Source organism: Engystomops pustulosus, chromosome 6 (assembly GCF_040894005.1).
Source record: "Engystomops pustulosus chromosome 6, aEngPut4.maternal, whole genome shotgun sequence".
Classification (NCBI taxonomy): domain Eukaryota; kingdom Metazoa; phylum Chordata; class Amphibia; order Anura; family Leptodactylidae; genus Engystomops; species Engystomops pustulosus.
Genome location: NC_092416.1, coordinates 71,617,836 through 71,762,014, shown reverse-complemented (window position 1 = coordinate 71,762,014; position 144,179 = coordinate 71,617,836). Strand labels below are relative to the sequence as shown.

Below are 144,179 nucleotides of genomic sequence, written 5' to 3'. Positions count from 1 at the left end.
TGTAATGTCCTTCACAGCCCCCTTTCATGACCTTCACAGCCCCCTTTCATGTCCTCCCTGTACTTATAACCCCCTGTAGTAGTCCCCACAGTCTCCTCAATGTTTCCAAAAGCCTTCAAAAAGTTCCCCCAACCACCAGTGATGTCCCCTAAGCCCCCACCCATGTCCTTATAGCACCCAGATGCAAGTAATTAATTCACACACACACATACACTCACCGGCCACTTTATTAGGTACACCTGTCCAACTGCTCGTTAACACTTAATTTCTAATCAGCCAATCACATGGCGGCAACTCAGTGCATTTAGGCATGTAGACATGCCTGCAGTTCAAACCGAGCATCAGTGATTTGAGTGCCTTTGAACGTGGCATGGTTGTTGGTGCCAGAAGGGCTGGTCTGAGTATTTCAGAAACTGCTGATCTACTGGGATTTTCACGCACAACCATCTCTAGGGTTTACAGAGAATGGTCCGAAAAAGAACATCCAGTGAGCGGCAGTTCTGTGGGCGGAAATGCCTTGTTAGTAAAGAAAAATCCGTAGGTTTTTCCTCTGCCTCTACATCATTCGGACATATAACTATCTAGGTAAATGTCAAGGTATAGCCAGTGAAAACAGTACCTTTGGTAAGGTGGGAATGAGGTTAATAAAAGCCCTCACGTTCTCAAGCAGATCCTTCCTTGTGATGCGATTGTTAGTCCGCTCGCGGGACGCAGCGAGCAGCTGTGTTGGTCTCTTTTCCTTCCGGCTCAGAAACAGAGCGACCGCTCTTTTTCGTTCCACCTCGATCCAGAAACGTGTATACAGAACGAAATACAAAGCAATAGTGTAGCACAGCTTTGATTGAAGACAGATTGAAGACAATTCCTATCACAATGATAGGAATTAAAAAGGCCTTAAGTAAAAAATGATGGCGCCAACTACCGCCGAATGTGCATGAGAATTCTTTTATTTAAAGATTTTTTACTTAAGGCCTTTTTAATTCCTATCATTGTGAGTATAAAAATTAAAGATTACTGTCTTCAAAAGATCATGACTAAGGCTGAATAGCCGAAACGCGTTGATCGTTTTTCTTCACTGTACCATACACTGATACACTAATACAGAACATTTTAGACCCTTGCGCTGGAAATCTTTCTTAATTGGATTGCACCTTGCCCTTGCCTAGGGCGTTCCGTGTCTCAAACTCACCGGTCTGTGGAATTGGAGTAAGAAGAGCTGACTTGGACTTTTACTCTGTTGCTTCTAGTAAAGCCACTACACTAAATAATAATATCTCCCTACGGAATAATTCACTTCTTCACTTCTCTGTCTCCAGGACGGATCATGGTGACGTCATTATACCACGGTCTGTGTTCCTGCCAGCTGTATTAATATGCTTGGAGCAGGAGGCACGGTGTAATGACGTAACCGAGTCTTCTTCTCTATGTAGTGGAGCATGGAGCTAATAGCATTGTCCTCAACTACCGTGCCCACCTCTATCTGTGTCTGAGAATGCAGATTTAGATGAGGGTGAGGTGAGTTGCCCGAACAGCAGGACATCTGTGGCTTCAGTAAATATGGAGGTTAGACACATTTCTAGTGTGGTGGCCTGGATGTATTGGGTGTATCTTTCTTTTAGTCACATTGCTGTGCCTCCTCTTAGAGCAGTGATAGTGAACCTTGCCACAGCTTTAAATTGTATCGGCGTTTTAAGGACACCAATACCTTTGAAAAAAGGAGGGGAGATTTGGATTATCATCGGAGCTTTCCTCCAGGGTGACCTTGAACATGCAGAATCGTGAGGTAGTAGATGCTATTATAATCCAGCCCTCTCCATACCTGCTTGCTATTAATGCTGACCCAGGAAGTCCAGGAAGTGTTGCTTTAAAATAGCACTGAACTCAGCACATCTAGGACTGCAGGAGGATACCTTGAGCCACTCAAACTGTCTGGGTTGCTCTGAGTGCCACCACCGATTTAGAGTGTAAAGAACAGTGGCTGGCCATGCAAACAAACCAAATACCATTCAATAGCTCTTTGGGATGTCACATTGCAGATGTTGCTGGAAAGCAACTGCACTGGAAACATGCAAGTTTGTTCAGGCCAGCAATTCTAAAAATTTAGCAAAGTGCAACTGGTGTGAGCCATCAGTCAAAATGATTTGTACTGTATAAAACTGTTCTTCCAGCAAGTAAACTGTGTGCTGGGCTGTACCTGCTTTTCATCTTCTGCAAGCATCTGACTAGAGGGGCAGCCAGAATGTCACTGACCTGCTATGATGGCCATTCATAAGGACATATCGTGAGAAAAAAATGCCATGTTGCTTCTGTTCCATATGACTGTTTGTATTCTGTAATGTATTATTTTATTTGTATATGTCTCCTATGAGTTGTAAAGTGCTACAGAATATGATGGAGCTACAGACATAAAGATTATAATTATTGCAGCTCAGCTACAATGTAGGTCTAAATGAAAATAATGCACACAATCTATGGACAGAATGGTTCTGTTTTTTAAAGTGGGCAACAATGGGGCACATTTACTTACCCGGTCCAGTCGCGATCCCATTGTCCAACGAGGGTTGGGGTCTGCCGGCATTCACTAAGATCGTGCGCCCGATATCCAGCAGGCATCGATGCTGCGCCGAGGTCCGCCGGAGTTCACCTTCTTCTTCATGGTGCATGTAAGTGCTGATCTTGCGACATAAATTCTTTTTTAAATTTCGTGGTTTTTCTGAATCCGTTGAGTTGTCCGACGGCCACGCCCCCCAAATTCTGTCATGTGAAAGTCGGCGCCGATGCGCCACAATCCGTTTGTGTGCGCCAAAATCCCAGGGGAATTCGGCGCAAATTGGAAATAAGCCCCTAAGTAAATGAGCCCCAATGTGTTTAAAATTCCAAAAAAGTACAACACTTTCGGGCATTCACACATTGATTTTGCTTTGCTTTGCAATGGAAACACAATGTTGCCTCAGTGGGGCACATTTACTAAGGGTCCGCACGGCGCATTTTTGTCAGGTTTCCCGACTATTTACGATTTGCACCGCATTTAAGTGGGGTTTTTGGGGCATGCGAACGGATTTTGGCGTAGTTGCACCGACTTGCACACAACACAAATCGGGGGGCATGGCCGACGGACAACTGATTTGGACTAAGCGCGGTATTTACAATTCAAATTGTGTCGCAAGACAATGCACTCACATACACTGGGAAGAAGAAGGTGAACTCCGGAGGACTTCAGTGGTGAAGTGACAGATGCAGGAAAATGGACGCACGATCTTGAAGAAACGCGTCGGACTTCATCCTCGTCGGAGAACGCACCTCGGGGATCGCGACAGGACCGGGTAAGTAAATCTGCCCCAATATGTGATCATAGGTGAAGCCTTTGGATTGCGTCTCATAATGCAAACAAAATGTCACGTGTTAATGTAGCCTTAGGTGCTTGTCCTCCCAGAATTACTCAGCCAGTCCATCCATTGCTTTTCTGAGAAAGCCTAATGCAAATCCCTCCCGGATATATTCACAGCATGTTGCAGGCCGCTAACATATTCACATAAATTAAAATAATGTCTGCATTGTAATGAGATTTTTCAGGACAACTTGAACTTGTCACTTCAAGAGCAGAAACATCTTAGTCTTTGTAATGAAAAAAAAAAATTTTCAGACCAACCTGATTCTCCGAAATCAAAAGGCTGAATATTAATACAAGTGTGATAGGAGTAAACGAAAATCCGTTTTCCAGGCTGTGCTTGACTCATGGCACAGACCAAATTAAGTAAATAGATTGCCCAAAAGGTCGAATGACCACCGAGATATTTTCCAACATTTCTAAGTTATTTTTATTAAGTAACCATATACACTGGAGATAAAATAAGAAAATGATGTATGATGACAATGTATAATGTAATCCCTATTGACATTTGATGGATTTTTTGTAAGGGGTACACCATGCCACTAGAGAAGTTCTTTACATAATTACCTACGTATATAAGCATAAAACGCTTATGTTTCAAAAAATGCGATGATGATAATTAGAGAACAGCAATGACTGTAGCCTAGGGGAAAATTATAATTCTGAAGGTAACACCAGTCACCAATCAGTAGAAGTGCACAGGCCTTTGCTTTAAATTATTTCAGCACATCTGTGGCCACTGGACATCACTAGTCTCTCAGACTGCTCTTTCACAGTTCTGTGACTGTTGTGGGTTTCTTGACCATGCCTTTGTCACCAAGGATTTTATAGATATGAGAAGATCCAAGTAGAGAAGCAGCACTCCATAAGTTTAAATTTTTTATTCACATGTGGACAAAGGGCTCTTTGTCCACATGTGAATAAAACTTATGGAGTGCTGCTTCTCTACTTGGATCTTCTCATATATGTGGAGGCCTTGAGTCGGACCTTGTGAGCCTGCACCCACTACGGATTGTAATCCCATTTAAACGCACTGTGCCACCCTTCTTCTCTTGAATTCTACAAGGATTTTCCAGAGGTTTCCTATTGGGTATAGATCAGGACTCTGGGCTGGCCATTTCATTGCTTCAATGTTTTTTGTTTCAAGGAAGTTTTACCCGTTTTGCTGTGGGACAGGGGGCATTGTCCTGCATGGAAATGGCTGGCTGGCTGATTGAGTGAAGAACACAAGGAAGTAACCACATGTTGTTGAAGAAGGTTCTGATACACACTTGGATTCACTCTGCCATGTATCTGTATTAAAGGTCCAACCCCAGCTGTATAAAACCTTCCCAAAACCATGACACTTCTTCCACCACCTTTCGATGACTTCCTTACATACTTTGGGTTCAGTTTTCCCCAGTTTGTCGACAAACATAATGTTTCCCATCAGATACAAATAAATTAAACTTGCTTTTATCACTAAAATGAACTGTTGGCCACTTCTCCTCTGTCCTCACAACATGCTCCCCAGCAAAGGTGGGCTTAGGAGGTTTGGTCATAGCAAGAGTTGGCTTTCAGTCCAAATGTTATATGTCGAGACACTGTATGACAAGACAGGTCCTTACCCTGTTCAGTGCTGAACTTAAGTGTTAAATATTAATTAAAGGATAGAATATACTATTTATACGATGCATTTTATTTGTATTTTAAAATGGAATGTAAACACATGGGGCAAAGCACATTAGCAAACACATAGGTGTGTTATAAGTGGTAGCCTATGTTTTACCTGGTTAATCTAACAGTTGTTACTTAGATAAATATTTTTGGTGAAGTGCTTTCCCTGATGCGCTTTTACTAGGGTTCAAAATAAAATACAAATGCTCTTTATTATGGGGACTTCATATTAATTAGTGGGGGCTGTATTTAATCACTACACAGATTTCTGTATATAATGAATGGGTGTACTGTACATACTATAATGAATTCAAGAGGGCTATACATATAGGACAATCAAATGGATGTTTTTACATGGCTGGCAGTGAGGTCGATTGTGTTGTGAGGGTTATATATATTTAGTATCACAGTGTTCTTATCCAGGTGACATTGTACTGTAAGTGACTGTGGTATTTTTATGGGCACAGTGTGAAAATGAGCTGCACGAAGCTGAAGACATCTGGGGATGGTATCAGTAATGGCTGGGAGAAGTCATGATAAAGTTCTCTTCCTTATGGAGAAGATTGTCATCAATATGGTACTGTTTGCCACTAATGTCTGTGTCACTGACTGACCTACAGTGTGTGAGACAGCGTCAGTCTATGTAGTGTCACTCACAGAGTTCATGTAAGGCTCTGGGGTTGCTATCAAATGTTAGTAAAGTTTTCAGTATTTTCTGATGAAGGTAAGGGCACCTATTTAATATTTGTCTATATATTTGATTGGGCGCATATAGCAGGGGAAAAGGGGATCAGAGTTAGGTTTCTAGGAGTGGGGGGTATTTAAATTTTTTGCCTCAGGCAGCAGAAAGGCTAGAATAGGCCCTGGTTATCCAAGCCGTTTTCTGTACATGTTTTACACTGCAGTTCTATGTATCCAGAAGAACCCTTAAATGAGATTTATTTGATTGTGCCATGGTCATTTGAAGGTGAATGACATGATCAGTGAATCTGGTAGAATATTTTCAGCTATATACAATTGTACTTTTATTTTATAATGTGTGTAACCTACCAGTTAGCGTTACCTGTGGGAGTGTAACATATTCTGGGTGTTCAATCTTTATTTGTGTATGGGCAACTTTAGTTTATTGCAGATGGACACATGTTGAGCAAATCAAATAACCCCATCAATACACCCTGCTGCCCAGCTCGTGAATGCATCAACAGTTGATTCACATACGGTATAGTTATGTAGTGCTCACACTGGGTATTCATGTTTTATTCATCAGGCTCGAGGGTGTATTAAGGTGTAAATGAACTCCAATAAGTCTATTTCCGGTTGCTTATATTGTCAATGCAGTACACAGATGAAGAACTGTACCAACATTGCAAAGCAGGTTATTAATTTATTCAGAATTGCTGTCATGATAAAAATAATAATAAAGGTTTATTTTTTAAGCGCCATCACATTATGTAGTGTTTTACAGAACATAGGGTGAATATACAAAAAATAAAACATTACAATGTAACAACTTGGCGTCAGATTAAACAATAGGAATGAGAGCCCTACGCACAAGAGCTCACAATCTATGAAGGGGTGTCAAAGAACGGTATAATAATGGAAAAGACTTTATAAAAAAAAATAAAGAAGTTTTATCATACTCTTATATTATTGCATGCTTCTTCATGGATCTGCCCCTCCCTTGAAGATGATGTGCCCTACATAGAATCCCTGACGCTGCATGCCTGTGGGGAAGGATTTTTATTTTTCAGTCATCTGTAATTCTGTTAAAACTTGCCACACTACTCAAGTTTCACAGTTTTTATACTGGAAAAAATAAGATGCTGGAGTTTTCTCACTCTTAAGAAAACAAGTAGTATGTGAAAATCAAGTTAAGTAGTAGTATATCCTGGAACATTGGGTGCTGGACTATGGAGATTTAAAGAGAACCCGTCATGCAAAATAACCTCCCTAAACTAAATATATTTTCATAAACTGCCAATAGAGAGCATTGCCTCTATCCCTTCATTGTCCCTCTACATTCCTGTAAACCTAAGCAATGAGGTCCTAAAGCTGTATGCAAATGACCTGTGAAATGTCCAATGAAGCATTAGCATATTCAAGCTGTCCACCTTATTCATGAGTGGGAGGTACAGCCTCACCCCCAGTGCTTGACTGACAGCCTGTATAATGATGTGAGGCTGTATAACGATGTGCTTCCTGGTGCTGGTGGCCACACCCCCTGCAGCCTGTGTGTGCATGTGTGTGTGTACAGGAGAGATACAGCAGCTCCAGGCAGCCATGTTACAGCAGAACATGTCAGATTCATGTGTAGCTGATGTCTGTGTCTCTTACCTGTATATTAGGAGGATGCAGCATGTCAGCAGATACAGCACACACACTAGCAATGCTTCACTATACATTACACACAGACATGAGCAGGGGGAGGAGAGGGGAGGGGTAACAGGGGTGACATCACTGCCTCTGACCATGTGACCAGCCTCATTTACATGATAAAGAATAGATGATTTTACAATGAATAATGTATGAAATAACTAGATAAAGGCTGGGATGGGATCCTTGTGAGCTGCTCCAACAGGTAGAGGTGACAGGACAAGTGACACAGACCTGATGACAGGTGTCCTTTAATTTTCTATTTAGCAATGGACATCATGACAGAAACCTGATGGAGCCCAATATAGTTAATGCTGTCCTTCATGTCATAGATCCAGCTATACCATATTAATAGAATCATATTATGTAATAGAAAAACAATAAAAAAAAATAAAAGTAATCAATTTGAAGTATTACACTAGTGAAAAACTTCAGCCTGTGATCACGGCTATAAAGTAAAACATACCGGCAAAGTATACAGTATATAACATAGCCACTACATCCAAACCAAAGTATTAAGATGTATTTACCTCTAAGAACTCCAATTGTAAGATCTCTTCTGCTTATGCTTAATGAGGAATTGAATTATCATCTGGCAGGCCAAAAAGATCTGTATCCCGTCACATGCAAATTACGATTATGTTCAATTTGTCTGCTACTATTTTAGGCTGCACTTTGTTTGCATGACTCCCATCTAGAAACTTGTGATGTGTTACACCCATTCTCCTGTAAGTATCTAGACATCTCATAAGTGAGTTGCAATTATATGCAACTATCATTTAACTCAAAACTAAAAAGTTGTTGGAGTTCTGTAACTGAAGATCCAACAGTTTTCATGTCCTATCAAGGTTGCATTGAATTGCTTTTAGTAAAATGAACATATTTACATTCATAAAATACAATGTTACAATCCAATCAATTAATTCTGTGCTTTGTATTCTAAGGCCTCATTCACACGACCGTGAGGGGGACAGTGATCTGGTCGCATGATTTGCGACCAGATCACAGCCCCCCATAGACTTACATTACTTCTGGTAGTGATGCGGTGAGCAAACGATGTCTCACCGCATCGTGACCAGACCAGATGGCCGCATCGCAAAATATAGAACATGTCCTATTTATGGACAGATTTGCGATGCGGCCATTCCAATAGAAGTGTATGGGAGTGAAAAATATCCGGTGTGCTTACGGTGCCAGAAAGGATCCACCGCATGCGGCCGTTCACGATGCTGTGGGTTGCCATGGAGACGCGATCACGTGACCGCTGCAGAACGTGACCTCAGCACTGCTGTCAGCTGAGTGTCTGAAGAGTGTGCAGAGCAAGGAGCCTGTGAAAAGTAAGTTCAAAGGGTGTGCAAGTGTATGAAAGGGTGTGAAAGAGTGTGCAGTGTGCAAGTGTGTGATAGAGTGTGCATGGGGTGTGAAAGGGGTGTGATAGAGTGGGCATGGGGTGTGAAAGGGGTGTGAAAGAGTGGGCATGGGGTGTGAAAGAGTGTGCAAGTGTGTGCATGGGGTGTGAAAAGGGTGTGAAAGAGTGTACAAGTGTATGCAAAGATGCATAAAGGGTATGAAAGGGTGTGCAAAGATGTGTAAAGAGTGTGCAATCCATTTAGTATTCCATGCAATGTACTGAGTAATTGAGGAAAAAATGCATGCCCCACATTCTCTATTGGACTCTTTTTTCAGATTTCACTCTGTTCTCTGCCCTTTTTCATTTTTATGTTTCCATTTTTCACTCCCCTCCTTCAAAAATCCATAATTTTTTTATTTTTCCATGTACGGAACTGTGTGACGGCTTGTTTTCTGCGTAACAAATTGCACTTCATAGCGATGGTATTTAATATTCCATGCCCTGAACTGGGAAGCGGGAAACAAATTCCAAATGCAGTGAAATTGGTGAAAAAAACCCATTTGCCCCATTTTCTTGTGGGCTTGGATTTTACGGCTTTTACTGTGCACCCCAAATTACACGTCACCTTTATTCTTTGGGTTGCTACAATCACAGGGATACTAAAGGTTTTATTTAGTTTTAATACATGTGGAAAAATGTACAAAAAATACAATTCTTTATTTTGCCATATTCAGGCGCTAATAACTTTTTGGCCATCCAGCGCAATTAGGTGCCGCAGTTGTTTTTGTCCCCTGCACTGTTAAATGCCGCGATCTGTGCCAGCACCAATACTGACTGTATTGGTCCCCCCTGGCCACGAGCATGTCCCCCTTGGCAACGGACATGTTCCCTACCCCCGAGCATGTCCATATCACCCTAGATAACAAGCATGCCCCCCTGGGCCACGAGCATGTCCCACTTGGCAACTAGCATGTTCCCTACCCCCGAGCATGCTTGTCTCCCCCTAGACAACGAGCATGTCCCCTCCCCCTTGGCAACGAGCATGCCCCCTTGGCAACGAGCCCTTTTTTTGTGTGTATGTTTGTTTTTTTTTTTGTCTTCCAGGACCGTGTATGCTGTGGACTACTTCGGATTCGTAGGATTGCGTCGATGACTGCCATTATTTTTACAAATAAAATGGTCAACAAGGGTGTGTCCACATTTTTTTTTCAATAAAACTTTCTTTTTGTTATTAAAAGTGTGGGGTTTTTTTCTTAGCAAGACTGTATAATTTGCCATAGTAGTGGTGCTGTCTAGTTGACGGTGCTCATTACTAAGGGCTGGCCTTAGTGTTTGCCATCTTTTTTTTAGCAAATTTTCATTAATGCCGATACCATTACCCCGGTACCCACTGCCACCAGGGGTGCCGGGAAGAGCCGGGTACAAACCAGTACCTGACCGTCTATAGATGGTCAGGTAGTGGGGCGGCTGCAGGCTGTTATTGTTGAGCTGGAATAGCCCCCTAACATTGGGCTATCCCAGCTCAGTAATGGCAGGCTGCTGCTGCTTTTTTGTATCTGGCTGATTTGGACAATAGGGGGGGGGACTCACGTCAATTTTTTTTTTTTTTTTTTTTTGGCCAATAAATGATAGGGTGGACCCCACAGAATTAAAAAAATAACAATTCTGACCAATTCTGACTATTAATAGAGTGGACCCCACGTCTTCTTTTTTACCCAATTTTCGGCCAAAAAATGAAAAAAAAAAATGACGTGGGGTGCCCCCTATTGTCCAAATCAGCCAGATACAAAAAAGCAGCAGCAGCCTGCCATTACTGAGCTGGGATAGCCCACTGTTAGGGGGCTATTCCAGCTCAATAATAACAGCCTGCAGCCGCCCCACTACCTGACCATCTATAGACGGTCAGGTACTGGTTTGTACCCGGCTCTTCCCGGCACCCCTGGTGGCGGTGGGTACCGGGGTAATGGTATCGGCATTAGTGAAAATTTGCTAAAAAAAGATGGCAAACACTAAGGCCAGCCCTTAGTAATGAGCGCTGTCATCTAGACAGCACCACTACTATGGCAAATTATACAGTCTTGCGAAGAAAAAAAACCCACACTTTAATAACAAAAAGAAAGTTTTATTGAAAAAAAAATGCGTACACACCCTCGTTGACCATTTTATTTGTAAAAATAATGGCAGTCATCGACGCAATCCTACGAATCCGAAGTAGTCCACAGCATGCACGGTCCTGGAAGACAAAAAATACAAACACACACACAAAAAAGGGCTTGCTGCCAAGGGGGGAGGCGGACATGCTCGTTGTCTAGGGGGGACATGCTCGTTGCCAAGGGGAGTGGGGACCATGCTCGTTGCCAAGGGGAGTGGGGACCATGCTCGTTGCCAAGGGGAGAGGGGACCATGCTCGTTGCCAAGGGGAGTGAGGACCATGCTCGTTGCCAAGGGGAGTGGGGACCATGCTCATTGCCAAGGGGAGTGGGGACCATGCTCATTGCCAAGGTGAGCGGGGACCATGCTCGTTGTCTAGGGGAGACATGCTCGTTGTCTAGGGGAGACATGCTCGTTGTCGAGGGGGGGATGGGGACATGCCTGTTGCCAAGGGGGGACATGCTCGTTGCCAAGGGGAGTGGGGACCATGCTCATTGCCAAGGGGAGTGGGGACCATGCTCATTGCCAAGGGGAGTGGGGACCATGCTCGTTGCCAAGGGGAGTGGGGACCATGCTCGTTGTCTAGGGGAGACATGCTCGTTGTCTAGGAGGGGATGGGGACATGCCTGTTGCCAAGGGGGGACATGCTCGTTGCCAAGGGGAGTGGGGACCATGCTCATTGCCAAGGTGGGACATGCTCGTTGCCAAGGGGGGACATGCTCATTGTTTAGGGAGGACATGCTCATTGTCTAGGGGAGACGTGCTCGTTGCCAAGGGGAGTGGGGACCATGCTCGTTGCCAAGGGGGGACATGCTCGTTGTCTAGGGGAGACATGCTCGTTGTCTAGGGGAGACATGCTCGTTGTCTAGGGGGGGATGGGGACATGCCCGTTGCCAAGGGGGGACATGCTCGTTGTCTAGGGGGGAATGGGGACATGCCCGTTGCCAAGTGGGAGGGGGACACAGTACTACTACTCCTATCCTGTATATATGGGGACACAGTACTACTACTCCTATGCTGTATACTTGCAAATATGCATGTATAGATGATACAAGCATGTACATCTATATATCTAGTTATATATTCCACAATGGAATCTAACCTCACTCTCAGTAAAATGAAAATGTAGTCTGGGCTTATCAGGTGATCAAATTTGGGCTTGGCCAAGTAAGTGACATCATTTGGAAGCCCACTGTATTTTTTACAGAATACTGTGAAAATATGGGTTACATACAGGCTACATACAGATGTCATACAGCCTGTATTTGCGACCAGAATACAGCTGTAAATACAGGACAGAAAAGGCATACGGTCGTGTGAATGTACCCTTAAACAAGATAAATCCTGGTTTTGATAGTAGTAGGAATAAATCTAGCAGCATTATATAATATGTTGGCATTTAGCAGTGCTCTTTTCTTTGTTAGGAGGACACCTGTAAACATGAAGTCAGACTCTACAAATGAGGCTCAAGCAAGAGAAGAAGAGTGCATTCAAACGGCTCAAATGGTGTAACAAAACCATCAAATCTTTATTGATACAAAGCAGACAAATAACGACATTTCTAAAATCATTTAAAACACATAATATACATCCCAGAACAATGTACAGTGACCTGGTATAGGTGCACCGTGACTGCCTACTGTCAGTCACTCAGTGGTGACAATGCGCCTCCCAAAAAGCTCTCAACCTGATCATAGCGTAAAAATAAAGTGCCATAAGTGCTATGTGTAAAAGTATATAAGCAATAATCTATGCTGGTGCCAATATACTGGTAAACGTGACAATGATCAAGGGTAGACAAAAGGTAAAAAATGAGAGATTACCACATACAGGTCCGCAAACAGTAGAGGGAGGTAGGCAAAGACAGAGGCAATAGGCTCCCCACGCGTTTCGTCGCCACAAAGGGCAACTTCCTCAGGGGTATAGAGCCCTAAACAACAGTGTCTCACCTTTTATACAGTCCAAGTTGTGAATCACTAAGTATTGGCGTCTTGTTCGGTCAACGGCGCATGACCGGAAGTGGATCGGCGTGAACCGGAAGTGACTCAGATACTCAGCGCATGCGCATCCCCGGCCGGGGTGTAGAAGTTGTAAGTGTTGCCTAGGCAACGAGCAAGTATTGCAATGGTGGTACTCGGCGATACTAGCCCATGTAGAGGAGAAAGTCCAATTATACAGCATATGCATCGCAATATAGAAAGCACAGTCAAACAATGTCGACCAATGTTGCCAAGAAACTATCGAGCAATACAATGTAAACGGCGCTATGCAAAAGGTATAGCCAGATGCGGCGAGTACGGGTCAACTGGCGAGTATACAGGACTGTCGAAAAGGAAAAGGTTTTTTGACACTTATGGTACTCAAATGTGTATTAAATCGTTACTGGTGATTCTGTCGCAATTATTGTCTGATATTGAGCACTTATCATGAAAAAATATAGGTGTTGCTCATGCAGAGTATATCAGAGACAGTGCCCAATCAATACACAATATGGTTAGTCTGTAATATCCATCACAAATGGTGCAACCTCTGGAACTAAGGCTGACCAACACTATGCTCGTTTTGGCCCACCCTTGAAACTATACTACCTGTATCTACCCCTGTCATATGACCGAGTAAATGTCTCCCTAACGCTATGTCTTGATGTAACATGTTTTTGACCTCTACAGCCTGTGATAATGTTTAAGCCGATATATTGTATTTCTAATAACTCTATTAGATAGATCGTGACTCCCAGCCTTAGTTCCAGAGGTTGCACCATTTGTGATGGATATTACAGACTAACCATATTGTGTATTGATTGGGCACTGTCTCTGATATACTCTGCATGAGCAACACCTATATTTTTTCATGATAAGTGCTCAATATCAGACAATAATTGCGACAGAATCACCAGTAACGATTTAATACACATTTGAGTACCATAAGTGTCAAAAAACCTTTTCCTTTTCGACAGTCCTGTATACTCGCCAGTTGACCCGTACTCGCCGCATCTGGCTATACCTTTTGCATAGCGCCGTTTACATTGTATTGCTCGATAGTTTCTTGGCAACATTGGTCGACATTGTTTGACTGTGCTTTCTATATTGCGATGCATATGCTGTATAATTGGACTTTCTCCTCTACATGGGCTAGTATCGCCGAGTACCACCATTGCAATACTTGCTCGTTGCCTAGGCAACACTTACAACTTCTACACCCCGGCCGGGGATGCGCATGCGCTGAGTATCTGAGTCACTTCCGGTTCACGCCGATCCACTTCCGGTCATGCGCCGTTGACCGAACAAGACGCCAATACTTAGTGATTCACAACTTGGACTGTATAAAAGGTGAGACACTGTTGTTTAGGGCTCTATACCCCTGAGGAAGTTGCCCTTTGTGGCGACGAAACGCGTGGGGAGCCTATTGCCTCTGTCTTTGCCTACCTCCCTCTACTGTTTGCGGACCTGTATGTGGTAATCTCTCATTTTTTACCTTTTGTCTACCCTTGATCATTGTCACGTTTACCAGTATATTGGCACCAGCATAGATTATTGCTTATATACTTTTACACATAGCACTTATGGCACTTTATTTTTACGCTATGATCAGGTTGAGAGCTTTTTGGGAGGCGCATTGTCACCACTGAGTGACTGACAGTAGGCAGTCACGGTGCACCTATACCAGGTCACTGTACATTGTTCTGGGATGTATATTATGTGTTTTAAATGATTTTAGAAATGTCGTTATTTGTCTGCTTTGTATCAATAAAGATTTGATGGTTTTGTTACACCATTTGAGCCGTTTGAATGCACTCTTCTTCTCTTGCTTGAGCTGTATCTGTTTTTTGTGCATTGGGCTCGTATATACTTGGGCTGTGCTACACCCTACGTTTTGTTGTAGACTCTACAAATGACTGATAATAAGAGGGAGAATACAATTATCTGTTTGCGCTAATTGTTAATGCCATATAAACAGCTTGGCTTAATGTTGGCTTGCACAGCAGGAGGGGAGGTTTGCTTTTAGGCCCTCGTCTCTTTGTTCTTCTGTCATATTGATCACACTGCTGAGACTTTGGCAATTATTACAATTATAGTAATGAAGGCGGTTGTTTCATCCTGATTAAGTCTTAGCAATTTTGTGGACCCCCTGGGATAACAATTTCTGAAAAATAGAAAGTATATTCTGTGAGAGAGCAGAACCTTATCGAATTTATTGTTATCAGCATCATTATTATATGTTCAACTTATATGGGTAATAAAAATTCCTTCAATCTAACACCCAATAATGCAGAAACTCTGAGTGGGTCTAAAACACAGAATATTATAGTTTTTTTCTCCTTTCTGTTTGTTCCACTCCATCTTGTGGTTTACAGATTGTTTTTGTGTTTCTGATTTTACTCTGCTCTTACTTTTTTTTCTTAACTTTTTTTTCTTAATTTACAGAATGCTTGTTTTTTACATGGTACATTTTACTTCCTGTTGGTGCCATTCAATATATCAGATTCATGCAAGTTGGAGAAATTCACACTGGCAGCGCTTTTTCATTTTTCTCACGTTTTTAGTTAGGGTTAAAATGCAACAACGCCTTTCGGCACCGAAGTGCCTTCATCAGGTTGGAAAGAGCAGTAAAAACTGTTATTCTCTACATCTAAATTGAAACACTACAGTTTTTGCGTCCCGTGTTCTTTCTTTTCTTTGATTCAGCAAATCAGTCCATCCAAACCCTCCGTTTAATATATCATACAACATTCAATGTACTGGGAATTGGAAAAAAAAAAAAACAATTTTACAGCTTTCTTTTTGAAGTTTTAAGGAAAAGTCCCTCCTATTCTTTTGTTCAATACAATCACAGAGATGTAAAATTTGTATAATTTTTTATAATCCTTAATTTAAAAAAAAATCTATCGACTTGTTCTATTACCCATGACTTCACTATAAGGAGCTGGGTACTGATCCAAAATAACGGCATAACTGTTTAGGAGGATTCCTATGCCATACACTTATCACACTTGACATTTTCTTTTAAAGGACTGTTTGTTCAGATACTATTGTGAATAACATTTTGAGTGGTTGTCATAAAAGAAATGTGATGTTTGGGGGTGTGATCTCTATTTCAGATATGAATTAAATCAGCACCATTCCATTTATATTTTAACATTCCTTTATTTTCTCCTCTACTTTGCATATATTTTATGATGCCCCACTTGACCAGCCAAAGACAGAGGGAGTGCTCTTTGATTGTCCCATCTATATGTATTTTCCCAAATGACCTGAGAAAGCATAAGTCTGCTGTAAGGGAGGCTGAGCTCTAAGCTTCTTTTTGTTATAACTGTGTGACAAGAACCCAAGTTGTTATTAGTAAATGTTATTATGTCCTCCTGTGCATAGTATGTGTGGTAAAGTCCACCATACAGTAAGATCTGCTACCTGTGACAAGTGACAAATAGATCTCCATTAAATCAGAAAGAGGGTGACTGGGGACAGATTGACTGTTGCTAGGCAACCATTCCAATTTCTGAAATAAGAAAGAAAAAAAATTAAGAAGACCTTAGTGGAGCACATAGGAATACTTATTTTGGCTAAAGTACCCCTTTAATAAGAAATGGCCTTATATTCAATAGTTCATTTGGCGCATTGGTAGAAATTTAGTAGTTAGAATTCCTACTAAATGCGTACATCTACTACATCACACTTGTCTGTCACATTCTGGATTATTAGGATATTTATGTATATAGCAGTCTTTGGCTCTTCTTACTCGCAGAGATGCTTCAGAGACTCGGTCGATCCTGTGAAGAATCTCTTTAAATAAAAGAATAGTAGTTGGGTGAAATATTAATGGTTTGATTTCTTTGTTTCTTCATATTTGAAGGAGACTTACAATATTTTATCTTTTCTTCAATGAAGGTCAAAGTGATTTAAATGCATTCTGCTGAATTATTCATGTCAGGTTCTCCCTGTAAAAGATAAGAATTGATTTGAAATACTTCAGCTTGAGTTCCAGAAATATTTTTCTTCTGCTTAACACTGAGCCTTGAGGCCTCAGGATATGTCAGGCTGTTTAAAGGTGCAATCAATAGGTTCTATCAGCAAGACTACCCTGTCATTCTGCGTGTATCCTATTCTGATCATAATATTCAATGCTGAAATTGTCAAACATCCAGTGTAGGGCTAAACAGTTTCAATTCTGGATTATTTGGATACAAATCAATAGTCAGAGCTGGTCTTTGTAAGGGTAAACATTGTTGGCAGTCAAAATACGGACTGCATACAGCCGATGCTTTACAGGAAGGACATCAACCCTCAAGGACACTAAAACAAAGTACATGGGTCTTCACTTTGATCTACAATACACCTGCAGAACTACATAGGTCGGCTTCCTTTGGGTTGGCACTTCAATCATTCAGGAACCTTGCAGGGTTTTTTATTCTGGATTGAGGTCTGAGTACTAGACAACATTAGTAAATGTGTTCCTCTGGCCTTAGATGAGAGGTCAGCATGAATGCACAGGACATGGTTATGAACTGTAAATGAGCTAAAGTATGGCCCAGTGTCCTAACAATGATTCATATCCTGCTCATGTTTTATGACTCACATATACACAAATAAGGATACAGCCAGGGCGTCATTTGTGAAATCAGCAGCAGAACAGTAATAGCACCTTACTTTCCACCCGCAGAGGGTGTGGGCTGGAGATGGGTCAGACATGAGCTCACAGAGGGGATTTTGTGCTGAAGTATTTATTTAATCACCAACAAAGTGATTATAGCATGGTTTAAAGGGAAAGTACTACTGCTACTACATTTAAACATAATACCATATTTCATCTTCTCTTATCTGGGGAAAAAATGGCTGACAACTTATATGACCACTATTAGAGATCCTCATGAAGTAACTACCCAACCTTCTCAGACTACCCAATGATTAATTTGATTGAATACTTTCTCTCACACCAATATATAATGTTACAAATGTGCCTTTTAAAAGTCAGCGGAACCATAAGAGTAGAAACTATTATTGTGACAATATTGGATGGTACATGGCTGTATAACACATACAACTATGATACAGAAGTCACATATACTATATAGCTGTTTCTAGATTTTCACTGGGCAGATATATAACCACATACTCATAGTTGTAAGCTCTTGTGAGCAGAGCCCTTACTCCTATTGCTCCATATTACTGTGTGTACTCTGTAATGTAGTATTGTATTTGTATATGTCCCCTATGATTTGTACAGCGCTCTGGAATATGATGGCGCTTAATAAATTATTATTATTATATAATGTACATATAAGACAAGTTTCTAATGTATGAACAAATCATGTCAGTTATCCCATTGAGGAACACTAAAGTCAGTCTCTCCCCACCCTAAGACCATATACAATAACTTAGAGCCAAAATTTGCCTTGCACGTCTAAACAAAGATAGACTTTGGTTGTGGTGTAAAATATTGGGGCACATTTACTTACCCGTCTGGAGTTGTTCAACAAAAGTGCATTGTCTGTGTATAATGCACTGTGCTGCGATTCACTAAGATAGTGCACCCGATATCCTGCATGTGTCGCTTCCCCGCTCAGGTCCGACACAGTTCACCTTCTTCGTGGTGTATGTAAGTGCAATTTGAATGTTAAATCCCGCGCTCAGTCCGAATCAGTTAGATCGTCCGATGGCCCACCCCCCGATTTCTGTTGCATGAAAGCAGGCCCAGCTGCGCCAAAATCCGATCGTGTGCGACACAATCCCCTGCTAAATAACTGTCACAGCCGTGCAATCTCCGAAAATGTCGGAGAATCCGACTAAAGTGCTGCTGTGGACCCTTAGTAAATAAGCCCCATTATGTGTATATACATACATTCATTAAATTACAATACCAGTTGCTTTTAGGAAAACATTCTAACTTTTAACCATAACTTTATAGAAAACTACTTTATGTCTAAAGCCCAAAACTGAAAATATAGCACTTACCATATTATGATGGAGTTCTTTATCTTTGTCAATATACAGTGTACATGAGGCACCGAAGCTCAGGTAGTAAAGTGCTGTACTGAAAAGAGGCCACTAGACAGCCAATCACTGCATACATATCATTGTTTTACCAGTAACAAGTTCATGCTGATTGGTTGGATCTTCTTATCAATCACATGTGCAGCACATCACCAGTGCACGTAGTAATGTATATTAAATATATCAAATGTGTTGAAAATCCTTTATTTATTTATATAGCGCCATCATATTCTGTAGCGCTTTACAAATTCTGGGGAACATATACAGATAAAATAAGATATTACAGAGTAATATCAGTCATATAGAACAATAGGAGTGAGGGCCTTGCTCGCAAGAGCTTACAGTCTATGAGGATGAGGGGGGACACAAGATGTGTAAGAGCTTGTATAATGGTTCAGTCATTCTTTATAATGGAACGGAATAAAAATAATTTAATACATAAAATGCTTCTGCTTGAACCAGCCATCAGCCACATCTTATATACAAGGTCAATGTGACTGCAGAGAAGCCTGGAGCTTGGTACCTGGCATTTTTTGGATAACTGACTGGGGGAGTTATGGAATATTGTAACCATAATGCAGTCAGGTTGTATCATTCTTACAGGTTTAACTCCTGCAGACTGCATGTGTTTTAGGGTTGCTGGTTTTGTTTTCATGTGGCAGTGAGACAAAGGGACATTCCTTGAGTGTAATGAGGCTGAAGGAGCTGGCCCAAGCTTTTGACTGTTGTGGGAAAGAGCAGGTGGGGGTCATGTCTGATTCTTGTAAATCAAGCTTCTGAGAGGAGAGGGCTTCACTTAGGAATCCCTGGGAAATCATCATTTACTTGGCCTAGATATTATTTGTATCCGTAGCCCGGCTTATAGGAATGACAGTAATTCCAGAATTGAACTAGGGTTTGTGTAAATGTGACTGTGCCGCCCTCACGTCACATATTGGTCAAGCAGCTGCCCACCACTTGTGGAATTATGACAAAAGTTCACTGGGACAACCCACACATGCATTCCCTGCTGGAGGTCACTGCCTGCAGATCAGAAATTAATCATAAATAATACATTAGCCTTACTGATTCTCAGCCATTTAGCATTGCAATTGCGAGGCTATCATGATGATCAGTAACACATTACAATGGTGTCTTCTCAATTCCCCCATTCACCAAATACACATGCCATAAACGCAGTTTGTCATCTGCAATTAGTTGAATTCAAACATTTGATGGCCATCCTAGGACCTAACCCATTATACAAAAATGGATTTTCAACTATAGGAAGCAACTAATGAAGACCAAGCAGTTTGAGGGCCAAACATAAACACACAAATGCATCATATGATAATATAGTGATGCTATCTCAAGTCCATTTATTTTATCCTTCAGTGAGAAAATGTCTACTGGATCAGTCAGCTATCATAAACTTTCATTTTATGCATGAAGAAGTTCACCATTTCTGTATAGCAAAATATCTCTACTGCTGAATATGGGGAAATAAGTTATGCGGAGTTCAGCAAATATTCTCTTACAGGTGCTGCATACATAAATACAGTACCAAGATGACCAAGAGTATTAGATCTTTTATCTTTTTAACTGCAATGGTCCCATAGGTTATAGGGCCATCAATAGATTATTACTATTATTATTATAAAGTGAAACAAAAAACACAAATGCTAACAACATCCAATTCAGCAAAACATCAGGATGAATGGCCTCGATCAAGGTGTTGATGGATGTATACATCTTTAGTCGGGCTAGCAGGAAGATGTAAGCTTTACCAATAGGAATGCATGGAAGGCTGTATAATTTGACCTAAGATGAAAGACCTTGTAACCAATGAAGGAGAACGACAGACATTCAGGCATGTCTGCTGTGCAAAACCCAACTGATTCCAGTTTTTAGGACAGGACACATTGTACATACAGTGTGTGTGTGTGTGTGTGTGTGGGGGGAGGGGAGGAGGGATATTTAGTCAGCCACCAAATAAGCAGTTCTCCCACTTAAGTTCTCCCCGTAACTGACATCATAGTGGACCTTAACTATGAGAGACAAAGTGAGAAAACAAATCCATAAATCACATAGGCTGATTTTTAGAGATGTTATTTGCAAATTATGGTGGGAAATAAGTATTTTGTCAGTTATAAAAGTTAATCTCAATACTTTATTATATATACTCCGTTGGCAATGACAGAGGTCAAACGTTTTCACAGGGTTGGCACACATTGCTGCTGGTATGTTGGCCCATTCCTCTATGCAGATATCCTCAGGAGCAGTGATGTTTTTGGGCTGTCGCTGGGCAACACAGACTTTCCCTCCAAAAGGATTTCTATGGGGTTGAGATCTGGCTAGGCCACTTTAGGACCTTGAAATGCTTCTTACAAAGCTACTCCATTGCCTTGGCAGAGTATTAGTTATGCTGGAAGACCCAGCCACTTTAAATCTTCAATGCCCTTGATGATGGAAGGAGGTTCGCACTCATGTCATCCTCGGTCCTTTGTAGAGAAGCATGATGTTGCCTACCCCATTGTTCACAGTAGGTCTGGTGTTCTTTGGATGCAACTCAGCATTCACACTCCTCCAAACACAACGGGGGTCATTTACTGAGGGCCCGATTCGCGGTTTCCCGACGTGGTACCCGAATATTTCCGATTTGCGCCGATTTTCCCTGAATTGCCCCGGGATTTTGGCGCACAAGATCGGTTTCTGGCGCATCGGCACTGGCATGCACGCGACGGAAATCGGGGAGCGTGGCCGAACAGTAACCCGACGGATTAGGAAAAACCGCCGCATTTAAAAAAAAAAATTGGTCGCACGGGCCATACTCACATGCACCACAATGAAGACGATGAACTCCGGGGCACCTCGGCAGACTTCGGCGCAGCAGCAACACCTGATGGACATCGGGCACAGGACCTTCATGAATAGCCGGAAGACCCGAACGCTCGTCAGAGAAGCTGCCGCTGGAACGCGAATGGACCGGGTAAGTAAATGTGCCCCAACGAGTTGTGTTTCTACCAAACAGTTCTACTTTGGTTTAATCTTACCATATGACATTCTCCCAATACTCTTATGGAACATCCAAATGCTCTTTAGCAAACATCAGACGGGTCTGGATATGTATTGGATTAAGCAGGGAAACACGTCCGGCACTGCAGAATCTGAGTCCCTGGCAGCGTAGTCTGTTACTGGTGGTAACCTTTGTTACTTGGTCCCAGCTTTCTGCAGGTCATTCACTAGGACTCCCCGTGTGGTTCTGGGATTTTTGCTCACTGTTCTTGTGATCATTTGGTCTTCCATGTTCTAATTATTGCTCCAACTGATTTCTTCACACCAAGCTACTTGCCTATTGCAGATTCAGTTTTCCCAGCCTGTTGCAGGTCCACAATTTTGTTTCTGGCGTCCTTTGACAGCTCTTTCATCTTCACCATAGTGGAGTTTGGAGTGTGACTGAGGTCGTGAACAGGTGTCTTTCATACTAATAACAAGTTCAAACAGGAGCCATTACTAAAGGTGGGGGACAGAAGAGCTTCTTAAAGAAGAAGCTACAGGTCTGTGAGTGCCAGAAATATTGCTGGTTTGTGGGTGACCAAATACTTATTTTCCACCATAATTTGCAAATAAATAAAAAATCACACAAACTGATTTCCTGGATTTGTTTTCTCATTTGTCTCTTAAAATTGAGGTCTACCTATGATGTCAATTACAGGCCTCTCTCATATTTTTTAATTGGGAGAACTGACCAAATACTTTTTCCTCCACTGTGCTAGTAAACTCTGTGGGGCACATTTACTAAAAAACAATGCAAACTGCACTTTGGGCAGATTGCCTGTATAAGTGTGCAGAGGGTGCCTGTTCTTCATGAATCTAGCGCCCTCTGCACTGCTCCGACAGAGTGCACCTTTAACATATGGCATTTCTGTCAGAAATGGATTGACTGTGCACCAGAACACCCAGTTTCAGTTAAAAAATTTGTACTGCGTGAATAATACAATACAAAAGGGTCATGTGCAACACACTTGTGGCAAAGGCACTTCTTAAACACATGTACAAAGTTTGACAGAAAACTGGCGCTAGGACCTTTGTAAATGTGCCCCTGTGAATTCAGCAGGGTAGTCTTATACAATCCAACAGTGCAAAAACTGTGGGGTTTGCAAACCACATCTGCAGGAATCTTTGCTTGTTGCCTCCATTGGTAAATGGATAAACAATTGTTTATTTCAGCTCACACTATACATTTTCCATGCATTATAGTGCCAGGATGTGTCTTTTTTTAAGGGAACCTATAACCTTCTTTTACCCCACTAAACAAGCAGCCCCCTCAGGTAAGGTATGAAATATCCTTTCTAGAATTCACTATTTTATAAGAACTAATTTTCCTATAAAAAAAAAATTCTCCAAAATCATGTTAAAATAAGAATACAAGGGCTGGAGGAAAAATATTACTCTAGATGCCTATATCTTGGGCATTGCTAGAGGAACCGTTAGGCTCATGGTAATGTGTGCTACAGAACCAGAGATATGAACAGGTTAAGTTTTAGTTGGAATATGTAAGCTGCAGAACTGGAAAACACAGTTACAAAAATTGTTTTAGTTAAAAAAAGTTGCACAAAAGTTCCTAGTTTTATTTTTCACCACTGAGAGACTGCAGTGAATTTGTACCTTGTTGAAAAGTCAGTTCATTAATCTATCTACCATATCTGCATTCACATTATAAATCTTCTGTAAGTTGTGTGAAGTAAAAAGTGGAGTGGGTTGGCAAATTGCCAAATTGAAGAAGTTCCATTTGTCAAGGTTAAAGAGAACCCGTCATGCAATATTACCCCTCTAATCCAAATATATTTTCATAAACTACCATTAGAAAGCATTGTCTCTATCCCTTCATTGTTCCTCTACATGCCTGTAAACCTAAGCAATGAGGTCCTAAAGCTGTATGCAAATGTCCTGTGAAATGTCCAATGAGTCATTAGCATATTCAAGCTGTCCAGCTTATTCATGAGTGGGAGGCACAGACACACCCCCAGTGCTTGACTGACAGCCTGTGTAAAGAGAACCCATCATGCAAAATAACCCCCCTAAACTAAATATATTTTCATAAACTGCCATTAGAGAGCATTGCCTATATCCCTTCATTGTCCCTCTACATGCCTGTAAACCTAAGCAATGAGGTCCTAAAGCTGTATGCAAATTACCTGTGAAATGTCCAATGAAGCATTAGCATATTCAAGCTGTCCACTCTATTCATGAGTGGGAGGCACAGCCACACCCCCAGTGCATGACTGACAGCCTGTATAATGATGTGAGGCTGTATAATGATGTGCTTCCTGGTGCTGCTGGCCACACCCCCTGCAGCCTGTGTGTGCATGTGTGTGTGTATAGGAGAGATACAGCAGCTCCAGGCAGCCATGTTACAGCAGAACATGTCAGATTCATGTGTAGCTGATGTCTGTGTCTCTCACCTGTATATTAGGAGGATGCAGCATGTCAGCAGATGCAGCACAGACACTAGCCATGCTTTACTATACATTACACACAGACATGAGCAGGGGGGGGGGGAGGGGTAACAGGGGGTGACATCACTGCCTCTGACCATGTGACCAGCCTCATTTACATAATAAAGAATAGATGATTTTACAATGAATAATGTATGAAATAACTAGATAAAGGCTGGGATGGGATCCTTGTGAGCTGCTCCAACAGGTAGTGGTGACAGGACAAGTGACACAGACCTGATGACAGGTGTCCTTTCAGATATTTTTATATTGTAACTAGCGGAAGATAGTAAATAATTGCTCTTAACTATAACAAAAAGAACGGGTTACCAAAAAGAATTTTATTTGTATCTCTCTCTGACTGTTTCTGTCTCTGAGTGTCTCCGACTGACTCTGTCTCCAACTGTCTGTCTCTGATTGTCTCTGTCTCTAACCATGTCTGTCTCAGAGTCTCTGTTTCGTAGCCTTTAACTGACAGTCTCTGTCTCTGATTCTGACATTTGCAGACTGTCTCTCTCTGGTTTTCTCTGCGACACAGTTTGTCTCTGTCTCCGACTGTCTGACTTTCTCCAACTGCTTCTGTCTTGATGATGCCAAGCACCAGCCTCCATTTAAAGTGTCCAGTGGTGTGATTCTTACTTAATCATGACAGATTAAGTCCAGCCCTGTCCTCGTCAGCACCCACACCTGTGTTACTGGAGCAATCACTGAAACAATGTTAGCTGCTCCTTTAAGACAGGCCTGCAATGAAGTTGAAATGTGTTTTGGGGGAAAAAATTCATTTTCTAGGCAAATATTGACTTTGCAATTAATTGCTGTTAAGCTAATCACTCTTTATAACATTCTGGAGTATATGCAAATTGTCATTAGAAAACCTGATGCAGTAGACTTTGTAAAAATCAACATTTGTATCATTCTCAAAACTTTTGGCCATGACTGTACATAGCTCTCCTTTTCGTTTTTTGTTTCCTATTTGCAGTGAGATACTCCAGAATAGCATCTCTAATATTTCCCCTGCAACCAAAGTTAGATTCACAGGTCTGTAGTTTGCAGGCTAACTTTTTTAAAATTTTTTTTGAATACTGGCAACACATTTAGGCCCCTTCCACACTAGCGTTTTTCATGCGCGAGTTTTGCGCGTGCTTTTGATGCGCAGAACTTGCATTGCACTCTGTCCCATGGTTTCCAATGGGTCTTTCCTCATTTGCGTTGTTTTTCACGCGCGTGCTTGCGTTTGTTTTGACGCGCGTCAAAATCGCAGCATGCTCTACTTTTGCGTTTCACGCGCGTTTTTCCCACCCCATTCAAGTCTATGGAGACGCATCAAAAATGCACAGTGAAGAATAGATTACAGATGTTCGGCACATCTGCTTACTTGTCGGGAGATACGCGCGGAACGGTGAGAACAAAATAGCATGTGAAGAACAATATATATGTGTGAAGAAGACATTGCAGATGTATGGAAACATCTGCAATGTGTTCTTTACACACATATATATTGTTCTTCACATGCTATTTTGTTCGCACCGTTCCGCGCGTATCTCCCGACAAGTAAGCAGATGTGCCGAACATCTGTAATCTATTCTTCACTGTGTTCTTTACTGTGTTTTTCACTTAAATGATCCTGTGTTCACGGTTTTTATTCTATTCTTCACATCTTCTAACTTGTTGGGATTATAATATACGCGCGCGGAACAGTGAAGAATAGATTGTAGATGTTTGCATACATTTGCTAACTTATCTGAAGACATTCTTTTTCAATTAAATAAAACATTTTATTCCCGAACCATGGTCCCTTTGAAAAAGTCCCATTGACTTAAAAACACGCGTGAAAAACGCACCGAAAACGCAAAAATCCGCGAACACGCACGTGAAAAACGCAAAAACGCTAATGACTCCAAGGAAAAATGGAACAAAAACGCAGCCAAAAACGTCAGTTTTTCACGCATTGCACCCTCATGTGAAATGCAACGCTAGTGTGGAAGGGGCCTTACTGTATGTAAGTCCAGTGGAACAGAACCTGTTCTTAAGAATTCTTCCAATATTAAAAAAATGTCTATCACAGTACATGCATCCTATGCAGTAACCAGAGGTGTATCTAGGCCTCGTGATCCATTTTAGTGGTTTTGAGGTGGCACCGCACTTGGTTAAACAGCTGAAATTTAAAACTATATTTACATTATTCCTGATCATGTTATCCGCCATGGGATAAAGACTGGGTAAAGGCAGTTGAGAAGGTGACATTCAACAGATTGACCCTTTCTTCATCTCACTCCAGGTTATTACTCAGAGGGCCCAAACTTTTAATATTCACTACTTACTATTATTATTTACTATTCATATGTTTATTTGTAAAACAATTTGGGATTGATTTTACTTTCCTTGGCAACATTTCTTTCAGTCTCTTTTTGATTGAATTAGCCCCTTTACGCATCAGACAGTACTATTACGTCCTGGTGCTGCGGAAGGTGAATAGTCACCCGCCTATTACTGCACAGATTGTGGCAGTTAACCCGTTAAGTGCCATGGTCGGACCTGACCACCTCACACCACCTTCCACCCAATATTGCTGCCGACGGGCGCCGTCATCTTGGATGGCCAATCGCCGCAGTTTGTATTAAGATAAATGGACAAACCTGTCAAAAATGCGTGCGTTTTTCAAAAATGCATGCGTTTTTTACGATCTGAAAACGCACTAACTAAAAACGGCCCAAAAACGCCACGTGTGTCTTCACCCTAAGTCTCGTAATAACTCAGTCTTGCCATGTATAATCAGGAAAATTGCTTTATACTGCAATACCATAGTTGGGTATTGCCATTCTATAAAAATATAAAAAAGATTACCTGCCAAGGACACCGTAATGGAAAATGGCCAAATTGACACTTTTTCACCATATTTCCATCCATGAATATTTAAATAAAATATCCAGAGGTCAAACAGTCATTTCGGTCCCAAATACATATAAATTAAAAAGCCAGCATGTCCCACAAAAAAATGACAGCTTACATAAGTTTGTACACCAAAGTCTGAAAAAGATATTGGCCCCAGAATTTGGCAACAAAATGGCAATTTTTTTTTTTTGTACAAAGATTAACATTTTTTAAAATCTACCAAAACCTATATAAATTTGGCATCCTTGTAATTGTATCATCCCAAATAATAAAAAGGAAGTTTTTTTGAAATGTTTTTCCAGCTCATTGCATAGGATATTCAATGGTGCCACTAAAAAGTACAATTTGTCACACAGATAAATGTTTACAGAGATGTGTGAGAACTTGTTAAAATAAAAAAAAGTTATCGCTTTTGGAATGAGGGGAGTAAAAAACAGAATCGCAAAAACAAACCTATGCTCCTATGCTCCCTGTCTGCCCATCTCTGACTAGCAGAATATACTGGTCAACCTGGAAAACCGGATTCATATAGTATCACTACACATTGGAAACATTCCCCAGCTGTATAGAATGTAGGATTCTATCCCCAGAAAGTGACACCATATTTCTAGCTGTATAGACAGGCCGAGACATGTCATTACACAGTGAGCTCAGCTTGGCCCCCTGAGGTGTAACCATGAAGAAGCCTGCACGTCATCAGAAGAGAAATGACTATGTACATTTATGTTACTGGTGCAGAATTTCCCATCTCAGATAACCTCTAAGGGTGATGCCGCACATGGAGTTTTGAACCCGTTTTTGGTCCGTTTTTAAGCAGTCCGTTAAAAAACGCATTGGTTTTTTTAAAAAATGCATACGTTTTTGACTGGTTTTTACCAATTATCTTAATTAAAAATGGTAAAAAAAAGGATGCATTTTTTAACGCATGCGTTTAACGGACTGCTTAATAACAGACCAAAAACGTTTTTAAAACGCCACGTGTGGCATCACCCTTAGTTGACACGTTTTTAAGCAGCCCGTTAAAAAACGCATGCGTTTTTGACAGGTTTGAATAATAATGTATGCTTTTTGTTTTAACGGACTGCTTAAAAACGGGCTAAAAACCCTTAGGGCCGATGCCACACATGGCATTTCTGGTCCGTTTTTAAGCATGCATTTTCTGTCAGTTTTAAAACACATCCGTTTTTGACCGTTTTTCCCAATTATCTGAATAGATAAACAAGTTGCAAGCAGCCAAACGCATGATAAATGGTCAAAAAACGGATGTGTTTTTAAAAATGGACTGAAGACGCATGCTTAAAAATGGACCAAACGCCAGGTGTGGCATCACCCTAAGGACCTGTTCACACAGGGTGTTTGCATTGCTTTTCAAAACGCATTGCACAAACTCCTCCTGAATTCACCTATTGAAGATTGTGTTTACTAAACGAGGAGTGCGCATACGTCATATTTAGTAAACATGATATAAACACAATCTTATTTCTATAGGTGAACTCAGGAGGAGTATATGTTATGCACATTGAAACGTAAGGCAAATGTCACATGTGAACGTGTCCTAAAAGTTATTAGTAGTGTAGATTTGTACCGTGTTAGGCATGGAGAACAGAAGAAGAGTGAAGAAATCAGGCGATACCTTTTTGAGGCTAACCGAGTATATTTGATGGTGAGCTTTCGAGAATACTAGTTCTCTTCATCAGGCATGATGTTATGCATGAAACAAAAAATTCACAGCTATCACAGAGCCCCAAGTTTTCATAGAATTATATAATTTTTAGGGACTAAGTAAAACAACATCCCTAGATGTGCATATGTCAGTAGCTTTGGCTACTGTACAGCACAGATATTTCTGCGAGTTTAATTTTTTGGATCCTGTAAATAGTATTACAGAGTAAACCCAAAGACTATGGGAAAAGCTGTTGAGAAGACTTTTCAAGAAAAAAAAAAAAAAAGGATGAAAGGAAACTGAATTTTGCTTTCAGCAACAGGGAAATAACTTGCCTGCATCACCAGACATTAATAAGAAGCTGCCGCAGGGGAAGCAGGTGAGCATCGGATTAGTCACTGGCAGCATTGATATAATACTTGTACCTGCAATCCAAATCCGCCCATGCAGCGGACACCCCCACTGTGTGCAAATGTGGAGGACAGGAAAACAGGTATCTCGTGTGAATGGAATCAAGGGGAATGATCAGAACAGATACAATACAGGTCTCCCTCTATACAAAGTGACAGTAAATATAGTTTATATGGGTGAGAAGTCATGGAACCACACCCAATATTTACAAAGCCTGCTGCTCTGTCCACAGACTATACTCACTCACAGCAGAACTAAATACTTTGGAGACAATAAAGCGACCAGCAATTTGGCACCTACATTTGAATTTAACTTCTGACTTGAAGATGTTCCCCTTAAAAGACTGAAAGTGAACCTGTCACCCGGAATGTGATTTTCAGCTAGTGACATGTTCCTATCATCAGTTATGCTGATTTAAAAAAAGCCTTTGTCAGCATCCTGAATAATTTCAGTAGTTTATGCAAGTTTAATTCCCATTACCCCTGCCCATTACACCCTGCCAGCAGCATGTAGCGAGTCCTGGTGGAGGGGCAGCTATAGCCTGTGCCAGTCTCCTTCCCCCTCTATCAGGTGCATTTTGCAGAGGAAGGTGTGGGGGATGCATGAGGAGACACAAGCACCCAGGCTGCCCCAACCCTCAGGGTGATGTCAGACGTGCCATCTTAGCTGTACAGGCGGTCCCCTACTTAAGGACACCCGACTTACAGACAACTCATAGTTACAGACGGACCCCTCAGCCTCCTGTGACCTCTGGTGAAGCTCTCTGAATGCTTTACTATAGTCCCAGACTGCAATGATCAGCTGTAAGGTGTCTGTAATGAAGCTTTATTGATAATTCTTGGTCCAATTACACCAAAAATTTTGAAACTCCAATTGTCACTGGGGCAAAAGAAAAAAAATTGTCTAGAACTTCCATTATAAAATATACAGTTTCGACTTACATACAAATTCAACTTAAGAACAAACCTCCAGACCCCATCTTGTATGTAACCCGGGGACTGCCTGTATTTGCAAATGCAGACCAAGCCGCACCCACCGGGGCCTGATCGCATCAGCGTTTCTATGGAAACGCCTGCGATCGGGAAGGAGAGACCGGTGTTTTGCATTAATTTAATGCAAACCACCGGCAGCTCGTTCCCGATCGCAGGCGTTTCCATAGAAATGCCAATGCGATCGGGCTGCGGCCCGCCGCGGTGGGTGCGGCTTTGTCTGCGTTTGCAAACACAGACAAAACGGCATGTGTGTCACCACCCTTAGGCCAGCGGCACACATGGAGTTTTGAACCAGTTTTTAAGTAGTCCATTAAAAAAAAAAAACACCACATACGTTTTTGACCCGTTTTAATTAAGGTAATTGGTAAAACCGGTAAAAAAAACTGCATTTAACGGACTGCTTAAAAATGGCCCAAAAACGGGTTACAAACGCCAAAGGGTGCGCCCACACGGTCAGTTTCAGATGCAGTTTTTGATTCCTAAACCAGGAGTGGAGTAAAACGAGGAGGAGGAGCAGCAGCTTTCAATTATTTGTCTCAGCCCGTAATCATCCACACCTGCCTTTGGCTCCAAAAACTGCATCTGAAAAACTGTATATGTGGACACAACCAAAGGGCGCGTTCACACGTTGCACCTTGTTTGCATTTTCCTTGCATTTAAAATGCATTACAACAGCTGAGAAGAGGTGATTTGCCTAATTACATTACCGTTTACATTTGTTAACGCAATATTAATGCTTGTGTTAACACTTTGTCAACACGTTTACATCGTGTTTACAATGCATTTTGTAAATGTAAACAGTAGTGTAATTGGGCAAATCACCTCTCCTCAGCTTTTGTAATGCATTTCATATGCAATGAAAACACAGGCCAAAACGCAACGTGTGAACGCACCCAAAGGCGTTTTTAAGATCTAAGGCTATAAGAACCTGCCACTAGCTAAAAATTACAATCCTGGTGACAAATTAGCTTTAAGGACATGGCTAACTCTTTTTAATCAAATTCTACAGACAATGTTGTGATAATATCTTGTGAGATATGATCAGGAACAGTTACAAAGGAGTTGTTCACTTTCTGCATTGCTATTGTTTGTGTATTGAAAAGTTTATTTTCTGTGTAAAATCCTCACGGTTTTGCTTTTAATTTTTACTTCCAATAGATAAAAACTGGTCCATAGTCACGCCATGTTACAAAAGTATACGGCTCGCTATAACCATACAGCTCTGATACTTTTTGTGATTCCAACAAGTCCTGCACCTGTGTGACATCACATGACCAGGGACCGGTTTCTATCCATAGGACGTTAACAATGAAACTTCCTGTTGAATAACATTGAAAACTGAGGAAATGATACAGAAAATGTATTGCAAAATTGTATAACTTTAAAATGCACAGATAATATATGCTAAAAGTGGACAACCCCATTAAATCTTCAGATGTGAATAGGAATGAGGCAATTAATGTGTTTTGTCATCCTGCCTGTGATGTCATTACATATAGAGCTACTCACGGGATAGTTGCGGCCAGTATGGCTGCACAGGCTGGGCTAACCCCACAAGTAAACACTTAGTGTAAAATAAGACCAGCGGACACAAGAAGCTTAAAAGCAAGATTCATGTTGTCTTGTTGAGATTTACATTGAGCGGTAAGACAGAATACACTCGCTTCTATTTCTTATTGTGCAAACATCAGGTTGGAGAAGAGACAGAGGTTCCGAGCTAATAAAACAAAATGTCAGAGCCGATAAGAGACACAAAATACTTCACCAGTGCAGGAACTTGCATCAGTCAATACTTGACTTGGAGGAACATAATGAAGATTATCCTGTCATGGTCGCCAGCAGTCAGTCAGGGCCTGGCATAGACTTGTATGACTGTGCAGCTGTCCCGCTGAACCAGGAACCTTGGGCTTCATTGTTAAATGGTAAATCTAAGTCAAATATTCTCGATTTTAAAAGTTAATTTCCTATGACTGCTATTAAGGTCACTGATACAACCTCCATTATACCCCCACTTAAATACCGTAAGCCACAGAGACCCTGCACTGGTGCTACTATGTAACCCGTAATATAGGCTTTCTAGTTTCATTCCTTTTTTTTTTTCTTTAATATACATGGATATGGCTGAGTGCATGCCGCTATGTGTATCATCTTTATGAGGCTCAGGTAAGGTTCTTGACATAAAGACAGTAGACAAACATCAGATCCAGACCCTTCAACATATTACAGTAAACACTAAAGTAGTTTCTTAATTTTTCTTTTTTAAATGAGACATTAATGAAAGTAACCTGTGGGGGAAGGGTGCAAGAGCGATGATTAAACCAAGTATAAAAGAGCAATGCCGTGCTCTCTCGAAATTACTGAATGTGAATCAAAGCCTTTGTGAGTTCCATTAGTGCTGTAAACTATGATAGGCTGTCCTAAAGCAGGGCCGCTCACCGATCTTGTGTACGAGGGGCCTTCAACTGTATAACAGATGTGTCGACAAACTGCGGAAATTTTATTCATCATCTTGAAAAAGTTATGACACTCCTACATAGAGTAAACATCCTTACAGGTCTCATCTTCAGCCCATTGCACACAAGCAAGTTTGGTCTGACAAACTGGCATCTGGCTATGAGATTTCTTGGACTGAAGCTAGAATCACTAAATGACATTCTGAATTCAGGTCAGTGATTCTATGTTCTAGGTACATCCTGCAAGTGCACATGGAAAACTGACTGCGCTCAGAGATGTATTGATCAATACAAGATTGTTGCAGGTCTATCACCAGACACCAAAGTGTTACACTAGGGCTGTGACTGCTTCACAGTTCACCAAGTATAATTACAGCTTAGCTTCCATGGCAATCCATAAACAGGCCATGTGATGAAAGTTATAATGTCACCTCAGATAGCTGATTGATAGGGGACCCCCTAAAAAAAAGGTGATCCTTAAATGAATCCCAGAATATCTTTTAATATCCTCAGTACATGGTGCGAGAATGAATAAATGCAGCCTAAGTAATAATTGACCTAGCAGCATTTAAGATGTAGGAGGCACATGTACCACATAACCTTGGCAGGACTCTTCATTATAAGAGAATTGAATGCTTGTTCAGCTGAGAGAGCTGCAGGTTCCCGCTGTCCAAGTAGACAGATTGGTTTAAGCACTAAAAGTGTGGCACAAAATACAACAAAAAAAAAAATAAAATGAAGCAGTCAGACATCCCTCCACTCAAACTATGCATCCCAAGCTTCTGATCCAATAAAAGGTTTAAAAACCGTTAATTTCTTTTGTGCTTCTAAAGTAAAATAAATGCATACAGAAGCACAGACATCAGCCCTCCCCTCTTGGGTAATAAATACTGCAGAAGCTTACTTCTTTCAAGTCAAAAACACAGTGTAACAGCCAAAGCGCTGACATCCTCAATTAATAAAATTAAAATAAAAAAAAAACACACAATATAAAGTCTGTGCAAGAATATCCAATAGAGAGCACAGACTCCACCAGCCAATGTCCCAACTGTGCTCCCTGTGTATAGCAGTCGGGAGTGTCAACAAATGTGTTCTCAGAAAAAGGAGTGACAAAAATTAAAAAAAAACAAAACAAAACATCTCAACATAAAAGTTACTGCCAAAAGAAAACACTCTTGCTGGTGAAAAGGAGTCCACTCTCCATGTGGCTGGCCACCATGTTGTATTGGTCGGTTTGTGGAAATAGTCAGCAGCCAATGGCGAGAGTCTTAGAAGAAGGTGGAAATTAATTCATATTAGAATTTTTGAGACTGTAAAAACGTGGGGAGAGTAGGAGGGGAGGAATCCAGGGCACTTCCAACTTCTCCCATCCGTGCTCTGGGATTTGGCAATAGCTGCATCGTGGTTACTGCCTTCGATCTTCTGCCTCTGACCTGGAGAATGCCATCACTACGTCCTCAGCACCTACAATTAAAAAAAAAAAAAAAAAAAAAAAAGAAGAGAAGATCAGTGAAGAGAACAGATACTTGACCATGAAAGTGGTTATGATCAGGATCTGTCACCAACCCTTACTGTTTACATCCTCTAAGAGACACTTTTCCAGTTCTGACACAGATGGGCAGTACAAGACTATCTACTAACAGTGACGGCTAAAAAATTTAGCAGAGTAACATCTATAAAAGGGAAGTTTCCAGTCCAAGGGAGTTACAGATTTATGTACCAACGTAGGAGTCAAAATTTAAGAATGCAGCAATATGTTTATTCACAGCAAGTCTCTTCTGTAAAGAAGAATATGTCCCCAAAATATTCATCTTGTCATTAGGCTTCCTGTCATGCTTGATGTGAGAGAGGGCTGCCTCGCAAGACAGCTAAGAGGCAAAGTTTTCCTTATCCCACCCAGAAAAATCTATTTGCAGATTTAATTCCCAGAATCTACCAGTGGAGTATCGATAGGTGGAAGAGGAGACCCCTATTAGCAGAGCATACTTTCTTCCTTAAATACCAAAAAATAGTGCTACTTGCTTTCTAGCACAGATAGTTCTGCTCCATGTGAATGGAGAAATCGGGATCGGCATGCTGTTTTATCGACTTAAGCTAGATAGATCCCACTCATGTGCTAGTGGAATAGGGCTTTGGCACATGATGATGTTTGGCCGGTTTTGTCGTTTATGACCACAGATATTTTCTTGCGATCAATCCAATAAAAACACAAGCTGACCTTGGAGGCAATGAGAGTTTATTATCGACGTACTGCTCACACATACGTAAAAGCACACCACAGTTATGGCTTCACTATGTGAATTGCTTTTAGTTTTGGAATCCACATAAGTTCCTCTCCACCATAAACAGATTGCTGGGGCACAGTGCATGCGGTGTATGCTGGTTGGTGGGTAGAGTACCAGGGTTACTCTTCAGTTCCACTAAATCAAATATCCTGCATTATTAAACTCTTTAGGGTCAAAATTCGGATTTGGAGAATTTAAGAGCAAATGGTCTAATGTCACAAATGGTTAAATCCTGATCAATATGACATCCATATTACTCTGCCACATATTAAGGTAGGATAAATAAAATGTAATTTTCATATTAAGACACATAATAAATGTCCAAACATATTTTCTTGACTGAATAGGAGAAGTAAGATACACATTATATTAAAGAATTGCACAGCTACTTTGCGGCTCAGAATTGAGTCGTGCATGCAATGACAGCTGAAGGGATGTGCCAAGAACCAGTGCTTTAATAATCCCCCACCCCCCAGCACAATCCTACTGGGAGCTGCCTCCCTTACCAGCAGAGCGAGTCCACCGCTCTCTCCAGTTACCATGGTGATAGGACAGATAAGCTGCGAGGGCACGGAAAAGCTGCAGGTTGACGTTCAGATACCTAATGAGCACAGAACATTACAGAATTCTGTGGATTTAGACACCTTCTACAGAGGTGCTACAGTGACACAAGGATGGAATATCTCCAGAAACGGTACACTTACATCTGGCATAGACATACACTTTAGAAGGGTTTCCATTAGGCGCACAATATAATATATATATATATATATATATATATATATATATATATATATATATATATATATATATATATATATATATATATATATATATATACACACACCAAAAAATGGTGGCACTCCAAGTTCAGTGAAAAAGGAATTCGTTTATTCTTGAAGGTTGAGCGCCCGATTTTTCCTTAACTGGTGTACAAACATACACACACCTAGCCATATTTGTAACTTAATTTACTCCTCCTGAAATAACATGCAGTGGAGCAGCTGCCTTGTGGTGACCTAGGGATCTTCTTTTGTTGATACACGAATATAAAGGCTAAAACTATTCTAACACGGCAACAATGAGGAAAAAGGTGAAAGGAAACAAACATGTGGACACTGATACATCTGGTGCAATTTAACTTTTTGGCACTTGATGCAATCTGCCTCAATATTTAAAGGGAACCTGTCATCAGCAATTGGTCAAATAAACCACTACCAGTATATTGTCAAGCAGTGTAATACATTCTAGTTTTTTGTTTCTTTCATGACCCAGTATGTTGGCATCATCCAGAAAATCAACTTTGAAGGGTGTTGTAAATTGGTTGTATGAAGTCAAGGAGGAGAATAGTTCAACAATTAAGTTAAGGTGGGGAGCTCTGAACGCCTCCTCCTCTGTGATTGACATCATGCATCAGACTTCAGGAGATCTGGCTAGTGAAGTCTCTGGATGCAGTACCATCAGTTACCATGAAGGGGGCTTCCTGAGGCAGAGAGAGCTTGACTTCATTGTTAAAATCTCTGCCTCCTTGACTTTATACAACCAATTTACATCTCACTTCAAAGTAGGTTTTCTGGATGATGCCACCACAATGGATCATAAAAGGGAAAAAATAGAAGGTGTTGCACTGTTTGACAATGTACCGGTAGTGGTTTATTAGCTCAATTTCTGCTGACGGGTTCCCTTTAAATACATCCTACAGTATCTTCCCTAGGAAAGATCTCCTACTGCCCATATTGACCAGTGGTAAGCAACGCTATTTCTACATACTCAGCTGCAAACGTCAACCTACTGAAAATATATTGCACTGGGGCTGCAAGTAAAAGCTGGCCAAAAACCATCATAAAGCCCTGCAACATTGAAGGGCACCTACCACCACGATAGCCCAAAAAGGGCTATCCTTACGTCCCATTCATCCACCTACCACCCCTTCTACCTTTATAGGTAGAATTGTGGTGGTAGGTCCCCTTTAAAGGGAACCTACCACCACAATTCTACCTATAAAGGTAGATTGAGTGGTAGGTGGATGAATGGGACGTGATGAGAGCCCTTTTTTGGGCTAATCCTCACGTCCCGGCTAGCTTTTAGAAAACTTTAATCCTGGGACATGTCAATTTTTTTAAACAGCTACTGGGGCGTGGAGTAGCCGGACATGAGGCTACAAGTCGCGGCTACTCCACGCCCCAGTAGCCCCTTCTCCTACCATTTAATCTTCGGCGCGCAGCTCTTCGGAACATGCTAAGAACGCCGCTGATGCCGGGGGACTCAGACATGGTTAAATGGTAGGAGTAGTAAACAGGCTACTGGGCTACATGTCCGGCTACTCCACGCCCCAGTAGCCGTTTAAAAAAAAATGTACATATACCAGGATTAAAGTTTTCTAAAAGATAGCCGGAACATGAGGAATAGCCCAAAATAGGGCTCTCTTCGCGTCCCATTCATCCACCTACCACCCAATCTACCTTTATAGGTAGAATCGTGGTGGTAGGTTCCCTTTAATGGATATCAATTTTAACTGCTCACACAAAATTGTATAGAACTCAATGCAATTATCAATAAGACTCAGTAGCACTACTATAGTGCAATCTTATAGGCAGAACAGAGGCAGTGCAGATTTTAGAGGACTTAGCAAGTGACAAGTTCTCCTACACACCAGCCACCTACACCAGAACCATCATCTGCTCATTTACTGAAATACAGTATATAGTATTAGCAATCAGATCCTGCAGGGTTAAAGTACTCTGGAGGGTCTGAAATAAAGGTAAAGTAAAAAAAAAAAAAATGTAAAAAAAAAAAAAAAAAAAAAAATTATATATATATATATATATATATATATATATATATATATATATATATATATATATTATTCCCGACCATGAACACTAATGGAAAATAGCGCTCAAATGTCCGAGTCACCCCTTTCCGCCCCATTTTTCCCATCCCTGACTATTTGAATAAAAAAATGATCAAACAGTAATATAGGTCCCAAACTGATATACATTGATAAGCCAGCACGTACCACAAAAAATAACACCAAAGTGTGAAAAAGTTATTGGCCACAGAATTTGTCAAAAAGGCAAATATTTTCTATGTACAAAATACTTACATTTCTAAAAATTTATTAAAACCTATATCAATTTGGTATCCCTGTGATCGTAGCGACCCAAAGTATAAAGAGATAGTGTCATTTGGAGCGTGGGATAAAACCCTTAAATAAAGAGCCCAAAGGAAAACGCTACATATGTTTTTTTGGTCAATATTACTGCACTTGGAATTTTTTCGCAGCTTTCCAGTATATTGCATGGAATATAAAATTGTGCCACTGAAAAGTATAATTTGTCCCGCAAATAACAAACACTGACACATCTCTGTTTACGTAAAAATAAAAAAGTTATTGCTTTTGGAATGAGAAGAGCAAAAACCGAACACAAAAACAAAAAAGCGCCGAGTCCTGGAAAGGTTAATACCGGTAATTATAAAATTATATATTTTTTATTATGTGAATAAGCCTGTTACCCCTCCCCTCTCCTCCTCCTGTTCATGTCTGTGTAACGTATAGTAAAGCATTGCTAGTGCTGCCTGTGAGAGAGACAGACACCAGCTACACAAATAGTGTATAGGAGTAACAGCATGTCAGGCTGCAGGGGGCGCCAGCACCAGGAGTGTCACATCCCTATACAGGCTGTGAGTTATGTGTATAGGAGCATCTCATACACACACAGGCTGCAGAGGGCACCAGCACCAGGAGTGTCACATCATTATACAGGCTGTCAGCCATGTATATAGGAGTATCTCATACACACAGGCTGCAGGGGGCGCCAGCACCAGGAAGCACCTAGAGGAGCCATTACACCTCACATCATCATACAGGTGTAATGGTGGGGGGTGTGGCTGTGCCTCCCATTCATGAATAAGCTGAACAGCTGAATATGATAATGGCTCATTGGACCCATCTTAGGTTATTTATATACACAGCTTAAAGGAGGGTGAATGCTCTCAAATGGCTGTTTATGAAAATATATTTACTTTTGGGTGGTTAAGCTCTACGGCACAGAGGTACAGGGAATGTATGAAGATGGCTCATGGGCTGAGTCCTCTTCATACAAAGGTGGGGTTGTTGCATATTGCAGCAAACCCCCACCGCTAATAACTGCGGTCGGTGCTTGCACCGATTGCGGCTATTAACCCTTTCATTGCCACTGGCAAAGTCGCCGGCGCATTTTAAAGACGGGCGCCGGCATCTTTATTACGATCGCCGCGTCCCCGAACGTCTTCGGGGGGGTGGGGGAGGGAGGCGGCGATCAGTTATTTATCACTTATTTATCACAAAGTGCCAACATAGAAATTTAATTAGTGATTTATAGTCCCTTCTCTGTCTCAGTTTTCGTTGATACCACCACCTGAGGACACCAAAAAAGCAGAAAATAGTCCCAGGTCGAGCTGTCACTTTAAAATAGCTCTGCGCACAGCAAGTCCTGGGCTGTCTGGGACTGCAGGAAGATACCTGGAGTCATCTCTGGTGATGGCCTGAGTGCCCACGGAAAGGGCTCTGAGTGCCACCTCTGGCACCAGTGCCATAGGTTAGCCATCACTGCCCTAGATGGTCTAAGAATTAGTAAAAAGAAAAAAAAAAAAAAGTTTAAAAAATAAAAAAAAATGTACAAAATATTAATTCAAATCACACTCCTTTCACTAGAACTGATATAAAACATAATAAACAGTAAAAAAAAAATCACAGACACATTAGGTATCGCCGTGTCCCTAAATGCCCGGTCAAAATATAAAAACGGTTACGGCCGGGGTGACCTCCGAGACAGGAAAAGGCGCCTAAATGTCCGAAATGCGACTTTTACACCTTTTTACATCACATAAAAAAGGGAATAAAAAATGATCAAAATGTCGCACCTCAAAATGGTAGCAATGCAAACGTAGGCTCATTTCGCAAAAAATGACACCTCACACAGCTCCGTGCGCCAAAGTATGAAAAAGTTATTAGCTTCAGAAGATGGCAAAAAATTTTTTTCTTTTTTGTACACATTCGTTTAATTTTTGAAAATGTATGAAAACACAATAAAACCTATATAAATTTGGTATCACCGCGATCGCACCAAGCCAAAGAATAAAGCTGAGGTGTTATTTTGAGTGCACAGTCAAAGTCGTAAAATCTGAGCCCACAAGAACGTGACGGGTTTTTTTTAAAAAAAAATTTCCACATTTGGAATTTTTTTTTCAGCTTCGCAGTACACGGCATGTTAAAATAAATAACATTACGGGAAAGTAAAATTTGTTACGCACAAAATAAGTTCTCACACAGGTCTGTACACAGCGAGAAATGAGCGAAAAAACCCTGCGTCCATAAGGGGGGACACATACAGCATAACCACAGTAACGTTATAACCAGTTCTCAGCTACAGATGTCTCCATAAGCCTATTTATGCAAAGTGGACCTCCACTTCAATTAAAAATTAAATAAATTAAAATTGAAAAAATACAAAAGTTTAGCATTCTAAAATAAATTTTTTTAAAATAGCCGCGGAGAAAGCCTCGGCGAAACAAGTGGCAGGGTGTATCTCCCCCTTTTCCGGTCTGAATTTCCTTTATAATGATTTGACACATGTACTATTATTATTAGCAGGCACTAAACTGTTTGTATTGCATTTCTTCGATTCACCTAGGAATAGCTTCCATTGGAGGTGGGTTTCACCCAATTGTGGGCTACACTTTTTTCATATTTTATTCATCTTTTCAATTATTTTGAATTGGCTCTCCATCTCTATTTTGTGCAGTAAATTATAAATATGTATGTATGAGTTCCAAAAATGTTACAGATACAGGCAGTCCTCGGGTTACATACAAGATAGGGTCTGTAGGTTTGTTCTTAAGTTGAGTTTGTATGTAAGTCGGAACTGCATATGTTATTATTGTAATCCCAGCCAGAACTTTTTTGGCCTCTGTGAAAATTGGATTTTAAAAATGTTGGGTTGTCATAAGAATCAATATTAACACTTAGGCTTCATTGCAGACACATTTGATAACTGTTACAGCTGTTTATTGTAGCCTCGAACTAAAGTACACTAAATTACAAATATCCAGAGGTCCGTTTGTAACTATGGGTCGTATGTAAGTCGAGTGTTCTTAAGTAGGGGACCGCCTGTATCAGATTTGTGTACACATCCATCCTTAAAAGACACACTGCAGAAACATTTAAAAAACAGGGGACCCCAAGTCCACCAGAGCTGCCCTAGTGAATATGAAATCCCTTAGATGTCAATGCAGGATTCCCAGCAATTATCTTCAACCACTCTAATCCGTTGTGTCCTGTCAACGATGTACAGGAGATGCTAATTCTGTAGGGATTTTTTTTTATTGGTAGTCGCAAGTATCAAAGCCTGAGGGTCTCAAAAAATTATTTTCTGACTACATATTCTGTTGATGTTGGAATCTTTCCAACTCCTATGATGTAAGGAGATAGGCTAGACACTTTGGCGGTAAAAGCATTCAAGAGCTGAAGAGGGCCTTTCCTTTGTAACCACCTAGTAGTATACATTTGTCAGCTAGGTGATGACTGGTGCCTCCTTGTGTTTGGAGGCAGTAAACCAGACAAAATCTTGCAAGTAAAAATTAACCCAAGGTCCGATCAAGGAGGATTATTAATAAGGGGTAAAGCTCGGCATGGAAATCCCTTAGAGCTATCTAATCCTATCATATACTTATAGGTCGTCTTCGGGCATCTTGTGAACAAGTGATAAATTACAAGCCTGCAGGAGCATGCTGGGAGTTGTGGTTCTAGAGCAGCCGCAGGACTAAAATTCAGCTAATCATCATGCAAAAATCACTGAATGATAATGAACCTTTAAAATGAAAATAATAAAAGTTCCTATAGACTTCCACCATCTGTAGAGCTCTATATAAATCATTTTCTAGGCTGAAGGGTCCCTTTAAAGGAAATCTACCATCAAAATCAAGCATGGATAAACCAGGGGCACTTACTCGAAGCAGATCCTGGACTAGACTGTGAAAATCCTCTCAGATTGCTTATCCATGCCCACCTTCCTTCTAAAAATCTACTGTTTTGATGCTAATTAGCTGGCTTTACAAACAGTGTACACACTGTCTTACCCTTCCCCTGATCCTACAGTGCAGTGAGACGGATGGGAGAAGAAGCAGAGGAAGATCCGAAGTGTGGAAGGTGAGTAAAGAGTTGCTTTTTAATGGCTTCTACTGGTATGCATAACAATAACTGGGGGCTTCTGGAGGGCAATACTGTAATAAATGTGGCTGCTTGAGAGTATATTATTTATAAGGAGGGGAGCTACTGAACTTTGTGTTAACTGATAAAAGAGGCTTCTAACCTTTAATATGTAGAATAGAAGCACCCATTATTCATATAATGTGGGCACTGTTGACTACATATTCATTGGCGAGTCCCAGCTTTCTGACACTGGGGAGCACATTTCTCTCTTGAATCCGTTGATAGTCTTGAGATTTTATTGTACCCTGCACAGAGTCAAGACACCCTGTGCCAGATGCGAGTGACCCTGTAACCACTGAGGTTTTCTTTCATTTAACTAGGGGTACCAGCAATTTTGTCAACAAATGTAGATAGTGTATGTGTGCACATATCTGAGGTTATATATGCATATGTATATTCTGAAGTATAATGGGCGGGATGAGTTGCAGCAGCGAGGGTTTTGGTTTATGGGGTACCGTTCCTAAGTTCACATCAGGGCCCATTGGAGTCTTGTTATGTTACTGCTATTCATGGATATGTTGATGTTGCCATGGAGACTTTAGATAGACTTGAGCAGCGCAGTCAGCTAGGATTTTTTTTAATCATACCTGACTTCCGCCATTGAACTCGGCGCCAGGATACCACATGTAAGGCAGCGCTTGCAGTTAATTACAATGTGTCTAGAGGAATCAGCCCTGGCGTTCTAATTGTACCATCTTAATTAAACTCACCGCAGCAGAATTCACAGGCATACAAGTCCCAGACATCCGCGATCTAATGGTGTACAGACTGTCTCCTATCAGATTTGTTTTAAATTGCAGGCTACAACGATTGCCAAATCATTAACACATGATTCTCCCCGGATAGCTTGGGAAATTATAAAATATCAAGAGTGAATGTACAGTAGCATCAGCCTGTGATTTACAGCAGGGGGAAGGATGAGAGCTATGATTTGGTTGCAGCTGTAATTAAGTATATATTGGAGATATATAGTTTCACTCTATAAAACATTAAAATTCAAGTACAAGCATAATCCCTTCAGTCTTGTGTGTCAGCAGAAAAAAATCCCTAAGGCAAGATGACAGAAGCGATGAGTGAGTTATACGATTGCTGGAGGTAGAGGGTGCTACAGTGGCACCTAGTGGAGAGACGGCAAAACACAGCATGAAAATATGACTGCACCATTGCCAACCTCCTGTCAGCCAAACCAGAGCACATTCAGACATTAATTGTTTGTCCGCCATTGTGGGAGTTGTATATATCAGAGGGGCCACAGGTTTCTACCATTATTTAAAAAAAAAACAAAAAAAAACAGCAGAATTAGTGCATGTTCACAAGTGTTGTTTTTAAAAGTTTGTTCCCAGAAACTTCCTGCAATAATTAAAACACTTTTAAATCAGCCAAATGCATGATAACAACAAAAAAATGCATCCAAAAAACATCACATGAGAACACACCCCTCGAAAACTTATAAGGTGCTACAGCCCAGAAAATTTTCACAATTTTAGCAGCACACTTCTCCGGCCCTGTAAAGAGTTTACAATTACTTTAGTGCTACAACTGCAATATGTCACAAGCCAACTACCTTCCACTTTAAAATACCGAACAGCACCACTATTTCATAAAAGTGATGAGTGTAAATTAGATCAACATGTCTAGCAAGTTGTACTAAATGTATTATGCCACTTTGCTTCCTGCAAGAAGATGGAATGCAACCATTTATTTGGAAGAATTTTGGTGTTATCTATGAGCCAATGCTAAAGATACCATCACTCTCAGGTAATATCCTGCCTCTATGATGATACCTACAGTATTGTTTTCTTAGGGCACATTCACATGGCCTTCTGCGGGACGTACATGTGGCCGCAAATTTACGCATGTAAATTTAGACAATAGCGGCGCCGCGCAGATACGGTGCCACGATCCGGCCCGCACACCGCAAAAAGATATAGCATGCTCTATCTTTTGGCGTGTGTGTGGCCGTACGCCGCTATTCTCTATGGAGGGAAGAGGGGTCACCTCCTCCTCCTCTCCAGCACACGGCGGGCATACCGCGTGTGAATGTACCCTTACAATGGACAACAGCTTCATGATAAAAACACATTGGAGGATATTTATGACTGCTCGTATTCTGGTAATCCTTCTGGCGTATAATTCAATTATAACATGCACCAGACTATAGTAAATTCACCGGCCAGGGAGTCCGGCACCGTACATCCAATTAAAAAGCCATAGAAGTGGCGTAGTGTACAAAGTCACAATTCCCTGGTCATGTGTGACATATTTCTTGGTGAAAACCTCCCCTATAAAGTATGAGTTGAATATCAAAATTCTTTATTCCATTAGGATGACTGCCAGGATTACAAGCATCTAATGACACTCAGGGGTCATTTACCAAGCAAAAGTCTGATCATGATACAGAGTGGATTGGTTGTGGAGGTCGATTAAGGTCAAACATAATGGACAGCTGTACCATATCATCGCTGCATTTCTCATTGCATCTGCGCTCAGACAGATGCTGCCAGGAGAACATGGAAAATATATAGACACTGGAGGATGTGGACATATGAAATATAACAGCAGAATAAGGGTGCATTAACGCCACACGTTTTGTAAACGCAGTGTTTACAGCAATGTAATTAGGCAAATCTCTTCTCAGCTGTTGTGATGTGCTTGAAAATACATGATTTAACACCACATGTATATGCACCCTGAGTGCCTGTCACACATCGGCTCCAATGTAATTGTAATAGAAGAGATAAAGTGAATATATGGTACACCTCTAAGATTTGGTCCCAATTTGGTCCCAATTATTTGCCAGATTTATCATTAGGCAGGATTTTGAGCAGTTGTCTATGTGTTAGACTGGCAGGTTTCCACCAGTTGGATTTATAGTCCGGTGTATGTGCAGAGTCAAATGCCTTCTGATGTGACTATCAGCAGTGTGTGCTCTATGCGAATAGACTGCACCAGTGACACACATGTTTAACATCTGCTCAATTTCTGCCTTTTTGCAATGTTTTTGCACAGGAAATTCTCAGATACCTCAAACATAAAATTGAGCAGAAACTTCCCCCTGTAGTAGCAATGGACCCACATACACCACCTCCAATGTGGGTTGCGATTACATTTGCTCAGTTGATAAATGTGGCGTTGTTGCACATTCTGTGGTGTATTTTTTCCGCCATTGCGTGACTTTAAAGTTGTGTTTTTTCCTCACTAAAAACCTGCAAAAACAATGTTTGCACAAAAATTTGCGACAATTATACGCCAAGAATCTACATAGGACTAAAGATAAAGCTCCCCCATAGAGCAAGTGTGGAATTCACTAGCAGAGCGCTTTTGCAAGTTTATTACCCTGTAAACGGATAAGACAAAGGACAAGGACAGTAAAGTGGTCTAGCCAGTAAAGTATAAAAAGGACCCAGCAAGACTCAATTGGGGCATATAACAATTTTTTTTTTGCCACAGAAAAAGGCGCAAAAAGTCTTTTGAGTCTTATTCTTTATTTGCAAGGGTCATGGTGACAGTAGGGCAACCGGCTCAGACAGATTTACTTACTCTCACACAAGTTTAAAACGTAAAAGGAACCCCCTAAAACACCTAATTTGTACATCAAATTGTTCATGTACAGTACAATGGAAAACAGCTCCAACTATGGACTGCAAAGAAAAAGCCATATGTTCTGTACGAAAATGATATTCTACAATACTATGCAGACAATAAAATAGTCCACTAAATCATATTGATTTTTAACAAGCCAATTATTGTACAGAGGGAAAAATTCTACTTATCTAGCATTTCATAGTGGAATTTACCCTTTTCATAGAGCAATTTACACAACAGGGAACTTCTCTGCAAGCACAATGGAAAATTGATCTTGCACCTTGTGGGAGGTGCACGGATTTTAAAATGAGTTAACATTCAGATACGCAGAGTGCAGGCAAAGCTCAACCAAAATAGCCATCATAATGTTAGGGTGATGGCAGACGTGCCGTCTTGAATGCGTTTGTAAACGCAAACCAAGCCGCAGCCACCGGTGCAAAAAAATGGCGGCTCGTTCCTGATCGCAGGCATAGAAACGCCGATGCGATCAGGCAGCCAAGATGGCATGTCTGCCATCACCCTTCTCCCACCAGCTTCTCCCACAAGCCGAAGTGCTGGAAAACGACAAACCTCATCATCAGTTTGACCGATGGTAGATGTCCAGCATTAGATGCCCATTTCTTGATGTAATGATTCGAACACTTTTTAGTGTATAAGGAAATGGCATATTAGCTCAAAAAGGAACTTTATAAAATGAGCTGGAAGCGCTCAGGTTGAAGTCACCTGAGCGTCTCCGGGCTTCCCAGAGTTATCATATATTCCACCCCCTCTTGCTCTAAGACGTCACCAGACTGCCCCTAGCTCCTCGGGATCTACACTAAAAACTGTTCCAATTAGTGCATAAAGAAACGGTCATCTAACAGTCAAACTGATGTCCTTAAATAATTTAACCAATATTTAGACCAAATCATCAAAAGACCCCCAAATCCTCTGTGTGCACTCAAACATCTAAGAAGATTCCAAGGTGGTGAGTGCCATTTCTTTTCCTCCTCCTATGCCTATCGGTGCATACTAACAAAAAAAACTAACATGGTGTTAGAGCAAGGGAGACGATGGACAAGAAGTGCAGGACATCACAAAAGACAAAAACAACTGCCGTTTCACGCTAAGGTGCGCTTCATCTGGTAGGTTTGTGTGTAAAACACATGCAACAAACAAACATACTGGATGAAGTGCACCTTAGTGTGAAACGGATGTCGTTTTTGTCTTTTGTGATGTCCTGCACTTCTTGTCCACCGTCTCCCTTGCTTTAACAGAACCATGTTAGTTTTTTTTGTGAGTTTGCACCGATAAACATCTAAGAAGATTCCAAGGTGGTGAGTGCCATTTCTTTTCCTCCTCCTATGCCTGCGTTCACACATGTTTTTCTGCAAAAGTCAAATAGAGTACCACGGAAATCCTAAGGATAGTTTGATTGTCAATACCCCCATTTGTCGCCATATATTTATGTATTCTGGAAAAGCTTGACATGTTTGAAGTAGTAGCCAATTCACATGCAACTCTTTTCTGCTACTCTGTGTGCACTAGTTTGGCTTGCTGTTGGTAGTGTCATTTATTGCATATGATAAAGATCGTCAAAGCACAAAAGACTTTTCATTCATGGATATGATTCGGGCAGGAGCACTGAGCAGTCAGTGAAGACAATTGTACAAAAGAAGACATTGGGGGGACACTTTTCTGCCGCAAAAGACTTGAAATAATCAAAAGGTCTTGAAAACTACCAGGCATTGTAATAAAGGAGAAAAAGGGGGAAGCAGCTACCGGCAGATTTAAGAATGGTCACTGGTTGGGACCATGGCTATCTCACACACCGCTTTCATACCCAGAGAAAAAGCTGGCAGATTGTTTAAATCTACTAAGCCTGTGGGCGCTCTTAACAGAGGGAATCCCTGGGAAGAAACTTTTACCTAAACACAAAGTGGCCAGAATTGTATGGAAGGAAGCCACCCAGATTTGTCCCTGTACTAATACCCCGTCGGAGACTCCTCTTTGGCATAATGATGGCTTACCACAGCTACAACAACTTCCTGACAAAGAATGGTGGAGCTCCATAGGAGTCTGTACTTTAGGAGCGCTCTATGAGAATAATGTTTTCATCTCTTTTGACCAACAGAGATAAATTTCAGCTACAGAGAACACATTTTTATAAATATCTGCAGTTGAGGCACGCAGTACAGACGCAATTCCTCAGTCCCCTTGTTACTATCTCCTCATACCCGCTTATTGGAGTCGTAAGATCTCAAGGCCCAGGAGGCATAATTTCTACCATATATTCTCACCTTATTGATAGCAAAGCCACTAAGATGCAACTTCCAGTGATCCAGAAATGGAAGACTCTTATCCGAGAATTAGATGACGAGTTACTTAAAGAGGTGTTGGAATCCCATCTATGTTTCTCCAGCTGTTAATAATAAACTCACCCAGTTGTACATAATACACCAGAGCTATCTAACTCCCCTCAGATTGTTTAAAATGCGAAGACTTGCATCTCCTCAATGCTTAAGATGCTCACACACCTCGCTGATTTTTGGCATATGTATTGGGCTTGCCTATGTATTTAAACCTTTTGGACCTCGGTAGTGAGTGTAGTATCCCAAGTTGCGAATAAACCTGTTCGCAAAACCCCACTGGTATGTCTTTTTGGTGTTGTAGATGATGAACTCTGGACACATCATGAGAAAGTTTTTTTACGAGAAACACTATTCTTGGCTAGGAAAGCTATTGCCCTAAGATGGATGGGTGACTCTAATCCCTCTCTTACACAATGGCTACAGCTAGTAAACCAGATCCCATATGCGAAGGTGATATATAAAAAGAGTGGTTGTATAGCGAAATTTGATAAGGTGTGGCGGAACTGGTGTGACTCCTCACTCACATCACTTAATCCAGAAGATATTTTGTCTCGAGGGAATAGAATCTGAATCACAATACCAAACCTGATAGATAAAACTTTCGTCATGGTAATCCCAACTAATACCGCTTTATAATCCGGGTGGGAAAATGCCCACCAGGTAAAGTCAAAATAATTTTATGTTCTTTTATTGTTATATAGATTTGATCTATGTATAGGATGTTTACTTTATATAATGTGTAATATCTTCTCTCGCTTGCACGCGAGACCAGTGAAATCTTATATTGTTTTATGCATATTTCTCAATAAAACAGTTTAAAAAAACGAATGGTCACTGGTCAATACCATAAATCTACACTAGGGATGGCCTAGTGTGGAAATGTACACCTGTACAGCCGCCCAGCTAAGTGCATCAGGGGGCCGGAGCCTCCTGATGCACCTGGCAGCGCCAAAGCACCACATATGGTAAATCACCACCAGTGGGGGAGATTTATCTAGACTTGTACACCAGTTTTTTGGCGTAAAAGCCCTGAACTACCGGAAGTGCCATAAATTGTCATTATTTCCCAGTTTGTGCCACCTCCACAGCAGGATTGGTGTAAAGGGGTTGCAGGCATCAGCGGAGTTACTACCCTGAGTCCGCGCACTTGTTACTGCATAATTGTGCACCAGACAGGGCCTGGCGTAGAATTGTACGCCGGTACACTGAATAAATTAAATGGTTGGAGACTACTAAAGTCTCTGGTGATGCCGGTGGGGCAGGGACCTCATCATACACCAGCACACAAGATAAAATGTTGCCAAATCAAGATAATATTTGCAAGTAGGCGATAATGCAGGTTCCAGTACATTTACCAAAATCATTTACAGTGGCGTGCACTGTAAGAACTGGAAAAGTTAAGAGATGTTAGTAACAAATGACAGTGGAAGGAAAGGTGAAGAGTCTCCTCCCATCTTTAACCTTAGCTTACACCTACCTTGATCAATTGAGTGCTGAGGCAGCTGACTAAGCTGGCTATTAACCACTCCGGCGTACGACCGCAGGAAGGCCTCTTCACTAGGTGTCAACTACATGAAAAAAACAAAAAAAAAAACAAAGGGTAAATCAAAATAAACAAATAAAGGTTACATAAGTGACTCTAGTTAATAATGTAAACAGGGTCCATTCACAAAAAGAAATACTTACATTAGAGCCCATCTTCCGCAGCATGAGCAAGACCCGCACTTTCTGCTGAACATACATCTCTTCAGACGGAGCCTTCCCGGGGGCCCCCTCACGGTTCATACCCCCTGCCCTGCTTCCTGAAGGAGAGATAATAGGACGGGTGATCTTCACATATGTGGTTTGACAAAAGTCAGCAATAGCATTCTGATTTAACTATTGGCAGGTATAGCCTCCAGGTGACATATGGAAAAATAGTATACAGTAGTGGTTTAGCTGTGCCCCATAAATCCTACAGCAAATCAGTTCAGCAAAGAGCAAGTCACCTTCTAGAGATGCTCTCTTAAAGGGATATGCTTCAATAGAGTTTCCTCTTCTGTTTTTAGTAACCAAAACTAGAGTTTTAAACCTCATGCACACAACGGTATCTGTATATACAGGTGTATTTTGACCGTAAATACGGATGAGCATGTATGACACCAAATCCATACTGTATCAGCATAAAATACGGTGGCCTGGCAGATGACGGATGGCTGACTATTGGCTGCTGACATAATGCACCTCCCACTGGTTCTGGATACTGCACATGTATACGTCAGCATACGATGCACAACCGTATGCAGCGTGTATGCATCCATATTTAATACATTCCCATAAACTTCTATGGGGCAAACAGAATGGGAATACATGAGAAAATAGGACACGCTCTATATTTTTATACGGCTCACTTATGGTACGGTGGGAAATACGGCTATGAAAATGGTTGGCTGTATTGCTCACTAAAACGAACAGAGCCATATGCTACCCGTATATACGGCCGTTTTCATACGTCTGTGTGAATGCAGCCTTTATGAGCAAACACAGTTTCTGGTTACACTGCATATGCTAGCCCTGGGTAGGAAGAGTGCAAAACCATGCATACACAGACTCTCCTGCAGGAGAGACTTTACAACCCACCCTCAAATACTTAAAGGACATCTACCACCAGGATGAAGGATTGTAAACCAAAGACACGGACATTCAGGTTTGTGTCCCCTCTGGCAGTATCTGGTCTTCTTTAAAGAGGACCTTTCTCCTGTAAAAATGGCACTAGCAGCTGCTTACTAAAGTAAGAAGCTCTCAGCGCTACAACAGATGTAGTAGTGTTACACTGCTAGCTTTAGCGGAACCCTCCCAATATAAATGCCGGATTGCACTCAAAGCGATTCAGCGTATACATGAGGGGGCGGGACTAGGAGGCGGTGACTGCCATATCAAGCCTGGCAGTCACTGACGGCACATGGTGTAGGAGGGGCTATCCGGGGGAGAAGCACGGTCTCGGACCGGACACTCAATGCGTCGGGTCGCTTTGAGCGTTCTTATTCTACAGCGTGCAAGTGTTATCGGAGGTTTCTGATTAAGGCTAGCAGTGTAACACTGCTACATCTGTTGTGGCACTAGGAGCTGCTTACTTTAGTAAAGAAGATCAGATCCTACCAGAGGAAGCATACACCAGTAGGTTAACGTGCTGGGATTATAATTGTTGATCCTGGTGGTAGATGTACTTTAAAAAAAAACTAGTGTTGGATGCATGCAGAAGTCTTCAGGTGTAAGACGAACACAGGCACTGGAATACCTTGCAAGTACACATGGATGTGTAAGGTTTAGGTTTAATTGCTTAGTAACCATTCATTTAGTTTTAATGAATGTACAGGCAGTCCCCGGGTTACATACAAGATAGGGTCTGGAGGTTTGTTCTTAAGTTGAATTTGTATGCAAGTCGAAACTGTATATTTTATAATGGAAGTTCTAGACAATTTTTTTTCTTTTGCCCCAGTGACAATTGGAGTTTCAAAATTTTTGGTGTAATTGGACCAAGAATTATCAATAAAGCTTCATTACAGGCATCTTACTTACAGCTGATCATTGCAGTCTGGGACTATAGTAAAGCATCCAGAGAGCTTCACCAGAGGTCACAGTGGGCAGAGGGGTCCGTCTGTAACTATGGGTTGTCTGTAAGTCGGGTGTCCTTAAGTAGGGGACCGCCTGTAGGGGACTGCCTGTACATTTTCAGACATTACAACAATAAATGTCAACACTATTTAGGCTACATTCACATTGCGATTTTGCCCTCCATTGTAATGATACATCAGAAGAATTCCTGATATATAATCGTGATTTTGCCATCCTTACAACACAGTGCTGCAAATCCAGTGGGGTACCTCCAACCGATTCTGCTCCACCATCCTGAAAGCCAAAGGAGGTGGAGTGAACTCTTTGTTTGGAAAGTTACATGACTGGGGAAGAACCAACAGTGTATGCTCATACAGGGGCATCCTTCCCCATGCCCTTTAATGGCCTTTCATTAGCATATACACTTCTTTTTCCAAAAGTAAGCAGAATGAAAAGGTTTTTTTTTTTTTTTTTAAACACTATGCGTTGTCCTTTTGGGATCTGAAAAAGCTGGATCTGAAGTCCATTACCATGGATAAAGACTTTTGAGTGTAGCAGGCCTTACAACCAAGGAACTAAAACTAATATTAGTTGCAGTGATTTATATGATGTGCTGTAGATGTAACACGTACCTCTTTATGAAAGATCTTGTAACCAGTAGAATGGAATGTATATGACCCTGAAAAATAGATAAAAACATGGTAAATCATATCTGTTGGTAAGCTCTGTAAAATGGCCATGGTAATAACCTTGTCTTAGCTGGTGAATCATTTCGGCACTTTATAAAACTTTATTTCACGTTACCTAGCCTCCTGCCAGCATTACGGCGAGTCTTTTTTGGGCAGCATTTTGAACAGGCAGGGGTAGCATGGTGTTGAGTAGAGGAAGAATACATCAAGGAGACTGAGACGAAGGCTGCAGCTGACAACCCCCTCCCCTTCGAAACTCTCCACACACTGCTGGCAGATGTGAAATAAAGTTTTATAAAGAACTAAAAAAAAAAAAAAAAAAAAAAAAAAAAAAGGTATAATTCAATGAATCAGCTTTGACTGGAGTGTTTCTTTAACCATAACAACATGTGGGGTAGTATTACGTCACACGCCGGCTGCACATGTATGTAGAGGGCTCACGGGCTGAGCCCTCTCCATACAAGGTGGGCATTTGCTGCATATTGCAGCAAACACCCATGGTCGCTGCTGGCACCAATCGCTGGTGTTAACCCTGGCAAAAGGTCATCAGGTAGCAGCGATCGGTTGCCGTGACAGCCTCAGGTTTTACGAAGGCCCAAGCTTTCTGAACCCTTTCATTACAATAAGCAATTTGCACATTGTAATGAATGAGGAGGAAAATTCCCATATACTGCCATACTGTGGTATGGCAGTATATGGTAGGATCAATTAGACAACCTAGGGTTAAAGTACCCTAGGGGATCTCAATAGTAAAAAGAAATAAAATGTTAAGAGAAAATTATATTAAAAAAAACCCTAAAAATTAAATTCCTAGAACTCATTATATTTTGATTGGGCATTTTGGGATGCGGCGATAACTGCCTTAATATTTTTACAGTATATTTATAACGGTTATTCCCGGTGTTTAACCCCGTAACGAAAAATAGTACCCAAAGTCGAAAATAACACTTTTTATATTTTGAAAAATATTTTAAAAATTCAATAAAAAGTGATCACTGAATTGAAAATGACACCGAAAAGTCGAAAATTACACCACTCACAGCTCTGTACACCGAAGTATGAAAGTTGTTAACGTCAGATGGCGGCAAAATAAATAATTTTTTTTGTACAGGAGGTTTTCATTGTAAATGTATGAAAACATTATTTAACCTATACAAATTTGTTATCCACTGATCGCACGACCCAAGGAATGAAGTAGACACGACATTTGGGTTGCACTGTGAAAAATCCAAGCCCAAAGAATACAGTGCAAATGAGTTATTTCACCATTTTCAATGCATGTGGAATCTCTGACAGCCGCGCATGACCGTTCTGCTCCATTAATCTCAATGGAGCTGACGGAAATTGCCGAGCGTTGCACCTGTGTATAGGGCCTTCTTGTGTTCATGGGAAAACCCCTTTAAGGAGACCAATTCATAAACTGAAAACATGTGCGTTTTTTTCATTTTTAACAAGCTGGTTTGAATCAGTTTTCCTTCATTTCTGAAAGTGTAAGCAACTGTAAAAAATGTTAACAAACTTGCCTACACTTCCAGAAATTAAGAAAAACTTATTTAAACCAGCCAAACACATGATAAACATACAAAAACACATGCGTTTTCAGTTCAAAAATGCACCAAGAATAGACCGAGAACGCACATGATTTCAGACTACGCAGGGTCCTTATCAGATTTAGAGCTACCTCCCCAAATAGCTATTATTTCTAAATGCTTTATAAGCTCCTGCACAATTGCATTAGCGTGGAGTTTTTCCTAAACATGAGGTTTCACAAAACTTAATGTCCTGCATTGAAAGGTTAAAGCTGATGAAGGAGACTAAGCCTGCAGAACTGGATATATCCATATACATACAGCTCCTATGCTCACACACATTTCTCATATTGGTTCTTAAATTACAGTTATGATAGCAGCTGTCATGCAGCCAACACCAAGAATTCATCTGCCTGTCCCCTTCTGCCAACAGATCACATTCACTCAGGTCCACGCTGTGAAAATGCTTGGGCTGGATCTATTCACGGTCATGTCAAAGATTATATCAAATATACTTGAGTAGGTTAAGAAAGATTAAGTTTCAATTTTTAAAGGGAACCTGTCACCAGGGACCTATTTTTTTTTTTTTTTTTACTAAAGATAGGTTGCAGAAGCCCATCACACCTGCATTGAAAATATGCCTTCCTAAGTATTAGCATTGCCATATAATTGTGTGTTTAACTTGCCAGGCTTCCTGACATAATCCTCTGTTTAGTCCCAGGGGTTGACTTTTGGTTGCTTGCATTTCAAAAAACACAGTGGTACACATTTACTGGCGCCTGTTCTTCATGAATCTAGAGCTCCCTGCACTGCTCCGACAGATTGCACTATTTTTTCTTTGGTGTAACTTTAACATGGGGTGTACGACACATTTCTGTCAGACTTTGCATGATAAATGTGGGGCACAGTCCAACTGAGCACAGGAACGCCCATTTCAGTACAGTATAGTGCAGCTGCGACACAAATGTGTATTGGACACTTAAATACCTGTGCAAGCAGTCTGCACTGAAAAGAATTAGCAAAGTCTGACAGAAAACTGGCACAGGGGCTTTAATAAATCTGGGCCAGTGACTTTGTGTGCTGCTCACTCCTCAGCCCCCACCTTGGTGCTCCTTCACAGGAACAGAGCTCACAGCCTGGTGAGCTGACATCAGTGGGGGAGGGAGGAGCTGTACAGGAGCACAAAGGTGGGGATAGAGAGCTGAATGGTGAGCAGCACAGACAAATCACGTGTTATTTTTTGAAATGCAAGCAAACCAAAGCCCAACCTCTGGGACTAAACACAGGTATTTGTCAGGAAGCCAGGCAAGTTAAAACACCCAATTATATTGTAATGCAAATGCTTAGAGAAAGCAGTAAGGCTTATTTGCAATGTTTCTGCAACCTGTCTTTATTGAAAATGAGGTCGCTAGTGACAGGTTCCCCTTAAAGAAATAAAACTTTGAAAATGAAATGGAAAATGATGACACTGTTTTGCAATAGAAAATATGAAGGGATCCTTAGCTGCATCTTCTCAGTCTCAAAGTATTCTTCCTCTACATGAAGAATATTCTTCCTCACATGACAGGAAGTAGGGAGGGGTGAGAGGAGTGAGAAAGCGAGGAGACTCAGGCACCGGCTGCTGCAGCTGCCCCCCACTCCTTACCCCTCAGGACTCACCACGCACCGCTGGCAGGGAGCCAGATAATGTGAAATAAAGTTTTTTAAAGCACTGAAATAATTCTATGCTGACAAAGACATTTTAAAAATCAGCATAATATAGGTTATTGGAACCTGCCACTAGCTAAAAATGGTGACAGGTTCACTAAGGTTCTGGTAAGGATCTACAATAATAAGAGTGATGTTCAGCGGCAACCGTGCAATTTATGCTGATTCGACCATTGAGATGAAAGGCCAGAAAATACTACAGACATCTGGTACAGAACTGTAAAGAGGGAAGAAGGGTCTTGAGGGAAAGACAAACTGTGGATGTCAAGCATTCTCTATTACTTTATCAAATCAAAAATTAATCACTAACAAACATAACATGGCCTGGCACTGTTGTCTGGGTATTTGCCGGGACCAATAAGATTCTTAATCAGATCCCTAGAGAGTGGCATGCCATGTAAGACACCGGGCATGTGGTTGCATGCTGCATTACTTACTGAGCCCATTCTCTAAAAGTAGAACACATGCAGGAGAACAAGTAGTTTCCTACTGGAAATGAAGACCTTAAACCTCAGGCTGACCTTAAGTTACAAGCAGCTGTAGTGCTGTATCCTCTCCACCGGTGAAAGGCATCAACTCTGCAGCCAAAGCAAGCAGCTGTCTGTATGAGAATGACAGTGCGGATGAATTCGAGTGCCCCAATACATTGTACAGCTATGCATGTAGTTGGTCCTGTGCCATGAAGTCAGAACAATTTTAATTTCCTATGCAACCAGAGAACATCTCTCATTGCCAGAAACACTGAAATCCAAACTACTCCTGCCGCTGGCATAACTGACTAATGCCAAGAGAAAGCAAAATCCAAATGTTACCCTGATGCTGTCAAGGGTAGGCAACAAGTTCCGTGCAAAATCCTCATATTTAATCTAATGTACATAAATCTAAAGCAGCCATCTCCTGATGTCACAGCTGATACCCCCCAGCTCCCTTTCCTGACTGCCATGGAGAACTGGGAATTTTAGGTGTAATGACATCTACGAATGTATTGTAGTTTTATCACACAGCCACCGAGATAAAGAATGCTACATGTCATTCAAGGATGCCTTATTTATATAATGGAAAACATGACAATGGGTGCAGAGGGAAAAAGTATAAAAACATAAGGCTGCATTCACATAATAGGGGAGATTTATCAGAAGTGTCTGAGAGCAAAACATGCTCTAGTTACTAATCCGAGCTCAGGATGCAATCGCAAACAAGCACCCGGTGTTTTGTATGTACACGGGGCAAAACACTGGGTGCTACTTACCGATCGCATGCGTTTCAATGGAACCCCACCCACTTGCATTGCATATTTAAAGGAAACCGGTCATCAGAAATGGACCTAATAAACCACTACTAGTATGTAGTCATGCAGCTTAAAAACTTTCAGATCATGTTTCTTTCATGGCTCATCGTGGTTCAATCATGCTCAATCAACTTTGAAGTGATATGTAAACTGGTATAAAGTCAAGGAGGCGGAGAGTTTCATACTGAAGTTTATCTCTCCCCACATCCTCCCATGTGATTGACATAATGTACCGGACTTCAGGAGCTCTGCCTAGTGATGTTTCTGAATGCAGGACTATCAATTAAAGTGAAGGGGTGTTCTAGGCAAGGACAGCTCGATTTCAGTGCCTCCTTGACTTTATATAACCAATTCACATCTCACTTCAAAGCTGATTTTCATTTTCTGGATGATGCCACCACACGGGACTTTTATCAGCATGGCTGTGAACTAAAACTTATATTTTTATTAGATATACCTTAAAATATACAAAGGTCACAGGTTGTGAATTCTAAAAACAACAACAACAACAATCCGTACTATAGACGCCGACCTAGGCGACTATACTGATCACCACAACCCCCAACGGTTGTGGATCAAACAATGGGGATACCACGTACCTGCAAATCACGGTGCCATGCACCATACCATCCAAAAAATACCTTGCAAAGAGGAAATAAAAGATGGTTCTTACCACAACTGGTATTGGTCTGTAGTTGTGTCCAGTGGTCAGCTGTGCTGTTTCCAAAGTACGTGTATTGACGGGAGCATTAAGATGGTAAAGGACATACCTGTATATGTTAGATCCAAAAACGTCACGAACTGTAACAAGGCTACAACTGTCCCTGTCCCCAGGTGTGATTAGCTCCCGCCCTGACAAGGGCAGTCCCAATAACTTGCCCTAGTTTAGAAAAAAAAAAAACACCCTGCATTCCCCTTCCCTGACGCGTTTCTTCCTGCTGTAGGTTCTTCAGAGGGATTGCGGTGGAATCAATAAAACATGGGGTCTCCAATGTAGAGGAGCATCCCTTGGGGTGTAGTAAATAGTCTGATAAACCCAAGTGTAGGGTCATCTACTGGGTCCCTGGTGTGGAGCCCCAGGCGTTGATCCCTATCTGATGGTGTAGGGATAACTGTCCCCATCAACTGACTGATAATATATACTCTCCTTAGTACATCCCCCTGTGGATCACTCACCAATCGGGGATCCTATCACACACATGTCCGTCTGTGGTGCCAGCTGCGTTCTGTAATTACCACACGAGCTGCCCTCACATGCCGGCGGAACTTCCGGTCACATGATACCGTCACGTGATCACCAGTCACGTGATCCGGTCACATGACCGCTCGGGGTGTATCTAATGTGGTTGTCATGAGTGCATGACGCTGTCATCTGTGAGAGCATCAGCTCTCTACTGATGATCCTTACACAGTTTAAAATGGCTAGTAAAACTTAGCGACCAGATTGGCTGAGCAACAAGTGTCTGAATAATTTTTTTTTTTTTTTTGAAAAGTTAATGAAAGATACATGAAAGATACATTAACTTAAAGGTGTTTAGCTGCATGACAACATAATAGTAGGGGTTTATTACGTCAATATTTGCTAACAGGTTCCCTTTAAAATAAATGCAAAGGTAGCGTGTGAATGAAGCCTAACTGTTACTTACATCTCCCTGGCTTTCTATTCCCATGGTTCAACCCCTCAGCAATAGTGTGAGAACAGAGACATTAGTGCTGTACTTTATACCATCACCGTAGGTCATCAGAGGGATGTTGGAATAGGGAGCCATAGTGAGAGGTATTTATTTTTTGTTTTATACTAGTCCCCTGCTCTGGTCACCCGCCGGCCTTCCCTTTAGAATGAGAGCCGTTTCTCTGCTCAAAGAGGGAGGTGCAAAGCAGGCCACCCGTCTGTAAAATTCATGGGGCACATGTATCATAGTTTTTATGCAGCCACTTTTTCAAGTTTCCTTTAGTTGGCCTACTTAATCATCTTAAGATTTTCCTCTTTGTAATACATGTGATGAGTTGCCTCTTTAGTACTGGTGGTGAACAACTTTTTAGTCCCAAATAGTAGTTTACCAAAGGCAAGTCTTGGTATGGCATGCTAAGTTTTGCGACTTATTAGACACAAGAATGGGACAATTTCAGAGCACAAAAGTCTCAAGTTCAACAAACAACTGGGGTAAACAGATAAATACGGCACACTGCCTAAAATCCTACAGGGAGCTAACTTTGGTACACTGCTTGATCCTGCACCTAAAAAGCCTCAAACTGCAAAAAGTCTCACAAAAAGTGTGCCCTAACAGTACCCTTACTAAAGGAGCTGGCCAAGTTTAACTGTTATTCCCATATCCACAAGATCAGTGGCACTGCTTGACATTTTCCTTTAAGGATGACATCTAGCCATCATGCATATTTACCCATAACCATGACACACTTATAGATATGGCTCACTTGCATATAGAAATGACTATGCTGATAAATTGTATAAAGATGGAGGGTATAATATATAATTTCTATATTATGTATAATATGCACAGTGGTTACTTAGATGTCTCTTATATGTATGTATACTCCATACATTGTCATGTTTTACAATGGCCAAAGATTATACATTGGATATGATGTGAGAAAAACATGATTACAGAAATATGCACACAAGGGCTACCCATAAATCATACATCACTTGTAGATATATACATACATAGAGCATGGGTAGAATGACACATGGTGTCACTTACATGTACGGTACAAAGGTATAGTGTATTGCAGGCAGTGACCAGGTACAGAGCTATAATATATATATATATATATATATATATATATATACACACACACACACATTAGCCAGCCCTATATATCTATTATCCAGTGTGTGTTTGTGTGTGTATATATGTATATATATACACATACATACACACACAAACACACTGGATAATAGATATACAGGGCTGACTAATGTATGGGCATTGAATAATAGACACAGCGGGCACTGCATACATAAGGTATAGGGTATGGATACATGTACACTAGAATATATATATACATACGTGTGTGTGCTGTACATGTATTTGTGTGTGCTCATTGTGCAGGCAGGGGCATGGTCAGTACATGGACAGCACTGTGTGTACATGCACACCCGGGTGACTAATATGTACATGTAGCATGCCCTGCACCTACATACAAGCAGCACTTACATACATAACGTCACGTATGTGCTTGCGGTTCGGTGCATTTGTGGTTCCCGGGCGGGGAGCCTTCAGCGCCGGCCACACTCCTCTTCCCCGGATGCGGGGAGACAATGGAGCAGACAAGCCGGGTTATGGCCGGCTCCTCACATTTGATTATTTACCGTTCTCAGAGCTGCTCTTATATCCGTGTCTCTGCGCGGCTCCTCTTCCGCCGGTGTCGGTGTGGCAATGCCGGCCGTGAGTGCGGATATCAGGCGGCCTCTCTCCACCAGAGCCTGGGAGTCACCGGCAGCGATGGAGGAGGAGGAGGGGGGAGCTGAGGGCGGGGCATAGACGGAGGGAGGAGCCTGGTGTAGGGGGAACTTCCCTCACAGTGGTTAGGGCACCAAAATCTAAGCATTACCATGGTGACCGAATATTACAGCTTCTCACCTTCACCCGTATCAAGGCAACCAGTCAAATATAGGCTTTCATCGGCTTACAAAAAACGAGACATTTGATTGGCCGTTGTGGTTACGGCACTACTAGATAGTATGTATATGGGCACATCTGATTGGTAGTGGTGCCATGATAACACTGTGTGCGAGGACGCAGCAGCTGCCATTTTTAAAGGTAATCTACTGCTTCTAAACCAAGCACACTTACATGTCGGGGTGTACATCCTGGCTTCTAATTGCTTAGTTTTTTTTAAACAAACATCTTTTAAAATTATGCTTTTAAAATTGTCTCTGGCATAACAGCCCCTTCATCTGCTAATTATTCACACCTCCATTCGGCGAACGGAGCCAGGATGCTCATTTGCATATATTTTTCTCAAAAACAAAGAGTTCGATATAACTACATCCCAAAACACCCAATCTATTAAAACCGCTATAATGTAAAAAAGTATGAACAACCGTCTGAATCTGCATTTCGATGCCATTCCGCAACCCAGAAAAATTTTAATAAAAAGTGATGAAAAGTTTGCACCATAACCCCAAATGATAGCAATGAAAATGTCAGCTCATCCCACAAAAAAAATTGCTACTTGCAAAGGTCTGTACACTGAAATATGAAAAAGTGGTAATACTGCATTTTTTTAGGACTTCTGCTAGAAACTTTTTTTATAATAACAATGGCACAATTCCGCAGAAAAAGTCTTAAAATTATGCAAATTAGTCTGAGGCTTTCAGGTTTAGGTCACCCAAGTCACGCCTGGTCCCTAATGTCACCAGATCTCTGCAATCTCAACAGGCGGAACTAGACGAATGAGGGCAGGTGATTAGATTATAAGCCAAGGCGCTCAAGAGACATAAGTCTAAACGCCTCTGAGTAGTTTATTTAAACTGTATTTTTGCTAAATATCGCTGTTCTGGATAATAATATAATATAATAAAATAAGTTCCTTGTAGAAGAAGCCCTGATAAAGTACAATTTATCCTGCAGATAAAAAAAATACGGTTAAAGGAGTTGTTCAGGATTGGGTTATTAATAGGGCCTGAGGGAAATATAACATAACAAATATAAAAATAACATATTCCAGGGCTCTGGTCAGCACTGCACTTCTGGTCACCACCAGCCACTGTATAGGCGCACCGGTTATAGCCAGCAATTGTATACAAACAGAGTCTGGTGGTAAAGGGTGGCACCACACTGAAAAGGAGTGCCAGAGAGGGGTGACTATAGCACATTTGTTATTTTTATACCCCCAATATTTAAGAACCCCTGATCCAAGACAACCTCTTTCATTTTGGATCATACTATATTTGTAGATAATTAGGCTTCACAGTGTATAATACATAGAATATGTCAAAAGGCTCACATTTCACCTTGAGGCTGACAGACATTTTTTATTTTTGCAGAGAACATGCTGCAATAGAGGCCTCTTGCCTTTGTAGCTTTTATTTGATGCTGTTCAGATAGTAAAATGTGCAAGTCACCCTCATGGCTGTCAGTCAGATCTTAAGAAGGTCACTTTGATTTCGTGAACATTCGCTGGAAGACGCCACTTGGGAATAACAATTTAAATCCAGCAGGGTCTCAGTGACAAGAATAGGCAGCGGTTCTGTGACTAATTACAGTCAGCACTAAGGCGCCTGCGCTCCCCGTGATGGATAATTTAGATGTGGATGTGCAGAGGCTCTTTTCCTGGCATATGTCACATTCAGCACAGAATATCCTGAAAGGCCTTTTAACAATGGACTTCACTTCACAAGAAGATGAGTGGGAGATTGTTACAGTATTTACAATACTGTTACAGATCACCACCTCTACAGGACTCACTTAGCAGGGAACAATATAATAGTAAAGTGCTTACGCCATTCATATTCCTAACAACTCTTTAGTAAAAACTTGTACAGGCAGTCCCCGGGTTACATACAAGATAGGGTCCGGAGGTTTGTTCTTAAGTTGAATTTGTATGTAAGTCGAAACAGAGCATAGTACATACGCTGCCAAAGTATTTTTGTATAAAAAATAGGTTTTACAGAAAAAAAAGATATGTTATATTGTACCTTTCATTAGCATCTGCTGTGTGACTAGGCAGTTGCCCAATAGGAGGGGCTGGAAAGGAGCAGTTCCCCCCCACCCTTGGGAAACTCCCCACACTCGGGATTGGTTGTAGAGGAGCAGGGGGCGTCGCTAAGCCAAGTGATGGGTGTTTTCATATATTTGAAAAGGTCACATGTTCCCCAAGGGTGGGGGGGAACTGCTCCTTTCCAGCCTTCCCATTTGGCAACTGCCTAGTCACACCGCACATGCTAATGAAAGGTACAATATAACATATCTTTTTTTCTGTAAAACCAATTTTTAATACAAAAACACTTTTTGCAGCGTATGTACTATACTCTGTGGGGACTGGGGGAGTGCTAAAAATGGGTCTCCTGGTGACAGGTTCCCTTTAAGTAGGGGACCGCCTGTATTCCATTTACAAAAGTAATGCTAGAATATCTTTCCATCAATACATACTGCCTGCACATGTATTTGTAAAGTGTCTGAGAGAACCGGGGCAGGGAGCCGATCTCGAAACACATTGGGGCAGATTTACCAAGCTGTCTGAAAGTCAGAATATTTCTAGTTGCCCATGGCAACCAGTCACAGCTCCTTTAAAATATTCATGAGCACTGGTAAAATGAAAGCTGAGCTGTGATTGAAACTGCCCCATTGTGTTAAATGGGAGCCAAGGCCCCCCCACAGGATCCAGCCCAAAGGGGTGTGTTAGTGCTTTGACGAACTGTGCGCCACAATTATGTCTGACATGCACCATTGTGTCTGCTCCACAATTCTGCAGCATGAACAAAGTGCACCAAAAAAAAAAGGTGCAATCTGCCGAGTAGAGCAGGGAGCACCAGATTTACAAAGACCGCCTGACACATTTCATGACTCTGTATCACACTGCACACTCTACAGCCAAATTGTACGTAGTGTCCAGTGCCAAAAACTTTTTTATTACATGCTCTGTGCACATACTTAGGTTACAGAAACCTATAAAAGAATTGTTACATTAATTCAAAACATTGGCCCAGATTTATTAAAGGGAACCTACCACCACGAATCTACCTATAAAGGTAGATCGGGTGGTAGGTGGATGTATGGGACGTGAGGATAGCCCTTTTTAGAGCTAATCCTCACGTCCCCGCTAGCCTAGCATAAACTTTATTGCCCTAATATGTTAATTTAATTAAGCGGCTACCGGGGCGTGGAGTAGCCGGACACGAGGCTACACGGCGCGGCTACTCCACGCCCCATTAGCTGCTTTCCCCCGCCTACCCTGTGATCTTCGGCGCGCAGCTCCTGGCAGCTGCGCGCCCTCGTCCGAGAAGCCGGAGTTCTGCGCATGCGCAGTAACTCCGGCCAAGATGCGCGATCTCGGGAACGAGGCCGGAGTTACTGCGCATGCGCAGAACTCCGGCTTCTTGGACGGGGGTGCGCAGCTGCCAGGAGCTGCGCGCCGAAGATCACAGGGTAGGCGGGGGAAAGCAGCTACTGGGGCGTGGAGTAGCCGCGCCGTGTAGCCTCGTGTCCGGCTACTCCACGCCCCGGTAGCCGCTTAATTAAATTAACATATTAGGGCAATAAAGTTTATGCTAGGCTAGCGGGGACGTGAGGATTAGCTCTAAAAAGGGCTATCCTCACGTCCCATACATCCACCTACCACCCGATCTACCTTTATAGGTAGATTCGTGGTGGTAGGTGCCCTTTAAAGATTTAGGGCTAGTTTTTTGCACTTGCACTGAAAAGAGTGTGCAAATTGCTTGCATATGTATTTATGAAGTGTCTGTGACACATTTATGTTGCGGCTGCACTTTTCATGAAACGACACAAAATTCTACATCCGTTGCACAATTAGCGTTTGCAACAGCCCTATATAGGAGTTCACCGAAAGTGCATTGTCCAATGAGAATGCACTCTGCCGCGATTCACATGTAAGTGCATTGTCTTGCGACACAATTTGAAAGTTAAATTCCCCCCCAATTTATGTTGCATGAAAACCAGCGTAGATGCGCCAAAATCTGATTGCGTGCAACATAATGCCAGCGCAGACCACTGTTAAATATCTGTCACAGCCGTGCAAAACCCGAAAACGTCAGAAAGTCCAATGAAAATGCGTGCTCAGATCCTTAATAAATAAACCCTGCAGTGTCTGATAGAATTGTGTTATGGTAATGGTGCACCAAAAAAATGGTTAGTGCACTCTGTTGGAGAAGTGCAGGGGGCGCCAAATACATGAGGAACAGGCGCCCCAATTCATGAATCTGTCGCACACTGCACCCTTTTATTTTTAATAAAAGTAAGCCACTATTTTTATATTCATGTTGAGGGATGTCTTTATAATAAGAGCTTTCAAATTTAGTTGTACCCCCTCAAAAAATATGTTATGAACATTTTATTTATGCAGTTCAAGGATATACAGTCATTGACAGAATAAAATAATGCTCAAAGGAGGTGTACAATTGAAAGGTGGCCAGGATCCAAGATTACAGTTGGGCATGCACAATATGTAGATCCTGAATACTCATAGGTTGTCAAAGGTGCTGTTATTGGGACAATCCTCTCACTGGTGGTCTGTCACTTAACCACTACCCCCAAATCTTTGCTAGGAGCTAGGTTAGAATGGCTTTTCGGGTAGGTAATTCGTGAAAATGACTATCCTGCAAACTTACTTATGTATTTTCCCAGAATGCCCTAGTGCAGCGTCAATGGCTATAAGTCTCCACACGTGGCCTTAATTGGCCGTCTCCGTAACGAAAACTCTTATTTCACAACCGGAATTATGGAGAAGCACTTTCTTGCCCTCTTATCGCAGATCCAGTGTCTAATCACACCAGACCTGTAATCATTTACATACCTTCCTTATTACTTATTGCTAAAGTTAAGAATCTCACATTTCTATCTAATGCATTATTTTTTTATCAATAACTGTATATTAGCAGAGGTTCACCATGAGTAAACCCACCTCATATGTTAACAGTGGGAGTCTTTTTCCTGTGCTATATTTAGTTGCCATTAACCACAAACATTTGGAATTGTTCCAGCATCTGGTAATATTATCATGATAATGTTACCTTGTCCCAGAGCCTTATCTTAATGATACACATAAGTAGCTATGAGGGTGGGATGACATATGAGCTGGCAATTTGCAGCAAAAACAAGGCAAACTGAGACAATATTACTTTTTATTTTTGGAATAGTTTATCTACCTAGGTCTAAACTATGCTGTAGTATGTAAAAGAAGATCAAGAAACATATGTATATAGTAGTAGTTGAATGGAAAATAAGAGGATGATATAGTGACTAAAACTAATATACCAGAGAATATACCAAGGAATTCATATCTACAGGTTCAGACCCAACTACTTATCTGGTATTACCATTGTGTGTCTGAAACAGTCTCCACAAAGTTCTAAGGCTGCACTCTAGTATATATACTCTCTGGTATTAGAGACTGTACTTGTCTTGTTGCTTAGTTGTGCAGTGGGGCCTCCCACTTCATTTTCTAGTTTGGTTAGGGCCTGTTTGTGCTCTCCTCTGAAGGGAATCTTAGTTTCTTGGCAACAGCCTTCATTTCTAAGAACAAGAATAGACTGTCAAGTTTCACATGAAAGTTCTTTCTTTCTGGCCATTGCAAGAGTTTCATAGAACAAACAAATGTGATGCTCCAGATTCTCAACCAGCTCAAAGGAAGGTCAGTTTTATAACCTCTCTAATCAGCCAAACTGTTTTTAGCCGTGCTATATGATATATATTGGACGCACAGCTAATGCCGGTTCAGCTCAAGATCTGAGCCGGTCTGGCATCTGGATACACAGGGTAACTAACAGCCAACGCCCCAGTGTAACACCCACGGTCGGAGTGGGCTCCGATCACGGGTGTTTTACCTGTTAAATGCTGCGGTCAATGCGACCATGGCATTTAGCATGATTTCCCCCATGGCACCCCCCACCCCCCGGCGACGTCTTTGGGGGGGTGCAGATTATTGCTCAAGACCCCAGGGCTGCCTGTCTGCAAGGTGGCGTCAGCCTATGCATGTGCTAATACCCTTAAATACATCAGTATTGCAGAGAATTATCATGAACAAGCAATCAGATTATTGCTTGTTTATGTCCCATGGTGGAAATAAAGAAAAAATGGTTTTCAATAAAAATTTAAGTAATAAATCAATAAAAATACCCATAAGTTCCATAACGCTAAAAAAAGTCTAAATCTTAACACAAACCCCACATATAAAGCATCACCACGTACGTAACAACCCATAGAATAAAAGTAAATAATTATTGAACCCGCACGATGAATGGTGTTAAAAAAAACCCATTAAAAAGCCTCCAAAAATTATGATTTTTACCTATTGAATCCAACAAAAAATGAAAATTTATTCCGTTGCACAGTACAACATGTCCTGCAAAAAAAAGCCATCAACCAGCTCTGTAGCCAAAAAAATTACCGTATATACAGGCGTATAAGACGACTTTTGAAGACAGAAAAATCTTCTGTCTTCTCTGGGGTCGTCTTATACGGCGGGTCCCGGTGCATGGAGAGGGCTCACGGGCTGAGCCCTCTCCATAGCCGGTAAGTCTTTGCTGCATATTGCAGCAAAGGCTTACCGGTAACACCCGCGATCGGTGCTAGCACCGATCGCGGGTGTTTGCAGAGCGATGGCTGCCGGCTGCCTCAAAAAGCTGCCGGCAGCCTCAAAAAGACATCGGGTGCATACTCACCCTCCGTTGGCCCCGATGTCCGCGCGGATCGTCTTCCGCGCAGTCTTCTCTCTTCTGCTGGGCGCCGCCATGCTTTTCCCCGGGGCGGCGCCTAGTATGACGTCAGCAGCGGCGCGTCATACTAGGCGCCGTCCAGGGGAGAACAATGGCGGCACCCGACACGAAGTTAGTGAAGACGGGCGCCAAAGGCAGAAGAGGACCCACGCGGACATCGGGGGAGCAGCTCTGCAGGTCGGGGCCACCGGAGGGTGAGTATATAAGTTTATTATTTTCTATTAATGCTGGGCTGGCTGGATATTACTGGGGGCAGTGCTGTATACTACTGGGGGAAGTGCTGTATACTACTGGGGGCTGTGCTATAATGGTAATGTTGTTGTTGTATGCCTTATGTTTATGAGCAACAGTTTTCCTGCTATATACCTGCATGTCATAAGAATTTACATTAAAAAAAGGACCATGTTAAATTCAAATCTGTTTTTTTTTTTAATTTTTACCGGTGTTTTGTAAGCGTTGGAAAAGGGGTAGTCATATACGGCGAATATATCTTAAACTCTATATTTTAAACAGGAAAGTAGGGGGGTCGTCTTATACACCAGGTCGTCTTATACGCCGGAATATACGGTAAAATGTCACTTGGAAGACGGCAATGCAAAAATGCTTTTTCCCCACATTAGGTTTTATTTGGCAAATTGAGTAAAACGTAAGAAAAAATATTTAAGTGTGTTATCCCCGAAATCGTATTGACCCATAGAATAAAGATAACATGATTATTAGGCTATACCAAAAAAAGTAAAATATCCAATACAGAATTGATGCTTTTCTACTCCTGCCCTCAAAAAAAGTTTCTAAATTTTCAACAATAGGGGATACCAACCCCAAAATGGTAACACTGGAAAAAGCATCTTGGGATTAGTAGTGTAAAGAACATTTTGATTCCAAGATGTTGCATTAATTTTAAGAAATTAAAATGGTAAAAAAAAAAAATGACTATATAAGCGGTGAGGAGTAAATTGGATGAAGGAGCAATCTAAGGAAGTAATGTTTGTTGCCTATTCCCTTACAAAACTAAACCATGGGTATATCCTGGTCAAGTTCTGCAGATTCCTTGTATAGCCAGTTACGTACAAGATAGTTTCCATAGGTTTGTCGGAACTGTATATTTTATAATTGTAGCTTCAGGCAAAAAAAATAAAAAATTTGCCCCAGTGACAATTGGAGTTAATTTTTTTTTTTTTTTTTTTGCTGCAATGGGACCCAGAATTATCAATAAAGCTTGATTATAGACACCTTACAGCTGATCACTACTGCCTGGAAGTAAGGGTACATTCACACACGGTATGCCCACTGTGTGCTTGAGAGGAGGAGGTGACCCCTCCTCCCTCCATATGAAACAGCGGTACACGGCCGCAAACTTGCAAAAATATAGAGCATGCTCCATCTTTGTGCGGTGTTACTCGGTGCCACACGTGTAGCACCGTACCGCTGACGGGCCGCCATTGCCATCTATGGGGCCCTAAGTATAGCCGCATGTTTGTCCCCATGAACGGCCGTATGAATGAGCCCTAAAGTAAAGCTCCCAGAGAGCTTCACCAGAGATCAAAGAGGGCAAGGGGGTCCGTCTGTAACAAGGGGTTGTGTGTAAATCAGGTGTTCTTAAGTAGGGGACTGTCTGTATATACTCCCCCTCCTCACTGCAGACAGTTTTGCCATACAGGATTTAGCAATTTTATGTTTAAAGGACTGGGTGACATTTTTTGACTGATACTGGTTTAGCATGGCTACGCCTTATTATAGAAAATGTATAACCATATATACTGGCGTAATAAGCCGAATTTTTCAGCACAATTTTAATGCTGAAAAAGCTCCACTCTGCTTATCCACTCGGGTATATATATAAAAAATAAACTTAGTACTCACCCTTTTAACACCCCCTGTGGGTCTTCTTAAATCCTCTGTAAATCCTCTTTACCCACTAACATTTGTAAAATCTATCCCATGTAGGTCTGTAATAAAATAAAAACTCAGCATTCCTTCCATGCACTTCTACTCCTCCCCATGACTCCATGGAGACATACTGTGATTTCTGCAATCAGATACATACACGTGGTAGATTTTGCAACAGTTAGTGGGTAAAGGACCTTAGGTGACATCACTCTTTTCAAAAGACAAAGTGCTTAAATGGTGAAAAAGAGTAGAAATGAGTTCGGATGGGAGGGCACGCGCCCTGTGACTCATTCAGGATCTAACTGTATGCTAGGTAAGATAAAGTTGATTTTATGGGGAGAACAATTTTTAGCTAAAAGAAGGGTGTCATTTAGTTCATAGGGCTCTGTGGGAACCTAGCACTAGCTGTATTTGTGAAAAATGTGGCCCCTGGACCAATAAATGTTGTTCAGACCTGGCCTAAATCCTGTTCAGACCAGACATTTAATTAGAAAAATTATGAAATTTCCTTTATGTATTTGTGGAGTCTGAGTCAGTCCATTTATCACAACTTTTACTCCACAAAAATGGTCACCAGCTCCACAGCTCTGCAATCTTCAGTAACCATCTAAAATTATATACACACTGTATACTGTGATAACATTCTACTGTACTGTTTGTATTTTGTATTGTATCACCAAAACTTTCTATAAATATTCAGTTAAGTAAAATTATATACTACTCCCACTATTTAAATTCTATAAAGCCCCCTTGATTACAGCCGGTCCCCTACTTACAAACACCCAACTTACATATGACCCCTAGTTACAAAACGGAGCTCTGAATGTTGGTAATTCAATGCTACAATAACAGTTATCAAATGTGTCTGCAATGAAGCTTTATTGATAATCCTGGTTCTTCTGACAATCCAACATTATTAAAATCCAATTTTCACAGAGACTAAAAACAATTTGGCTGTGGTTACAATTATTAAATATACAGTTCCAACTTAGATACAAATTCGACTTAAGAACAAACCTACAGAACCTATCTTGTACATAACCCGGGGACAGCCTGTAATATGGTGAACTAGCGATCGCCTATTATTTCACATACTGCCTTTTGTTCCATAATGAGATGGTACGTAACAGAGAAAATCTATTCCGCCAGCGTTTCTTTCACCTGGATCTCCATGAACTCAACATGGTACAGATCCTCAGACTTTTCAAACAAGTCAACTACATGGATATTGTTCAACCGAAGAGAGTTTTTAAGGTCATTGGCCCTCTTATACGACATGATCATCTGATGCTGTAGGACACTAAATTTGCAAGGGAATAGTTGTGGAAATCCTCAATGTCAGAGATTATGCACTCTGTAGTGTGAGTTTCTGTAAATTATATCATTCAATCACAAAGTCCTGAGGCAACTCATCCACCTTATAGACCAGGGTAAGCTGATAGGAGTTCATGATTGTAAAAATGTCTGCAAATTTAAGATTATTATGGTTTGAGGAGTCTGTAGATTTGCAACTTGCTTTTCTACTTCCACTCCTAATTTTGGCTTGCAAATACTGATAAAAAATGGATCAGAACACTGCAATATAAATGAAGCCAAACAACAACAAAAAAAACCCAACAATTTTAGCACAGATTAACAGATTTGTAGATAGATTTAAACTGTTTAGACCAAGGAGGAGAACACCTAGTATTATAATTTATTTTATTACAGTCACATTACAAAACAAGAAAACTATGAAATAAGTGCTGGGGAATACTGATGAATGATCCCGCTTATCGTAAAAAGATTAAAATAAAAAAGCTACATGGATGGTGATGCGATTATCCATGGGGTGTGTCCTAGAAAATTCCCGGAGTATGAAAATTGCTAATAAAAAACACGTAATCCACAAGCCATCAAAATCCAGTCTGTGCAAAGTAAAACACACCAAGGTTCTGCCTGCTTAACCTCACTTCTTAATGTTTTCTACCTCCATACTTGCAAGAGCCAAGACTTTGTCTCCAGATCCTAAAACACAAAAAAAAAACCCAAAACATTAATTTTACAGGAGAAAAACAAAGAGTTAAATTAGACATCACACTCTTCATTTGTCAACATCATATCACAATTTATACACAGGTCAATATGCTGGTGACAAATACCTTAGGTTTATAAGTGTGACTGATAACAGCCGTCCAACTAATATTATTTTAACTACTGTTGTTGCTACACTTGTTTTGATTGTGGTACAGGCAGTTCCATGGTTAAGTACAAGATAGGTTCTGTAGGTTTGTTCTTAAGTTAAAATTTGTATGCAAGTCAAAACAGGTATATTTTGTAAGTCAAACCTCCAAATTTTTTTTGTCCCTGTGATGATTGGATTTAAACATGTTGAGTTGTCATGAAAACAAGGTTTAACCCTTTCTGACCAGGCTTTACTAACAGGAGCATTTGTAACAAATTTTCATTATTGGCTTAAAGGGAACCTGTCACCAGGGACCTCATTTTTCACTAAAGACAGATTGTAAAAGCCCATGAAACCTGCAGTGCAAATCTGCCTTTCTGCCTTTTCTAAGCATTTGCATTACAATATAAGTTATAACTTACTCTTGCTCCATGACAAAATCCTGGGGTAGTCACAGGGGCTGGATTTTGGTTTGCATGCATTTCAAAAAACAACATGTGACCTGTTTGAGCTGCAGGCTGCCTCCATGTTTGTGCTCCTGTACATCTTGTCCCTCCCCCACTGATGTCAGGCTGACCAGGCTGTGACCTCTGAGAACCAGCAGGAGGTGGAGCTAGACAGGAGCACAAAGGAGGGGGCCATGCTCTGAGGAGTGGGTAACAGACAAGTCACATGTTTTTTTAAATGCATCCAAACCAAAGTCCAGCCCCTGTGACTACCACAAGATTTTGTCATGGAGCAACAGTAAGTTATAACACACAATTATATTGTAATGCAAATGCTTAGAAAAGGCAGAAAGGCAGATTTGCACTGCAGGTGTAATAAGCTTCTCCAACCTGTCTTTAGTGAAAAATGAGGTCCCTGGTGACAGGTTCCCTTTAAGGGCCATAACTTCTTTTTTGTGCAATAGTGTAAAATTTTTTGCTTCGTTTTTTTTCGTGACACCCAGGGATGGTTCAAAGTTTGCAAATTAACTTAAAATGATCAATATAAATTGCTTTCCCGGCTCTCCTCCTCGCGCTGCTTCAGTGCGATGCTGTGAGGATTGGAGAAGGAAGATACAATAATAATGACTCTAACAGCCTCCTTGCACGATTTGCACAAGAACAGAAAAAAAAACTGCAGCGACGTCTAAAGATGTTGCTGCAGACTCCGGACCCGCTGACGTCTTTTATAGACAACTTTGATAACGCCTATATAGTTGATCATTGCTACATAGGGATAAAGTTCAATAAACTACTGGCATCACAGTGGACACAAAGTCTGTTTGTAATTGCCTATACCCAAAATAATGTATAAGAACACTGCTGTAACTGATAATAGACTATTTCACTTACCTAAACCTTCTGACACCTTCTGAAACTGGCTGAGGGCTGCACCCGCATTCTCTGATAAGAAAGCCTCATCCTCTGGAGTTAGCTATCCAAAAATAAATTGGTTCTTACATTTATTGGACCCATCATTCATTTAAAATAGGTACAAAATAGTGATCATTTGTTCTTTTATCTTTATCTTTCATCATTTTATCTCTCCAGGAGGATGGAAGTAATCAGAAGTAGCTAAAATTGTAGGCATTTTTACCTTTTCTCCGAGTTTCCGAAGAGCGGTCAGAATTTCTCCTTTTTGCTGTGTGTAAATATCTCGGGCCAATTTACCCACCATTAAATCTCGGTCCATCTGCAAAATATGTTAAAAAAAAAAAGAAAGGAGAAACGTCACCTTTTCCACTTTTTCTACATCAATATGCAGTTCTCTACCAATCTTTCACCTCAGCTAACCGCGTCCTCAGCTGCCCAGGTTGCTTCTTGGCAAACATTCTGATGACTTCTGGGGTTTTGAATGCTTGGCTAATGGCTGCTTGAATGGCCTGAAAGGAGGAAGGGAGTTAAGTTTGAGTATATTTTACAAGGGGTCCTTGGACATTAAGGGACCACTGCAACTATTCATAAAAAGAAATAAAAATAAAAAATAATTACTTGGCCCACAATGTGCAAGGTGGTACATAGCAAGTTCAAGTTAAGGGACTTGTAGTGGATTGTTCAATCTCATGTTCTTTATATTTCTACAGGGATTCTGCAGGAGACTCCAACCTATGTCTAACTAGCTGTTGCAAAACTGCAAATCCCAACAGATAAAAAAGAGCTGAAGATTACAAGAACCTACTAAAAGCTGAAGTTTGTTTTTTTTTCAAGGGGATTACCCATGAAAGAAATGTCTAAAATTTTGATCAGCTAATGATGTGTACACAATAAAGATCTTTTTAACCCCCCTACTTTACAATTTTACTTGGTTTTATTGCTGTTTTAGCTCCTATCACTCATTGATGGTCAATGTAAGATTCCAGAGTGTGGGTGAGGACTCTAAGCAGACACTTTATGATTCTTCTCTGCAATAAAATGCTGTGTGCTGACAATGTACTTAGAGTATCAGGGTACAGGTTTATCTACACTTTGAGTTAGCTTCTGAACAGACTACTAGATTTTGACACATAGAAAAAGAGAGATGAGGCAGATCAAAGATGATATCTAGGAGATGGATATAAAATGACACTCTCAGCTCTGCTAACTCGCCGATAACACACACAGTCAGCTCTGCTATATGCCTCCCTCCCAGCTAAAGACCTTATCTTGCCTCTAGCTAGTGGAGTAAGTATCTGCACACTGCTGACTGCTGGCAGGAGGTGCCCGTGTCTGAGTTAGTCTTGTAATGCAGGGGTAGAGAGTACTGCAGTGTGCAGACAAGACAAGCTCTTCATGAGCAGAACCCGATCACAGTTTTACAGTCGTATCCAGGGCCATCCAAGATTATCAGTCCTGGTGTTCACAAAGATAGGATGGAATTATATCTGTGAAATGCTGCGGTTTTGAAAATAGTGAATTAAAGAACGTGTTATCCTGATTATTTTTAAGAATCTTGTCTTTGTGGGAATAACCTTTTAATAGCTGGAGAGGCACAGGTTGCTAAACTGCTTAACAGATTCCTCACCAGCTGCATCCCGCCAAGCTCATCCACCAGGGTCATATTCCCTGCGATAATTTTCTGCAGAGAGTCGTTGAACTCACTCAGCTGCTCCAGTGTCTCCTTCTTAGTCTCTTCATACTCATCAGTGTCCAGCTCCTCTCTAAAAAGAAAATGGGTATATTATTCCATGGCAGGCTGCCATCCCATTTTGCAGACAATGGATTTTTCTGCTACACAGAGGCAATGAGACCTCACAGAGGCGGTTGACACACTTCAGATTTACTGATTATTAATACTTATTACTCACATATATACAAACTTATCAATAAAATGACTATGTCTTAACCCCCTCGTGACCAATGGTTATTGGTGCCCGAATGTCCAGGTCAATTTTTGAAGTTCTGCTTTGTACTTCTGGATATCTCTGGAAAAGCTTTACCTATCATAACAATCTTTGATCATGACAAAAGGATAGTTTTATCAATTACATATTTTTTTTCTTTATAAAATTTGCCAATATTTCATTACAAATGTGAAAAAATAAGCTTTCATTTTTCTGATTGTACATATTTAGGAAAAAAGTACTACTTGTTAAAAAAACAATCTTATTCCATTACCATTTGCCAGGTTCAGCAACAAATGCAGAGGGTACATGAACTTCTGCAAAGTGAAATTCTTTCCTGCAGCTTCTTCTTCATTCTACTTTCAGATGACAGGATGAAGGGGGCACATTTTAAACGCCTATATCTCTTGCAACCTAGCACCTAGAAACAATCGAATACAGGAGGGTCTCCTCTTTAATATGATATTAGCATTGTGTATAGATGCTTAAAAGAAACCTACCACTGCTAATGGTAGATATTAGCTGTAAACATCGGGCACCAGCTCAGGGTGAGCTGGTGCTGGAGCTTACCTTTGCTAGTGTTTTAAACCGCTATATCGCAGTTTAAACACATTTTGATGAACAGACCCGAGGTAGCTTTGGCGCTGCGCGCGTGACGCCTCCGGCACTTCCTATGAAGGCGCGTGTGCGGCACCGAGGCTGCTTCGGGTCTGTTCATCAAAATGTGTTTAAACCGCGATATAGCGGTTTAAAACACTAGCATAGGTAAGCTCCGGCACCAGCTCACCCTGAGCTGGTGCCCGGTGTTTACATCTAATACCTACCATTAGCAGTGGTAGATTTCCTTTAACAGAACCGGAGATATCCATTCTTAATAATCGGGAACAGAAAGCTGTACATAAAAATTAAAATGTTTTGGTGCAACTATAGAGATAGATATGTGCGGTTCCCTGAAGCATCCATACACAATCCATACAGATTCTCCTGTTTAATATGACCCCAGAATTGTTTCCAGGTGCCAGGGTTTAGGAGGTATTTAGAAACATTTAAAAACATACTTTCTGCACATGGCATGTGCAAATAGGGCATGGATAGCAGTATGGCAGTCGTGAAAGGGTTAAAGATGGGTGCCTCTACAGAGGAGTACTATACCTGCATTCTTCAAGGTCCTGAAGCTGTTGCATGAGGCGATCAAGTTGCTCCTCCAAGTTCTGTCGGAGTTTGCCAGTCTCACTCTTCCCTCTAGATGCCATTTCTATGTCCAAGTAAAAGGATTGCAAAATTGCAGTTCATGTACAGAGTTTAATAACCATCTTAAAACCATCTCTGCTCTACCAGACAGTACCACACTGGACTGCATTCACACACTGAATTTGAATTGTGCTTTAAAACACAATGTAAGTGCATTGGGGAGGATGCGTTCAGGAACTAGCAACACATGTTTTGCTTTGTTAACTGGCAACTGTAATGCAACATGTGAAAGCAGTTCACATTACGTTTTGATATGCAACCCAAAGGCTCTACCTGTGATCACATGTTGAGGTAACACTGTCTTACCATCATGTTTAGCTAGCGTAATTGAAGTGCGATGTTACCTTAATAAGTGATCTCGAATGGAGCCTATGGATTCCTTTTCAAAAAGCTACGCAAACGCCACATGTGAATGAGGCCTGAGGTTCTTGTGCTGAACAAAATTGTTTACCCATCACAGGGTGTGGAGAATGTGGTGGTAATGTAACTAGTCTTTCCACTGGGAAAGACTAGTTCTACTTAACCTCCACATTCTCCACAACTTGCTAAATACTTAATGCAATTAAAGCAAGAAAGGAGAAACTTATGACAGGATTGAAATATGAGGATACAGGAAACCCCGAGGGCTGCTTAGTAGCATCATGTGATGACTAAAAATCTCCTGAGGCTGCGTTCACATGATGCCATGCAAATTTGTCATGGCTTGTACTATAGGTACTTATGCATGTAAGCCAGAGATGTACCATAAGTAATGCACCGGAGTATTAAAAAAATAAATCCAATACATGGGACACCTAGAACACCAAGTACACGCTGTCTGCCTGCACCACAGTCTTACTGCTACAAGAAGACTACAAAGCGCTGCCCTCCTTCTTTGTCTAGAAATATGTGGCGGAACTGCAGCTCAAACAGAGCTATATCACGAGCAGCCATGAGTACAGGACAAGGACAGCGACACCTTCAACCTAAACCTGCCGCCCGCACCACAAGCCAGTGACAGGTAATAGAAAGAGAAAGACAGCGCCGCCACGTTGCTCCACCCTACCTGACTCCGAAATTGGCTTCACTAGGAGAGCGCATTCTGATGATGTTGCGGGAGGCTAACCAATAGACGTGGAGAACAGCGGTTTCATCCAATCAAGCAGAGCGTTTCCACCTTGTGCAGCTTGTATTCTCTTCCCCCACGTTGGTGGTAAGTTGGGGGTTATTGGTGCAGGGAGGTGGGGGATGGATGTGTGCTCTTACTGTGGTCCCGAGTAATGATGTTTGTACATGTAGAGCAGCGGACAACCTCAAGGAGAGTAAATACTAGGTGTGAACTGCAGTGGAATTCAAGACAGAAAAGACATGAAACTACCAGCGGTCCTTGCCCCACGTTTCTTATCTCCTTTGGTTATTGTGGGCTCTTCTCTGTATGTCTATGGCCTTCTCAAGTCTGGTACCTCCAATATCAGACAGTGGCTAGTGAGACTTTCTTTGTATGTCCAGGACCACCTCATGTAGCTCACCATGACCTGGCATATTCATGACTGTCTGCAAGGTGATCATGTAGCTATGCTGCTCGACTCCTCTGAGGACCTGCACACTTGGCTATGTGCATGTGTTATAAATGGGTAGAGAGTAATAAACTGCTCCCATATCTATTGGCTTCCTTTTACCTGGCCTTCCTAGTACTGTGCCCTGTCTCAATGTGCAGGGAATAGAAGCCCCAGTAATCTTACTCCAAGTAAGTGAAACCTCATGGGACTATCTTCCTGTTAATATGAGGTTGGTAGAATCCGACAGGGAGGCAAGGACTCCTAGAAACATAGATAAATATGATGCCTGTATATCTAGAATGAATTTGGCCTTGGGAAACTGGCCTCAGTTTCAGTTTCGGTACCCACATTCATTCAGGGGTGTAACCAGAAGAGGCAGGGCTCCATAGCAGACTTCTGAATGGGGCCCACTTCCCACTTCAAAAAATATACATATTTGTATACTCGCACAAATGTATATACTTCTATACATACAGTTCTGTATTCGTATGCACATTTATCCAGTCATGCACACACGTATAGAGCATATACACTTACAGTGCCATATACAAATGTACAGCATATATACACATACAGTATTCACACACCATATAAACATATAGCATATATACATCACATACAGTATATGTTATATACATGTTATGCTGTACAATGTGTAGCATAAAATGTATATAATGATGCTCCTCCTCCATTCTTTAGTGTGACAGATAGGATAATGGGGCCCCTTGACATAGCAGCTGCTATGGCTGCTACCACTGTAGCTACACCCCCGCCAGGTGTGGATCATAAAGGAATAGAACTACACTCACCGGCCACTTTATTAGGTACACCATGCTAGTAACGGGTTGGACCCCCTTTTGCCTTCAGAACTGCCTCAATTCTTTGTGGCGTAGATTCAACAAGGTGCTGGAAGCATTCCTCAGAGATTTTGGTCCATATTGACATGATGGCATCACACAGTTGCCGCAGATTTGTCAGCTGCACATCCATGATGTGAATCTCCCTTTCCACCACATCCCAGAGATGCTCTATTGGATTGAGATCTGGTGACTGTGGAGGCCATTTGAGTACAGTGAACTCATTGTCATGTTCAAGAAACCAGTCTGAGATGATTCCAGCTTTATGACATGGCGCATTATCCTGCTGAAAGTAGCCACCAGATGTTGGGTACATTGTGGTCATAAAGGGATGGACATGGTCAGCAACAATACTCAGGTAGGCTGTGGCGTTGCAACGGTGCTCAATTGGTACCAAGGGGCCCAAAGAGTGCCAAGAAAATATTCCCCACACCATGACACCACCAGCCTGAACCGTTGATACAAGGGAGGATGGATCCATCCATGCTTTCATGTTGTTGACGCCAAATTCTGACCCTACCATCCGAATGTCGCAGCAGAAATCGAGACTCATCAGACCAGGCAACGTTTTTCCAATCTACTACTGTCCAATTTCGATGAGCTTGTGCAAATTGTAGCCTTAGTTTCCTGTCCTTAGCTGAAAGGAGTGGCAGCCGGTGTGGTCTTCTGCTGCTGTAGCCCATCTGCCTCAAAGTTCGATGTACTGTGCGTTCAGAGATGCTCTTCTGCCTACCTTGGTTGTAACGGGTGGCGATTTGAGTCACTATTGCCTTTCTATCAGCTCGAACCAGTCTGCCCATTCTCCTCTGACCTCTGGCATCAACAAGGCATTTCCGCCCACAGAACTGCCGCTCACTGGATGTTTTTTCTTTTTCGGACCATTCTCTGTAAACCCTAGAGATGGTTGTGCGTGAAAATCCCAATAGATCAGCAGTTTCTGAAATACTCAGACCAGCCCTTCTGGCACCAACAACCATGCCACGTTGCTGCCATGTGATTGGCTGATTAGAAATTAAGCGTTAACGAGCAGTTGGACAGGTGTACCTAATAAAGTGGCCGGTGAGTGTATATGAACTATATCTTCTCTATTTTTCATTCTGCAGCACTGAACTGTAATCATGATGGAAAATATCACAGACTGAGCGTCATGTGTAGAGATGAGCAAACCTGAACTTTTTGTTTGGGGTTCAGATGTTGGCATCCAATTCAGAAATATGTCTGGGTAACGGGGGGCACATTCGACCCTGAACAGAAAATTTGGGTCCACTCATCTTTAGTTGTGTGTTTTCAACCTAAGGGTGATGCCACACATCGCATATTTAACCTGTTTTTGGTCCGTTTTTAAGCAGTCCGTTAAAAAACGCATGCGTTTTTGAAAATGCAATAGTTTTTGACCATTTTTAATTAAGATAATTGGTAAAACCTGTCAAAAACGCATGTTTTTTTTTAACGGACTGCATAAAAATGGACCAAAAACGGGTTCAAAATGCCATGTGTGACATCGCCCTTAGTCCTGCTGCAAATGTGGTATTGACACTCTTAATCTTATTTGGTTCAGAATCCAAACATAAAGATGGATTTCCTGAAGATTCATGCTATCTTTCTGTGAAATCAGCAACACTTGCATAAGATTCCAAGGAACTTATTGCAGTACATGCTGCATATCTGCACAGTGTGCAGGGATCCTTAAATTGAGTTCTATGTGACAGATTTATCTTACACTGGTGCTAGGTGCTGCAGTGTATAATGTATGCTCTGCCACTGGAGCTGGATTAATCAGGAGGATCAAGCGGGGCCTCGCTGTCGGGCAATTCTATGCCAGGCAGGGCTATTGCGTCTGGACAGGCACAGGATATAGCTGGTGCACAGGCACGGGGCAGGAAAAGCCCAGCATTGGCTTACTCCGCCACCAGGGGCGCCCCCTTTATACTCCTCAATGGCCACTTGCCAAGTAGGTGGCATAAGGGTGGGGGCAGGTGCAATTCCTTGCTGTGTGTCAAGAATTGTACCTATTTCATGTTTTCTGGAGTACAAGCCCTGATAAACCTGTCCTTTTGTCTTTAGACAGTCTAGGCTCACTTAACTTATCGGTAGAAGTTTTAATACCATCTTCCTTGTTTCTGCCACTATTTCATCCTTTTTGCTTGTTTGTGGTCCTCCTAAAAAAATTTTATGTGTCTTTCATGCACATGCCCTGGCCATGGCAGGGAACAAATGTCAATAATTTATTTGCTGTACTTTGAATATTTCCTACCAGGATTGCTCTTACTAGTTCTTCTTTGAATTTGTTTTGATAATTTCCCATTATAGGACATATTTGTTATGCCTTCATATTTTAGTGTTACAAAATACACCTGTCCTGGACCGGAGGTTATAGTGCAAAACAATTGCAACTTTTTCAGACGTCCACACCTGGATCTCTGTGATAAATCAAGCGTAGCAGTGTGAGATTTTGTGACGGCAGACTTTGCAAAACAGGTGTAAAAGTTGAAATTTAGGCATAATTTCACTAAAATGTCACAAAAAAAGAAGAAAAAAAAATATATAAAAGTTTGAAAAATTACCCTGACTTAAGAACACCCCACTTACAGTTAAAAACAGACCTCTAATTTACTGTACTTTAGTCCCAGGCTACAATGATCAGCTGTAGGTTTTATCAAAGATGTCTGCAACTAAGATTTATTGCTAATCCTGGTTCTTATCAAAACCCAAAAGTTTTTAAATCGAATTGTCACAGAGACCAAAAAAAATTTGGTCCGTATAGTTCCGACTTACATACAAATTCAACTTAAGAACGAACCTAAGGAACCTATCTTGTACGTAACCCGGGACTGCCTGTATACCGTATATGCTAAGCCGAGGCACCTAATTTTACCACTAAAAACTGTGAAAACCTATTGACTCAAGTATAAGCCTAGGAGGGAAGTGCATTGGTCACAGCCTCCCCAGTAGTATATAACCAGTCAGCCAGTCCCCAGTAGTATATGGCCAACCAGCCAGCCCCCAGTAGAATATGGCCAGCCAGTCCCCTGTAGTATATAGCAAACCCCCTGTAATATATAGCCAGCCTCCCCATTAGTATATAGCCAGTAAGCGCCCAGTATGCCTAGCACATAAAAAATGAATGGAGTACTCACCTTCCGACACCCCGGGCAGGTCCTCTTCTTACTTCATGTGTGCTGGTGCCAGCTCCATTTCAGAGACAGGTCTGTGCGCATGGCCTGGCTGGTGCACAAATTATGATGTCAGCAGGGGCCTGATGGAGGTACAACAGACCACAGCGAACGCCCCTGTTCTCGTGATCTGTGAGGTTCTCATTGATGTGGATAGGGCCTAACTTGTTTTGTTGAGTTTCCACAGTCACCACTTCTGCCGTAGATTAGATATGGATTGCTACATTAACTGTAGTGACAATCCTGTCATTACACTTTAGGCAATTGGACCTGACCAATGTTAAACTGCGGAAATTTATACAAAACAAAGCTGTTAGAAAGAATACATGTGAATTCCTATTTGTTCTTCAGGTTTATTTTATTAGCATAGAAGTGCTTGACATTAGGAAGTGCTAAAAATAATGTATATGACCATATGTGAAAGTTGGTGCAGGAATAGTAAAATAACCCTGCACCTGTCATTGGGTTGTGTTTGGTATTGCAGCTCATTTTTTAACGCCCTAAAGAGAACCTGTCATGCAAATTAACCCACCAAAATAAAGACTTCATTAAAACTATGATTAAAAATCATTGGCCTTATCCCTAAATGGTTCCTTTCCATGGCTGCAATGTTACAAAAATCAGTTTGTCAACTTATATGCAACTCATTGACAGGTCTCAGAGCTATGATATTCTGCTGTATGGAATATTGAAATGGAACATTGAATCACTTGGCACTTAAAGTCACATGACCAGGATTACATGATCTAAGGTCCTGTTACTTCTGCATCTACCCCCTGTATCTGACCACATGCAATCACAGCAGCCTACTTGGAGAGTAGAAATCCATGGAGTATGCTTTGATTTCATATTATCAGATATATTCATGGTGTACAGTTTGCTAATGTTAGGAGGCTAAAGGACCTGTGATAATCTGACCCTGGTCAAATGACATGCTGAGAAGATGGATGTGAAATAGGGAGCTGTAGATGGGAGGGGTCGCCCGAGCAGGACAAAACTTCTTTAATGCCGGGGAATATATTTGATTTATGGGGATATGAGGGATAGCAATGCTGGATTTCAGTTAGTTCTTATGGCTCAATGGGAACCTGTCAATAGTTATATTTTTGAAAATGTGATGACCTTGATTTTTTAACAAGGCCTTCATGACAGAGTACTTTTTATAGTTTTTCGTTTACACAGTTTAAAAAACGAACAGTATAAAAAAATTTACAAAATTATTCTCTAGGTTACTACGATACCTAACGTGCAGAGTTTCTAATATTTTACTACTTTAGAAAAAACTAATTTGATTATGTGTTGCCATATTCGAACAACTATATTTTTTATTCCTCAATGAAAAGTGCATAATAAGGGTTTCTTTATTGCGGGATCAGATAACGGCTAGATTGGTACTATTTTGGGATACATCCAATTTTTTGGATGTTAGGAATATAATATCTGCTTAGCCAAGGTTGATATGGTCGGGGCAATACCTGTTTCATGGGGGTTTAGTTATTCTATTTCTTTTAAGCTTTATAAAGGTATTTATGGGGGAAAAGAGAGATTTTAGGGTGTTTTTATTTGCATTACTGTATATACTCAGGTATAAGCCAACCCGGGTATAAGCTGAGACCCCTAATTTTAACACAAAAAACTGGAAAAATGTATTGACTCGAGTATAAGCAGAGGGTGGAAAATGCAATGGTCCCGTGTAGTATATAGCCAGCCCCCTGTAAAAGATAGTCTGCCCGTAAAAAAAAAAAAAATAAACTTGGTACTCACCATTTCGACAGCCCGGGCATCTGCTCTACATCTTCATGCCGCAGGTCTGCGACAGCTCCGAGGCCGCGCCTCTTCTGTCTTCATGCCGGCTGCAGGTCCGCAATGGCTACTTGCCACGGCCTGGCCGGCGCACAACTATGATGTCAGCCATGCCGGCTTGAAGAAAGAGGCGCGGTCACAGAGCTGCCACAACCTGAAGATGAAGGACCTGCACATGAAGATGCCTGGGCCGTCGAAATGGTAAGTACCAAGTTTTTTTTTTCTTTCTATACCCGAGTATAAGCCGAGTGGGTATTTTTCTGCACAAAAATTGTGCTGAAAAACTCAGCTTATACTTTATTATATACGGTATTTATTTTTTGAAAATCTTATTTAATTTTTTTACTGTCCCACTATAATACTAACACTAGAGGTACCTTGATCCCTTATACAATACAATACAAAATACATTGTAGTACTTCTGTAAAGCAAAGTATTGTATCTGTATATGTTACATTGACAGTTTGCCTATTAGACCTAGACTTGGTCTGGATCTAATAGGCCTTCATACATGATAGTCACAGGGGATAGTCAATGCGGCAACTGCCTGCTAATTAGGACGATGTGGAGCGGCAGGACACAAGATCGTCCTGACACTCCACATACAGTATTAGTGAGAATCAGACTCCTGTTCTCCGGATAGCTGTGCTTCGCAGTAGTCAGCACCTCACCTATCAAGTTGGTACAACCCCTTTAACTTCAACCCATGAACAGGTGTGAAAGAAAATAACCATGTTTTTCCAGTCTTTTACAAATAATGGTATTATACAGCTGTCTGCCTTATTTAAAACAATGATATTGTCAGAAAAACTCTCGGGAATTGCTAATCAGCCATGTTCACTTTCCTTGTTCTGCAAAGTAGAATAATGAAAGTGCAATCTTCTGACTGTAGCCCGTGCCTTGTTCTGTAATGTACTGGAAGTTATACAAGGCATACCTAGCCTCTTGATATAGTCCTTATCTGTGTTCATGGGTAAGACAATTGAGAGAGCTCTCACACTGCTTATAATTGTAACAGAGGAATTGTCTAAACTTTCTGTATTGTAAACTGCTATTACAACAGTGCCACCTCCTGGATTATGCTTGAACTCTGGATATAAGATCATTTATTTAGTTTGTTCATTTTACATACTGTTTTGCCAATACAATTTTTTTTAGCACAGTTGAGAGATATAAAATAAAAGTACACTAGCTGGTAAAGTTTTCCAGTTACTCAAGTCATAAACTTAACCTGTGCTAGTGTTCCCTAAGATATTACATGGTGGGTGAGTTTAGGAGCTTCATTATTTTGTCTATAGAAGGCCCACTGTAAATGCTGGTATGACCAATTATTACATAGTGACCCATATATAGTAATTAGTTTTCTGTTATACTTCATTGTAAGGGAAAGATACAGGTACCCACTACTAGAAAGCGGAATCATTTTTCTATTTAAAGAGCTGTGTTTTTTTAAGGATTTAAGGATTTTCTTTTGATTTTTGGGGCACATTTACTAAGGGCTTTGCGCCACACTTTTGTCAGACTGTGCACATTCTTCTAGGCTAAAACATCTTGCACAGGTATTTAAGAAGTGATTGCGCTGCTATTGTGTCACATGCGACCCTTTTGTGGCCAGCTGCACTGGCCTTTATGTGACACAAATTAGGGGGCCGTAACGTCTGACGGTCCGACTAATTCGGACCAAGCACCATATTTAACTTGCAAATTGTGTTGCATGCCCTATGTTAAAAGTGCACCACAAAATAGATGTCAAGCAAGTGCGGGGTAGCGACAGATTCATGATTTCTATGTTCTTAGTGAATCGCCACACCCAAAATTATACACAGAAATAGCACTTTTATGCAATTTCCGAATTTCTAAGTAAATGTGCCCCAATGTGCAAAATAGAAATGAAGCCTCCAGCTTACTATTATTAATGTAAAATACTTATAAACCTGCAGTGATTAATGTATCCTTGTATATGTAAAGGTCTGAGTTGTGCATGTATACAGGTTACAAACCGATGACTTTGTCTGTGGGTTGCTGAAATGATAAATGAACCCCTCCCTCCTGAGGCAGGCCGTAGCTCCCTTTTTCAGCATCCTCTTGTCTCCTCCTTCCTGCCTCTGCTGGAAATCGTTCTCCCCGGATTCATAGGAGGAAGGTTCCTTTGTTTTCCATTGACGCTGAATGCTCTTCTGTTCTGCCAGCTCTGTGGACTGACTTGCACGGCCAATAGATTTGAAGTACATGTGTCCCCAGTGCACATGGCTGGTCTCCCTCTTGCATCATTTCCAAGTACACTAGTTTTTTTTTACATATCAGTGACTTTGGGGCTAAGGATTATGATTCCTCAGACATGCCATGCACATGGGCAGCAAGTCACTACTTCAAAGCAGATGCCTGTTCTAGATTCCTTACCAAAGACCATTCCAGGAAAAATGGAGTTTGAAAGCCAAAAAGGGACAAGAATAAGAAAAAATACTGCAGGGAAAGGAAAAAAATGAGAAGTTATTTTATGTCTGAAGGTTATTTGCACTAGAGATTGCTGAAATACAGTATAGAAGAAGTGATGTGGCTACTGCTCAGCTTGCAATGGATAACAGAGAGTTTCATAACACATGGAGAATTGATTGGCCCTTTTACACAAATGTTGCATAAATCAGAGTTTTAACCATTTTTTTTGCACAGCATAAAATAAGTTGATGCTTGTCACGTGCCACATAGGTGTCATCCGTGTGTCTTCCTTTTTTTTTTTTTTTTTTTTTGTATTTTGTGGTTCCGCATAAACGTATAATACATGGATTACACCATTTTTGTCGATTTTCGAGGTTTAAAATGACTGAAGACAACTGTAAAAACGGTCAAGAAATCTGTAGTTTTCTGTCAGAGAAAACAAATTTTCATGTGCAGGTAGACTAAATCAGTATACTGCACTGATTTAGTCTATTCTACTGACCCATAGACTTAAATATGTTGAACAATACAGGTAGAAAAATTACATTGGGGCCTTTTAATGTTAAATTTGGACCATATGTCGGCCAGATCTACCATCCCAAATCAGCTGGGCCGAGGCAGCCAAATGGATAAAACACAATAGGATCTTACACTCTGATAAACAATGCTCCACTCTAGCAGTATTACAGGGCTGATGTTTCATCATTAAAGGAGTATTCCAGGATCGGAGTGAAGAAACATGTGTGGACTCACCAACTTTCACTGCTCACCAAGCACAGTACTTTGTACAGTGTGAGCTTGATATTGCAGCTCACGGAGTGAGATGAGCATAATCTAGCAACTATAGGTTAGATTGATGAAAATTCTGTAAACCCCTATAGAGTGCGTCTACCAGCAGTATTAAGAAAACAATCTGCAAACAGTGTACCATTCCTGGAGATATGAGTAATCAAACTTTTGTGTTGTAAGTAGCAGTGGGATTGTAAAAAAAAATGCATATATATTCCAGTATTGTTGCAGGACTTGGTGTCCTCCTGTGCAAGATCTCTTTACTAAATACAGCACAGCTCCTCCCCTGACTTTTAGCAGCAGCAGGCTTTTAGGGAGGGGCTGGGAGCAGTTTGAATGCAGATTCAGTTTTAGGAGACTGCCCAAGTGCACTAAGCTCAGTTAGAAATCCTGGAGTGTAAATGGTTGTAAAGTTTCTTAATCTGATGACTTCTACATTGTGTGGTGCTAATCATGCTGCAGGGTTAGCTTATTTTTGAACATCAGTGTATGACAGAATAGATGTCTACGTACCTGTAGATAGGATATTGACAACGGACAGCGCCACAGACATATAATACAAAGCTGGTGTATTTATGGCCTGCAAAAGAATGTAGACTTGTGGTTTAATGTGTTCTATCAAACTGATTTCAGCTGTATTTTAAGAATGTTGACATCTTCCCGATCCTTTAAATGTATTCTTTAAAGCCTTAACGATCCAGCACGTGGATAGTCCTGCATAGCCCCCTTTAGTATATAGCCTGCCAGCCAGCCCCGTTTAATATATAACCTGCCAGCCAGTCCCGTATAGTATATAGCCTGCCAGCCCCCAGTATGGCCAGCATATAAAAAAAATAAATAAAAGTAGTACTAACCATTCCGATGCCCCGGGCAGCTGCTGACATCACAATTGTGCGCTGGCCAGGTCATGCGAACTAAGCTGTCGCAGACATGGAGCCGGCACCCGCACACTTGAAGACAGAAGAGGAGCGGCCTGGGCCGTTGGAATGGTGAGTACTCAATTTTTTTTTATATACCCAAGTATAAGCTGAGTGGGGAGTTTTCAGCACAAAAATTGTGCTGAGAAATTTGGCTTATACTCGAGTATATACGGTAGTTGCCTAATGGCACAGTTTAAAATGTTGAATGAATGAGAAAATAAGAAAAATAAAAGATATAGCCATTTTCCTATTATTTATATATTCTATAAAAAAAAGTCAACAGAAAAAAAACCTCACTAGATGAGCATCATTGCCTTTATAACAAACCAGGGTAAAATAATATGTAATTATTTTGCCTTTACAGTAAATACTGTCTTTTTGTTTCATGCTTCTCCGAATAAAGATTTAAAGTGTAATCGTCATTTCAAAAAAACTTTTGATATGTTGTAGGGCAGGTAATTTTAAGCACTTTTGCAATTGGATTAGTTACCCGAATCTTGCTCCTTTCTCTTGTATTCTGCAGACTTCCCCTAGATGGCAGTCATCTCTCATATGTCTGTTACTATGGACATTCCGTCTTCAGAAAGAAGCTGAGACTACGAGGGAGAGACATGCCCCCATCCCCCTCCCTGCAATCAGTTGATCACCTCATGGCTCAGTGCTGCAGCAGTCATGTGTCACTACTCCAGCACTGTCATGTGCAGGCAGAAGCCCTGACTAATTTAGTGACCAAACACCTAACTCTTATCTCTCCTCAGATTTCCCTACACCTGTGTATACACACATAATCCACACAGACAGAAACTGCAGACCACCCTCCTCCCATCACCTCACACAAGGAAGTGGCAGGAGACACTCTCTAAGTCTGCAAGCTCTGCCCTCATGTGCTGTGCTGGGGTGTTACATAGATAGATTGATAGATAGATTTGAGATAGATCGGTAGATGTAAGATAGCTCTGGTGTCATTGGTCAGCAGCAGGCACTTGTGATGAGGTGACAGGAGGCAGGTCCCGCCCCTCCATCTTGCTGATTGTAGTTTTTTTGAGAGCTGGAAAGCATGGTTGCTATGGGACAAAAGAGGTACTAAATGAGGACCGAGAGGCAAAATACTTTGAGGAATGATTCCCAGGGACACCTGGAGCAGAACTTTGTATTTTTTTTTTTCTTCTCAGAATGACAGTTACACTTTAATGCTTGTGAAAAGAGCATTCAGCATGTAATAAGTAGTAGAAATCAGCAGTGAAACGGTTACATGAAGTGTATAGTCTGTGTAGTGTGAGCACTAAGGGTTAATAGCTTCACTGCACTGTGCAGAAAGTGCCAGTAGAAGGTGTGCAGAGGAGCTTATGACACAGCTTGAGGTGCAGTGAGAAACATAGAAAGTTCCATAGAAACAGACTGTTTTAGACAAACACACTCATCTCTGCTACTAGTCTCTCTGGTAAAAACATAGAGCAACTGACGTGACCTCCCTATCCTTCCAGTAGCCCCTCCCCTCTTTCAGTCCTTATCTCTACACAACTCTTCGGATCATTGTAGAAATCCACACAACTGTAATCAATATAATATGCAAAGTTAATCTACATCCCAAAAGACATTGAAGTGTGAAAAAAGGTGCGCTCGAAATTTTCCTGTTCACCTGTAAAAATAATGGTCTCACTTTTTGCCAGATATTTATGTGTCACTACAGGAACTGTAGGGGGAGTGTCACTTCAGATACCCCAATTTTGGTGTGTACAGCACCTAGAATCATGCCAGCTTCAGATAAAAATCCAATTCCTGGATTGGATGTTTTTAACCGCCTGTATGTCCGGTTCTATATCTTACAGAACCACGTAATTTGATGATGAGATACTCATCTCATTCTCAATATGATACCAGCCAGTAAAAGTGACTCATCTCAGGAAAAAGTTACCTTTTTAACTTATTTGCATATGACTTTAGAGAAGTCTTATAACAGGTGAACAAGGAAGTTTAAACATAAGAAGCAATGCTATGATTATATTTTTCATACCCTACCTGAAGGGGCTGGCAGTTTAGTGGTGTAAAACCTGGTGGAGTATATAGGGTTAATTGAGTGATTGAGAGCATTTTGAGAACTTACACATTCTCCAGCCAGTGATGTCATCAAGACAGTACAGATCCCCTCAATGAAGGAGGACACCCCGAAAGTGTGAAAAAGAGACTTCAGCCAATATGGTAGTGGCTCTACGAGTATGAGGATCAGAGAAAACGCTGTAATGAAATAGACACTTTTTACTGAAAGGCAATTATGGTGGCCTTCACTCATGTGTTTAGGCTGTGTTCACACGTTGCATTTCAGTTGTTTTTTTAAAACACAACAGAGAGGGGCTTGGCCAGAACGCATATGCCAAGCCCCTCGTAGTTGCTACTGAAACACAACTTGTGAAATGCCCTCAGGTTTTCAGATGCAATCTTTGATGTATTAACCAGGAGTGGAGTAAAAAAAAGAGGAGTAGCACATCTCAATTATTTGTTTTCACTCATTATGATCCACACATACGATTATAGCTTCAAAAACTGCATCTGAAAGTCTCAACATGTTGACGCATCCTTAGCCTCCAACCAACACAAAAACAGTCAAATCGGGATCATTTTCAATGAAGACTGTACATAGAAAAATAGGAGCCAACTGACCAAAGACGCTCTAAAGGGACCTCGAAGCCCTGTGAGATCATCTACTTCTGAAATATGATGGAGATAGTGATTTATATGGATCTCACCTGTTGTAAATAGTGTGAAGCCAATATTGCAGATCAGGTTGTTGAGTAGTGGTTGACTGCAGAATCGAGAGGAGCTTGGACTGTGGGTCAAATCATAGATTTATTGATCTGTTCAAATTAAATTTGAAACAAGGCCCTACATCAGTGGTGGCGAACCTCTGGCACTGGTGCCAGAGGCGGCACTCTGAGCCTTCTCTGTGGGCACCCAGGTCATCACCCCAGCATGAAGTTCACCAGACAGGACTCAAAGAATCTTCCTACAGAATCTTCCTACAATGATAGGGTATTTGCCCTCCTCCTTTCAACTGCGTTGGTGTCTTTAGGAGGCTGAACGATTGAAAGTGGAGAAATAAATTACTGGATAAATTGCTGCGCTGGCACTTTGCAATAAATAAGTGGCTTTTGGTTGAAGTTTGGGCGCTCTAAAAGGTTCGCCATCACTGCCCTACATCATTATGAATTCTGGTCTGGAATCTATAATCTATCTTATAAATTACTTACATCTACTGATAGCAGTAGGCTCCATAGTCATTGTGGGAACTCATCTGCGTTATAGAATATATACAATGGGTTTCAATATTTCATACCCCTTGAACTTAGCACATATCTGGGTGTGAGCAATGCTGTTACGGCGCGATTAGACCCTGACAGAGATGCATCAATCTGTCTACGACTTACTAGAGTAATTTACCCCTGAAGTGCTGAACGCCACATTTTTATTGAAAATTTTAGAGCATTTTTAGGCAGTTTTCCGACTTGTTCGGAAAACGGCATGTCTTCAGTAACTAGGGAGCATGACTGCCCCCATTGCCAGAAAATTCTATATTGTGGTGCAGCAAACTAGACCAACTAATAAGAAGTGCAAAGTTCGACTCTGTAGTCTTAAATTGCACCAAATTAATTATCCAACATCAGACACAATGATTACCGTATGTACTTGTGAATAAGCCGAGTTTTTCATCACAAAAAATATGCTGAAAAACCTCACCTTGGCATATACACGAGTCAATAAAAAGTTAACTTGCATACTCACCTTCCGGTGCCCCCGATGCTAGCCGCGGCCTCTCTTCTGTCTTCTCCGTGATGCCCTGGTCCTCGCGGCTCCTCTTCTTTCTTCTCCGCGATGCTCCGGTCCCTGCAGCTCCTCTTCTGGCTGCTGTAACAGCCGGCAGAGACATGGCCATGCGCTCTGCCGACCGGCGCATACATCATCAGCATCATAGTGTGCGCTGGCAGAGCACATGGCCCTGTCTCTAACGGCTGTTACAGAACACAGAAGAGGAGCCGCGGGGACCAGAGCATCACATAGAAGACAGAAGAGGAGCCTCGCCGAACATCGGGACCACCAGAAGGCGAGTATGAAAGTTTATTTTTTTAAGTGCAGGGCAAACTGGGGGATGGCTGTATACTAAAGAGGGATGACTGGCTATATACTAAAGGGGGCTGCCTGTATGCTACTGGGGGCTTGCTGGCTATATACTGGGAGGCTGTAACCAATGCATTTCCCACCCTCTGCTTATACTCGCGTCAATAGGTATTCCCAGTTTTTGGTGGTAAAATTAGGGGCCTCGGCTTATACTCTGGTCGGCTTATACTGTTTAGTTCTACTCTGCATTGCTCTAAAAACTAAATCTTCCCAACTGTGTGCTCACCACAACATGACCAGTTGTAATAGACCTCTATGAGGAGACGTGATCACAGCACCCAATACAGGACAAGTTTTCTTCTACAGCATGTCAGACGTTCTATGTTAGGTAAATTGCCACAGCAAATTCGCTTGTGTACAACTGGCCTTAAACCTTACTGCCACACACTTCAATATATTTTTTGATATTTTGTGTGATGAAGCAAGATCAATTACAGAAGTGTACAGAAAATGATACACGAATTAAAAGAATTCAAAAGTGTGGTGTGCTTATGTATAAAGCTACCCTACTCCGGTACCAATTAATAAATAAATCTATTTGCGAGATTTATAGTTTGTTGGAACAGCCAGGAAATTGCTTCTTTTTCATGCGTTTGCCACATTTATGGCACATTTTTTAAAAGAAAGCCCAGACAAGAAGAGAAATAGCTAAAGAAGCAGCCAAGATTCCCAGAGATCCACAGCTCTTTTACTTTGTGTGGATCAGTGCAAGACAGAACCTGGATAAATTTACCACTTGCCCTAATTGCTGGCTATGGGAAAACAATATTGTTTACTAAAGTACAAGACTCTTTTTCCTCATTTGCTTTACAATTTGTCATATTTTGCATCATCTTTATGTAGGTTTTATACCTTGTAGTATGTAGCAATCAGGTTGATCATGGAGAAGGCGGCAAGAAGGAGGTAGAGCTATGGGACAGGCCGCAGGGTCAATCATCTCAAGATTATATAAGACCACAAGTCATGCTGGTAGGACAGGTAAGACACCTCCAATATTCGGGGTGCTTGGGCGAGAATGATACCATGTTAATTATAACCTGATACTATATAAAATATGATAGAAAAATCTAATTATTTTGCTCCTAATGAAGCCAGCAATAGGCTTTTTGGTTGTCATTGCCTGTGGACATGCAATAGATCCATTTTGGGCATAATCAAACTATTAGTAAATATCTTAATTTTGTTTAAATTATACAGACCTGATAAGTACATACACCTGAGGGATGGTCAGGACAACCCCTATGAATACCACCGTCACCAATCTGAAAGAAAGAAAACGAGAGATTGACCATATATAGACCATACAGTGTAACAGATGCAGTAGATGTGGACAACACTCACACTCTTTCTTTGTGGGTTCGGGGTAAACAGCGGTAGAGCTGGTAGGAGGCATGAGCTGTAAAGTAGTGGAACATCTCGTCTGTAACATTATCTCCCAGCTATGAATAATGTAATGCAGCGCCCTCCTCATTGCTTTCTTTGTCACCTATTGTATTGCTTTACTCATGTGGGAGAGGGGACTTTTGATCATTTGATCTTATTTGATTTAATGTGTCTCTGTTTAGCAAAAATTATAAATAAATTACTTTTGTACACTATCATACTGGCTAGGTTTTTAATATTTTAGAAATAGATGCCGTTCTCCGTGCCATCTACCTTGAAGCTCCTTGTTAAAGGAAACCTACCATTTAGAATGGCAGGGGTAAGCTGTAAGTACCGAGCACCAGCTCAGGGTGAGCTGGTGCCGGTACTTATTTTCGTTAGTGTTATAAACTGCGGTATCGCGGTTTTAACACTTTTTAAACTTTAGAGCAGGAGAGGCTTCGCCGCTGCGCGCGACCGTGCACGCGCAACATCTCCGCTATTTCCTATGTAGGCGCGCGCCGCAGCGCCGAAGCCTCTTCTGCTCTAGAGTTTAAAAAGTGTTAGTCCCAGTGGACTACTGTGTAGGCGGAGCCAGCCGGGAGCCATGAATAATTATTTATTGGAGGAGCAAAGTTATTTACTTATTTTAAAAGCTATATTTCTAGGAAATGCTGCTCTTCTAATAAGCTTACTAATTTGCACGGGATGGGTTGTGAGTAGTAAGCATCTACCATAAGATATTCTGATGGTAGATGGCCTTTAAGGTTGTGGTAGGACAACTGTTCATGGACAGTTAGAGATCACATGACCCTCCATCTGTGGCCATTTAATGAACAGGAATGACTGGCTGATGAGGTAAAAGACAGGAGACTTCACTTTACATAACAAGAAAACGAAGCGGAACTTATAATGTATACTGGTAAATTACCTAATATCCTACACTTACACATTACAAAAACATAAAGTAAAGTGACTTTAATAATAAACTAAAAACATTTGGTAAGACATAGGTGGAGATGCCGGCCTCAATGCAGAGTATTGTTATATTTAATGCAAGAAGTCTTGTTTTGTGTTCGGTCTTTGAAATCCAGTCACAGTCTGTGATTTACAGACCAAGCATGGTTGGGTGTTTTACCTCTAATACAGCTCAATAGTACCGTATCCCTCCCCCTGTCATCCCCCATCTCCTCCATGTATAACAATCACTCTCTGCCCAGACTCTCCCAGTCTCTGTATATCAGTATAAAAAAGGCAATAAGGAAAATCTATTGACTTAATAGACTGTTCTTAGGCCAGGAGACCAGAAGGGAGCAGATAACCTACAAATACGGACACTATTAGGGTTACGTTCACTAAACCGTAATTAAAACCATGTATTTTTCTATATCAGCAGCACAATTATTTCTACAGGTTTGATTATTACAGCCTATGAGTGTGGGCTCTCCTTTCTGGTTATATCAGAAGTATTTAACCCCTTAAGGACGCAGGGTTTTTTCGCTCATTTCTCGCTCTCCACCTTCAAAAATCCATAACTTTTTCATTTTTACGTGTACAGACCTGTGTGAGAGCTTATTTTGTGCGTAACAAATTTTACTTTCCCGTAATGTTATTTATTTTAACATGCCGTGTACTGCGAAGCTAAAAATAAATTCCAAATGTGGAAAAATTGAAAAGAAAACGCACGTCACGTTCTTGTGGGCTCAGTTTTTACGACTTTGACTGTGCACTCAAAATAACAGCTCAGCTTTATTCTTTGGTTCGGTGCGATCGCAGTGATACCAAATTTATATAGGTTTTATTGTGTTTTAATACATTTTCAAAAATTAAATGAATGTGTACAAAAAAGAAAAAAACATTTTTGCCATCTTCTTACACTAATAACATTTTCATACTTTGGCGCACGGAGCTGTGTGAGGTGTTATTTTTTGCGAAATGAGCCGACGTTTTCATTGCTACCATTTTGAGGATAATTTTTTATTCCATTTTTTTTGTGATGTAAAAAGGTGTAAAAGTCGCATTTCGGACATTTGGGCGCCATTTCCCGTCTCGGAGGTCACCGCCAGCCGTAACCGTTTTTATATTTTGATAGATCGGGCGTTTTGGGACACGGCGATACCTAATGTGTCTGTGATTTTTACTGTTTATTATGTTTTATATCAGTTCTAGGGAAAGGGGGTGATTTGAATTTTTTATATTTTATAAATTTTTTTTATTTTTTAAACTTTTTTTTTTCACTATTTTTTAGACCATCTAGGGTACATTAACTCTAGATGGTCAGATCGTTCCTACCATATACTGCAATACTTCTGTATCGCAGTATATGGCATTTCTGCACACTATACATTACAATGAGCCACAGCCTCGTGTCAAACGAAGACCCGAGGCTACCGTGCGCTGCCGTCTTTTAAATGCCGCCGGCGACTTTGCCGACGGCAACGGAGGGGTTAATAGCCGCGATCGGTGCAAGCACCGACCGCGGTTATTAGCGGTGGGGGTTTTCTGCAATATGCAAAAACTCCACCCTTGTATGAAGAGAGCCCGTGAGCCCTCTTCATACACTCCTTATACCTCTGCGCCGTAGAGCTACGGCGCAGAGCGTTAAGGGGTTAAAGGGGTATTGCAATCAAAGCAAAGTAATGTTATTGTTTTTATGATAAAAAGTTATACAATTTTCCAATATACGTTCTGTATCAATTCTTTACAGTTTTCAAAATTTCTGCTTGCTGTCATTCTATGGAAAGCTTCTATGTTACTTCCAGTGGACAGAAATCTGACCATAGTCGCACAGGTGCACATATGTAACAAAGCCTCAGGCTCTGTATTCTGTATAAAGTAGAGTGTAAGCATCGGTCCACACAAGCGTTTTTCCCTGCATTAGACAATAACCAATCATATTTAATGGGTTTTATTCAGATATGCTCATTTGCAAGTGATGCGTGTGAAAAATGCAAATCAAAAAGTGCAATGCGCTTTTGACTGATCTATTGCTATAGAAAACAGACCACATTAATTGTTTGTTTTTTTTTGACACATAAAGAACGTAAAAAACTGATCCTAATTGTGTCTGAAAAATGATTAGACTAACAGGGCAAAACGGCAAAAAGTTTTTTTATTGATTAAACTTTTAAATGATTTTTTCAATGCTGGTTTGCAAAGACCTGTAACCTAGATGTCTTACAAATGGTAGAGCATTAGCATCAAATTGTATACAAAGTTGCAGAACTTATCTCCACATGGCCACTGTGTGATACATTTTAGTGAACATACTGTATGTAGTGTTATCTGGTACCCACCTGCATTGATCAGTACAAACATCTGGATCCCCACTCTCTTCGCAGTTTGGTACAGTTGCCACGCTACTTTGTGAATCTGTAGAGAAACCTTTTTGCTTATGGAGACTGAGTTTTCTTCTATGTAGTAGTAAGCACATACATTTTGCTTCTGGTGTTGCAGGAGTTAATTCTTCACCATTTCTCCTTCTCCTGACCCCAGTAATTTTAAGGCCTGGCTACCGGGATAGTTTGTGGATCACCCTCTGCAGAAACTCTGCACTCTTCACCACAATCCAGTTTGTGACTATTACACAGACCATTACTGTGATAGCCAGAGACTGAGCCAACCACAGGAGCATGGCGAATGCCACGAGGGAGTATTGGCACTGGAGCAGTGTGGCATCCTTGAGAGGGGGTGGGGTCCATTACGGATTAACATCTCGCTGCTTTATACAGTTGGTTGGATGCAAACAAAAGTATTCAACTGAGCTATGCGATGTGTGGGAATCTGCCAGCCGCACAGTGGGACCATTCTTTGTGTTGTAGGGACTTTTTAGGCAGTGCCCCCTGCTGTAACACACAGTTAATGCGTTTACCAAAGGTTTTGTGTATTATTTGCGTTTTTTCCACTCTTTCTTGTGGAAATTTTGTAGCATTAAAGTGAAAATTATTTTGAAAACAGAAAGTAGCCTATGTGCTTTTTTTCCTCGTGGAAATTGTCATGTAAGGCAAAAATTAATAATGGTCGTGCCATGTTTCTGTCGCAGCATACTAGGTTTTTGTGTATTTTTTTACAGTCTATGGGCAAGTGAAAATCCGCAGGAAGTATGCAAAACATTTTGAGTTGATGTGGATATTCAGATTTGTTGTCTGGAAATCATGTAAGCTCACAGATGTAGCAAGGAGATTAAAAACTGCATGTGGAAAATGTAAATTTACAAAAACGCAATACAAATACCACAGATCTGCATAATATATAGGCACAAAAACCGGAGCTCATTTTCATAAGGTTTTCTGCATGACCTTCTGAAACATGCGTAGATATCGTTAGGCAAGAAGCACATGATCATGGTCATGAATCACAGACTGTGCTCTGACTGAATTTCACAGAGTAGCCGGACTGTATATGATGATGATTATAAGATTATATTTATATATGCTTCCCTGCTGAGTTGATTACAGTGCTGGTAATCATCATTACAGTGGAAATTATATGATAGGGCCATACAAAGAAGTAGTGTCTATTAGTAATATGTATAATATGTTTTATATCATACAGCTGCAATAAAATAACTGCAGTTATATTTAAATCTACCACCAGGATGAAAAACTGTATGCAAATGAGCCCGAGGGGCACCAGGCTCCATTAACACCTGTGGAGCCTGGAGCCCTCCATGCTCATTTGCATACAGTCCCTCATCCTGGTGGTAGATGTCCTTTACTATGAAATCAAGCATGGATAAACCAGTGCTACTTACTTAAAGATCTAGGTACCATGTGGTAATCTTCTTATATTAATTATCCAAGGTGTCATTCCTTCTAAAATTTACTTTTAAAATGATGCTATTGAGCTAGAAGAGCTCTTGGGGTGTTGCCACAACGCCTCACAAGCTGTTAGACTCTCATCTCCCCCCTGCTCCCTCAACACATTCCCTACCACTGCTGTAATCTTATGGTGGCAGTAAAGGGGGAAATACTCCTGTAATAAACTGTGAAGCTTCAGCACAGAGAGGCTCTGGTAACGCCCCCACAGCCCTTCAGACTCATTAGCATAAAGTTGATCTTAGAGGTAAGGAGGCCACAAATATAAGAAGATTACCTCAGTCACGGTGCCTGGATCTATGAGTGAGTGCCCCTGGTTTATCATGCCTGATTTTCCTGGCTTTAAGGGCTCAGCAAAGCTGGAATTTGCTGACACACTTGGCAACCAGCAGAATGGCAATTATAATTTGCACTTGGCTTAGGCTCATACAAAATACAAAATAAACCCTGCCCGTCTGGGCACTGCCTCATACAATAACAACACCTAACTATACATGTACCAGGCTGCCAGGCACACGCTCCTATATCAGGAGACACTCCGTTACCTTTGCTGTGTGTACACGGTTCAGCCTTCAACTCTCCAGGTAGTGCCTCACCTGCTGCTTCTGGCCTACAGTCTAAACCAGGCTCTAACGAGGTCTGTGACCCGCACCTGTGGGCTATACAAAAGCCCAAGGACCAAAGCTCGGGTGGAGTAGGAGTCCCACTACCAGCATACCCCTAATCAATAATAAGCAGGCGCAGTACGGACATTACAAAGGTGTCTATGCTAGTTAGGCCAACATAGACCAAACAGACTATTCCTGCTTACCACATGTCTGCAGTAACCCTTGGGTTACTGCAGACAAATCCAGGGCTTTTACCATATACTTTTTATCTGTCTGTAGGGATAGTGGTTATCCCACACGACACCTCTCACTTTCTCACAATATATATATATTGTATATAATGTGTATGCATTATGTGTGATGTGTATATACTGTATGTGTGTATATACTTTATGAGTTTGTATATACTTTATGAGTTTGTATATGCCCTGTGTATTAGTGTATAAATGTATATGAGTGCATAAATGTGTGTGTATACTTGTATTGATATGGGTGCAAGTATACAAGTGTAGAGCTTTGTGTGTGTGTTTATATGTGTATAAAAGTGTGCATATATCAGTGTGTAATTGAATAAATGTGTCTGTATAAGGGTACATTCACAAAAATGTTTTGGGGGACGTATATCTGGTCGCAAATTTACTGCCGGATATACTTCCCTCCTGGGCTCGGTATGGTGAGCACACTGAGTACTCACTGTTTCGAGCCGTGGCCACAAAAGAGATAGAGCCTGCTCTGTCTTTGGCCATAAGAATGGCCATGCGGCTCTATTCTCTATGGAGAGGGGAGAGATGAGCCGCGACCACCTCTCCTCCTCTGCTGCACGCCAGACGTGTACCTCCCAGGCTAATGTGGCCAACTAGTCTTGTAAGGAAAGCAAGAAGCGAGAAAGATAAGGTGTTAAAGGTGCTGAAACGTGAAGCTCGCTATGAGGCATTACAGGATTATAGAGAGAAAAATAAATCCTGTAAAGGCCGCAAAAATAGAGACTGAGAGAAATATTGCCAGGGAGAGCAAAGTTATCCCAAATTATTTTTCAAGTATATAAATGATAAGAAATTAAAAACGGAGAGTGTGGGCCCTCTTAGGAATAACATGGTGGTCATGGTGGAAGGAGATGAGGAAAGGGCCAATCTACTGAATGTCGCTTTCTCAACTGATGGCATACACCCCTGGGTTCTGCATGAACTATGTACCGTGATAGACAGACCGTTATTTTTAATATTTGAAGATTCACTGAGGACTGGTTATGTTCCACAGGCCTGGCCCATAGCAAATGTGTGTACCAAAATAAAAAAAAGGAGCAAAAATTGATCCTGGAAACTACAGACCTGTGAGTCTAACTTCTGTGGTGGGGAAAATATTTGAGGGGTTTGTTAGAGATGCTATCATGGAGTATCTCACTGTACATAACCTTATAATCCAGCGGCAGCATCGGTTTTTGAGAGATCGGTCCTGTCAGACTAATCTGGTTTCTACGAGCAAGTAAGTTCCAGACTGGATCTGGGGGACGCTGTGGATGTTGTATATCTGGACTTTTCAAAGGCATTTGACACCGTGCCACATAAAAGGTTGGTATATAAAATGAGACTGCTGGTGCTGGTATGCACTTGGGCCATGGAAACAAAAAGTATAATTATGTTCTAAACAGTCAATTACTTGGTAAAACTGGAGCTGAAAAGGACTTGGGGGTATTGGTGGATGGTAAACTTAATTTTAGTGACCAGAGCCAGGCAGCTGCTGCTAGAGCAAATAAAATTATGGGATGTATCAAGAGAGGAATAGATTCTCATGATAAAGACATAGTTTTGCCCTTATACAAATCGCTGGTCAGACCACACATGGAATATTGTGTACAGTTTTGGGTACCAGTGTATAAAAAGGATATAGTAGAGCTGGAACGTGTGCAGAGGAGAGCAACCAAGATTATTAGGGGAATGGGGGGATTAGAATACACTGACAGATTTGGGATTATTCAGTTTAGAAAAAGACGTCTGAGGGGAGACCTCATTACAATGTACAAATACCTGAACGGACAGTACAAGGATCTCTCCAAAGATCTTTTTATACCTAGGCCTGTGACCGGGACAAGGGGGCATCCTCTACGCCTAGAGGAGAGGCGATTTTACCATCACCATAGACAAAGGTTCTTTACTGTACGAGCAGTGAGACTGTGGAACTCTCTGCCGCAGGAGGTTGTTATGGTGGACTCTATGTGCATGTTCAAGAGAGGCCTGGATGTCTTTCTGGAGAGCAAAAATATCACGGGTTATGGGGAAAAAAAACATTTATTTAATTCTTAAAAGTTAGACTTGATGGAATTGGGTCTTTTTCTGGCCTTATATACTATGATACTAGACTCTTACTATGATACTAGACTCTAGAGGCGGCACCTTATCTTATTTTCTTGTACAATACATTATATATTTTTTTCTTCCTGCTTTTTTATCTTTGCATTGTTTTATTCATTTTCATTTTATTGATTTGGTTTTTTTTTTGTGTTGTCATCATCCGCATTCTCCCCTTTTATTTTATCAGTGATGGAATATAGCACTGGATTAGATGTGATCCATCTTCCCATGTTGTTATGTTGGGATTATCCAGAATTGTTTTAACCCTGTGCCCCAAACTCTGCAAGTGCAGACATGGGAACCCCAGTTATGTCTGCATGTGGTTATATAGTAACGAGACACGAGCACCAAGCAGCAGGCTGGTAATACCACTCCAGGGTGACACCCGCACAAGATGCTCACTGTGGGCACAGGGTGAGTTTTTTAATCTTTTGTTTAGCATTTTTGTATTTATTTCAGTGTAGTCATGACATCTGTAATTGTCATTGTTGACCACTATCATTACACCTTGTGTAACACTGTCATTATTTCCTATCATAACACTTTAAAGCATGTGCTGTGTTTGCTCCCAGCATGTGTTTTGCCCCCATTGCTCCTTTCTTGTAAAAATGGCACCTGTGCATTAATTTTGTAAGATATGCCGCCACTTCCTATGATGTGATATGGTGGCCCTGTTTTATTAGCCAAAGCTACAAAAAACCCTCATTGAGGACTCAATGGGGGTCATTTACTAAGGGCCCGATTCGCCTTTTCCCGACGTGTTACCCGAATATTTCCGATTTGCGCCGATTGTACATGATTTGCCCCGGGATTTTGGTGCACGCGATCGGATTGTGGCGCATTGGCACCGGCATGCACGCGACGGAAATCGGGGGGCGTGGCCAAACGAAAACCCGACGGATTCAGAAAAACTCACCTTCATCCAGGATAGGATCGTGAACTTCAGTGCATTTCAGGGAACTGAAGCAGCGACACCTGGTGGACGTCGGAGGAACTGCCTTGATGAATCCCGGCTGGACCCAAATCCAGCGCAGAGAACACGCCGCTGGATCGCGAACGGACCGGGTAAGTAAATCTGCCCCAATATGTCTTTGCATTACAATGAGAGCTAATAGAATTGTGTAATTCCTTGTGTCTCCTGTGGGGGTGCTGCAGAGGAATTCAACACAGGTTCTTCTACAAATCCAAATTGATCACTGTTGGTCTCTGCCGTGAAACAAGTTGTGATAAGTAACCATCCATATCCATATAAAAGCAGTGCTGGTAAATCTATATCCTGTCCTGACAAGGAGGTATCATTTACCAGTGAGCTTTGGATATTTAGTACCTGTGTATACAGTAAATGTGTTTTATTTGCTTGACCACTCTGGGGGATATGATGACATATTTGCACAGAATTGCTCACTGTCTGGTAATTTTTTACTTGTAACCCCATTCACATTTCTCAACCTGATATGTGCTGATCATTGTGGTTAATGCTGAGCAGACCATATTGCAACATCTATATTACTCCACCGGGGCAGAGAACCCTTTCACTGCCACTGTAGTAACATTATAGTGTGAGATTTAAGAAGAGGCTGAGGGACACAACACTTAAAAAAAATATTGAATTTATATATTTCTGTTTTCTAAGAATTAGTTTATTTAAAGGAAACCCACCACTTAAAAGTGGTAGGTTTATACACATATATATGGCACCAGCTCCAGGTGAGCTGGTGCCAGAGCATATTTTTGTTAGGGGAACAAAGCCCCTATTGCAGAATTAGCTCTCCGGCACACGCACGCCTGCACAACTTAGCACGGGGAAACAGGCCGTGCTAAGTTGCGCAGGCGCGTGTGTGCCGGAGAGCTCGGTGACATCACCGGCTCTCCAGCACTTTAGAATCCAGCGCACGCACGAGCGCGCGCATGGTGCGCCGTGCCCAAGTTATAAGTTAATATAACTTATCATTCTGCGATAGGGGCTTTGTTCCCCTAACAAAAATATGCTCTGGCACCAGCTCACCCTGAGCTGGTGCCATGTATATGTGTATAAACCTACCACTTATAAGTGGTAGGTTTCCTTTAACTTTACTAGTCCTTTAGGGCACATTCACATGTGGAGTTAACGTATGCGTTTTGAAACACCAGCCGAGAAGATTTGATTTATCTAATTACATTTCTGTTAACATGTCCGTGTTTACATTTCTGTTAACATGTCCGTGTATAAAACACAATGTCAAAGGGAACCTGTCACCAGAGACCTCATTTTCACCAAAGACAGGTTGTAGAAGCCCATCATACCTACATTGCAAATATGCCTTTCTCGCCTTGCAGGTGTGCCGCTATTTTTCTTTTGGGTTATGTGCCTTTCTGCCGTCTCTAAGCATTTGCTTTACAATATAATTGTGTGTTTTAACTTAACTGGCTTCCTGACAAAATCCTCTATGTAGTCCCAGGGGTTGGGCTTTGGTTTGGATGCATTTCAAAAAACAACACATGACTTTTCTGTGCTGTACACTGCTCAGCTCTCAGCCCACCTTTGTGCTCCTGTACAGCTCCCCTCTCCTGCTCCTTCACAGAGCTCACAGTCTGGTGAGCTGACATCAGTGGGGGAGGGAGGAGCCGTAGGGAAGCACAAAGGTGGGGGCTAAGATATGAGGAGTGAGCAGCATAGACAAGTCACATCCAAACCAAAGCCAATCCCAGGGACTACACAGAGGATTCTGCCAGGGTGTAAGTTATAACACACAATTATATTGTAAAGCAAATGCTTAGATAAAGCAGAAAGGCATATTGTCAATGGAGGTGTAATGGGCTCCTGCAACCTGTCTTTAGTGAAAATGAGGTCCCTGGTGACAGATTCCCTTTAACAAGTATATCAACACAATATTAACATGTGCTGTAGTGTTTTGTAAACTAGTTTTGACAACTATGTGAATAGGCAAATTTCCTCTGTTGTAATGTGTTTCTAAACGCCACTTGTGAACCCACTTTTTGGAAGAGCTTTGCTCGGGTTTTGCTTGTGTCAACCAGCCATACAATATACACATGCCCACATGAGATAGTTAGCCACAACACATGTTCTTCAGTAGATACAGTGGGGAAAAAAAGTATTTAGTCAGCCACCAAAAGTTCTCCCGCTTAAATAGATGAGAGAGACCTGTATTTGATATCATAGGTAGACCTCAACTATGAGAGACAAAATGAGAAAACGAATCCAGAAAATCACATTGATTTTAAAGAATGGATTTGGAAATTATGGTGGAGGCCGATACAAACTTTATGACCCGGGCGCCATTGCCTAAGCAACAACCGCGCCCGGGTCACATAAAGGTAACGGCAATATCAAGGGTATTCTTTTCTTTTTGTGGTATTCCCATTATGGTAATATAGGTGTGGTGCTAGTACAAGCCAACAGTTACTGATTATGGGAGCCTCAACTATTAGGGGCACAGTCTGCTGACCACAGTAATAATTAAGTGGGTATTTCCATACGATAGCTGTCCTTGGATATGACCACCGCTGCATCCTGGCATTGGGGACCATATGTCCACTATTGAGGCGGCCAACCACCTGTATTCAGTGTTTATTACCACAGGATGGTTGTTTTTTGTGAAACCACTGCAGCAGCAGTGGTCATATCCAAGGGCAACAATATCGCTTTTAAATGAAAAGCTCCCATAAATGTAGTGATGTTATCTTCACACTGATATATTTTTATTAATAACAGCCAATTGAAGAAATGTATGGCAGATTATTTTAAATTAAATGGCAATGCCCAAATGAGAATACCGTTTTTAGCTTCCTTCACATTAGCTTCCTTTCCTACATTAGAAATTAGCAAAAAAGACCAATAACATATAAAATATCTGGATGACATTCCCTGTTACAGCTTAAATAGTGACAGTGGGGGAAATGTATCATGTGATTTTCCTAATTTTTTGACAGTAAAAAGTTGCTAAAATTAGCATTGGGGTTTTTGCAACCTTTTACTTTTATGCATCTTAGCATAAAAACACTACAGACATATTTATTAAAGGGCCAAAGACGCTTAAACTGACGGGCAAAGGAGCTCCGAAGACTGTCATAGAACTGTCCCAAGGAGCCTGTCTAATGATAAATGTCCCTGAGTGGGCATGTACATTTGTTCTTTTATGTTTCAACTTCGTCTTCTTCTCATCTTAACTTCCTCCCCTATAGATTGCCTAAGTAACCCTGCAACCTTCAACTTAAAATCCTGGTTTTCATCAGAAGCAATGGAGAAGTCAGATGAGCGGATAGAGGTTGTGCTTGTGGCTACGGGTTCTTTTAACCCTATTACTGTGATGCATCTGAGATTGTTTGAACTGGGACGCGACTACCTGCACGGGACAGGTAAGGGGATGAAGCTTCAGTTCTTATTTTCTGCTGATCCTAAATCACAGTCTTAATTATAATCCAGAACTTCTTCCACCATTCTGCTGGGAAGTCACCCATTGACTTATCTTGTGCTATTCCTGAGATACAGATGGCTTTATACTGTGCTAACCAATTATGTGAAGTTTACCAAGCTATAAAATATTTGATAAAATTCAAATGTATACCATGCAGTAACTGATTCGCAAAACAAATGTTAGTGATCTGCAATTTTATGCAGTAAACACATGTTGAGTAAAAACAGCAAGTTGTGCATGGTAAACATTTGAATTTTATCCAATTTTTTATATATACCGAGGGGCACACGGTATTACCAGAGCACACTTCCCACTAGGGTTTTGTCCAATAGGTTGAGAGTGCGTTGAGAGTGAGAGTCTATAGATTCAATACTTCTATGAAATATTTGAGTAGCATTAGAAACATTTATAGCTCGCTCAATTTGATGGAAACCTTAAGATTAACAAATGAAGGGTGCACTTTAATTAGAGAATACAGCATTTACTGTTTATTTGGAGTATTATACAAAATGTAACTCGGGATCAGTCCAGGATTAGAAATGTAATGCAAACAGTGACTGAATAGTGAGTGCAGCTCTGGTATATAATACAGGAGGTAACTGCAGGTCAGAACAGGATAATACATGTAATGTACATGTTTACAGTGCCTCCACTAGCAGAGTAGTGAGTGCAGCTCTGGAGTATAACACAGGATAAAAATCTGAATATACATGACATTTCTTATCCTGCACGGATCCAAAGTGACTTCACCAGCAGAAAAGTGAGGGCAGTTCTAGGGTATAATGTACTGTATATTGCATCTCAGCCTAAATAAAATAACATATAAAGCTATTTGCTTTTACACAGGAAAATATAAAGTTGTGAAAGGTATCATCTCTCCAGTAAGTGATGGGTATAAGAAGAAAGGACTTGTAGAGGGTTCCCACCGCCTAGAAATGGCACAACTGGCTACGAAGAATTCTGACTGGATAGAAGTGGAGCCCTGGGAATGTTCCAAGAAGGATTGGACCGAGACAGAGACAGTATTACGGTAAAGGAGAGAAAGAGGGTAACACAGATGTTACTGAGATACATTTATAAATGTAAAATGTCAATTCATTACTGATTGTGCTCACCAGGTATTACCAGCAGAAGCTGACCTGTACTGATAATGGGGAGATTGAAGAAAAGAAATCCGTGAACAGAAAGGGTCAAAAGAGGAAGAGAAATAATGTCTGCCAAGATGTCCCAGACTACAACTGCCCAGAAATTAAAGGTAAAATCCTACATTGTTTTTATTTGTTCTAAACCTAACACCTCCCAACATAACTCCAAAAAATACTAGAATACATTTCTATTACACCAAACCAAATATTTGATGTAACATCCAGCACCACCAGTTAAGATACATTGTTTTGTTTTTTTATGTTTTTTTATTTCAGTCCCTCCTAAGGTAAAGCTTCTTTGTGGTGCTGACTTTCTCGAGTCTCTTGGAGTCCCCAACCTTTGGAAACCTGAACATGTCAGAGAAATTGTGTCATCTTTTGGTCTAGTTTGTATTACCAGGATGGGGAGCGACGCTCGAAAGTTTATTTATGAATCTGATATCCTCTGGAAGTACAGGGACAATATACATCTGGTAGAAGAATGGATTACCAATGATATCTCCTCTACTAAGGTGCGAAGAGCCCTACGGAGGGGAATGAGTGTGCGATATCTGGTGCCAGATCCTGTCCTAGACTACATCAAAAAGCATGACTTGTATAGTGAGGAGAGTGAAGAGAAGAACACAGGCTTAACCCTAGAACCCTTCCTGAGAAACTCAAAGAAACCTTAGTAATGATCAATGCACAAAAGGCACCACATGGTGGCAATTTTTAGTTACACTAAGTTCAAAAGAAGTGCAGTGTACCCCATCTCCTTTTATTTCTGCTTCTGGTAGCCCCACTTTCCCTACATTTCCTATAAGGGGGAAGATGAGGCAAGACATGATCACCTAGTAAGAGAAAAAGGGCCACCATATTTGTGTTAGTGGGGCTGCCAAGAGTGGAGTAACCTTGTGCTATTATATAAATCCACATCCGAGATACACAGCGCTTCAAAAGATCAATGCACTTGAACTGGAAATAAGTTAATGAGGTAAAAACCTTTTGTTGTAGTGGTAAAATATTGGTGCAATAGCTTAGTTTTTGCGTCGCCATTTTTTGACCAGTCCACCCACAACCATTTGACTCTGAAAGCCTTAGCACTCTAATTATATGGCCAGCTTTCAGAACTGTTTTATAGGTATCATTCATAATTATCTACATTTAAAAGTTGTTGCAGTTCATTGCTTCATTTGCATAATCATAGGCTTTGTTTTAGCCTATTATACTCCTAATCCTGGTTCCATTGTCATAGCGCTCTTCCCTTTTCAGCTCTGATCATTTGGCTGGAGGTCATTGGAAACTGCTTCAGCCCTTAGCTGGACTCTGGGACGTCTCATATTACTAGGAGGCAGATCCGTCTGCCAAAGAACAAGTGAGCGGGAAGAACTGGCCCCCATGTTCTTTTGCTTTAAAGTAAATCTACCACTTGCTATGAGCAAAGTTAAACTAGACATACTCACCCATAGTCTTCTTTATCTTGATCCAGGCATTGGTCTTCTTTAATCTTGACATGCCAGGATTCCCTGAAAAAAGACTTCTAAAAAGCAGGTCAAAGCGCCGGGAAGCGATGTCCGGTGGTCCAGGCTACCAATCATTCATGCCTCTCGCCACGTGGCTCTCCCATGCAGGAGAGGGAAGTGACGTCCCACGAGAGGCATGAATTTATGCCTCCTCTGTTATAGATACCTCCCTTTGCCATGGTGGAGACATCAGGAAGACGTCACACAGTAGACATTAATAATTACAGGCCTGGATGGTCTTATAAAAAGCAGGCTGGAGCCCCAGGACGCAATGTCCTTTTTTCAGACGATCCCGGCGGCGTATCAAGAGATGTGCTGGGATCAAGATGATGAGGGCTATAGGTGAGTATGTTTAGTTTAATTTTGCTTATAGTAAGTGCTAGATTTCCTTTACGATCTGAAATCTGTCTGCTCTCCCTTGTGGATCACTATTTGATTGATCCAGAAGGGAGCTATAACTCAAGTTAAGAACAAGATCAGAAATATTCTATATTTGAAAAGTGCCTCCACTTTACATGGATAATATTTCTCTATTAAATGATGAGCTGATGCACTGTTCATGGAAGTATAAATATGACAGGTACTTCTATAGTTGGTTATATAACAAATTTGAATTTCAGATTACCGTACTTTATATTTCAAAATTAGTTTGGTTGCCATATTTCAGGTTGCCCTGTACTGTATCACAATGCTGGACTTTTGCTGCTGTAAAAGAATTTTTTGTATGCTTGCTCTTTAAAGAAATTCTAGTAAACTTTAAATTAATTACCGGTACATGGCTTGAGTCTTTATTAAATCTTCTATGTATTCAAATTTTGTAGGTGGAAAATATAGTCACAACTCCTACCCTAACCTATTTCTATATTGCTAATATCAGTTTTAATTGATTTTATTTTTAAATAACACTGTATTCAATCTCTCATTGATATACATTTATTTTGAGAGATGGTGACAGCATGCCCACAATACAAGGCTGCCATAATGCATATATTGTAACTTCTTTTAGCACCAGTGCCAACTAGAATAACTTCCCATTATAGATGTCCCTGCAGAAGTTATAAAAAGAAAAAATATCAATATGTTAATGTAACATTTTAAATAAAATCTAAGTAATGTCTTGGAACGTTACTTAGGAAACCTTAGGAACGTTTAGGAAATCGAGCATGAGGAATCTACTATCAGATGTAGATCTGATTGTAGATTCTGCCTGCCTCTAACCTAATCTGTAATTTAATAATCCTGGAACCTAACTTGTTAAAAACTTTATATTAGTTATATGTAAATTAACTGAAGAGGCTACTGGGGCATGTACTAGCCTGGCAGGCACTGGGAGATGAGGCTAGTACATGTCCCAGTAGCCTCTGCAGTTAATTTACATATTACTAAAATAAAGTTTTTAACAAGTTAGATTAGGTTCCAGGATTATGAAATAACAGATTAGGTGGAACGCAGGTTGTAGGAATCTACAATCAGATCTACTTCTGATAATAGATTCCTCATGGTAGGTATCCTTTAATGTGAAATACAATTGTTTGTAGAAATAAGTTATATTGGGGTAACACCTTTTTAGTGTGAAGTACCCTGCATTATCTGCCTGGATGCAATTACTTTTGATATCATATTGAGGGCTCACCTTCCTCTTTGGTTAGTTTGAAATACACCACACTATCTGCCTGGTTATGTTTGCTTGTGGAAGAGTATAGTGGGTCACCTTCACCTTTAGTTACAGTGAAATCCATTGTACTATCTGCCTCGGAGTAATTGATTGTTGCATAACATATTTTGGGGTCAATTCAATATGTCAAACAGGAAGACCTCTGGGACCTCAGAAGGGAAGGGGACTGGCAAAAAGGTTGATAAAGGAAGCGAAGAAGCCACAGCAATACAGAGTACAGCTGCCAGTCTCTTTGAGATTTTTCTTCCAAAGCTGTCTATCATAAGCATGTGCAGCAGAACGTGGTCCGGTCCTTGAGCCGTTCAGTATCTGGTACATGCTGGATCTGACATCTGGAGCTGTAATTATGACCAAGTGCATCATAAATTGACAGAAGCAGCACTCCAAACAATGGCAATATTTATTCTCTATAAGTGAAAGAGAAGGGCCAAAAAGTAGGTGTGTCATAAAGACGCATTTCTCTGTCAGTCCTGCACTATACAGGGGTGTGTCCTAATAGCTCCCTTGGTTTTCTGTGAAGAATACAAATAAGTTTTCCAAGGTGTTAAATGGAAAACAATAACTCCTTTTGCTACCTTGAAAGGCAGCCCCCTTAACATCAAGTATGACCTACAAGAAGTCTAAAAACATGATGTGGGATTAAGCCAAACCAGTATATCTATTCCATAAGGAACAGACTCCCAAATGTAGACAGCACTGTTTCCACCTGTTTGGGTCTCCTCAGGTGGCCTTAATTGGCAATGTCTCCTTAAGGAGAACACCTACTGTATGACCCTTGGTTTTCTGTGACTGCCTGCCAGCATTCTACCATACAGGCGGTCCCCTACTTAACAGCCAACTTACAGACGACCCATAGTTACAAATGGACCTCTGGATGTTGGTAATTTACTGTACTTCAGCCTTGGGCTACAATAAACAGTTATAGTTATCAAAGGTGTGTGCAATGAATCTTTATTGTTAATCCTTTTTCTTATGACAACCCAACATATTTAAAATCCAATTGTCCCAGAGACCAAAAATTTTTTTACTGGGGTTGCAATTATAAAGTATACAGTTCCGACTTACATACAAATTCAACCCGGGACTGCCTGTACTACTACTACATATGATAAACACTTATTTGTATTTGCACTACTTTTGATAATTGTGGCCCACAATGTTAACAACAATGTAATTATGCAAATCAGCTGTTGTATTGCATTTCAAACTTCATCCAACAGAAGGGTTTGGATGAAGTTTACAAGTTACGGATACAGACAGAGGCAGACCGAGACAGTCATGTACAGAGAGAGAAAAAAAGAGACAGACGGAGACTGACAGACAGTCACATACAGAGAAACCAAGACAGACAGTTAAGAGACAGACTGAGAGACAGTCACATGCAGAGAGACAGTCCAGTTCAGGCTGCGTTTGCAAACGCAGACCAAGCCGCAGCCACCGGGGCGGGCCGCGGCCCGATCGTATCGGAATTCTGTGGGAACGCCTGCAATCGGGAACGACCCGCCGGTGTTTTGCGTTAATTTAATGCCCCGGTGGGTGTGGCTTGGTCTTGAACTTTTAAGATCACGAATTAAAATATTGTTATCATAATGCTCATAAGAAAAGCTGTTTCGCAAATAGTTGAATAGTGGAGCACAAGGGGTTACACCTGAAACGTGAACATCAGATACATTCTAAACCATAGCCTGACAGTTAATATGTTATTATTTATCTCACGACCTGGCTCTGAACTGTGGATGTGACCAGACAGTCAAGTGCAGGTGAGAGTGCAGAATAGGTCACCTCATGTTCTAGATATAACATGTTGCAGACCTCCATTTGTGCCTTGAAGTTTAACCCTAAAATGACGATGAATGCTTATGGCGTGTTCCTAGTAACATGTTAAATGTCTCACCTAGCTATAGTTCTTATAAATGCTTATAAAAGCTTCTCCTGATTGCATTTGTGTTCAGACCTAAATGCTTGTGATTGGAGCACCATGGCATGTGTCAGGCTGCATTAACATGTGACATTTACCTTGTGTTTTGAAACAAAACACAGGTTAAAAAAAACATGTTTTGTAAATGCTTGTTAACATTTTGTAAATGGTAATGCTAACAGCAATGTAATTAGGTAGATCTTCTCTCCTCAGCAGTTGTATTGCATTTCAAACGCAATGTAAATGACACGTGCATCATTGACACTGTAAATGAGATATAACCACCCATGACACACAGGCCGCAAACAACTGAAGACCATTTTTGATGCAAAATAAAAGGGTTGCAAGTACTCCCTATATCACCAAAAATTAGCTGCCAGTGATGCACTATACCTTAATCACAGTCGCCTTTCTTATATGCAAATTAGCTTTCCTGACTCATATCTTCTGGCTTTGACCCTTCTGTCTCTACTGGGCTGCCAGTGAACCAAGTCCCCTTATTTTGACAGACCGCTCTACCTTGACTTACATTCATGTCATGTGACATCATCTCAGGTCCCTTAGCCTCCTAACATTAGCAAACTATCCTTACTGTACTGTATGTATCTCATGTCATGTGACCAGCTTGATGTCATCAAATGTCATTTGTAAAATTTACCCCATGTATGTATCTGATGATATGAAATCACAGCAGTCTCCATGGAAGATGGAGAGGAGTATAAATCCATGGAGACTGCTGAGATTTCATGTCATCAGATCCATACATGGGGTACATTTTGCAAGTGTAAAGGGTACAGGACGTTTGATGACACCCTGGTCACATGACATGAACTGCAGAATAGTAAGGCATAAGACAGGAGCACGAATAGACGGCAGGGGTCGGGTGAGCAAGACATACCCCCCCTGATGTATGGTAATCTATATAAAGCCGAGTGTTTGTTTGTATGTATGTTCACTAAAGTAATCTGCACCGTCCCATTTATAATCACCACATTTTGCACAGACACTTTCCTTCAAAGACTAGATTTTCAACTAAATCTGCTGCTGCTGTGGCAGTTAGAAGCTGTGATTGGTTGGTGTTTTGCTACAGGTCATTAATATGATCTCTGAGCTTTGATTGGCTACTATAGGTAATGAGTATAAGATAGCTTATGTGTGTGGTAATATAGATAGAGGCATGGAGACAGAGATACTCATAGATAGTCACGTACATAGACAGTCATGTACAGAGAGACAGATCGATCAACTGTCCAGAGACGGTCATGTACAGAGAGACAGAAACAGTCACATACAGAAAGACAGTCCAGAGACAGAGAGACATTCAGAGACAGTCACATACAGAGAGATAGTCAGAGACTGAGAGTCAGTCGCATACCAAGAGATTGACAGTCTAGAGACATCCCAGAGACAGTCACGTACAGAGAGAAAGTCATGCACAGAGATACAGCCCAGAGACCAAAAGAGACAGTCCAGAGACAGTCACGTACAGAGAGACAGACAGTTGAATACAGGCAGAGACCGTCAAGAGACAGAGAAAGTCCAGAGACAGACAGAGCAACAGTCACATAGAGAAAGGCAGTCAGAGACATTCATGTAGAGAGAAACAGTCATGTATAGAGAAAGAGAGACAGTCACGTACAGAGACTGTCTAATACAGAGAGACAGTGCATAGACAGTCACGTACAGAAAGACCGACAGAGAGACAGTCCAGAGACAGTCATGTACAGAGAGAGAGTCAGATACAGATAGAGACAGTCCAGAAACAGAGACCGTCACGTACACAGTAACAGACAGAGAGACAGAAACAGTCATGTACAGACAGACATTCAGACAGAGACAGTCCAGAGGTAGACAGAGACAGTCATGCACAGAGAGACAGTCACGTACAGAGAGACAGTCACATACAAAGAGAGGGACAGAAAAACAGTTGATTACAGACAGAGAATGTCTAGAGACAGTCACGTTCATAGATACAGTACAGAGAGAAACGTAATGAGAGAGTTAACCAAAATACTTTCATTTCATGTAAAACCTTAATTTCTGCTGATTTATTTACACCCCTGGTTTATTACGTCAACCATTTGTGAACATTGGAGATATGGCAACAGCTAAGGAATGATCTCTGCTATTAGATATTGCATTGCCCTCTCACACCATGCACTCACTAAGCAGTGCCAAGTAGAAGCACATTCCCCAACCATGTCTGTATTATACAGGTCAAACAATTACGAATATGCTGGACAGCCTAATTGCTGTTGTACTTGACATATTAACTAGTTCTGTCGCTGAAAAATAGAGTCCTGCTTCAGAACTGCAGAATAACAATGTAGTCCTAGGCCCAAAATAAGAGAGTTTTACAGCATATACAGAATTGTGTTTGACATTAGTTAAAGGAAACATGTCACTACGATGCTATTTTTATCAGTGAACAGGTTGTTATAGACTTCAGTGTACTGAGCTGTATAAGGTGTCATATTTTCGGTGATGAGATGACGTTTTCATTGCTACCATTTTGGGGACTGTACAATCTTTTGATACTTTTAATACATTCTTTTATTGCAAAATGGTCAAAAAGACATTGGCGATACGGACATTTGGGAGCTTTTTTTCTGCTACAGGGTAAGGGTGAAGACACACATGGCGTTTTTGGGCCGTTTTTACTAAGTGCGTTTTCAGATCGTTAAAAACGCATGCGTTAAACGCATCAGTTTTTTAAAAACGCATGCGTTTTTTGAAAACGCATGCGTTTTTGTCCGTTTTTCATTGCGCAATTTCGGAAAAACGGACAAAAACGCATGCGTTTTTTAAAAACGGCCCAAAAACGGCCCAAAAACGCCATGTGTGTCTTCACCCTAAGGCTACATTCACACAACGATGTGTCCCCCATACCGTACTTTAACCCTATGGAGTCTGATTGTTCCTACCATATATTGACATACTACTGCATAGCAGTATATGGAGAATGTGCAATAGATCTGTAAAAGTGTGCTGCCACTGGCACACTGTTACAGATCTTCATCAATGACAGGTTCTGAAGTCCCTAGGCTTCCACGGCAACTGATTTTCGCTCCCTGATGACGTCATGGGGAGTGACAAACAAATCCAGCGCTGTTCGCAAGTGTTAAAGTATATAGCAAACACCTGTGTTGTATGAGAGGGCTCAACCTGTGAGCCCTCTCCAGACATGCTTGACAGAGCAGTGAATATATTACAGAGCAGACAGAAGTTGTCATTTGAAATCTTCCTCTCAGGCTGAAGCATATGGCAGGAAGCCAGGTGGAGTTCCACATACTTTATTTCAAACACCATATAACACAGACATTTAAAAAAACATATTTGGCATATACAGTACTTTGTGTGAATGTATCATTTTAAAGGAAGTCGACAATCAAAATGAAGCATGATCAACGATGGACCCTTACTCATACATACCTCGGGTAGCATTTCTGCCTTGCAGCGCTGGAGTCCTGGGTTCAAGTCCCACCCAGGTCAAAATCTGCAAAGAGTTTGTATGTTCTCTCTGTGTTCACATGGGTTTCCGCGGGGTACTCCTGCTTCCTCCCACACTGCAAAACACACATGCATTCACACGGACATGTATTTCTCCAGTCCTGTATCTACAGGCTGTATTTCTGTATAAATACGTGACGTTTTTCATCCGTATGCAGCATGTATTTAACCCGTATTTTATACATGCCCATAGACTTTTAGGGCATACAGAACTGAAATACAGGAGAAAATAGGACATGCTCTATATTTTTATACGGCCAGTATACGGTCCGTACACTCCAGTGTCAAAAACGGCAATATAAATGGTTGGACGTATTGTCCATTGAAATGAATGTGGCCGTATGTAACCCGTAAAAAAACGGTACGTATACGGCCGTTTTTATACATCCGTGTGAATGTAGCCATGTGAGACATGAACCAATTTGCAATCACATGCACTCAAGCACTGCGTCCACAGCAAGGGCTATGGTTCTTTGAATTTGGCAGTGCTTGAGCGCATGTGATTGTATATCTGTTACCATTGGAGCCAATAAAAAGTGCTTGAGATTTTTCCACCATCCCGCGCTGGATCGTTGTATCTTTTTTGGATCTTTTCCCTGTTGAACACGTTGGTCACGTGGAGATCCGAGTCGCAGAAGTGGAAGTCGGGCTGGAAGCGCCCATCGGGTGAGCGTTGTCGGCTTTTTTCACAATGACTTTTGTTCTGCTTTAAAATGGACCAATTTGGCATGCTCTGTGCAGCGCTGCCTAATCTGTAGTCCTATATAAAATAAAGAATTATTATTATTATTATACCTCCCAACTTTGGGCTAGAGAAAGAGGGACAAAAAGCCACTCCCCTTTTATCTAATTCTTAATGGCCCCCACATAGAATAATGCCCCCAACCCCCTAAGGACCCATTTAAAGGACACCTGTCATCAGGTCTGTGTCACTAGTCCTGTCACCTCTACCTGTTGGAGCAGCTCACAAGGATCCCATCCCAGCCTTTATCTAGTTATTTCATACATTATTCATTGTAAAATCATCTATATTTTATCATGTAAATGAGGCTGGTCACATGGTCAGAGGTAGTGATGTCACCCCTGTTACCCCTCCCCTCTCCTCCCCCTGCTCACGTATAGTAAAGCATGGCTAGTGTGTGTATGTCATCTGCTGACATGCTGCATCCTCCTAATATACAGGAGAGAGACACAGACATCAGCTACACATGAATCTGACATGTTCTGCTGTAACATGGCTGCAGCCTGGAGCTGCTGCATCTCTCCTAAACACACACACACACATGCACACACAGGCTGCAGGGGGCGTGGCCACCAGCACCAGGAAGCACATCATTATACAGCCTCACATCATTATACAGGCTGTCAGTCAAGCACTGGGGGTGTGGCTGTGCCTCCCACTCATGAATAGAGTGGACAGCTTGAATATGCTAATGCTTCATTGGACATTTCACAGGTCATTTGCATACAGCTTTAGGACCTCATTGCTTAGGTTTACATGCATGTAGAGGGACAATGAAGGGATAGAGGCAATGCTCTCTAATGGCAGTTTCTGAAAATATATTTAGTTTAGGGGGTTATTTTGCATGACGGGTTCTCTTTAATACCCTCTAATACAACTCAACAACATACAATACCAACTCTTTATCCTCCCTTTACATTTGTTCCCCCAATTTGATTTATCTCCCCTTCACATATATATATATATATATATATATATATATATATATATATATATATAAAACTTTCTGTATTCCTACGCCTCTCCCCTTCTCATATTGTAGCCCCTCTCTTACAGCCTCCGGATTATGGCCGCCTGCCCTCAATTTCTGTCATATTGTGGCCTCCTCTCCTCCATCCCCCTCATATTGTGGCCTCCCTCCTACATTTTCTGAATATTCTGCCCTTCTATCCTTCATCCTCACTTGTATTGTGGCCTCCTGTCCTCCATCCTCACTTATATTGTGGCCTCTCTCCCCTCCTAGGTACTAAACAAAAAAAGACAATGGGGCGGGGATGAGCTACTGACTTGCCCCTCATCCTCATCAACTCAGTTCCCCAGGGAGAGGAGGAAGTAGGATTGTCCCCCTTCCTTCTAAAATCAGCTTTTAAATTGTGCTAATGAATCTTACCAGAGCCCCTCCGTTCCCACATGGCATTTTTGTTGTGTTTATAAACACATCCAAAACATGGTTAGGAGGGGGCTTGTGCAGAACACATATGCGCTTCCATGAACGCATATGCCTTCACCTCAGGCTGCGTTCATACGTTGCGTTTTGTTTGTGTTAGGGCGCGTTCACACGTTGCGTTTTGACCTGCGTTTTCATTGCGTTTGAAACGCATATACAACAGCTGAGGAGAGGTGATTTGCCTAATTATATCACTGTTAACGTTTCCGTTTACAAAACGCATCGTAAACGCGATGTTAACGCATGCATTAACAGCGCATTAACGTATGCGTTTTGTTAACGCATGTGTTAACATTGCGTTAACAAACTTAAATGGTAATGTAATTAGGCAAATTACCTCTCATCAGCTGTTCTAATGCGTTTCAAACGCAATGAAAACGTGACCAAAACGCAACGTGTGAACGCGCCCTTAAAGGTAGCTCGGGTGGTAGGTGGATCAATAGGACGTGAGGATAGCCCTTTTAAGGGCTAATCCTCACGTCCCCGCAATGTTTTGAAAAGTTTTATTGCCCCAATATTCAAATTTCCTTATGCTGCTACTGGGGCGTGGAGTAGCCGCATCTGAGGTAACATGAGGCGGCTACTCCACGCCCCGGTAGCCTCTTTTCTCCTCCTTCCGAAAATTTTCGGCGCGCAGCTCACCACAACAGCTGAGAAGAGATTTGCCTAATTACATTGTTGTCAACATGTATGTACAGAGCACAAGCGTTAACACGATGCTAATGCATATGTTAACACACTATTAACAAATGTGTGTTGACATGTTAACATGAGTTAACATTGTGTTAACATATGTGTTTTGTAAACGCAATGTTGACAGTAATGTAATTCGGCAAATCTCCTCTTCTCAGCTGTTGTTGAAAATGCAAACAAAGCGCAACATGTGAACGCAAGCTCAGGGCGTGTTCACACGACGTTTCCAGGGAAATGCATGCGATTGTTGAGCCAATCGCATGCGCTTCTCTGGAAACGCATGTGCGTTCGGGCCGAGGACCTCCCCCTGTGCGCTAGCATCACGTTATGAACGGACGCCTTGCGGTACATGTGACCGCGGCCTGAAACACATGCGTTTCATTGCAAATGCATATTGGTCATAACCTCTCCCACTTTCATTTTAGATGCGTTTAAAACGCAAGAAAAACACCACGTGGGAAGGCACTATCAGCCTTGATCACATGCTGAGTTTAAATTGTGTTACCACTGCATTTGCTAAAACGCAATGTAATCTCAGCATGTGATCAAGGCAAAAGCCTTTGGAATGCGTCAAAAACGCATCAAAAAACGCAACTCATCGTGTGAAAGCGCCCTCAGGCTGTGTTCTCCCATTGCATTTGCATTGCCTTAGACAATCATACTGAGGGCGCGTTCACACGTTGCGTTTTGGTCGCGTTTGCATTGCGTTTGAAACGCATATACAACAGCTGATGAGAGGTGATTTGCCTAATTACATTACCGTTTACGTTTGTAAACGCAATGTTAACGCATAAGTTAACAAAACGCATGCATTAACGTGTTGTTAACGCATGTGTTAACATTGCATTTACGATGCGTTTTGTAAACGGAAATGTTAACAGTGATGTAATTAGGCAAATCAACCCTCCTCAGCTGTTGTATATGCGTTTTAAACGCAATGAAAACGCAGGTCAAAACGCAACATGTGAACGCGCCCTGAGGGTGTAGTCATATGTAACGCTAGCATTGCGTTTAGATACTTGTATGGTTTTGTGATATTTTCCATTACTGTGACACTGGTTGTTCAAAAGTCATAAACTATTGATAGAAACAACTATGGGGATAATTTTTTATGGGGATCTTTTTAGATATTGCTTGTGTACATTGCTGCATATGTATTTGCATCTATAAACAACTAAACCTATTAAAATCAACAGAAAAAAAATAGCTTTGACTGAAATTGATCATTGTAGCCCTAATATATTTGAATCCCCCCCCAAAAAAAAAAAAAAAAAAAAAAACAGCTCTATCAGTTCTAAACATAATACAACTCTTCTACAATTCTAGTCTTTGTTTAGGATTTTTTTGTGGGAAAATAATGCCAAAAATTAATGTAAATGTATTGTTATGTACTGTATACTACAATTGTTATATGTGCTGCAAGAAGCCCCCTCCCTCCACCTAGCTCAGGGCCTAAGCAAAATCTGAAGAGAGAGGGTTAAAGTCAGCAGGTTTTTGCATGGACCTCCCTGCTGAGCTATCAGACACTCCTCCACAATGAGTATATAAGTGCTTGGCTGGGTGGTAGATCCATAGCTGCTGAGGGTCATCTAGAAGTCCACCAGAATGGCTCCACCAGACTTCAGTGGCACCTGGAACATGGTCAGCAATGAAAACTTTGACCGCTACATGCAGAGCCTGGGTAAGATCATGATTGTAGTCTAATTTTACTAAATCTGAATGGGATGATTGGTGCAGTATATTTGTCTCTCCTAGTCTGTGCTGCTGGCAGGTGGCTGCCTGTCTGACCTGGGTGTATTGCTGGTTATTCCAGGTCACTAGAACATTTACCGACTCCAAGCCCCAGTGTAATGACCTCTACAATACACTCTGCAGATGATATGTAACAGGCAGGCACACTGGGGTCATGTATGAGTAGTCTCAATTAAACATTTTTGATGCAGAATAAAAAAAAAACAGTAGGAAGTTTTTGTAACCACTTGATCGGGATTTACTACAAATGTAACTTGGGGTGGGATCTGTGTGGGGTTTTCTTGTGGTGTGTTTGGCTTTTATTTCACTTGTTAATATTCTAGGCTTGATAATTCTACTCTGTAGTAAAAAGGAATTTTAGAATCCTTTTTGGAGAGTAATATAATCTTGGTAGAGAAAAGATTGCAATACAGTGATGCATTTTTTTTCTTTTTTTTTTAAAGGGATACTGTCATGAGAAATTAATATCATAAAATTGATCGTACACTACTAAAAGTAAAACTGAAGCAACTCTAGCTCTCCCTATCTTAGAATGAGCCCCACCTTCAGGAGAGAAGGTCTAATGATGTCCCTAGATGTGAATTTCAATCGTGGGGAGAGCTAGAATTCAGTGCTGAATCTCTGGGACTGTGTATTTGCATATCACTGGTGGTTTATTAGGTTAATTAGTAATAATTATTCCTTTATATAGCGTACACAGAATTTTTTTTGCCACTGGTCTTAAAAGGGAGTTTAACAATCTGGACATACCTCCAACAAATGTCAAAATAAGGACCTTTCCTTGCATGTCTAGAGTTCCCTAGACTCCCTCCAGCCCCTCTACTATCCGAAGTATATCCCTCTCTCCTGTGTGTGTCTTATTGTCTAGAATTTCGATGTGCGTCTGTTCCATCAACTTTGGTTCTGAATGTTGTTTTCCTTGCCATTAGAACATGTCTGGATATATTATTTCAATAAAAAGTTTGCCAAAAGTTCTATCACAGCTTTGAATCTATTATTGTGTTTGTTAACATTTAATTGCAATAAATGATTCTTCATAGCACTGGTATTCTGGGAGTTCTTGAAGGGGTTTTCCCACTATCCACGGGTTGGGGCCTAACTTGCTGATCAGTGGGGGGTCTCACTGCTGAGACCCTCTCGTTTTCGCAGTATGCAGGGATCTGACTGACCCCTCGTGGCTCCACAAGAGTAGTGGAGTAGAACGGTCATGAGCAGCCGTTCTGAGGAGCGGTGAGGGTCCGTTGGACCCCTCGTTTTTGTGATCTGCAAGGGTCTCGGCACTGAGACACCCACTGATCAGCAAGTAGGGCCCATGGATAGGGCCTAACTTGTTTTCGTGGGAAAACCCCTTTAAACTCTGATCAGATCTCGATCATAAAATATCTGCTTGCCCTATCTATCAATTTACACCCCCTCATATTTGCTGTTCTGATGGTGGCTAATGGAAAGTCTGCAAGCTTTAAATCGGACAAGCTGGTAGTTCAGCTGTTCTCTGACAAGTGGTCTGGATGTGTACTTTGTATCTTGAGAAATTGTCATTATACCAAGTACCAGAACTAAGATGCTGGCATAAATGGCACAATTCTAGAGATGGGGTATCAAAATATTACACTATGGCCTATGGATGCTGCTTAGCAGCTAGTTATCTGTCTTGTGTCCAGACATCAATGTTCTCAGGGGGGCATCCTTTTCTAGCTACATCTTTTTTGCCTTTTATTTTTATAAATATAGCCTACATACATTGCACATATCACCATGCATATCTTTCACAAAATATCACATCTTAAAGGGAATCTACCACTTAGAAATGTCCATTATTAGGCAAACCTGTATTTAGACAGGTGCGATCACCCGCAGCTGACGAGTGATGTAGTAATGGGTTAATATCTCATTTTCTCAAAACATTATTAAATTAACCCAAGTTATAGATTCAGTGTGTGTGGTTACTGACACAAGTGAGGCGTCCAATTGAATGTCATTATTAATAGAATGACTGTTCTCTCCTGTTAGCACCACAGATTGTCTTCAAGATAAACAACTGAGTCATTGGCCCTGGCTATAATCTGTTCCTATAACTATCATCATGTAATAGCAAAGCCATCCATGTGCTGTATGAAGGCAGGATGCTCACCCTCTGTGATTTTGGCTAATATACTGTATAGAGACAATAGTTAATTTCAGATCACCCTATGTATGTAGATGCTGGAAACGCAAATCGCCACTACCCACCTTCCTGTTTTAAATGCTCATCAAACATCTCCATAAGTAGTTGGCACTAGGATCTATATAATATGTATTACAGGAGGCAATCGCAGGGTGCACATATTGCTAGAACTATGGATTGCAAATTGTATCTACTTGTGACTTATCTCTTATTAACCACTGTAAGCAAAAATCTCTCCATTTCTTAAAACTTTTGTTTCTGTTATATCAAACCCTCTTCTCTGGATATAGGTATCGACATGATCACCAGGAACCTGGCAAAACTAATAAAGCCTCAAAAGATTATAGAACAAAATGGAGAGTCCTTTATAATCCGGACATTGAGCAGTTTGCGTAATTATCGGGTTCAGTTCACATTAGGGGAAGAATTTGATGAGGACACAAAGGGTCTGGATAACCGAAAATGCAAGGTATTAAAATTACTAAACGCCTGGGGGGGGGGGGGGGTTGTGTGTGCAAGCAAAGGTTGAGGTTGTATTCAACCAATATGGTTATTGATGGAGTGGAAAGCTGTGTAGTACACAATTTTCCACACTGACACTTTTTCATGACGGATCCATCCACAAAACATGAGTCTGAAAATGATTTTTTTTTTTTTTTTTCTGACTGGGTCTATTAGTTGATTAGAGGAAGATACTGGTAACTCCAATACCCCCCCCCCCCACTGTAGAGGCTGAGTAGCTGTAGAAAATGTGGTCAATTCCATTGTAGTCCAGCAGGTGGTAGCCTAGGCCTAATGGTGACCATTCATTCTAAATCTGTCCTAGTATAAGACTGCCTAGTTGCACTTCCTATTAGTTGGCTTACATTACGCCAAAAAGTTAGGACACAATTCTGTTTGGTTAGCAGTATTTAAGGTGCACGGGCCAATATAATTATTATAGTGGTGTTTTTTTTTTTTTTTTTTTTTTTGTTTGTCGTCCTCCAGACCCTGGTTACTTTGGACAATGGGCGTCTGGTTTGTGTTCAGAAAGGAGAAAAGAAGAATCGTGGCTGGATACACTGGATCAATGGTGATGACCTACACTTGGTATGTATCATATATTTGCTACATACACGTTCCAAATAAAAGGATGTTGGTATAAACGGACTAGCTTTATCTTGGGCCCTTTGCACACAAACATTGAGCCACATTTACTTCAGTGGACAACAGTCATCCATTTGATAGACTGTATTGCCTGGCTTCCTATGGAGAGGGGAGCACTCTTTCTGGCTGTAAGTGACATATGGATATGGCCATGGTGAGCAAGGGGCCTTAATGGACTTGTGGTAGATGTCCAGCATTGCATACTTGTTTCATTATGCACTAATGGGAACTGTTTTGGTGCATAGAAGGACATATTTGCTCCTAAAATGAAAAAAAAACCAACTTATTAAAAAAAGATATAAATGACCCCGAGGCACTTAGGCCAATGTCACCTGAGCACCTCTCAAATTTCCCCATATTTATATTTATGCACGCTTTCCCCGCTTTAATCATACCTCCTGCTCCCAGCTGTGACGTCAGAGGGCAGAGTATGTAATGCTGGACATCTACCATCAGTCAGACTGATGGTAGATGTACTTTAAACAGTTTGAATTGCACTGTATGGTCCCACTCGCCATAGCTTCAACAAGTAAATGGTGTTGCAGTGCAATCTGTGAACATTTCTAGGTGCTTTGAATCTAAAGCTGCTCATCATAATCTTTCTGTTTCGTGGCTATATTTACCAGGATTGCGCTATCACTTAAAAGCAGTGTATAACAGAGCAAACTATACAAAACTACGCCATAACAATGGTGTGGGTAATGGTGGGAATAACACTTTGCTGTTTTCTATTCTGCTATGATGATATGCTCCAAAGGTATTCAACTCTTAAGATTGCTTTCACCAACGCAATAATTCTTGTCTGAGCTTCTACTTCACTGTGGGCACATGGAGACAAATAAGAGGATCATTTTGGTTCATGGTGGTCTTATTCCTATGTCTTTTGGGGGTGATGTTGCATCACTGCTTTCCCCTTGGCTTCATCTTTAGTAATCCTGTGGGCCCTATTCGCCAACCAAGCCCTGTTGCTTTGTGGGAGTTTAATCCTGTCCTAGGGGGTTTATGCTCAAGTTAAGAGGTAGATGAGGAGCCTAAAGCAAGTTCTATTAAGCTATTAATTAAAGAAATTTGTGAATGGGTGATATTTTTTGCATGTAGCTGTACAGTAGAGGTCCCAAAAAAAAACACATTATGATGGTTCCTAAGGATATCGGTTCAGCATGGTGACCAGCTGCTCAACGGACAATTTTGAATAACCTCCTTATTTTCATCCCCACAGGAACTAACTTGTGAAGATCAAGTGTGTAAGCAACTGTACAGAAGAGTGCAAGAGAACCACTGAGGGTGCCATTCAATGGACTCCATCCTACTGCCTGGATTACAAATCTATCTATGCAAGAAGTATTTTTGGCATTCCCATTTTGGGCTGCATTAACACATGGCGTTTTACATTGCACTTTAAAATGCAATGCAACAACTGAGGAAATTTGCCTAATTACACCACTGAATAAACATTGGGGAGATGTATTTGTGTAAAGTAAAACTAGACACTTCTATTCTGCGCCAGATGACTCATTGTGCCTGGTACAGTATAAGACAGGCGAGTTATACTTTGCACCTCTTATTTGTTGGTCTAGTTTGCTGCACCACAAGTTTTTTGGTGCACAGGGTATTTTCTATCTGGTCACACCCCTAGTTACCAAGGACACACCCCTTTAAAAGCCAAAAAATGTTATAAAACCTCTAATGAGGCATATGGCATTTCAGGTGCAGATTACTCCCATTTTCAGGCATAGACCGATTCATCTCCCCCCATTGCGTTTTGTCAATGTGAAAGCAACCTTGGTCCTGTATATTTATATTTGTAGAACATTTCCATGTACTGTGTATTACTCAGTGACCATCAATATAAATAAATCAATTGTTATTTTTGATTAAAATATTGTGAGTAATCACTTTGTAATGTAGATGTGTGGATCTTGAAGGAAATCTATCAATGAGGCGTCACACGTTTCGTTTGGATTGCAATTCTAAACGATATCCATTCAAACACTCGCAGACTGTAAAGAGCACCTAGTGTTCACAGGAAGAACCTTTTTTGCAGGTCATTCTTTCAAAGTAATAACTAATGTTGTTTTTGATTCAGATGTGAAAAAGGGGCACTCTGAATCAGCGGTTACACCAGGAGAGTACAGAGGTGACTTGATGGAAAACAAACCTGGGTGGTGCTCAGCATTCATAGGCATAAGCAGTCCAGTAGAAAAGAGTAAAAACCAGCGGCACTCACCCAGAAAAATGTTATCTTCTTTATTTCATGCAAAGTGAAGGTACATTCGGCATTTATGCCAACATGGGGTAGAGAGGAGCAGGGGTACATACAAAGGCGACAGCCGTTTCGAGCCGTCTGGCGCTTTCTCTAGCCTCTGGAGAAATGGCGTTCCCACCTGGCTATTAATTGAGCCGGCGGGGCGTCATCACTCCAGTAGCCTAGCAACCCTAGACTCTATACTTTATAGCGGAAATGACGTGTACATACTACTCATAATCAAAGTGAAACATATAAGAGTGATTCTTAACACACATGCAAGTTTAAAAACAATACTGATAGAAAATAATTAAAAAGGGGAAGGCCTACTCTTACTGCTCATATTGGATCATAGCCTGTCTACATATAGTGGGAGTTAGGAAAATAGATCCGAGCAGAGCTGGTGACTTTATCAATGTTACTAAAGAAGTATAGACAGGGAAATGAACCATCTATTAAGGATGTTGGCCACTGTACATACTTCAGACCTTACAAGAAAACCCCCATATCGTTCTTGTCATTGAGTCCTAACGGGCCCATCGCGTTGGTCTTAATGATCCAGCGCGCTTCTTTTCTTAACAATGTTCTGTGGTGATCCCTGCCATTGGGTGGCATCGGAACATGTTCGATGCCTCCAAAGCGGAGGACTCGCGTATCTCCTCCGTGAAAGTTGTTAACATGCTCTATTAACCTGGGTGCACCTCTTCCGCTTTTTATCGAGTAACAGTGATTGCTAAATATCACATACAGGGGTCTAATAGTTTTCCCTATATAGAAATGGCCACACGGACAAAAGATGACATGGACAACAAATTGTGACTTGCATGAAAAGAATTGACGTATCGGAAAATTAACCCCTCCTATACACAAATATTTCTTAACATTTTGCTGACAGTGCTTGCATTGACCACAAAAGTTTCCTACGGGGATCATTCTATTGAGCGAATTATTCTCTGTTGGGGGTAAACGGCTCCGTACTATGAGATCTTTTACTCCTAAAAGAAACTAAGGGTGGTGCGGTGGTTTAAGGAGGGGATCTTCTGGCAACATATACCAGTTTTTGTATATCACGTTTTTAATTTTTTGGACCATCGGACTATAGTCAAAGGTGAAGGTAAATCGTTTATCTCCTTTATGTTCCCTGTTGTTCTTTCATTTAGAGCAGAGAAGATCACTTCTCTTTCGTGTGGAGGCTTTTTGGTAAGCTTTATCGATCAATTGAGGGGGATAACCCCTTTTTAATAATCTTTTGCTTTAATTCCTCGGCTTGTCTGTTAAACGTCTCCTCCTCACTATTGACTCATTTTAGACGGATGAATTGCCCGTATGGTACTGCTAGTTTTGTATGTGCTGGGTGATAACTGCTGTAGTGCAACAAACTATTAGTAGCTGTATTCTTTCTGTAAACTAAAGTAACAATGGATGAATTTTCTATTTGCACCAGTACATCGAGGAATTCACATTGTGTTTCTGAGATTTTTAATGTAAAAAACATATTCATGGAATTAGAATTTATGTAGGACATAGTCTTGGAATTGTTCTGTGGTACCTGACCAAATGACGAAAAATGTTATCCACATCCCTTAGAAACGAGTGTATGTACTTGGCAAACTGATTTCTTTCTGTAAAAATATATTTATCTTTGAATACGGCTAAAAATATATTTGCGTATGTACAAGCCATGGGGGTGCCCATAGCGGTACCATCTAGCTGTTTATACCATGAATTCTCAAACTTCAAAGTATTAGTGAGAATAAATTGAGTCTCATTACAGATAAATTCAACAAGGGTACTATTTCTGTTAGTTATTAAGTACTTTCTTAACAGCCTCTAAACCTAACCTATAGGGAATTCTGGTGTAAAGGCTTTCGACATCGATGGTGGCCATTTTGAAGCAGTCTTGCCAGGAGGCGTTCTTTAAAATGCAAAGAAAGTCATTAGTGTCCTTTAAGTATGTGGGGATCTCTTGCAAAGCTGGGCGCAAGATCCAATCGACATACTTGGACAGGGAGACCCGGTTACAGAACCGACACCTGCCACTATCGTACGTCCGGGCAGGGACTGTAGTGTTTTGTGTATTTTCGGCAGGAAATGCCAACCCGGTTTTTGGGATGAGTGGGTAGTAGCTTTTCCGCTAGTGTCTTGCTAAGTATGTCATTCTCTATACCTGTTCTAAGGAGGGAGCAAAGTTGGCTCTTGATTTTAGGAGTGGGGTCTACAGGTAGTTTCTAAACTCTGGGGTTGTCTATAGGCTTCTGCTTTATAATACTCACGGGTCATGACAACGACGTTACCGCCTTTTATCAGCTTTTTTTATTATTAGGTCATCGTTGTTTTTTTTAACCATTTTAAAGCAGTTTTTTCTTCACTGGTAATATTATCAGGGTCTTTTTGGTATATAAGTGCTTTTAAGCTCTGTAGAACCCTTTTCTGAAATTGGTCAAGTGCACCGCCTGGGGGTAAAGGGGGGGTTAAAAGTGGACTTCCCTCCGTTAAACACCATATCGGTTTCTGGGTTGGTTTGTGGAACGTGCGAGTCCTCAAGGTCCATTAATGCTAGTAGGAACTCTCTATCCTGGGTTTCCATGGGGTCATTGACCATGAAGCCCAGGGGGCCAACGCATATAGGTATTTCGCCTTTTTTTTTTCACTAGCTTCATTTTTAGCTGCATTTATTGAAAAGAACCGTTTTAAATTAATGTTGCATATACCTTTTAAACAGATCAATATCAAAATTAACAATATCAAAATTATCAGCTAAACAAAAATGTTGTTTTTGCTGAAGAAAAACCCTCTAGCTACTGGGTTCTGTCAGTGCCCCCAAAGCACTATACCTCTCTTCTTCATATCGCGTACCTGCACTCTCCACCCTGTGGCACAGCAATGCAACCGCAGATGAAATGGGGAGGGGCTCTGGCTGATCGCATATTTTTTATTTTTTTTTCCAGTGTTTGGAATTTTTTTTTTTAAACCCCTTACCGACATGTGACGTATTAGTACATCACATGCCGGGTTCCGCTGCATGGAGAGGGCTCGCGGGCCGAGCCCTCTCCATAGCCGGTAAGTCTTTGCTGCATATTGCAGCGAAGGCTTACCGGTATCACCCGCTATCGGTGCCGGTATACTGATCGCTGGTGTATTCCTGCTGATCGCATGGGCGCTGCCATCTTTCCCAGGATCGTCGCTCCCCGTGACTTCATTGGGGAGCGGTGATCCGTCGACATGGTAGCGTCGGGTCTCACGAAGACCCGAAGCTACTTCGGGCTAACCCATTCATTACAATGTGCTATCACCACATTTGTAATGTATGAGGAGTAAAATCCCCATATACTGCCATACTGTAGTATGGCAGTATATGATAGGATCGTAAAGACACCCTACGGTTAAAGTACCCTAGGGAGTCTGAAAAATAGTAAAAATAAAAAGTTAAATTTTTTTAAAAAAAATTCAAATCACCCCCCTTTCCCTAGAACTGATAGAAATATAAATAAACAGTAAAAATCGTACATATTAGATATCGCCACATCCGAAAATGCCCGATCTATCAAAATATAACGGTTTTTCACTGCGTTTAACCCCGTAACGGAAAGTCACGCCCAAATTCGGCAAAAAAGTGCTATTTTCATTTAAAATTAAAAAAAAAATTCTATAAAAAGTGATTAAAAGGTTGTATAGTCCTAAAAATGATAACATTGTAAACGTCATCAAAATACGGCACCACCCACAGCTCTGTACACCAAAGTATAAAAAATGTATTAGCGCCAGAAGATGGCAAAATCCCCCCCCAAAAAAATTTTGTACAGGAGGTTTTAATTTTTTTAAATGCATGAAAACATTATAAAACCTATATAAATTTGTTATCACCGTAATCGTACCGACCCAAAGGGTGAAGACACACATGGCGTTTTTGGGCCGTTTTTACTAAGTGCGTTTTCAGATCGTTAAAAACGCATGCGTTAAAAAACGCATCCGTTTTTTAAAAACGCATGCGGTTTTTGAAAACGCATGCGTTTTTGTCCGTTTTTCATTGCGCAATTTTGGAAAAACGGACAAAAATGCATGCGTTTTTAAAAAACGGATGCGTTTTTTAACGCATGCGTTTTTAACGATCTGAAAACGCACTTAGTAAAAACGGCCCAAAAACGGCCCAAAAACGCCATGTGTGTCTTCACCCAAAGAATAAAGTAGACATGTAATTTGGGGTGCACCGTAAAATCCAAGCCCATATTGCCCGTTTTTTTTTTTTCTTACCAATTTCAGTGAATTTTGAAATTTTTTTTTTTCCCAGTGCACGGCATGGAGTATTAAATACCACCATTTTGAAGTGTATTTTGTTACGCAGAAAATAAGCCATCACACAGCTCTGTACATGGAAAAATAAAGTTACAGATTTTTGTATGTGGGGAGTGAAAAATGAAAATGCAAAAACTAAAAAGGGCTGCGACGGGAAGGGGTTAATACAGCCCAAACTTTTTTGTATAGAAAAAAGTTATAAATTTGATATGAAAAAAATTCTAACAAATGTCACTAGAGACCAGCTTGTTGATTTGATTACAGAATTATTATTCCAGCCTCCATAATTTGAGAACAGCAATGACTGTAGATAATTTCTGAAGCTTACATGAATCAGTAGGAAGTGCACAGGCCTCTGATTTGAATGACTGTGGCCACTAGTCTCATACACTGCTCTGCTGGGATTTTGGTCCACAATTTGTCATGCTTTGTGCAGCGCTGCGTAATCTGTGTGCGCTATATAAATAAAGAATTTATTTATTATTTGTCTCTTCCACAGTTCTAACTATGGATTTCATTGGCCACAGCTTGGTCACCAATGGTTTTCTACTATGTTTCGTGCCTGGGAGGAAGCTTGTTCCCTATGCCTAGCGATTGTTTACTGAATTCCCGATGTGACCCTGGTTCCGTTCCTGACTATGTTCCTTTGCTGCCTGCCCTGACCTCCTGCTCTGCCTCTGATGTGGATCCTGTGCTGCCTTTCTTGGCCTCCTGCCTGTCCACGACCACAATTCTGCCTTATGACTCTGTACCTTGCCTTAGGCTCCACTGCGGACAAGGTTGCGCCTGTAGAGCGACCTGGTGGTAACATTTTGCGGTGGGCTCTGGTGAAAACCAAGTTCCATTTGGACAACACTCATAGGTGTCGGCTTACGTCATCCTCCGCAGTGGTATAGTGGGTTTATTACCCCTGAATCCTGACGGTAAGATCCACCCAAGGTTCTCCTACCTGAACTAGCTGATCTTACCACCATTGTGTCACAGCAGTTTGCCGTGCAAGGTCAGGAACTCGGACAAGTCACCTCATCACCTTATTCCTCGGGAAACTCTTCAGTTGGTGACTACGTGGTGCAGTTCCAAACTCTCCTGGAATGAAGTGGCCTTGGTCGCCACCTTTAAAAAAGGGCTGTCTGGCCTGATCATAGATGCCCTGTCTGCATGGGACCTGCTGTCTTCCCTGAGTGGCCTGATCTCTCTGGCCACCCAGATAGACATCCGCTTGTCTGAGCGCTTGGAGAAATAGTGAGCAAGCCAGAGTCCGACTATTCCGCTTGACTCCAATCTTCCAAGGCTCCCTCTACCTGCTCTTTGGTAGATGATATGAACTTGGGGACACTGCTATCGTGTGACTGGGCACCATAGGGTGCAACGCTCTGTCGCTCTAATTTCCAGTTTCTACTGGTAGCCAGATCTGGACAAGGATGTACAGGATTTTGTGGGCTCCTGCACTTCCTGTGCCCAAAACAAGCCATCTCGTCTCAAACCAGCAAGTTTTCTCCTGCTGTTACCGAAACCCAGCAGCCCGTGAACTCACGTGTCTATGGACTCTATCATGGGTCTCCCGCCTTCCTCTGGTAATACTGTGATCTGGGTGGTAACAGACCGATTCTCCAAGACTTCCCACTTTGCACCTCTGCCAGGTCTGCCTTGCCAGCTTGTTCTTCATCCACATCTTCCGGCTTCATGGACTTCCTCAGCAGCTCGTCTCAGACCATGGGGTTCAATTTTTTTCCAAGCTCTGGCATTCCCTATGCAGTCAACTTCAAGTGAAGTTGGATTTCTCCTCTGCGTACCATCCACAGTCCAATGGACAAGCGTGGAGCGTTAACCAGACTCTGAGCTGTTATCTCCATCATTTTCTCTCTGACTGTTAGAACGATTGGTCCACTCTGTTGCCGTGGGCAAAATTCTCATACAACTCTCTGGACCCTGAGTCTGCCGGTACCTCTACTTTCTTTGTTATTTATGGACGACATCCACGCCCTCCTCTTCCTCTCTCTGTGTCTGCTGATGTCCATACCGTGGAAAAGTTGGTACAAGACCTTAAATCCATTTAGGAGAAGACTCGTCAATCTCTACAGGCGTCCACCTGCACCATAACGCAGGTCGATGAGAAACGCAGACCTCCCCCATTTTTTTTTCTCCAGGTAATAGTGTGACTCTTCTCCAGATATATCCAGCTGAAGATTCCTGGCTACAAACTAGGTCCACACTTCCTGGTTCCATTCGAGGTTCTGAAGCGCATAAACTCTGTGGTGTACAACCTCTGCCTTCCTCCCACTATGCGCATCCCAAACTCTCTCTCCTGAAGCCAGTCATTCTGAACCACTTCTCCCAGCATGTTCCTCTTCCTGCTCCGGTGGCTGATTCCACCAACATCTTTGAGGTCAAAGAGGTCCTGGACGTGAAGATGGTGAGAGGAAAGCCGTTCTTCCTTGTAGACTGGAAGGGGTTTGGGCCTGAGGAGAGATCATGGGAGCCTGAGGATAACATCCTGGACTGTACTGTCCTGCAAAGGTGTCTTCAGTCCAAGAAGAGTGGGAGGCAGAAGAGGGGATACTGTCACAGGTGCCTCTGCGACCCATGTCTCTGGTCACAGGTGCACCATGTGTCCCTCCTTGTTACTCACCTTTCCACGATCCAGCTCCTGCAGTCCGGCACGCACATCCCCGTGCATGCCAGCTCTGCTAGATTTAAAGGGCTAGTGCACCGCTTATTGGCGCTGGCCACCTGGTGACTTCATAAAGAGCCAGCCTCTTCCTTTGTGCTTCGTGCTTGAGAGGAAGCTTGTTCACTATGCCTCGCGACTGTTTACTGAATTCCTGTTGTGACCCTGGTTCCGTTCCTGACTCCGTTCCTTTGGTGCCTGCCCTGACCTCCTGCTCTGCCTCTGATGTTGATCCTGTGCTGCCTTTCCTGACCTCCCACGTGTCCCCGACGATTGCCAGTCTTTGTATGTTTACAGAGGTTCAGCTGTAATGTCACAGCCACAGTGGGGCACATTTATCAAAAACAGTGCATCATGAATCTGGTGCTCCCTGCAATGCTCCGACAAAGTGCACCTTTAACATGGGGCATGCAACACACTTATGCCGGACTCTGCATGATAAATGCGGTGTACTGTTCGAATGTGCACTGAAACGCCCCTTTTTGTGCAGAAACTTGCGTTGTGTCAGATATAGTGCAACTGTGCCACAAATGAGTTGTGGGCAACACTTATGTGACATAGACATTTCTTAAATACACATGAAAGCCGCTTGCACTAGAAAAAGCGTGCAAACTCAGACAGAAAACTGGCGCAGGGGCTTTAATAAATGTGGCCCAGGGTGTTGCTGCTGCAGCCTCTGTAAGCCTTACACAGACCACAGTCAGGATCCAGAGTAAAAATTAAGACAACTATGCCTAACTAACCTTCTAGTGTAAGACAGCTGTCAGCCTGTGTAGTGTTATATGCTTAGTGTCAGTGAGAAAAGTCTTCCTTCTGTATGAGAGACAACCCTAGTCATCTCTATTGTCATCAGTTATTATTAATTTTATCAGCATCTCAGGGAATCAGGGAATCTGGAGTAGTTCTAAATCTCCAACATTTAAAAAAAAAAAAAAAAGTGTCGCGGGACATGCGCTTACCTCCACCAAGTATAGGCTCGTGCACTCCGGCGGGTCTCGGCGGACTTCAGCGCAGCAGCGACACTTGGTGGATGTCGGAGGAACTGCGTTAGTGAATCGACGGAAGACCCGAATCCACCGCAGAGAACGTGCCGCTGGATCGCGAATGGGCCGGGTAAGTAAATCTGCCCCATTGTCTCATATGAACTGTTGTTGTCCAGCAACAGTGCCAACACAACCAGACTTGGTGCTAGCTGTCAGATTGGGTGGTGGTGAATCTCGCATGCAATGTCCCTGCGGGTTATGGCCATGCAAGCAGCAGATACAAACTGCCCTGACAAGGATAAACCCACTATCAGGAACCTAACCAATGGTCCCTGAGTGACCCTAAAATGTGACGAGGACTTACTTCACCTGGAAGCTGCTGGATGGTGGAGCTAACAGGAATACTGAGAAAAAAACTGTTTTCACACTAGTCTGCAGAAAAGTGTCAAGCTAGAACCAAACAAACCTGGGACTGGGAGTCGACACAGTCAGACAGATCTGGGTCAAAACTAAGATGGTGGCAAAGGTACAGAATTGTATTGCAATAGACTGGTCAATAATCATAGCAGGTCAAATACACAGAATATCAAAATAAATAGCAGAAGCACTAGATAGAAAAGAAGACGGAGTAACCAGCACCCTCTGAAGTTACTGGGCAGAATAAAAAGGGGGGGGGGGACACTCCCTCCAGCACTGACTCTCATCACTCAAACTACAGCTGCAGACAAAACAAGCTTAAAAGCGTATTACCATTTCAGTAAATTAAGGTTATTGTTTGTATTATAAAAAGTTATACAATTTTCTAACATACTTTCTGTATCAATTCATACTATAGAAAGCTTCATTGGTTACTTCCAGTGGACAGAAATCTGACCATGGTCACACAGGTGCACGGCTCGTTATTACCCACAGCTATGATTACTCTCTGTGCTACTAACCATGCACTTGTGTGACCATGGTCAGATTTCTGTGCACTGGTGTTAAACATAGATGCTTTATTTAGAAAGCAGAGATCTAGAAAACAGTTTTAGGAATTTTTAGCATATTGACATTAATTTGCTGAAATGGAAATACCACTTTAAACACACACCCAACTTTCCCAAGGATAGATCAGAAAGGGAGCTGTCAATCTTGGGCATCTCTGGGTATAGTTGTCGAGCACAGAAGCCCGAAACCTGATCTCATTCATAACAATTTGCAAGTTCTGACAGCTACTGTGTATACTCGAGTATAAGCCGAGACCCCCTAATTTTAACACAAAAAATTGGAAAAACCTATTGACTCGAATACAAACCCAGGTTGGGAAATGCATTGGTCACAGCCCCCCCCCCCTAGTATATAGCCTGTCAGCCCCCCCCCAGTATATAGCCTGCCAGCCGGCTGTAGTATACAGCCTGTAGCTCCCCCCCTTTCAGTATATATCCTGCATCCAATATAATGCCTGTAGGAAAAAAACGTGTACTCACCTTCCGAGATTTTTCCTTCTGGGAAGCGATAAAATACCCAAACATCCAAGAAATATTTAAGCCCCCTTTTTCCAGCGGATAGTACAAATGTGTCAAATTTACCCTGGCATTCTTTTTCCCCCCAAATCAAATCTCATATCATGCCCTCTATTTTGTCAAACCATTTCTTATGAATCCACACTGGTGATGCAGACAAAACAAAAAGTAATTGGGGGAGGATGACCATTTTCAATAAAGCAATTCTATCTGCCCTTAAAAAAGGCATCTTCAGCCAATTCTGTATTTTTCACCTAATTTTCTCTAACAAAGGAAGTAAATTTAGGTCTAAAGATAGCCTCACATCCGCTGATACAACAACTCCTAAATACTTCATTCTTTTCTAGGACCATAAGAGAGTTAATATTAATTACCATCTCATTATAATTTTTAAACCCGAAAAGTTGCCATACTCCTCAATGAGTTCTATAATATGTTCTATCGTCCTTTCTGGTTCTCTAATCATCAGGAGAACATCATCCACATACAGGGATATCTTATCTCTCCCCCCCCCCCACTCTCCCACCCACATATCCACTCAGTCCCCCGAATCAAAATAGCCAGGGGTTCCATGAATTGGGCGAAGAGGAGAGAGGAGAGGGGACAGGGGACATCACTGCCGGGTACCTCTAGACCAGGGTTCCCCAAACTACGGCCCGCGGGCCACATGCGGCCCGCGGACCGTTTCGATCCGGCCCCCGACACTTGGCATGCCAGCACCGGGGCCTCGCGGCCTGCAACGGTCGGGCAGGAGCCTCCGTCCGGACAGGAAGCTCCTCCCCGTCAGTGTATAGTGCTCGATGCGGCCGGAATCGAATCGGAACTAGGCTGCGCGGCCGCGCGATGACGTTAGGTGAGTACAGCGTGTTTATTTTTTATTCAAAAGGACAGTAAAAAGATTGTGGCGACTGGGGGCCAATAGTTAGTTATGAGGGACAGCTTAGGAAATAATTAATTGTGAGGGGCAGCTTAGGAAATAATTAATTGTGAGGGGCAGTATAGGAAATAATTAATTATAAGGGGCAGAATAGGAAATAATTAATTATGAGGGGTAGAATAGGAAATAATTAATTATGAGGGGCAGCATAGGAAATAATCAATTGTGAGGGGCAGCATAGGAAATAACTAATTATAAGGGGCAGGATAGGAAATAATTAATTGTGAGGGGCAGAATAAGGAATAATTAATGGTGCGGGTATAGAAAATAATTAATTATGAGGGGCAGTCTAGTAATTAATGGGGGGGGAGGCATATTCAATAATTAATGGAGAGATGTCCCAGTATATTAATTAATTGGGCCAATATATATAATTAATTGAGGGGGGTGCCAGTGTATTATGGATGCAGTCACATGTACCGCTATTTATTTTTAAACTTTAGTCCGGCCCTCCAATGGTCTGAGGGGGACAGTGAACAGCCCCCTATGTAAAAAGTTTGGGGACCCCTGCTCTAGACAGTGAAAAAGGCTCCGGGTAACCCCTGTTCACATTGATTCGTGCCACTGGAGCATCACATAAAGCCTTCACCCATTTTATAAATCTTTGCCCAAAGCAATAACGTTCCATAATCTTCCACAGGAAATTCCACTCCACCCTGTTAAACACCTTAACGGCATCTAAAGACAAGATGGAGCCTCCCCCTTTTTCCAATTGGATAACCAACAACAATCTGTGACATTCTGACATTGATCCAGTTACCAGACCGCCACTCAAGATCTCTCTATGTTTCTAAAAGGAGGGGCAGCAACAATTCTCTATGCCTTTATAGAAAGAGAAACGGAGTCCATCTAGACCTGGTGCATAATCTCCCGAAAAGGAGTCCAGAGAATCATTTATTTCTTGGATAGAAATGTCTAGTTACAGTGTCTTAATTTGAGGCTCTGAACAACTGGGGAATGTAATTCCATCCAAGAACTCTTCTAATTCCCCTTCCACATAATTACTCTCTGATTGATAGATATTCACATAAAATTCCTTAAAATTATCCATAATTTCCTCCTTATTCTGGGTTATACTCCCATCGATTTGTCTAATCATATGTACTCCTTTCCTTTGCCTATCCCCCTCCACAATACTAGCCAATAATTTCCTGGCTCTTCCTCTTTCCATACAGTTCTTTTGTCCTACAAAGAAAATTTTGTGTTGTGCTTTTTAATTCAAAATTTTTTTTAAAACCTCTTGGGCAGCATATAGATTTTCCTTTGCACACCAACCCTCTCACCACCTCCTGCTGTTTTGTTCCAACCTCCTTTTCTAACCTTCTGGGCAGCTCCGAGGACTGGCATGTGCCCCGGAGCTGCCCGGACCCCTTCCAGGTCTGACTGTAAACTGTCTGAGCATGCGCAAGCTTGCTCAGACAGTTTACACTGCTCTACAATAAGATAGTATTGTAGAGCAGTGTATTGAACTTAAACCAGTGATCAGAGCATCACTGGTTCAAGTTCAAGTATGTATAATTAAAAAAAAGTCAAAAACACTAAAGTTAATACATTAGAATAAATAAAAAATAAATGCATTAAAATATAAGCCCCTAAAATGTCACTTTCCTATAAAAAGACTTAATAAAGTATAAAAAACACAAAAACACAAAAAACCCCCGCATATTTGGTATTGCCGCGTCCTTAACAATCTGTATAATAAAACAGAATCGTTACTGGACCCACACGGTACACGCCGTAGAAAAAAAACGCAAAAACGTTCCAAAAAAAGATCATTTTTAATTAATACCCTATAAAAAAAATGCTCTAAAAAGTAATTTAAAAAATGTTATGCACTCCAAAATAAGCCCACTAAAAAGAACAACTCTTTTCTCAAAATATAAGCCCCTAACCAGATTTGTCAGACGAAAAATAAAAAAGTTATGCATATGAAAAGATGGTGATGCTAAAATGAACAAGATTTTCTCCAAATTGTTTTTTATTTACTACAATTGAATAAAATACACAAAACCCCCACATATTTGGTATCCCTGCGTCCGTAACAATCTGCATAATAAAACAGGATCGTTATTAGATCCGCAAAGTGAACCCCGTAAAAAAACAAAACAAAAAAAAGCTCCAGAAAAAAGATCATTTTCAATTAATACCCTATAAAAATGCTCTAAAAAGGGATTTAAAAAATGTTATGCACTCTAAAATAAGACCACTAAAAAGAACAATCCTTCTCGCAAAAAATAAGCCCTTAAACAGATTTGTGAGGCGAAAAATAAAAAAGTTATGCATATGAAAGACGGTGATGCTAAAATTAACAACATTTTTGCCAAATTACTTTTTATTCAGTAAAAATGGGAAAAAATTAAAAAATCTATATAAATGAGGTCTTTTTGTAATTGTGGCGACCCATAGAATAAAAATAATATACTATTTTTATGGTATGGTAAACAGCCAAAAAAAACCCCATAAAAATCTTCCTGAAAAGTGATGATTTTCATTTCCTCCACCAACAAAGAGTTAATAAAATCTCACCAATTAGCCTATAGATTCCCCCAAATTACGTACCAGAAAAGTGCATCTCATGTGGCAAAAGAAATAAGCCCCTATAGGTCCACATTAAAAAAAAGAAAAAAATTATAGCCTGTACAATGTGACATAGCAAATCTGATCTGGATGGTGCCTCCTTCCCTTCTATGCCCGGCCGTGCGCCCATACAGCAGGTTACCACCACATATAGAGTATCCATGCACTCGGGAGAGATTGGGTAACAAACTTTGTGGAGCCTTTATTCATTTAATCCATTGTAAATGTTTAATTTTCCACCCAAAATGAGTGTATTGTGAAAAAATATTACAATTTGCAGACTGCACCTCCATTTTGTTTTAACCCCTATAAAACACGTAAAGCGTTAACAAACTTCTTAAAAGTGGTTTTTCATACGTTGAGGTGTGTAGTTTCCACAATGGGGTAATTTACGAGTCTCGCTATTATTTAGGCCTCTCAGTGTCAATTAGAAGTTGAGCAGGTTCATCTAATACAGGTTTTGGTGATTTTACAAAAAATGTGAAAAATGATACCAAAATTCTGAGCCTCATAACATTCTAGTAAAATATGTGGAATCTTAAAAAAATATCCAACATAAAGCAGACATTTGGGAAATGTAAGTTATGAATTTATTTGGGTGCTATGACTATCTGCATCAAAAGTAGAGAATTTAGAATGTTGAAAATAAAGAATTTTTCCAAATTTTTTCCAAATTTTGTTTTTTTTCATAACTAAACGCAAAAGATTTCATCCAAATTTTTAAACTAATTTGAAGTACAATGTGTCACGAGAAAACAATCTCAAAATCCCCTGGATATCTCATAGCGTTCCAAAACTATAACCACTTATAGTGACACAGGTCAGATTTGAAGAATGGGGCCGCGTCCTTAAAGGAAACCTACCACTTGAAGTGGCAAGTTTCCGATGGCAATACCGAGCACCAGCTCAGGGTGAGCTGGTGCCGGAGCTTATTTTAGTTAGTGTTTTAAACCGCGGTATCGCGGTTTAAAACACTTTTTAAACTTTATAGCCGGCGCATGGAGGTACACGCTCGGCGCTTACCATGCGCGCGGCTCTCATTCACTTCCTATGTAGCCGCGCGCACGGTAAAATAAGCTCCGGCACCAGCTCACCCTGAGCTGGTGCTCGGTATTGCCATCGGAAACCTGCCACTACAAGTGGTAGGTTTCCTTTAAGGCCAAAAGAGGCTGAGTCCCGTAGGGGTTAAGTAGCCCAAAAATGAAAATAAATCTACCCTCCTTGTCAATCCATGAGGTTTTAATATCTAGATTCAATTGTGTACTAGCACTGAAACTCCTCGAGAATATGTTGATCCATATGAGTGCAGTCTGATGGCTGCCCATCTCCTATCTAGCCATCTCGAGGAGTCCGAGTCTAAATGAGTTTCAACTAAACAGATGATCCCTGGGAGATGACGTGTGATCAAATCCAGTACCTTACAGCCTTTTTTTACGATCATTGAGGCCTCTAACATTCCAGGTTACAATCTGGTTAGGATTCCAGGAAATATATAACAAAAAGTTAATTTATGGGGATATAAAGGAAACCTTTTTTAGCTAAAAGAAGGGTGTAAGTTAGTTAATAGGGCTCTGTGGGAACCTGTCACTAGCTGTATATGTGAAAATGTGATGACAGTTTCCTTTAAGCCCTAATGCACACACAAACATATTTCCCTCAAATGTGCTGGTCCATTGTTTTTTCAAACTTGCTCAATATGTTTTTCTATAGGCTCATTCACACAGCTGTGGTTTCCACAGACCCCTGCATATGAGCCTAGTACCAAAATCCATAGAGTATAACTCACTAGAAACATGCCAGAAGAGCATAATTTTAGATGCCCATATGGTGGGTTCTATAGCACCTATTGTCTTTTCAAAGACACTGCATACATGCTTACATGAAGTGGCATCAGCCATGCTTTGTACAGAGGACCTCGGCATCAGCCAAGTTCTGGTCTGGGGCCCACAGTGACACCCATGATCTGGTCTTGGAGCTCACAAACTCAGCCATCATCTGCAGCATTAGCCATGCTTTGTACGGGTCCCCGATGCAAGCCATGCTATGGTTGGCAACAGCCTTGCACCAGTCAGGGTCCCGCATTGACAGCCATGCCATGGACTGGGGTTTGAAACATCAGACATACTCTAATATAGGACGCACACCATACCTTCCAACTTTTGGGTGAGAGAAAGAGGGAGAAAAAGTCCCCACTTATTAACTAAAGATTAATATAAGGCTGGACTCACATGACCGGTGCCCGCCGTACCGTAGCATGGCGGGTACACGGCAGCGCGCGGGGAGAGGAGGAGGGGGAGAGCGCTGCTCACCCCCGCCCCTCTCCATAGGGATACATGGCACACGGTGCCGTATGCCGCGAAAAAATAGGACATGCCGCAGGTGTGCTGCACTGTACTGCTCCCGTAGGGCGCCGTGCGCCCATTGCCGTCTATGAGGGACGTATTTCGGCCGTATATACGTCCCCCTTGCGGTAGTGTGAATGCAGCCTAACACCCACCCGCAAGCATAGTATAATATCGACCCCAATGGCCCCCACATAGTATAAGGCCCCTTATTGTGACCCCCCCCCCCCATGGACACGTACAATACCCCCTAATGCAGATCGGCAACATATAAAATCCCTCTTTCATTTTATTCCTCCCTTTAAATTTGGTTTTCCACATTTATTCCCCAAACTTACATAGTGTGACCCCCCCTCCTCCTCATATTGTGGCTTACTGTCCTTCATCCTCCCTCATATTGTGGCCTCCTATCCTCCCTCATATTGTGTCCCCCTGTTATCCATCCTCCCTCATATTGTGACCCTTTCCTCCCTCATATTGTGACCACCTGTCTCCCATCCTCCCTCAAATTGTGGTTTCCTGTGCTCTGGTCCACTCTACCTGTTATCTCCTGTCTACCAGCCTCCTCTACCTGTGGTCTCCTGTCTACTAGCCTCCTCTACTTGTGGCCTTCGGTCTTCCAGCCTCCTCTACCTGTAGCCTCCTGTCTTCCAGCCTCCTCTACCTGTGGCCTCTTGTCTTCCAGCCTCCTCCTGTAGCCCCCTGTCCTCCAGTAGCCCCCTATTCTGCAGCCTCCTCCTGCAGCCCCCTATCCTCCAGCCTTCTCCTGTGGCCTCCTGTAGTCCCCTGTCCCCCAGCCTCTTCTTCTGGCCTCTGGTCCTCCAGCCTCCACCTGTGTGTACTCCTGTTCTTCAGCCTCCTCCTGTAGCCCCCTGTCCTCCAGATTCCTCTTATTGTGGCCCATATCCCCTGTTCCGGGGTATTAAAAAAAACCCCAAAAAACCCTGTTACTTAACTTCTGTCATTCCCCCTCAGCAGTCTCACTTCTTCTTCTCTCATCTGCCGGGGCTGCGACTGTGACTCAGAGGAGGGGCGGATCCAGCTGAGGGGAGGAGCAACCTCCTCACATGACTCCTTCAGACAGAAGTTGAACCCGCCTCCTCCTGGCCCCGAGGCCTTGGCTGCTCTGCAGCTTAAATGTACATGACCAGGTGGAGGAGAAACAAGGACAGCCCAGGACATTCTCCCAACTACTCAGGATGGCGGGACAGTGGCTGCAAACCTGGACTGTTGGGAGGTATGCCACAGTGTTAGACCTCCTCTGGTACGGTGCTGCAGTGTCAGCCATGATCTGGTTCGGGGCCCCACGGGAGCAACCACACTCCGTGAGGGAGTTATGAAATTAGTAATTTGGAACAGAAGGGAACAGAAAAACAATACGTAAAACAATATAATTAAATGCGATATCCGTGATCCCACAGAAAACAAAGAGATCAAACAGTAACATTTATCTCGACATGAAATCAAGAAAAAGTAAAGATTGTCGCGCAAAAAATAATCTCTAAAACAGATCTGTAAACAAAAAAAATAAAAACGTTATGCCCATTGTTACATGGTGATGCAAAAACAAGCGAATTTCTCACAAAATTAGTTCTATATTCTGAAAAACAAGCTAACCATAAAAAGCTATATAAATGGGTTATCATCGTAAATGTGATAACCCATAGAATAAAGATAACACATTATTTTTATGGTAGGGTGAATGTCCAGGAAAAAAAATGATAAAAACTATAAACAAGAATTAACAATTTTTTAAAGCACCACCAAGAAAGAGTTAATAAAATCTGATTTTAGTTATTGAACCCCCTGTAAATAATGTACCTGAAAAGTGAATCTCATCCACAAAAAAATAATCCCACATATGTCCAAATTACTAAAAAATAAACATATTATAGCCTGTAAAATGTGACAATCCAGGTCTGAATGGCGCTCCTTCCCTTCTATGCCCAGCCGTGTGTCCATTCAGCAGTTTACCAACACATATGGGGCATCCTCATACTCGGAAGAAATTGGGTATCAAACTTTGTGGAGTTTTTTATCATTTAATACTTTATGATGTTTTAATTTTTGTACAAAATTAATGTATTGTCTAAAAAAAATTACAGCATGTAAATTACAACTACATTTTGTTTTAACTTCTTAAAGGAAACCTACCACCACGGATCTACCTATTAAGGTAGATCCAGTGGTAGGTGCCTCTAAAGTATGCAAGGATAGCCCTTTTAAAGGCTAATCCTTTAGTCCCCTTTATCTTTTTTTAATCTTTTATCGTGGTAATATGCTAATTTACCGAAGAGACTACTGGGGCGTGGAGTAGCTGGAGCTGAGGCTACATGACGCGCCTCCTTGATCATCCTACCCAGATATCTTCATCCCTCGACCATGAAGCCAGCGTTCTGCGCATGCTCAGTAACTCCGGCTTCAGACCCGAGACCATGCAGCCGGCGGTCTGCGTCCTGCACATGCACAGAATGCCGGCTTTGTGGACAAGGGCGCACAGCTCCTCGTAACTGCGTGCTAAAGATATCTAGGTAGGAGGATCAGCTCTGGCTACTCCACCCCCCAGTAGCCTCTTTTGTAAATTAACATTTTATGACAATTAAAGATTAAAAAAAGATAAAGGAGACTAAAGTATTAGCCCTAAAAAGGGCTATCCTTACATACATTAGAGGCAACTACCACCCAATCTACCTTAAAGCGAACCCGTCATGCAAAATAGCCCCCTAATCTAAATAGATTTTCATAAACTGCCATTAGAAAGCATTGTCACTATCCCTTTATTGTCCCTCTACATGCCTGTAAACTTAAGCAATGAAGTCCTAAAGCTGTATGCAAATGACCTGTGAAATGTCCAATGAGTCATTAGCATATTCAAGCTGTCCAGCTTATTCATGAGTGGGAGGTACAGCCACACCCCCAGTGCTTGACTGACAGCCTGTATAATGATGAAATGGTTGCTCCATGTGCTTTCTGGTGGTCCCGCCCCCTGTGTATAGGAAAGATACAACAGCTCCAGGCAGCCATGTTATAGCAGAACATGTCAGGTACTTGTGTAGCTGATATCTGTGTATTAGGAGGATGCAGCATGTCAGCAGATAAAGCACAGACACTAGCAATGCTTTACTATACATTACACACAGACATGAGCAGGGGGAGGAGAGGGGAGGGCTAACAGGGGTGACTTCACTGCCTCTGACCATGTGACCAGCCTCATTTACATAATAAAGAATAGATGATTTTATAATGAATAATGTATGAAATAACTAGATAGATGTTGGGATGGATCCTTGTGAGCTGCTCCAACAGGTAGAGGTGACAGAAATAGTGACAGAGATCTGATGACAGGTGTCCTTTAATAGTTAGATCCATGGTGGAAGGTTCCCTTTAAAGTAGATTTTTAGGAGTTCACCCAAAGTGCATTGTCCGATGATAATGCACTGTGTCGCGATTCACTAAGATCATGCACCCGATACCCTGCATGTGTCACTTCCCCGCTCAGGTCTGACAGCGCTCACCATGTTTTTAGTGGTGAATGTAAGTACATGGGCTTGCGACACAATTTGAAAGTTAAATCTCGTGCTCAGTTAGAATCAGT

The 144,179-nt window shown here is 41.5% G+C and overlaps 5 protein-coding genes and 1 long non-coding RNA gene across 9 annotated transcripts; 2 read left to right on the top strand and 4 right to left on the bottom strand.

Moving 5' to 3' along the window:
* Positions 1-14,808: 14,808 nt before the first annotated feature.
* Positions 14,809-16,857, bottom strand: LOC140065781 (uncharacterized). Its single transcript, XR_011848043.1, has 3 exons — positions 16,782-16,857; positions 16,331-16,700; positions 14,809-15,065 (listed from the first exon to the last, which is right to left on the bottom strand). It is a non-coding gene; the product is annotated as an uncharacterized lncRNA (long non-coding RNA).
* A 15,087-nt stretch (positions 16,858-31,944) lies between these two features.
* CTNNBIP1 (catenin beta interacting protein 1) lies at positions 31,945-60,656 on the bottom strand. Of its 2 annotated transcripts, none has more exons than XM_072156502.1 (5): positions 60,413-60,656; positions 52,498-52,544; positions 49,958-50,073; positions 49,749-49,839; positions 31,945-34,262 (listed from the first exon to the last, which is right to left on the bottom strand). In XM_072156502.1, the coding sequence occupies exons 3-5, from the start codon at positions 50,054-50,056 to the stop codon at positions 34,204-34,206; spliced, it is 249 nt and encodes an 82-aa protein (XP_072012603.1). In that variant the 5' UTR covers positions 50,057-50,073; positions 52,498-52,544; positions 60,413-60,656; the 3' UTR covers positions 31,945-34,203. The 2 variants fall into 2 exon arrangements, with proteins under 2 accessions (XP_072012603.1, XP_072012604.1); XM_072156503.1 differs by lacking the exon at positions 60,413-60,656 and adding an exon at positions 60,258-60,386.
* Positions 60,657-71,066: 10,410 nt separating this feature from the next.
* Positions 71,067-77,287, bottom strand: LZIC (leucine zipper and CTNNBIP1 domain containing). Of its 2 annotated transcripts, none has more exons than XM_072156499.1 (7): positions 77,153-77,287; positions 76,009-76,111; positions 74,538-74,673; positions 73,321-73,419; positions 73,134-73,229; positions 72,890-72,971; positions 71,067-71,395 (listed from the first exon to the last, which is right to left on the bottom strand). In XM_072156499.1, exons 2-7 carry the CDS (start codon positions 76,107-76,109, stop codon positions 71,337-71,339), a joined length of 573 nt encoding a protein of 190 aa, XP_072012600.1. In that variant the 5' UTR covers positions 76,110-76,111; positions 77,153-77,287; the 3' UTR covers positions 71,067-71,336. The 2 variants fall into 2 exon arrangements, with proteins under 2 accessions (XP_072012600.1, XP_072012601.1); XM_072156500.1 differs by lacking the exon at positions 77,153-77,287 and adding an exon at positions 76,946-76,970.
* On the top strand, positions 77,145-108,773 carry NMNAT1 (nicotinamide nucleotide adenylyltransferase 1). Of its 2 annotated transcripts, XM_072156495.1 has the most exons (6): positions 77,196-77,299; positions 101,116-101,342; positions 105,111-105,284; positions 106,190-106,373; positions 106,462-106,598; positions 106,765-108,773. In XM_072156495.1, the coding sequence occupies exons 2-6, from the start codon at positions 101,165-101,167 to the stop codon at positions 107,157-107,159; spliced, it is 1,068 nt and encodes a 355-aa protein (XP_072012596.1). In that variant the 5' UTR covers positions 77,196-77,299; positions 101,116-101,164; the 3' UTR covers positions 107,160-108,773. The 2 variants fall into 2 exon arrangements, with proteins under 2 accessions (XP_072012597.1, XP_072012596.1); XM_072156496.1 differs by lacking the exon at positions 101,116-101,342 and having other exon boundaries at positions 77,145-77,299; positions 106,765-108,772.
* LOC140135255 (uncharacterized) lies at positions 82,015-96,952 on the bottom strand. Its single transcript, XM_072156498.1, has 6 exons — positions 96,452-96,952; positions 92,993-93,055; positions 90,368-90,447; positions 89,728-89,858; positions 87,217-87,283; positions 82,015-85,941 (listed from the first exon to the last, which is right to left on the bottom strand). Exons 1-6 carry the CDS (start codon positions 96,586-96,588, stop codon positions 85,811-85,813), a joined length of 609 nt encoding a protein of 202 aa, XP_072012599.1. The 5' UTR covers positions 96,589-96,952; the 3' UTR covers positions 82,015-85,810.
* A 10,727-nt stretch (positions 108,774-119,500) lies between the features above and the next one.
* RBP7 (retinol binding protein 7) lies at positions 119,501-124,917 on the top strand. The gene is made up of 4 exons (XM_072156501.1): positions 119,501-119,656; positions 122,182-122,360; positions 122,879-122,980; positions 124,257-124,917. Exons 1-4 carry the CDS (start codon positions 119,581-119,583, stop codon positions 124,317-124,319), a joined length of 420 nt encoding a protein of 139 aa, XP_072012602.1. The 5' UTR covers positions 119,501-119,580; the 3' UTR covers positions 124,320-124,917.
* The last annotated feature ends 19,262 nt before the right edge of the window (positions 124,918-144,179 follow it).

What these genes read in the sequence shown, in the direction of transcription:
- LZIC (XM_072156499.1), bottom strand. Translation starts at nt 76,109, where the DNA reads ATGGCATCTAGAGGGAAGAGTGAGACTGGCAAACTCCGACAGAACTTG. An exon ending in TGAGGACGCGGTTAGCTGAG is followed by an intron (nt 73,230 to 73,320) that starts GTGAAAGATTGG and finishes CATATTTTGCAG; the next exon opens with ATGGACCGAGATTTAATGGT. An exon ending in GAAGGTGTCAGAAGGTTTAG is followed by an intron (nt 71,396 to 72,889) that starts GTAAGTGAAATA and finishes TTTGTGTTTTAG; the next exon opens with GATCTGGAGACAAAGTCTTG.
- CTNNBIP1 (XM_072156502.1), bottom strand. Translation starts at nt 50,056, where the DNA reads ATGAACCGTGAGGGGGCCCCCGGGAAGGCTCCGTCTGAAGAGATGTAT. An exon ending in TGCGGAAGATGGGCTCTAAT is followed by an intron (nt 49,840 to 49,957) that starts GTAAGTATTTCT and finishes TTTTTCATGTAG; the next exon opens with TTGACACCTAGTGAAGAGGC. An exon ending in TCAGCACTCAATTGATCAAG is followed by an intron (nt 34,263 to 49,748) that starts GTAGGTGTAAGC and finishes TTTTAATTGTAG; the next exon opens with GTGCTGAGGACGTAGTGATG.
- NMNAT1 (XM_072156495.1), top strand. Translation starts at nt 101,165, where the DNA reads ATGTTGGGATTATCCAGAATTGTTTTAACCCTGTGCCCCAAACTCTGC. An exon ending in CGACTACCTGCACGGGACAG is followed by an intron (nt 105,285 to 106,189) that starts GTAAGGGGATGA and finishes GCTTTTACACAG; the next exon opens with GAAAATATAAAGTTGTGAAA. An exon ending in GAGACAGAGACAGTATTACG is followed by an intron (nt 106,374 to 106,461) that starts GTAAAGGAGAGA and finishes TGTGCTCACCAG; the next exon opens with GTATTACCAGCAGAAGCTGA.
- LOC140135255 (XM_072156498.1), bottom strand. Translation starts at nt 96,588, where the DNA reads ATGTGCTTACTACTACATAGAAGAAAACTCAGTCTCCATAAGCAAAAA. An exon ending in CAGGTGTATGTACTTATCAG is followed by an intron (nt 90,448 to 92,992) that starts GTCTGTATAATT and finishes TTTGACCCACAG; the next exon opens with TCCAAGCTCCTCTCGATTCT. An exon ending in CTTCACACTATTTACAACAG is followed by an intron (nt 89,859 to 90,367) that starts GTGAGATCCATA and finishes ATTTCATTACAG; the next exon opens with CGTTTTCTCTGATCCTCATA.
- RBP7 (XM_072156501.1), top strand. Translation starts at nt 119,581, where the DNA reads ATGGCTCCACCAGACTTCAGTGGCACCTGGAACATGGTCAGCAATGAA. An exon ending in CCGCTACATGCAGAGCCTGG is followed by an intron (nt 119,657 to 122,181) that starts GTAAGATCATGA and finishes CTCTGGATATAG; the next exon opens with GTATCGACATGATCACCAGG. An exon ending in TGGATAACCGAAAATGCAAG is followed by an intron (nt 122,361 to 122,878) that starts GTATTAAAATTA and finishes GTCGTCCTCCAG; the next exon opens with ACCCTGGTTACTTTGGACAA.